Source organism: Geotrypetes seraphini, chromosome 2, assembly GCF_902459505.1.
Source record: "Geotrypetes seraphini chromosome 2, aGeoSer1.1, whole genome shotgun sequence".
Taxonomy (NCBI): domain Eukaryota; kingdom Metazoa; phylum Chordata; class Amphibia; order Gymnophiona; family Dermophiidae; genus Geotrypetes; species Geotrypetes seraphini.
In genome coordinates this window covers 512,834,398-512,971,861 of record NC_047085.1, presented here as the reverse complement: position 1 = coordinate 512,971,861, position 137,464 = coordinate 512,834,398, and the positions used below count along the sequence as shown (strand labels likewise).

The 137,464-nt window shown below is 45.6% G+C and overlaps 4 protein-coding genes and 1 pseudogene across 7 annotated transcripts; 4 read left to right on the top strand and 1 right to left on the bottom strand.

Annotated features, from left to right (window-relative positions):
* The first annotated feature begins 35,419 nt into the window (after window positions 1-35,419).
* Window positions 35,420-79,508, top strand: LOC117354999 (zinc finger protein 436-like). Its single transcript, XM_033932954.1, has 5 exons — window positions 35,420-35,624; window positions 36,193-36,319; window positions 60,759-61,571; window positions 79,099-79,170; window positions 79,321-79,508. Exons 1-5 carry the CDS (start codon window positions 35,601-35,603, stop codon window positions 79,506-79,508), a joined length of 1,224 nt encoding a protein of 407 aa, XP_033788845.1. The 5' UTR covers window positions 35,420-35,600.
* Window positions 79,509-79,785: 277 nt separating this feature from the next.
* LOC117354998 (gastrula zinc finger protein XlCGF49.1-like) lies at window positions 79,786-80,403 on the top strand. The gene is made up of 2 exons (XM_033932953.1): window positions 79,786-80,158; window positions 80,240-80,403. The coding sequence occupies exons 1-2, from the start codon at window positions 79,786-79,788 to the stop codon at window positions 80,401-80,403; spliced, it is 537 nt and encodes a 178-aa protein (XP_033788844.1).
* A 10,502-nt stretch (window positions 80,404-90,905) lies between these two features.
* Window positions 90,906-94,621, top strand: LOC117355275 (zinc finger protein 2-like). 4 transcript variants are annotated; one of them, XM_033933587.1, is made up of 4 exons: window positions 90,906-91,328; window positions 91,599-91,725; window positions 92,136-92,249; window positions 94,188-94,621. In XM_033933587.1, the coding sequence occupies exons 1-4, from the start codon at window positions 91,305-91,307 to the stop codon at window positions 94,559-94,561; spliced, it is 639 nt and encodes a 212-aa protein (XP_033789478.1). In that variant the 5' UTR covers window positions 90,906-91,304; the 3' UTR covers window positions 94,562-94,621. The 4 variants fall into 4 exon arrangements, with proteins under 4 accessions (XP_033789478.1, XP_033789480.1, XP_033789476.1 ...); XM_033933589.1 differs by having other exon boundaries at window positions 90,908-91,328; window positions 94,191-94,621; XM_033933585.1 differs by having other exon boundaries at window positions 90,914-91,328; window positions 92,130-92,249.
* Window positions 94,566-95,438, top strand: LOC117354996 (zinc finger protein 678-like; the record flags this gene model as incomplete). The annotated part of the gene is made up of 1 exon (XM_033932952.1): window positions 94,566-95,438. A coding segment is annotated over exon 1 (873 nt), but the record flags the coding sequence as incomplete, so codon positions are not given.
* A 13,422-nt stretch (window positions 95,439-108,860) lies between these two features.
* Window positions 108,861-130,674, bottom strand: LOC117355245 (annotated as a pseudogene).
* Between the last annotated feature and the right edge of the window lie 6,790 nt (window positions 130,675-137,464).

Below are 137,464 nucleotides of genomic sequence, written 5' to 3'. Positions count from 1 at the left end.
GCCAAAGCAGTGAAGTCATTTCAAGCTGGACTTCAGTCTTGACTGTTTTGTTTTTATTTTCACTTTCTTTTTAGTTTATGATATATATTTTTTAATCTCATTCATTGTTTTGCTACTTGTTTTGTTTTTATTTTATTATTTAAATTTCATTTAAATTTCCCCAGAATTCCATTGTTTCAACGGTTCTCCCTTCTGCATCTATTCCTATCCTCCCCTCTTTTCAACCTTTCAAAGTCCTTTAGATCATTGTAGTCTTATTAGAATGTTTATTTTCTTATTTTTCTCCTCTATCTCTATTTTTTATTTCTTTATTACTCTACTAATTGTCATTTTTCCAGGTACTTTAGTTAGATTGTGAGCCTTCGGGACAGTAAGGGAATTTCTAAGTACCTATCTTACTTATAATTTTAATGCACCCTAATGTATATTTTCTGTAAACCGCTTGGAACCTAACGGAATTAGCGGTATATAAGAAATAAATTACATTACATTACATTACATCTTTATAACCTCTTATATTTGTAAAGTTGAGACTTGGTTCAGAAGATATCAACAATAAATTATATTTTTGTAAATCAGTTGAAATACTGGTGACTAAGATGTGGGGTGCTAATAATCCCTCATAAATTGGAGTCACTGTTAAATTTCTAGATTCTCTCTGACATTGTGGCTAGGGTCGATTTCTTCCCCAAACTACCTGACCTTTGCACATCTTATCATGTTTGTTGACAGACTACAGCCCAGGTCCTTTTGTTTGCAACTCTTCAGTACTGATGACTTTGATGTTATCTAGGTTTGTCCCAAATAAGATATGAAGGATTTGTCCTTCCATAGCTTTTGCTCACGCTGGTTAAGACAATTATTAACTGGATGGCAGGGCTCGCTCAGAGGTTAATTTAAACTTTTTTGACAGGTAATCTCTTTAAGATAGGAGCCTTCTACGGTGATATTAATGTTTACAAATAAATGAACTGGCAATTTGTTGTATCCCTATCCCAGCTGACAGATCCTGGACCACCTTTGAGCGCGTATCTGAATCCCTGGTCCTTAATCTCTGCCTCAAACTGAAATCCTGTAATTGTTCCTTGGACCCATTCCCCTCCTACCTATACGAGAACATTCCCGCTCAGGCTATTTCTTCTATCACCATTCTCATAAACTCCGCCCTTCAGTCGGGCCATTTCTCCCCAGAAATGGGTCATATCGCCTTGACCCCACTACTGAAAAAATCTGACCTTGACCCATACCATCCAGCTATCGCCCAATTGCAAATATCCCTCTCCTAACCAAGATGCTAGAGTCCATCATTTCTTCCCAACTCTCATCATACTTAGAGAGATTCTCTTTTCTTTTACCCTATCAATATGGCTTTCGTCCTAACTTCAGCACCGAATCCCTACTGTCTTCCCTGATTTCAAGGGTTCAACAACTTCACTCTCGAAACAAGTTCGCCGTCCTCCTACAATTTGACCTTTCCGCTGCTTTCGACATTGTTCACCATGATATTCTTGTTTACCAACTCTCTGAGATAGGTATCAACTCCACAGTCCTAGGTTGGTTCTCTAAATTCCTCCGCTCTCGTTCTTACATTGTTAACATGAATGGCACCTCATCCTCCCCCTGGAAACCGAATTGTGGAGTCCCGCAAGGCTCTCCACTATCCCCTATCCTTTTCAACATCTATATGTCCTCCCTAAAACTCCTCCACCTATCCCCCCTTGAAACAATTTACACTTATGCAGACGACATCCTCGTCCTCCTTGAGACCGATTCGAACCTCACCGACCTGTCTAAGAACATATCCTCTTGTATAATGAAGCTACAATCCTGGGACCACACTGTGCAAATGAAATTGAATGAGTCCAAAACAAGACTTCTTTGGCTCGGTCCAAAACTAGATCACCTACCCACCTCCATCCCACTACCCTCTGGCTCCTTTCTGCAGCTTGAGTTCTCGAGCAAGATCTTGGGCATCATCATTGATTCCACATTGTCCTTCAATGACCACCTCCAATCCTTGGTAAAAAAAATGCTTTTTCAGCCTTCACATGCTGAGGAAAGTTAGATCCTGCTTCCATCAAAAACATTTTACCCTCCTTGTCCAATCCATCATCCTCTCCAGATTGGACTATTGCAACTCTATCTACTTAAGCCTAACTAAGAAAAACCTCCACAGACTCCAACGGATTCAGAATGCCGCAGCCAAGCTCATCTTCGCTAAAAGTAAATTTGACCATGTCTCCCCGCTCCTGGCCAAGCTCCACTGGCTTCCGATAATCGCCAGGGTCCACTATAAATGCGCCTGTTTAACTTTCAAACTCCTATATGGTATCCTCCCTCCCTTTATCCCTCTTTCTTGGAATTCCTCAAACCCTAATACCACCAGATCCTCCCACAAATTAAAACTATCCTTCCCCTCGCTAAAAGGCATTTCCCACACAGGAAAGCTAGGGACCTCCCTCCACTTCAAAATCACTGAGCTCTGGAACAACCTTACCTCCCCTCTTCGGAACTTGAGCTCTCTCCAAGTTTTCCGCAAACATCTGAAAACCTGGCTTTTCTCAAAAAATGTAAGTCTCCCTTCAACTTAGGAATCAAGGAAACTCTTATATCTTGGCATCCCAAGTCCTCTAAATTTTCTTCACACTTCTACCTCTAACCCTCTGTTGTAGTTCCTTCCTATTTCTCCTACTGTAAACCGCGTCGAGCTCTACGAACATGGAGATGATGCGGTATACAAACCTAAGGATTAGATTAGATTTCATGTCTTTTATTTTGTGAAAGGAAACATATTTTCCAGAAAACTCCCCAGATATGGAATGCATTCCAGGATAATTGCAATTACGGTAAGTCATGTTATTACACAAATTAATAGCCTCCTCATTGAGTGGGTGAAAATTACAATTTGGATATTAATTGTATTTTGGTAATCTGACAGAAGAACGAATTACTGATTCATTAAGAAAAATGCTGGCTTCTGGAACTCTCCAAGTGTTTGTAATAAAGAAATGACACCAGACAATTTTACTGCTGTTATTTTTGCACAATTAACTTGTAATCCTTTAATGATTGTTATTTGCTTGCTAACTTTTCTTAGCCTTCCTTCACCTTCTGCTGGGGAAGCATGGGAGCAAATAATGCAATATAACATTTGGGAAATCTTATGAAAATAAATCTACCAATGGGCCCTTTACAGTGTGGCACTCCAAATCCTAATATAATTCCGATAAAAAGGGAGGTTTTAGCTCGAAGTCATATACTGAATGCTTAGAATTATTTGTAGGAATTGCACCGGACTAGATATTGGATATGTGTATTACTCTGTAGGGTATTGGGTTTGAGGGAGGGTGGGCGGGATGGGAGGGTTGGGGACGGAACTGGTTTAGGGTGAATTTGTGCTGTAACTGGAATCCATTCTGTTTTTCTTGTACACCTATACTATTCTGTTGGTTGGTAGTTTGGTTATTGAAAATTCAATAAAACATATTTTCAAAAAAAAAAAAGGGAGGTTTTGGTAATAGACCTTAAACATTGTTTTTTCACCATTCCTCTACATCCAGATGATAAAGCAAATATCTAAATAGCAGCTCCGAAAATAAAAACAGAATGGATTTCTGAATTGACCACCCATTTAAAACATTACGGGTTGTGCATTGCACCTGAAACAAAATTCAGACGCAGTATTCTTATATTTATTTGGGTCACAAATTACTGCAATCATATGCAGCTCCTACCATTATTACTTTAAAACTTAATTTTACAATCACGTATGTTGATCTGCAATGGGTACGCCCCTATTTTGATATCCCTACTGATCTTCTCAGCCCCTTATTTCATCTTTTGACTAAAGGCAAACAACCTTCAGATTTGATATATATCACACCAGACCTTCAAAAGGTGATAGCGATTATTAACCAGCATTTATTAACGCAATGGGTTGATAGGATTCAAGATTATATAGCACTTTCTATATTAATCCTTCCGCAGAAACGCCAACCTATTGCAGTTTTAGGCCAGGTAAACCCAGATAATCATTTCCATATAGTGGAATGGATCTATTTACCACATACGCCCCCTAAGAATATCAGCTCTCTTCAATCCATGTAAAGTTCTCTCATAAGTAAAGCAAGAAATCGAGCCTTAGCCATTCTGGGACTGGATCTGATATCTATCACCTTTCCTATTTCGCAATGGGAATTTCTTTTTCAATATAATGAGGAATTGCAATTTGCAGTGACAAATTACATTGGTCATATTTGTCATCATTATCCTTATGATAAATGCTTAATTCTAGTGGCAGCAGGCGTTTTGGATTTTCATTCTGCACTAAGCTTAACACCTATAATTGACGCTCTCACTGTCTATACAGACGGGCAGCAAGACTCGCGGAGTTGTGCACTGGACCCAAGAAAATGCTTCTCGGGTCACTTATTCGCTCAGCGCTCAGATGTAGCCACTGTTATTCTTGCGCTGCCATTGACCCTGATTACAGACAGTCTACGTTTGTAATTTAGTTTACCAGCTTCCTGGTGCCTACGTCACCCCGTCAATTGATGACAACTTACTATCATTGTTTCTTGCATTACACCTATTATTGTCAACACGTCAACACTCTCTTAGCGTGTTTCACATTCGTAGCCATCAAAATCTTCCTGAATTCATTTCTACAGGAAATAATCTTGCAGACGCTGCAACCAGACAGATTTTTGCACAAATTACCACTCTCATAGACAGTCATGCATTCTTCCACCAAACTGCCAGAGCCCTGATGAAAATGTTTCTCTTTTCCTTAAATCAAGCTGCCACTGTAGTTCCATCTTGCCCACAAATGCTCACAGCTGCATTCAGCTGCTGAGTACGGGATGCACCCCAGAGGACTTACAGTAACTCAAGTGTGGCAAATGGATGTCACACAATATCCCCCTTTCAGGAAATGGAAACATCTACACGTTACTATTGACACCTATTCTGGTTATCTTTGGGTAACATCACAAACAGGAGAAACAACGACTCAAGTAATTAATCATATGTTACAATGCATTGCAGTTATGGGAAAGCCGAAAACTATAAAAACAGACAATGGTGCTGCATATTCTTCCAATGTTTTTTCAGAGTTTTGCTTACATTGGGATATCCAATTAATCCATAGTTTGTCTTATAATTCTATAGGACAAGCCATTATGGAACGGACCACCGTACATTAAAATCTTATCTATTAAAACAGAAACCAGTGAAATATGCTGTTCCTAATTTGAGACAGGTTCACATATCTTTATCCCTTTTTTTTTTGTTCACTATTAACCATTTGAACTATTTTTCAGAGTACTGTCTCCTAATCCTGTCTGGCATGCACCTGCTCTCTTCATAACCTAGAGAAGGGGTTATGCCGCTGTCTCAACTCCTACAGGTCCAGTTTGGGTACCGAGCAGACACGTCTGGCCTGCATGAACAGAAACTACAGAAGAAAATTGAGCTGCCCCTACAGAAGAAAAGCAAGCAGCTGCAGACACCAGTGCAAGAACTACAGAAGACAATGTCGTGGCATCAACTCCTGCAGAATCCCTTTCCTGAATTCAATTCCATCTTAAGGAAACCACAACAAAGTACCATCTCACAGCCTTCCGGAAAAGAATGCGTTATTCTAAGACTGATCCCGTAACTTAGGGACACCTTAAAAGCTTGAGTAACAAAGCCAGTCTCACCTTGAAAAAGACATAATTTTCACATTAGGTGTACAAATGTGCTTTCTCTTTTTATAATTTAACAAACCTGTCCTATGGATTCATACTTTTCTGCCAAAAAATATACACCCACACCATGCAAGCTATTTATAATAGCACTACAGATCTTCAGAATCTAATAGGCCCATTATGATATTTTGTTAGCTGTTGTATTTTCTTTATTATTGTCTCATGCATTGTTCTCAGAAAATAACTATTTGTTTATCCCACAGGTGGCAGTGATTTACATTTTTGATTATTTGCTGACACATCACAAGTTCTTTTAATGATTTAAATTTAATTTGAGAACTTGGCCCTTGCACCACACTCTAAGAAGACATAATCTGTCTTGTGTGTATTCATTCTTTGTATCACCTTCACATGAGTTAACTGTACATATTATGCATATATTTGGGCTTTGTAGGGTTTCCCTGGGCATTTCTTCTCCATCTTAATGCATTTAATTCTAGGTTACTATGCCCGGCACTTCTGGGTATTGGAAAAGTACTCAAGGTTCTCTTATTTTAGGGACATTTAGGGATTTTTTGATATGCATCACATATCTACTAGGGAACACTAATTAATGTCAGACCCCTCCGTCTGGCTTAGGAAGTTACAGGGACTCACAATTTTTATTATAACATATGCACCTTATTAGTAATTACTGAATATGTAATAGATATGCGTGTGATGTGTTTGGGGCCCCAGATTGTGTGTGAGAATTGTGTTGGAGTAGGTGTGTGAATTGTGGATGTGTCATTATATTTGAAATGTGCATATAAAAATAAAACATTACTACCAACACATTAATTTTTGCAGCTTCCAGAGGCACTATATGGAAATGATTAAGTTAGCGCCAAGGGGTATAAGAAAGATTTCCCAACTAACTAATTTTATGACTGAAGCTAAAGTATCATGTACCAGGTTTTCATCATGGGGAAAAGTAGCCAGAAAATTACCCTGGGATGCCATGACCATTTATTCCCCCATGGTAGCAAATCACAAAAATCTGTCATGTGCTAGGGTAAGAATTGTAGTTATGGAACTGTTTGCATTTTGTAAATAGTTCATATATTAATGCTCCCCTTGTCCTGCCTGCAGGATATCCCTGCTAATTTAACACAATACCCAAGGCTGCCTGAGTAGATTCTGGGCAGCCTTGGTAAATAGAAAGCAATTGATTAATCCCGGGATAGCTAAAGCAAGATGCTCTGTCTCTCTATCTCTTTGACAGTCTCTTTATTTGGTGTACCTGGGTTATCATTATAGAATTAAACCTTTATCACGATTAGCTTGTGCATTAGCCAAAACCATCGATCATACCTCACACAGCACTTAGCTTGTTACATCAAGAACACGATAACTCAGAGGGCTAGAATGCTTTATGGGCATGGCTCCCATCTGGCCAGTGGATCCAGGTTATTCTGCAATATCTCCTCATTGGATTAGGTCTCTTGATTTCTCTCTGTTGTTTTGTGCAATGCCTGCCTTCCTTGTTTAAATTGCTCATAAGTCCATTTTATGGTCGCTATCCAAATTATCCCGAGCAGATTTGCCCTACCTCCGTAAAGCCCTTAAAATAGTAAAATAAGGGGAAATGTAGGGCTGGAGGTCTGATAAGTTCTGATCCAGGTAATCAGAATACAGGCAAGGTCAGCACACAGGTCGTTTTCTGAACCAGGCCAGGTCGGCACTAGAGAGTTGCGCGGGGACAGAAATCCCACCCGTCCCCGCCAAAGTCCCACCCGTCCCCGTGAGGAATCCCACCCGTCCCCGTGAGGAATCCCTCCGTCCCCACCCGTCCCCGCGAGGAATCCTCTCTGTCCCCACACGTCCCCGCGAGGAATCCCCTCCGTCCCCGCCCGTCCATATAAACTTCAGAAATAGTTATTTCATTTAATTATGCTACTGAATTAAAGGCTCTGGTAGAAACCCATTTACAAATAAGCAAAAAGACTTTATTAATTTGAAAATATTAATTGGGAAGAATACATACTTTGCAAATGGGTTTCTACCAGAGCCTCTAATGTTTATAAATTTTTATCAACACAACTAATATACTACTTTATCCTGAAGCAAAATAAAAAAAAAGAAATATAATTCTTTTCCTACCTTTGTTGCCTGGTTTCTGCTTTCCTCATGTTCTCATTCAATTCCTTCCATCCACTGTCTCTCTTCCTTCTGCATCTTCCATTTGCTCTGTTACTGTGCCTCTCCCTTTCTTCCCCCTTCCAAATTGGTCTGGCACCCATCTTCTTCTCTCCGCTCCCCCCATAGTCTGGCATCTGTCTTCTTCCCTGCCAGCGTCTTCTCCCTATTCTCTCTTCCCCATTTCCTTTCAGCGTCCTTCTCCCCCCATCTTCCCCATGTCCTGTCAGCGTCCTTCTCCCCCCTCTGTCTTCCACATGTGCTTTCAGTGTCCTCCCCCCTCTGCTTCCCCATGTCCTTTCAGCGTCCTTCTCCCTCTCTGTCTTCCCCATGGCCTTTCAGCGTCCTTCTCCACCCCCCGTCTTCCCCATGTCCTTTCAGCGTTCTTCTCCACCCCTTTGTCTTCCCCATGTGCTTTCAGCATCCTTCTCCCCCCTCTGTCTTCCACAAGTGCTTTCAGAGTCCTTCCCCCCGCCCTTCCCATGGCCTTTCAGCATCCTTCTCCACCCCTTTGTCTTCCCCATGTCCTTTCAGCGTCCTTCTCCACCCCTTTGTCTTCCCCATGTGCTTTCAGCATCCTTCTCCCCCCTCTGTCTTCCACAAGTGCTTTCAGAGTCCTTCCCCCCCGCCCTTCCCATGGCCTTTCAGCGTCCTTCTCCACCCCTTTGTATTCCCCATGTGCTTTCAGCGTCCTTCTCTGTCTTCAAGTGCTTTCAGAGTCCTTCCCCCCCTCCTCCCGTCTTCCCCATGGCCTTTCAGCGTCCTTCTCCCCACTCCTTCTCTACCGCCCCGGGTGCAGCACAGCCGGCCAGGTCCCCTTACTTTTGTGGCACTTCCCCGACCGACTGACAACAGCCCCGGTCCGACAAACCTCCCTGCCCTTAACTGCGAATCTAAATTACCTTATTACAGCTGCTGTAAGAAGATAATTTAGATTCGCGGCTACAGGGCAGGGAGGATTGTCGGACCTGGGCTGTTGTCGGTCGGTCGGGGAAGTGCCACAAAAGTAAGGGGACCTGGCCGGCTGTGCTGCAACCGGGGCGGGGTATGGCGGGGCGGACCGCCCCCTCCCTTGGTAGCCACTCGAACCGCGAGGCTACTCTCCTCCATACCTGCACTGCCTGCAGCACAGAGCCAAACGGAAGTCTTCCCGACGTCAGCGCTGACGTCGGAGGGAGGGAGGGCTTTGTTTAAGCCCTCCCTCCCCTCCGACGTCAGCGCTGACGTCGGGAAGACTTCCGTTCGGCTCTGTGCTGCAAGCAGAGAAGGTAGGGAGAAGAGCCGCGCGACTGAGTACGTCCAGCCCCGCAGGAACCCCGCGACCCTCGGAGGCGTCCCCACGGGATCCCCGCGACCCTAGGAGGCGTCCCCACGGGATCCCCGCGACCCTAGGGGCGTCCCCACGGGATCCCTGTGACCCAAAGGGGGAACCCGCGGGATGCCCACGGGTCCCGCGGGATTCCCATCGTCCCCGTTCCCGTGCAGCTCTCTAGTCGGCACACTGATCTAGGCCCTGTGAGGCCCTGTGTAGAAGTATGAATTCTTTCTCTTTCCCTCTTGTAAAAGCAAGGAAAAAGGTTTGCACCTTGAGACAGAATGCTGAGGCATTCCCCCCCTCCCCTTTTGTCACAAGACTCTTGCCATATATTAACCTGACACAGGTTTACCCTTATCTTATCTCTTATCTTGTTTAAGCATCCCTTATATGGGCAACAATCAGACTTTGCCTGAGCAGGCCTTGACTTAAGGCTAATCAAGAAAGCTTAGGAGTATGCATTATAACATTTGGACTGTCACATGCTATAGTAAGATTCGAGACATATCAGAAATGTACACATTGGGAATCACTTTATTGTAACTGTTATTATGTTACGTGAGATAATAGCTTTGAGAAGCACATGAAATATGTAAACAATGAATTGCCTTGGTCTAATCCTCACTATAAATGCATTATGAAATTATAACCTTGTAGAGCATTAACTAAGTAATTAATGGAGCTATGATTCTCAATAAAAAGGGGGAGAAACCATTCATTTGGAGCGCTTCCTTCTCGACTCTAAGACTGCGTGTGTGTGTTTCCTGTGTGAAATTCCTATATTGATTCCACAGTCTTAGACTGGTTCTCAAAATTTTTACGATCCCGCTCATACACTGTTAACATGATAGAACCATGTCTTCTCCTTGGAGTCCGCTATGTGGTGTTCCCCAAGGATCACCTCTGTCCCCTATTCTTTTCAACATGTATATGATATGTCTTCTTTGAAATTATTCTATCTCCCTTTGAAACTCTATTTATATATGCAGATGACATCCTTGTCCTTCTCGAGAGAGATTCGAACCTCACTAACCTCATTGAAAATATAACAGCTTGCATAACAAAACTCCAATCCTGGGCCTTCTCTGTACAAATGAAGCTGAATGAGTCCAAAACAAAACTACTCTGGCTTAGTCCAAAATTAGATCAGTTACCCACGCTCATTTCACTACCTTCTGGTCCCACACTGCAGATCGAATTCTCAAGCCAAGTTTTGGGCATCATTATTGACTCTACACTTTCCTTTAATGATCATCTCAACTTTCTGGTAAATAAATGTTTTTTTAGTCTTCACATGTTGAGGAAAGTGAGATCCAGCTTCCGCCAACAACATTTTGATGTCCTTGTACAATCAACCATTCTTTCCAGACTGGAAATTCCATCTATCTAAGTCTAACCAAGAAAAATCTTCAAAGACTTCAGTAGATCCAGAACACTGCGGCTAGGTTGATAGTCGCATAAAGCAAAATTGACCACGTTTCCCCGCTTCTGTCAAAACTTAAGAACATAAGAAGTTGCCTCCGCTGAGGCAGACCAGAGGTCCATCTCGCCCAGCGGTCCGCTCCCGCGGCGGCCCATCAGGCCTATTGCCTGAGCAGTGGTCCCTGACTATTTCTATAACCTACCTCTACTCCTATCCCTATAACCTACTTCTACTCCTATCTGTACCCCTCAATCCCTTTGTCCTCTAGGAACCTATCCTAACCTTCTTTGAAGCCCTGTAACGTGCTCCTGCCTACCACAGCCTCCGGAAGCGCATTCCTTGTATCCACCACCCTCTGGGTGAAAAAGAACTTCCTAGCATTTGTTCTAAACCTGTCCCCTTTCAATTTCTCCAAGTGCCCCCTTGTACTTGTGGTACCCCATAATTTGAAAAATTTGTCTCTGTCTACTTTTTCTATGCCCTTCAGGATCTTGAAGGTTTCTATCATGTCTCCTCTAAGTGTCCGCTTCTCCAGGGAGAACAGCCCCAACTTTTTTAGTCTGTCAGTATATGAGAGATTTTCCATACCCTCTATCAGCTTTGTTGCTCTTCTCTGGACTCCCTCAAGTACTGCCATGTCCTTGAGGTACGGCGACCAGTACTGGACACAGTATTCCAGATGCGGGCACACCATTGCACGATACAGTGGCAGGATGACTTCCTTCGTCCTGGTCGTGATACCCTTTTTAATGATACCCAACATTTTGTTTGCTTTCCTTGAGGCTGTGGCGCACTGTGCCGACGCCTTCAATGTTGTGTCTACCATCACTCCCAGGTCTCTTTTAAGGTTACTTACCCCTAGCAGTGATCCCCCCATTTTGTAAGTGAACATCGGGTTCTTTTTCCCTACATGCATGACCTTGCATTTCCCTATGTTGAAGCTCATTTGCCACTTTTTGGCCCACTCTTCCAGTGTCGTCCCTTCACTGGCTTCTGATGATTTCTAGGATTCACTTTAAATGTACCTGCCTAATATTCAAGATCCTACATGGAATTCTTCCTCCCCTAATTTCACTATCCTGGAATTCCTCGAGACCTGACACTACCAGATCCGCCCACAAACTCAAAATATATTTCCACTTGTTAAAAGGCGTCATGTATGCAGGGAAATTAGGGAAATCCCTTTTCTTCAAATTCACTGAGATTTGCAATAACCTCCCTGCCCCGCTGCTGAACCTAGGCTCATTCCAATTATTCCGAAAGCATCTGAAAACCTGGCTTTTCTCCAAAACATAAAGCTATCTATTTAAAATGTAAAGCTAGCTATCCTCTTCATAATCCTCTAATTTCTTATTATGTCCTTCCCTCATTTATTGAATTTACCTGTAAACCGTGCCGAGTTCTATCTTTAAGGAGATGATGCGGTATACAAACTTAAAGTTTAGTTTAGTCTAGCCTGCAGAGTGAACGTAGCAGGCTGCCGTCAGCCTCTGTAGCACGTTCCCTCGGTCGCACGTTCCCTCTGTCGCTGCCCCGTCAGAGGAGGTGAAGGACCACGGCAGAGGGAACGTGCTACAGTAGGTGACGGCAGCCTGCTACGTTCGCTCTGCAGGCTGCCGTAATGAATTTTCAACTGTGGTAGGCCCAGACGGAAGAATGGAGGTGAGGAATCCAGTCTAAGGGAAGCAGCTCAATGATCCAGTCTGAGGGAAGCAGCAGAGCTAAGGCCCCGCACGTCAGGGTAAAATTGTGCCCTACATGAGGGCCCCGGCAGGAAGGGGATTGCCTTAGAGACGCTGGATCAGGGATGGGGGAAAGAAAAGACAAAAGGACCTTGAGGAGGGGCGGGAAAGCAGCTTTGAACCAAAAGGGAGTGGGAAGACAAGGCAGATCCTGGACTACTAGAGGGGTTAGAGAGGTTGAAACACTCTGAACTGAGGAAAGAGAGATGCCAGGCCCTGGGGAGGGGGAAGACAAAGAGAGTGAGAGAAACAAAGACCTGGACCAAAGGTGGGAGGACTCAAAATGTTAGCAGAAGGAAGATAGAGAGAGAAACCTGAAACAAAGGGGAGGCAGAAGAGAGGGGGGCAGATGTTGGACTATGGGAGGTGCAGACAGAAGAGACAGAGGGGGAGAGATCCTGAGGAAGAACAGAGAGATGCAAGATAAGAAGAGGACGGAGACATGTTGCCAATAGGGATGGAGGAGAGAGGAAGAATAGCTGGACTCCTGGAAGGACAGAGAGATGTTGGTTGGGGAATGGAATGAGGTCTGGAGGACAGAAGAGGTGCACTTGATATATGTATATAAATATGGAGGGGGGGCGTGGCCATGCAGTGAGCGGGGAAGCGCTGTTTTCCTGAGCTCCGTAGCTCCCTCTCGATCTAACTCCTTTTGGCCTATATTCTGCCTCGACACTGGACCCGATTGTGGAGGAGAGGGGTTGGTGACCTGTATGGACAAGTTTGTCCGCAAATCCGGAACCGCAATGACCACGAAGAGTGGTAAAAAAGACGGGACCCGCGGCAAGGCTCCGGCGTCTGTAGAAGACAAGATGGCGGATTCGGCTGAGGAGCCTGACCCTGCAAGCGCGCCGCTGGTGGCGAAATTAACGGAGGCTGTGGTGAGTGCGTTGGGCACCCGACTAGATAAAGTTAATGAGAACCTCGCGACATTATCCATGGAGGTTCATGAATTTAATGCCCGGATGACCGAGGTAGAGCAGAGGGTGAGTTCTGCGGAGGATGCCTTGTCTGCTGTTCAGACAGAGCTTGCCACGTTGCGCTGCAAAATGTCTGCCTGTGAGGACAAGCTTGATGACTTGGAGAATCGCTCCCGTAGGAATAACCTGCGCCTGGTGGGGATCCCTGAGGTGGTCCCGGACGCCTCTCTCACTGAGGTCCTGGAGAAGTGGCTATCGGCCGAGTTGCTGGATACTGCCGCCTTGGGCCCCATGAGGATTGAACGGGCTCATAGGCTGGGTAAGAAACCGGATGGTGCTGCGCGACCGCGAATTGTCATCTTACGACTACTTAACTTTGCTATTAAAGACCAGCTTATGAAATCCTATAGGAAAAAGAAGACTCTCACCTTTCAGAATCAGAAAATCCTTCTTTTTCAGGATTATTCTGCCCATGTGGCGTCACTTCGACGGGGATTCTCTCCTGTGTGTAAGAAGCTGGTGGCCAAGGATGTGGGTTTCACCTTACAGTTCCCGGCCCGGCTGCATGTTCTCTACAATGGTCAGCCTCATGTATTTACTACGTGCGAAGCGGCTCAAGCTCAGCTGCACCAGTGGTTCCCGTCACAGGAGGGTCAGACTTGATTTGACTTGCTCTTTTCAGTTCTGTTTCCTTCTTATTTGTTTGCTGTTTCCCTGGTCCCTCTGTGGGACTTTGAGTTAAGGGGCTGTGTGGGCTGGGTTGCCTGGTACCTAGCTGATGGACTTTCTCTTAACTGCAACATCCTAGCTCCTGTTTTGGCAGCACTTTATTGCCGGACTCTGGTTTTGCTGTTATGCTATATTTCCGGCTCCTTTCTAGTTACTTGTTATATGGTTTGTTTATTCTGGGTCGGGTGTTGAGGTATGGGGGGGGAGCTACTGGCATGGGACTCCCTCAGTAATTTTTCTTTGGTGGATGGTGGATTCTACTGGGAGGGGGGTTTGGGTGGGGGGAGGTCGGGTGGGGGGATGTGGGTTGGGGGGGAGGGGAGTGGATGAGCGTTTGTTGCGGGTGAGTGTGCTTGTGTTGAGTGGCTGCCGGGGTGAGGGCTGGGCGCCCCAGCAGCAGATTACGTTTAATCTGCTGGATTGCATCTCTCTCTGCTGGGCACATGACACCTAAGAGGGGACTGCGTTGTGCCTCTTGGAACGTTTCTGGGATTAACTCACCTGTTAAACGGACCAAGATTCTTCAGTGCTTGGCCCGTTACAAGGCTGATATTGTGGGGTTGCAGGAAACTAAACTCTCTGCGCTCGAACATGATAAATTGAAACGTTCTTGGGTGGGCCAATGTTACTCTGCCTCCTCGCCCAAAACTAAGGCGGGGGTGGCTATCCTCATCCATAAATCTGTTCCATTTACTCAGACCAAAGTTGTTTCTGATCCTGAGGGGAGATTTGTCCTGGTTCAGGGCCTGCTTTACCAGCGGAGAGTTCTCATGGCTTCTATTTATGCACCTAATGTGGCACAGCGTGCTTTTTTCAAGCGGCTGCTGGGTGTTATTTTGCCTTTGCAATCTGAACCTCTAGATCATTTGGTCCTATTGGGGGACTTCAACTCTGTTATGGTCCCTGGTGAGGATTGCTCTGGAGGGTCTTCGCGCATCTCCCCTAGGTCGGATAATGGCCTGCCGGCTTTCGTGCAGGCTCTTGACCTAGTGGACGTGTGGCGTACCTTACATCCTGGGGACCGAGATTTCACTCACCTTTCAAGGGTACACCTCACTTCTTCACGGATTGACTATATTTTTCTGTCTCGTTCCTCCTTCCACTGTGTTTCTGAGGCTGGGATTGGGGTCTTGGCAGTTTCTTTTTTTTTAATATATTTTTATTGTAGGAACAAATCACAAGAGATACAATCAGCAACCAAGCCAAAAGGGAATAACACTATAGAAACAATAATACAGATAAGCAATACAGCTAGGCAAGAGATCAAACAATCAAACAAAGCTCTCTCATGAAAGTCCATAATTTTCAATTTTTAAACAGAACATCAAGAAAACAGACCTCCCACCCTCCCACCTCCCCAAACCCACCCACCCCCACCCCCCTTGCATCCTTAGAAACCGACCCAGCTTAGAACGAGTTCCAGCACTCCAGATAAGCCACTGATTTCCAGCTAGTGGCACCCTTCTTGCGTTGCCTTTCCCAGACCGCCATCTGGGACATACTAGCTCTCCATTGTTGGAACGTAGGACACACACTCCCCACCCAGTGCTGCAAAATAAGCTTCTTAGCGAGTCCTAGAGCCAATAGCACAAAGCGTTGCAGAGGCGCACTAATACCAGCCTCAGCCAGGGGACCCATGACACCAAGCAGCAGAGTCTTATACGACCATTCCAGGGAGCGCCCCAAAACATCCTCCACCTCTCGAAGTACACGCACCCACAACGATCCCACTAAAGAGCATTCCAAAAAGTGATGCACCAGCGTCCCCTTAAGAGCAGGGCACCGGGTACAAAAGGCGTCAGGCCACAGGCCCATAGCGTGTCCGGCGCAGCGGGTTATATACGCCCTATGCAAGATCTTAAGATGAATTTCATGTAAAGCAACGTTAGGAGTCGCCCCCGCACGGTCCACAAAACACTGAGACAACTCATCGGCCGTAACCTCTTCTCCCAACTCAGAGCTCCATCCTTCTGCCATCCGGGACAGAAAAACCTCAGAAGGTTTCCAATCTCTCCCTAGCTTGTACCAAGCCGATAGCGAATTAAATTCAAGCGAGAGGGAAAGGAAAGCCCTGTCCAACGGGGAAAAAGTGGGCAACCGCCCGGACGGCAACCGAAGCAAAGAACAATAACTACGTAGTTGTAGATAGAACAGTACGGACCCTGCACTCCACACCCAGTGTTCCTGACAGGCAGGAAAACCTGGCAGTCGCCCCGAACCCAACTCTATAAGCTGGCCAACAAATCGGCACCCGGATTGACTAGACCGCACGAAGAAAACATGCTTACCCGCAGGGAAGGCAGGGTTAGCCACGAACTCCAAGAAAGGAGAGGGGCCCGACGAGCCCCCCAATTCCCTGCGCCACCAACCCCAAGCGGTGCGCAAAGGTTGTAACAAGGAAGCACAAGAGCCAGCCCCGGGTCTCAAGATATTAAACACCGACACTGGAGCCACCAACAAGGACCAAAACCCCGGCGGGGCAAACTTGGTCTCACCCGTGTAAGCTTCATGCACCCAGCAAAGCAGAGCCGCCACGTTATAGAGACGAAGATCTGGGAGATTTACACCTCCCTGAGACCGCTCTCTAATAAGCTTATGGTAACCAATTCGCGCCCGTCTAGATCGCCATATGAAAGATGAAACAATACCTTTATATTTCCTAATATCTCTACATGTGACCCACATAGGCACCATTTGCAGAGGATAGAGCAACTTTGGCAAGAGGACCATCGTAATAAGAGCAATACGACCGAGAAAAGAAATCGGAAAGTCCATCCACCTCTTACAAAGCGCTCCAACTGCATCCAGTTTGTCCAGCACATTTTTCCTATATACCACCCGAGGGTCCGCATGCAGAAACACTCCCAGGTATTTAAGCGTGCTCCCAGACCATTTTAGTGGAAAGGAAGGATCATGATGTGCCGCACACTGTGAGTGGACCGCCAAAGCTTCCGACTTTTCAAAATTAATACTCAGACCGGAGAACGTACCAAATTGTTGGATAAGCTGAATTAGTACAGGCACTCCCGTAGTTACATCCCCCAAAAATATAAGCATATCATCAGCAAATAGATTAATTTTAAATTCTTGCGTCCCCATTTGTATACCCCGAAGTTCTGTAGTATGCCTGATCTTAGCTGCTAGAGGCTCAAGGGCCAGCACGAACAACATGGGAGAGAGCGGACATCCCTGACGCGTGCCTCGAGCTAGGGAAAAGGAGGAGGTGAGCGTCCCATTCACCAAAATCTGTGCAGTCGGCTGCTCGTAAAGCGAACGGATCCCGGCTAGAAAGCTCCCCATAATACCCATCTGTGGTAGAATCCAAAACAAATAATCCCAGAGAACCTTATCAAATGCCTTTTCCGCATCCAGACTGACAATAAGGGCATTCTCCTGACCCGGATGTTTCCGTATCAGTGCAGGGTTCTGCAACACAGAAAGTGCTCGTAAGACATTAGCAGAAGAATACCGACCTGGGACAAAATCGGCCTGGTCCGGGTGAACCAGAATGGGCAAGACCTGGCCAAGACGCGCAGCCATAAGGGCCGCAAAAAGCTTAATATCTTGATTCAACAGAGATATAGGCCGATAATACCCCAGCTGGTCCTCCGCTCTCCCCGGTTTCGGTAACACAACAATATGAGCATGAGTAAGTCGATGTGAAGGCAAACCCCCCTCACATAAGGCCTGACATAAAGCCTGAAAGGGACCAATAACCCGATCCCCAAGCAGTTTGTAGTATTCAGGGCCCAGGCCATCCGGGCCAGGAGCTTTCGCAAGCTTTAAAGCCCGTATAGCTCTCTGGATCTCAATTCCCTGCACCGGAGCGTTAAGTGCATCTCTCTGGACCTGGGACAACTCAGGAAGAGGAAGGCCACGAAAAAACTCTGCTCTCTGCTCAGTATCACAGCTCCCCCGATCATAGAGAGCCTGATAAAACTTCACAAAGCTCTGTTGAATAGCCGCGGGCGAAGTCGCCTCAGAGCCATCAGGAGCCCAAACTTTGGGAATATTTCGCCTGCGGGCCTTGTGATTAACCAAGGAGGCCAACAATTTCCCTGCCTTGTTTCCCCACCTATGTAGACGGTATTTATACATCTGAATATCCCGTAGGGCCCTCTGCGCCAGTAAATCATTAATTTGACGTCGCAGCTCCATGTATTGGCTCTTGAGGGCTGTGGACCCCTTTCTATGCAACTCCCCCCGCACCAGGCCCAGCTGACGGGTCAGATCCAGTAGTGCCTTATCTTGTACCTTCCGCTTATGGGAGGTGTAAGCTATAATTTTACCCCGTAAAACAGCTTTACTGGCCTCCCAAAACACCACCTCGGAAACATCAGAAGAGGAGTTATCGGCTAGATAAGAATCCCATTGGTCTACCAAGAAAGTGCGGAAATCATTATCCTCATACAATGTGGGATTCATTCTCCAGCCAGACAAGGTCCTCTGGGGCGCTTGGTGATCAAGAAGCTCCATCCAGACCACATGATGATCGGAAAGTACTCCATCCTCAATCATCACTCTCCGGACTCCAGACAAAAGGGGTGGGTCAACTAACAAGTAGTCCAATCTGATGTGTACTTTATGCACTGGAGAATAATAAGTAAAATCAGATTTGTCTGGATGGAGCGTGCGCCACAGGTCCACAAGGCCCAACTGCGAAGTAACAAAGTTGACCCCCTTGTGTTCCCCCTAATGTAAACGAGACTTAGGAGGCTTACAGTCAATAAGGGGATCAGCAGTAATATTGAAATCCCCACCGAGCACCAGTTGGTACTCAGAGAAGGGAGCAAGAGCAGCAACCAAAACAGAGAAAAAACAATGAGAATACACATTAGGGGCGTATATAGAGCAAAAAACATATTTCTTTCCCTGAAACACCCCTGCCCAGATTACATACCGGCCCTCAGAGTCTGAAATCACTTTGTGCACAGTACAAGTATGTTTCTTATGGAAAAGCACAGCTACACCTCTCTGTCTGCTATTAAAGGAAGCAAAGACAAGCTCACCCACCCAGTCCCTGCGGAGCTTAGCATGCTCAGAAGCGCTGAGGTGTGTCTCTTGAAGAAGCAAAACATCCACCTGTAGTTTCCTACAGTACTGAAGTACCTTACTACGCTTAACAGGAGAGTGCAACCCATCTACATTAAAGCTAGCAACCTTAACCCCAGACATAATAACCAGATATATCCAAAAAGCACAAAGAAGACCAAAGATCATACGGGAAGGTAGCACCAGCCTCCCAGCCGAGCCGGCGCGCCGTCCACTCAAACAAAGAATCAGACTGAACCAGATTCCCAGGATGCAACCCAGTCCCCAAACTACCCATCAACTCAACTGCCAACTCCTTCAAACAAGCCCCCCCCCATACAATCAAAGTGGCCCACCCCCTCCCTCCCAACAACCCCGCCACCCCTTCCCCCATCCATACTGGCAACCACACCCCCATGTCATCAACACCCACTGCAAACAAACACAGATGCTCACACTCACCCCTCACCCTCCCCCAATCTCCCCCCCCCCAAGCAAGTCTAACCGCAAGTACCAGTCTCGTCCATGACCGAAATGAAATAGAACAGTAGAGAACTGAGGACAGGAAGACATCCCAACCTCTGGACATAAAGTCCAAACACAAAAGGTCAAAAAGTAGCAAAAGAGAAACCAAGACAGCCAGACCCTCACAGCAAGGGAAGGCATCTAGCTCTCTCGGTCAGGCCAAAGAGAGAGTCTGAAAATGTTTATCAGGTGTCCAATCCCGCTCTAAAGCCGGCTGAAAGGGGCAGGAGCATCCCCTCCACAAGTATCTTTCCTGCAAACCGCCAAAGTTCCCCCACCCCGTATCTGGAGGCAGTGCAACTATGTCCAAACAAAGAAGCTCCATCCAAAGGGCAGCAAAGTAATCCAGACAGGCAATGATGGTCCTTGTCCTAGATGAAACCATTGGAAAGCACAGGAGGCCTTAAGGCTCACCCCCAGATCAAAACTCTCCTCGTCCTCCGGCAGGAATGCCCCCTGAGGAGCAGGCTCATTACTGAGCAGGGAGGCTCTCAATGAAGCGCTTCAGCTCTTCTGCCTTGGATACCATAAAGGTGCGGTTCTCATAGGTCAAGCGCACCTTAGCCGGGTAGAGAAAGGCAAATCGAATTCCTCTGGAAACCAGTTGAGAGCAGTAAGGCGTGAAGGTTCTTCTCAGCTCCGCCACTTTAGTAGAGAAATCCTGAAAAATCAATAGCTTAGCGCGCCCATATAGCAGATGTCGCGCCTTCTTAAACAGGTCAAGCAAGCGAGCCTTAACAGCATAGTTGTGGAAGCGGGCCAGCACAGCTCGAGGTCTGCTGTTACCATCAGAGTCACGTCGTTGCCCCACACGATGAACACGCTCCACTACCACAGGGCCCTCAGTGTCTGGGAAACCGAGCTCCTTGGGCAATCATTGTTCAATCAAGTGCTTGAGCTCAGAATCTTGTACAGTCTCTGGGATTCCAATGATTCTAAGGTTCTTTCGACGAGCCCGGTTTTCCTGGTCTTCCACCTTCTCCTCCAGCTGGGAAACACGGGCCTCCAGAGAAGCAAGCCTGCCATCAGCCACTCCAGCTCTATCTTCCTGGGCCGATAGCCGCTCCTCCACTTGTTGCAGTTGTGCAGCCTGCCCCACCAGGGAATCTTTAAGGTCGTCCATAGAGGCATGCAGCTTGGCCAGTTTTTCATCGAGCAGCTGCGAGAGGTGCCTCATGGAGACCTGCATTACCTCATCCGGGGAGTGAGCCGTCACAGCGTCTGTTTGGGTCTCCGCCATCTTGTGCGCCGGGCTCCCACAGGTCTTTGTCGGCCGCAAAACTTTTGGCGGCATGCTCCGCCGCTAAGGAGTGCAAGCCGCACTTCCCAGCCCACCGCCGGTTCCCGGTGCCTAGCAACAGCTGCGCCGCTAATTTTTAGTCATGTGCCAGGCAGGGGAGCGCATGTGCCAGGAGCGCGCTGGCAGGGGAGGAAATCGGGGGAAGCAGAGCGGAGCTCAGTGCTCAGACGTCCGATCAGGAACCAGCCATCACGTGACCCCCAGGGTCTTGGCAGTTTCTGACCATACACCCATATGGTTGGACTTGGTGCTGGGAGGTCCGGGCTCTGGTGGGAAGGGCAGATGGCGATTCCCGGTGGCTCTCTATCATGATCCCGATTTTTCTCCCTTTTTAGTGCAACAGTGGCGGGACTTTGTTTCCTTTAATGCGGGCCATGCTTCCGATGGGACGCTTTTTTGGAACACGGCGAAAGCGGTGCTTCGGGGGTCTATCATCGACTATTGTTCTCGGAAGCGTAAGATCTTAGCCGGTAGGGTCTTGGAACTGGAGCGGAAGGTTAAGCTTTGTTATAGGCGGTTCCTTAGTTCTCCCACTCTGCGGTATAGGCATGACTTCTATACTGCTCAAACAGCTTATCATACTCTTTTGCATGACCGGGCCAGGCATTTTTTGTTCTCTTCTCACTACAAGTACCATAGGTTTGGTAATCGGCCTGGCTGTTTGCTTGCCAACTTGACCAAGGGCTGGAGGGGCAACACTTTGATTTCTTCTTTGCGTTCAGCGACTGGCCAGATCGTCACCTCTCAGCCCCAGCTTGCGGCTGTCTTTGAACAATACTACCACAAGTTGTATACGGCGGAGGTGGTGCATAAGGATCAGTTGATTACGGACTTCCTGGACTCCTTGGGGCTGCCCAACTTGCCCGCGGAGGCTATCGAGGTCTTGAACATGCCTATTTCTAGGGAGGAGGTCCAACGCGTTATTCGGGGGCTTCCGCTTGGTAAATCGCCGGGACCAGATGGTTTTAGTGGAGAGTTTTTTCGGATCCTTTGTGGCTATGTTGCCGACCCGATGTGTCGATATTTCTGTCAGGCTATAGCACAGGGCTCTTTTCCAGCTGGGGCCAATCAGGCTCTCATTACGGTACTGCCTAAACCCGGCAAGGATCACACTTTGGTAGAATCGTATCGCCCTATTTCTCTCATTAATGTTGACTTGAAAATTCTAGCCAAATTGTTGGCTGATCGATTAACTCCCTATTTGCCAGTTCTAGTGAAGGATGATCAAGTTGGTTTTGTACAGGGTAGGCAGGCGGGACATAATGTTCGCAAATTGTTGTTAGCCATGGCATATTGTGCTTCCCGTCGGCTTCCTTCTCTGGTCATTAGTTTCGACTCGGAGAAGGCTTTTGATAGAGTTGAGTGGGCGTTTCTATTTCCTTTGCTGACTCGCTATGGGCTATCTGGTTTCTTTTTGCAGGCTATTTGAACATTATACTCTGATCCGACGGCGGTGGTTTTAGTTAATGGTTGCCCTTCCGAAGTGTTTTGGTTGGGACGGGGGACCAGGCAGGGTTGCCCGCTCTCTCCGCTTTTATATATTTTGTTCTTGGAACCCTTGCTGATTCGGCTTCGGCAACATTCGGCCTTGCTGGGAGTAGAACTGGGGGACTCATCGATACGCTGTATGGCCTTTGCGGACGACATTATGGTGGTGCTTACTAGTCCGGAGAGGGCCTTGACTCCTTTGTTAGATTTGTCTTATTTGTATTTGTATTTGTCACCCCAGATTTTTTTATTGTACATTTCAATTATGTAATACGCATTGAAATATTTGATATTGCGTAAAATCAAAATTTAATAAAACTTGAAACTTGAAACTTGATCTGTTTGGTAGCTTTGGTGAGCTCTCTGGTTTGAAGCTTAACGTTTCTAAATCTGAAGCTATGGTGCTTCATCTAGATGTGGCTACTGTGTGGCCTACTTTCCCATTGAAGGAAATGCCCTTGCAGGTTAAGTACTTGGGAGTCAACGTCCCTTCGGATTTGGGTCAGCTCTATGAGATCAATGTCGGGCCCTTACTTAAGAAAATTATTGAATTCCTCCGTCTCTGGGGAGCTCTCCCTATTTCATTATCGGGCCGTATATATCTTTATAATATGATGTTGGTACCCCGGTGGTTGTATCTTTTACAAACCCTACCTATTTGGCTGAAACGACGTGATTTGGATTCCTTGTATAAGGAGCTCCGTGTGTTTTTGTGGGGTGGGCGTCGGCCTCGTATTCCTCTTCATGTGCTGATGTTACCTGTCTCCAGGGGTAGCTTTGGTCTGCTTGATCTCCAAATTTATAACTTAGCCTGTGGATTGCGGGTTCTCCGAGATTGGTGTTTGGAGAGTTCTGTTGCCTTGAATTACCCTCTGGAACGGGATTTGTTGGGTTCTGTGGCGGGGTTGTATGTTCTTCATGCCCCCTCGGCGCGCCTGCCTTGGGATCTTAGGACGCACATTATCTGGGCTTATATGAGGTGGGGCTGGAAACTATTGTGTAGGAAGCTATCTGTTAATTTTAGTGTGACTCCTTTTCTTCCCCTAGTGGGGAATTTGGATTTTCTGCCGGGGTGAGAGACTCGTACCTTTCGGGTCTGGCATGCCTGGGGCATCAAACGGGTAGGGGATCTTTTGCATGAGGAAGGGCGGCCTCTTACTCCACTGGAACTCATGTCTTTGTATCATCTTGATTCTGTTGATCTGTTTGGCTATTCTCAGGTTCACCACTATATTTCTAGTCTTCCTGCGTCGGCGATCCAAGCGGATATTTTGGGCCGCTTGGGCTTATGCTTGGCATTGTAGGATCCCGTGGCTCCTCGGTTGAGTTATTACACTTCTTCTCTTCTTTCTCTCTGCCCGGATGGTCCGGTGTGTCGTCTGGCACAGGTGTGGAGTCGGGATTTGCAGCTGGACTTTGCACCGGAGCTCCTTTCCTCTAGCTTTGCTTGTGTAGCGACAATTTCTTGGAGTATGATCCACAGAGAACAGGAGTATAAGTTTCTACATCGCGCATTCATTTCCCCATTGAGAGCATATCGTGCGGGGTTTGCTGAGCGGGATGCTTGTCCCAAATGTAATGGTGTGGGAGCCATGTTGGGGCATATGTTTTGGGCCTGCCCCCGAATTCAATTGTTTTGGTCCAGAGTTTGGGCTTTCTTGCGTTCTTTTTTGCCTTCTCTACCGGCCTGCTCTCCGCTATCTTCTCTTTTTTATGCGACTGAAGGCTTGGGAGCTCTGCCGGTGGGTCACTGTCTGTTAGTGCAGAAGGCCTTCTTAATGGCTAAGAGGGCGATTTTGGTGTGTTGGCGGACACCTGCTATTCCCTCCGTGGCGCAATGGCAACGGTTCCTGTTTGAGATGGCCCTTTTGGAACGTAGAGCAGTGTCGGGCCAGCTGCCACGTGGCTGGGACCGTTTCCAGGAGATTTGGGAGGTGTATTGGATGGCCTTACCTCATCGGTCCCGCAGTCTTCTGCTTAACTCATGAGGTGGGGGGGACAGTCTCTTTTCTTCCTTACCTACTTATTCATTCACTTGCTTCTTTCCCTTTTTGTTCCTGTTTTTCCTCTTTTCCTTTCCTTTTCTTCTATGTCTATTTTCTCCTTCTGTTTCCTTCTTACTTTTGGCTTTTTCTCCTTGTTTTCCTCTCTGGTGAACTGGTTATGTGCACACTCGCTCTACGGTTCTGTACATTTCGAAGTTGCTATTTGTTTTCTCTTCCTTGTGTTTTTCTTGCTTATTCTTCTGCTGCTCTCCACTCTGGGGTGGGGGGGGGGGGGGGTTTGGTGGGCTTTTGGGGGAAAAAGTATGTATGAGCGGATGAATTTCCTTAGCCTGGGACTTGTTTTTCCTATTTTGCTCATTCCTTGGTTCCTTTTGATTGTCCCTGTACTGTGGATTTTATACTCTGTATTTGTTTGATTTGATTACCTGCATTTTGTGTACTGTTTTTACATTTTGCTCAATAAAGAGATTTCAAAAAAAAAATATGGGGGGGGGGGTGTCTTTTACTAAGGCGTGGTAGCCGATTTAGCGCACACTAAATGTTAATGCATCCATAGAACAAAAGTAGTAAAAGAGGGGGTATATGTTTAGTATTTTTATTGTTGGTAGATCATCTTGACTTGGTCATTTTAAAAGTAGCTCGCAAAGCCAAAAAGCGTGGGCACCCCAGATCTAGAGACTGTAAATTGTTATTGACATTTTCTAGTTTCTGAACTACCGCTTGAGAAAAATCGGAGGATTGTTTCTCAGTTGACTTTAGAAGATCTTCCATTCAACATCTTGTGTTCTCTCTAAGGGTGATGGCTCTTCAACGGCCTCAGAAAAATTTAGTAAAGCCATTAGAATAGCCAGCAACCCCAGGAGAGAGAGTGGGATCCTCTTGGGGCCCAGTGTCACTCAGTGCCGCTGGAAGGGGAAAAGTCCTGTTGAGGGGGCTTAAAGAGGCTCCAGATAAAGACTCTAAGGTCAACTTATCATCAGTAATCATATTTGCTGGCTTAAAATGCCTATCTATAGGGCCCGGAATAGCAAGAGTAGAGCTTTTCGGCTTCACCTTCCTTTTACCCATAACAGGAAAAATATTTATCCTTACCAACTAAGTAATAAATACAAATCTTAAGATAAGCTGCTCCTCAGCTTCTCGTGGCTCCAAAAGCGTTACCTGCCCCTTAGGGTATGCCCCTTTGGCCATGCCCCACTGGTGCGGCGTCCTTTTTGTTTTGGGGGCGGATCTGGATGGCGTCAGCCATCCGTCTCCTCTACTGCCTGCAGGAAAGTTCAAGGCACCAAAAGTAGGGAAAAAGGGCACGCAATAAGCGCCAGAGCAGCAAGAACAGCGCTCAATTCCATCCCTCAGGTAGACAAGTTCTTCCAGGGTTTTTTGTTTTATGTCCAACATATTATCTTTTTTTGAACAATAAAATTAGGATTTTTCTTGATGTGGTTTGCATACTATCTACCCTGAGATGTCATAAGAACATAAGCAATGCCTCTGCTGGGTCAGACCTGAGGTCCATCGTGTCCAGCAGTCCGCTCACGTGGTGGCCCAACAGGACCTGTGCAGTAATCCTCTATCTATACCCCTCTATCCCCTTTTCCAGCAGGAAACTGTCCAATCCTTTCTTGAACCCAAGTACCGTACTCTGCCCTATTACACTCTCTGGAAGCGCATTCCAGGTGTCCACCACACGTTGGGTAAAGAAGAACTTCCTAGCATTCGTTTTGAATCTGTCCCCTTTCAACTTTTCTGAATGCCCTCTTGTTCTTTTATTATTCGAAAGTTTGAAGAATCTGTCCCTCTCTACTCTCTCTATGCCCTTCATGATCTTGTAATTCTCTATCATATCCCCTCTAATTCTCCTCTTCTCCAGGGAAAAGAGACCCAGTTTCTCCAATCTCTCAGCGTATGAAAGGTTTTCCATCCCCTTCATCAGACACGTCGCTCTCCTCTGAACCCTCTCGAGTAACGCCATGTCCTTCTTAAGGTACGGCGACCAATATTGGATGCAGAACTCCAGATGCGGACACACCATCGCCTGATACAATAGCAGGATAACTTCTTTCGTTCTGGTTGTAATACCCTTCTTGATTATGCCTAGCATTCCGTTTGCCTTCTTAGCGGCCGCTGCGCACTGTGCCGTCGGCTTCATTGTCATGTCCACCATTACCCCAAGTCCCTTTCTTGGGTACTCTCATTTAATAACATCCCTCCCATCGTATAGTTGTACCTCGGGTTTCTGTTTCCCACATGTAATACTTTACATTTCTCAACGTTGAACTTCATCTGCCATCTCGTCGCCCATTCCCCTAGTTTGTTCAAGTCCCTTTGCAATTCTTCGCAGTCCTCTTTAGTCCAAGCTTCACTAAATAGTTTGGTGTCGTACGCAAATTTTATTATCTCAGACTTCGTCCCTGTTTCTAGATCATTTATGAATATATTAAATAGCAGTGGCCCGAGCACCGAGCGCTGCGGGACCCCACTCGTGACCCTCCTCCTGTCCGAGTAGAGGCCCTTCACTCCTACCCTCTGTTTCCTACCTGCCAACCAGTTTTTGATCCATCTATGTACGTCTCCTTCCACCCCATGGTTCTTCAGTTTCCGGAGTAGGTGTTCATGTGGCAGCTTGTCAAAGGCTTTTTGGAAATCTAGATATATGATGTCTATGGGGTCTCCTTTGTCCATCCGTTTGTTAATTCCTTCGAAGAAGTGCAATAAGTTCGTTAGGCACGAACTCCCCTTGCAGAAACCATGTTGGCTGGTTATCAGAAGTTCGTTTCTTTCAAAATGTTCATCGATGTTTTCTTTTATCAGTGCTTCTGCCATTTTCCCCGGAACCGAGGTCAGACTCACCGGTCTGTAGTTTCCCAGGTCACCTCTTGATCCCTTTTTAAAGATGGGCGTAACGTTGGCTATCTTCCAGTCCTCCGGAATCATGCCTGTTTTCAGGGATAGATTGCAAATTTGCTGCAGTAGTTCCGCTATCTCCTCCTTTAATTCCTTCACAACCCTTGGATGGATTCCGTCCGGACCCAGGGATTTGTCAGTTTTTAGTTTTTCTATCTGCCTGCGTACATCTTCAAGGCTCACTTCCATGGATGTTAATTTTTCTGGTTAGTTTAAAGGTTAGTTGGGGTAGGGAGGTTAGTTTGGGGAGGGGGGTCATCAGGCTTTCCGGCAGGAGGATTGGGCATCCTCCTGCCGGCGATTACCAGTTTGGGGGGAGGAGGTTCCAGAGAGGTTCCGGCAGGAGGATTGGGCATCCTCCTGCCAGTGATGGGACAGGCGGCCGCGGCCGCTATACTTATTGCAGCAGGGAGATCCCTTGCTGCCATAAGTATAGCGGCCGCGTCTACTTACAATGTAGACCAGCATTTTGCTGGCCTACATTTTAAGCGTCTCTTCCTCTACTAGGGAGACGCATAGGGCCGCCTAGGTTCGCCTAAGGCCCTTAGGCAAGCTTAGGCGTCTTGCGGGCCTCCCTAGGCTCCCGGAGGCGCCTTCAATATAGGCGGCCTGCCTGGGGAGCATTTTTTTTTTAAAACGTGCATCCCGATTGGCTGATTAGACAGCTGTAGGACGCCTACAGCTGCCTAAAATCAAGACGCACTTTGTAGAATCAGGGCCTGAATCTCTAATTCTTCCCATTCTGTGTCTTCACGGTTGAGCACCTTAGTCCTGTGTCCTTCATAACAGAGGAGCAGCTCCCAAGGCAGGTGAGTTGGGCTTGTGAGAATTGATATCCTGCTGAACAGGCAGAATACAAGTTCCAGTGCGAGATATTCTAGACAAGTGGGTTGTATCCCAATGGCCGTGTGCCATTTGTAGAAGGAATTCACTCTGTGATTTTGCTGTACTTCACTGTGTTCTCTAGTTTTTTCCTTCTGCACGTGTGCCTGCAGGTGTGTGCTTGTTTTGCTCTCTCCTTTTTATTATTTTATTTGGTGTTTTTCTTGTCCCTTTTTCAGGATTTCTGATGCTTGAGCTTGCATAAAATGTTGGATCTGGTAATAGGCCAAATAGTCCCCCTCTAGTGTCGACGATTCGGAAGAAGGTATCCCGTGAAGATACCGAGGGGAAAAAAGGCTGGGAAGAAACAATGGACAAATTACAGGAGTCGACTAACCCAGAAGAGGAGGTTAGAAGGATTATAACAAAAGAGAAGAAACTAATGACCGAAGCACTGGGAAAGGAAATGAAGACAAGAAAATACCAGGATCTAAATTACATATATACTAATGCAAGGAGCCTGAAAAATAAAATGGGGGAATTAGAAGCCATGGCCAATGCAGAGCACATAGACATCATTAGAGTCTCTGAAACGTGATGGAATGAAAAAAACAAATGGGATACAGCACTGCGGGGGTACAAGCTCTATCGCCAGGACAGGTCAGGACAGAAAGAAGGTGGAATAGCCCTATACATAAAAGAAAGCATACAATCGACAAAAATGGACTCAGCAGAGATGACCAACAAGCTGGAATCACTATGGGTTAAAATACCGGGATGGAAAGGGCCTGAAATAAAGATGGGCCTATACTATTGTCCACCCAGGCAAACCAGAGATATCAATGAAGAAATGGAAGCTGAGATGAAGCGAGAATGCAAAAGTGGTAACATGGTTATTATGGGAGACTTCAACTACCCCGGGATAGACTGGAATCTTGGAAGCTCAAAAAGCGTTAGGAAGACAGAATTCCTGGAGGCTATACAAGATTGTTTCATGGAGCAGCTTGTTAGAGAACCAACGAGAGGAAATGCCACTCTGGATCTAATCCTAAATGGGTTAAGGGGACCTGCAAAGGAAGTAGAGGTAGTGGGACCGTTGGGAAACAGCGATCATAACATGATCAAGTTCAAGGTTAAGGTAGGAATATCGAAAGGAAAGAGAACCATAGCGACAACTTTCAACTTCAGGATAAGAAACTACAAAGCACTGAGGGAAATGGTAAGGAAGAAACTTAGGAACACTTCTAAAAAATGGCAAACGGTAGAACATGCATGGTCTTTTCTCAAGAACACGGTAAGCGAGGTGCAAAATCTGTATATCCCCAGATTCAGAAAGGGGTGCAAAAAGAGTCGAACAAAAGACCTGGCGTGGATAACTAAAATAGTGAAGGAAGCGATAGGCAATAAGAAAAATTCATTCAGAAAATGGAAAAAGGACAAAACTGAGGGGAACTGGAAAGAGCACAGGAAGTGTCAAAAAGAATGTCACCGAGTGGTTCAAAAAGCCAAAAGAGAGTATGAAGAGAGACTAGGCAGGGAAGCACGAAATTTCAAACCGTTCTTTAGACATGTTAAAGGGAAGCAAGCGGCTAGGGAGGAGGTGGAACCGCTGGACGACAGAGACAGGAAGGGAGTGGTGAAGGAGGAGAAAGAAGTGGCAGAAAGACTTAATGTGTTCTTTTCGCCTGTATTTACAGACGAAGACACATCCAACATGCCGGAACCTGGGCAATTCTTCATAAGAACATAAGCAATGCCTCTGCTGGGTCAGACCTGAGGTCCATCATGCCCAGCAGTCCGCTCTCGTGGCAGCCCAACAAGTCCTGGACCTGTGTAGTAATCCTCTATCTATACCCCTCTATCCACTTCTCCAGCAAGAAATTGTCCAATCCTTTCTTAAACCCTGTTACCGTACTCTGCCCTATTACGTCCTCTGGAAGCGCATTCCAGGTGTCCACCACAAGTTGGGTAAAGAAGAACTTCCTAGTATTCGTTTTGAATCTGTCCCCTTTCAACTTTTCCGAATGCCCTCTTGTTCTTTTATATTTTGAAAGTTTGAAGAATCTGTCTCTCTCTACTCTCTCTATGCCCTTCATGATCTTGTAAGTCTCTATCATATCCCCTCTAATTCTCCTCTTCTCCAGGGAAAAGACCCTTCCCGGCCCATCCCCGCTAAATCTAAGGCCTGATTGGCCCAGGTAATTATTACTCACTGTAACACCTCCTTTTACTTTGTATAGTAGTTATTACTATAGCCCATATCATTCTGTAGAGTATTTGCTACTCACCCATGTCTGAATGTCTAACTTCTCTCTCTCCTGACTCCTGGGGATCCTGGATATTTGGCTCTCCATCTTGTTTAATCCACGATAACAGATCAGGACTTATCCTTACAGAGCCTGTTTCCAGGAATAAACATGAAAACTCAGTTATACTTCAAAGAAAAATATGCAGCAGGTTCAAAGGATCAGCTATAATTAATTTTATTGGTTTATTGGGATGTATTAACTGCCTTTATCAAGAGATTCACCCAAGGAGGAGTGTGTGGCGCAGTGGTTGGATCTACAGCCTCAGCACCCTGGGGTTGTGGGTTCAAACCCCGCACTGCTCCTTGTGACCCTGGGCAAGTCAGTCAGTCCTCCATAGCTCCAGGTACGTTAGCTAGATTGTGAGCCCACCGGGACAGAGAGGGAAAATGCTTGAGTACCTGATTGTAAAACCGCTTAGATAACCTTGATAGGCGGTATATAAAAATCCTAATAAACTTGAAACTTAAACTTGAAACTTCAGCAGATACAGCTTGACATACCATTAGAGCTTCAAATGGCCCCTTTAAGATGTCAGTTAAAACCCTGCTCTACAAATTTAAAAAAACCCATATAATCAGGTAGAGAGAGTTTAACTTATTTAAAATACTTAGATCCTGCATATCCAATATTCTATGCAGGTTATAAAACAACACTCATAACCAGTTTATACACAGACATGACTTAACATTCTAAAACTAACCTAACACCAGAGAACAAATGATTAAAACACAAAACAAACTAAACGATTCTTCTATATGTTAACATACTATAAAATAGATTCTATCACAAGTTCTCAAAAGCCTGTTGAAAGAAAAAAGCGAAAAAGTCGAAATCTGAGGCATGACCAGCTCCTGCCTACTCACCTCCGTAAGAGCTATCTACAAAAGAATGGGTTAACCTGGGATTCACTAATATTTATTCCTGGCTCTGGGGTTACATAGGGATCTCTTTTGCTTTATGGCGATACTATTCTTGAGCGACAGCCAAGTTATCTGTTTGCCTACAGTGAAAGCAGAAGTTGCCTTCGTTAAATCTCCTGAACCTCAACTGTGCTCAAGATGGTCCTTTCCTCGGAGAGCTTGGAGTGCTAATTAAGGGCTAGATTCAGGAACCTGCCCGATCTGTGGCAGGCCGATGAATTCACAGAGGGTCAGCATGCTAATGGGGGCGATCGGAAGAACGCCCCCCACCGACCATATGGATCGCTAGTAAGCGATTCAGAAGCATGTGCAGACCATCTTTGTCTGTAGATGGTCTGCGAATGCTTACAGAGCTGCAAGCTGCTTTTTACTTTTTTATATTTAGTGAGCCCGTGGTTTTATCCCGCTTTAAACCCGTGGGTTAAAACCGCGGGCTCGCACTGCAGGGAAGGGCTGAGCAGGGCTGCAGTCGGGGCTGAGCAGGGCGGCGAGACAGAGCTGGAAAGTCGGGGGAGGCAGAGAGAGTCGGGGAGGCAGAGAGCAGGTTTATTTCAGGGCTGGCAGGACACATGGAAAGAAAGTGAGCAATGTCCCAGCTGACTTCTTGTTAATCAGCCAGCCCAGTCGGTGTTCAAGATTTTTAGTTAGTGAATCGCGTCCCAGCCTACTTTGCATGCCGTTTCCCCTCATTTGCATGCACAGATCGGGATCAGATCGGAGGAGAGGTTAGTGAATCGGGTAGGAGGGAAATCAGGTCGCAAAGGGCTTGCAAACCGATCGATACACGATCGATTTGCTTAGTGAATCTAGTCCTAAGAGTCATATTAGGGGTCTTAAGCTAAATCCCCTACTCCTCACAGAAGGGAGGACAATTTAAGGAGGTCACAGTGTCAGAAAATTCTATAAGCTGAGCAGAGATCGATGACCACAACATCTTACTTTTTGCTGGTCTCAAAGAGGTACAATATAATCTTCTGCAGCCAGGTTCTGACCCAGGATTTTAGCTCTGCTTCAAGAAAAATGATCTCTGTCTGATTTCAAAGGGAGAAAACTTGTGGGACACACAAGATGGTCTTATGGTCCCTCACACTGTCAGCTTAAGATAGAGATTAGTACAGAGAGATCCTGATCACACTTGGAAGTTTCTGTAGCAAATGAAGTACAGAAAGATGTCTCCTATTAGTTGAATATTTTAGTCCTTACCTAGGGAGATCAGAGTCTCATAATTCTCCTTCATCACCTCCCTGTAAAGCTCCTTCTGCCCTTCATCTAAATACTCCCACTCCTCCAGGGAGAAAGAGACAGCGACGTCCTCAAACTTCACCTGCATCTGAAACACAAACCAGGAACACACTCAGCGCTCTGCATAACCATCATTGTATACCTGGTGCACTACATTGCTTAGTGTGCAACGGCAAGAGAAGGCGTACATGTGGATGGAGCGTGGAAGTGTTGCCAAGTGACCTATATGTCTTACAGAATATAGTGGAATTTACCAAATAACATGTAATAAGAGACTGGATTGTTGATTCAACCTTCTGTTGGACCATGAAGTGAGGAGTGGCCGAGCTGCTCCCAGAGGCTGAATGGAAGTCCAGGGCTGCTTCTTTATCCTAGTCTGCTAGGGATACAGGACCCAATACAGTTCGTGTTTCAACAAAAAGTAAGCACATAAAAACATAAGCAATGCCTCCGCTGGGTCAGACCTGAGGTCCATCGTGCCCAGCAGTCCGCTCACGCAGCGGCCAACAGGTCCAGGACCTGTGCAGTAATCCTCTATCTATACTCCTCTATCCCCTTTTCCAGCAGGAATTTGTCCAATCCTTTCTTGAACCCCAGTACCGTACTCTGCCCTAATACGTCCTCTGGAAGCGCATTCCAGGTGTCCACCACATGTTGGGTAAAGAAGAACTTCCAAGCATTCGTTTTGAATCTGTCCCCTTTCAACTTTTCCGAATGCCCTCTTGTTCTTTTATTTTTCGAAAGTTTGAAGAATCTGTCCCTCTCTACTCTCTCTATGCCCTTCATGATTTTGTAAGTCTCTATCATATCCCCTCTAACTCTCCTTTTCTCCAGCAAATAGAGACCCAGTTTCTCCAATCTCTCAGCGAATGAAAGGTTTTCCTTTTATCAGATGTGTTGCTCTCCTCTGAACCCTCTCGAGTAACACCATATCCTTCTTAAGGTACGGCGACCAATATTGGACGCAGTACTCCAGATGCGGACGCACCATCGCCCGATACAATGGCAGGATAACTTCTTTCGTTCTGGTTGTAATACCCTTCTTGATTATGCCTAGCATTCTATTTGCCTTCTTAGCGGCCGCTGCGCACTGTGCTTCATTGTCATGTCCACCATTACCCCCAAGTCTCTTTCTTGGGTACTCTCATTCAATAACATCCCTCCCATCGTATAGTTGTACCTCCAGTTCCTGCTTCCCACATGTAATACTTTACATTTCTCAACGTTGAACTTCATCTGCCATCTCGTTGCCCATTCCCCTAGTTTGTTCTTCAGGGGTCCCTAGGGGTCTTATAAAGGTGAATACGTGGGAAACAATTGTGTAGTGAACCTGAAGTGAGACACTGCTTGCATTTGCAATAGAAAGGGATGTGGATAACCTATTTTTATGTGGATGATTTTGGTGTAACTTTTGAACTTTGACTCTTTCAATAAAGTCCATTTAGGAACATCGTCACTCCACAGTTTTTTTTGGTTTTCTCTGGATTTTCTTCTCTGTGGATATCTTGGGGTCAATTTCTTTTGTTTTTTTTGCCTGCTCCTTAATTCTCCAAACTACCTCATTCCAAGACCCCTCCCCTCCCCCTGCCAGAGCAGAAGCTCCTGCAGCCATTTCCCTGGGCTGGGAGGAGAGAGAAGAGCAGAAGCTGAGAGAAAGTGGCCACTTGAGGCTCCAGCACAAGATAATAACACGCCGAAGAGAGCTGGAAATGTGTTGAAATCCGGGATACAGCGTGAGATACAACATATGGAGTCTTTCAACAGGCAGTGAAGATACAGCAAAGGCAGCAGACATTTCAGATTTGAAAGCAGGAGGGGACATATACACCAGAAAATAATAAGCTTTTATTAATTATGACAGGGGTTGCCATTCAACATATAACTAACAATTGGAAAAATTACAACAACCTAAATTACACATTTTGGTGGAATACAATATGTCATATTTTTAAAATGGAAAGAACAATAGCAGTACAAAAGGGGACATATATTAAATTTATAAAAATATGGGGGCCATTGACAAAATACTATAATGAATAAATAATATGATGTTTTCTTCTTCTTTTCTTTTTTTTTAAGGATTTTTTTTTTTTTTTATGACACACATAAAGGGGGGGTAAGAAAAATTAATTTATACATAGTATGTTATAATATATTATACAAAATGTAACGTATGAAAAAAAAAGGTAATAAAAGGGTGGGGGGAGGGAAATGGGATAAAAATTGTTTAGATTATATTGTATTAGATATAAAAAAGTTATTGAATATGTATCAATAGTATTCTAATATGTTGTATACTTTTTATAAAAATTTGAAAATTAAAATATTATATTAAAGTAATGAAAGGGAGGGGGGAGGGTGAGGGGGGAAAATCAAATTCAGATATATAATGTATTAGATATAAAAGTGATAATATGTATTTATAAATTGTAATTAATTATTATGTACACTTTATGAAAAATTAGAAAATAAAAAATATTTGGAAAAAAAAAAAAAAAGGAGGGGACATATGTAGTGTTGGGTGTAGGTAACAATGACCACGAAGCTCCGCCCCCTCCTCTTCCCGCTCCCACGGACGTTTTGAACAAATGCCTTCTCCGTTCCAGGGGGCGGACCCTTCCACTCTCTTCCCGCCCAAGGGACCATTCTGACCAATCAGCACTACAAGGGACAGAGCAAGCTCCGCCCTTCTCCCTTGTGACGTCACCAGCCTCCCACCTGTCAGGCCTAAACTCGGCTTCTCACCAAATTCGAGAACGTCGCAAAAGGGGCGGAGCTTCACGGGAAGCCACTAACTGCACCATTCTGACCAATGAGTGCCAGGAGCTGAAAATCCTCCTCTCAGAGCTAGTGGGTGGAACCTTCCACTTCTCTTCCACCCCCCAACAACATTCTGACCAATCAGCTCTTAAAAGGGGTAGAAATCCCTGGGCTTCAAGCACCGCCCCTTTGGTGATGTCATCATGCTCCAAGAAACGAGTCTTTTCTTCTTCCTGCTATTGAGCCGAAACTTCCGGTTCCCGATCACTGCAAGAGGCAAAGCCTGATCCTGGGAAATGGCTGCAGGAGCTTCTGCCCAGGTGGGTCTTGTTGAAAGGAGAGAGACCAAGCCAGAAACCCTTCAGTGCCCAGAACCCTCCTCTGGGATTGAAATCCTCTCTATCCACCCCAAAGCATCTCCCTCTGCCTCACTCAGCCCCAGCACTGGCAGCTCTTCTCAAACACAACTACCCTGGGACTGTGGGTTATGTGAAGGTCAATTCTGTACATCTGCCCTTGAGAGATACTCTGGGATTGTGTGTTAGGTGGCTGTGAACTATTTAAACCCAGAAACATCAGCCTCACTCAGCCCCAGCACTGGCAGCTCTTCTCAAACACAACTACCCTGGGACTGTGGGTTATGTGAAGGTCAATTCTGTACATCTGCCCTTGAGAGATACTCTGGGATTGTGTGTTAGGTGGCTGTGAACTATTTAAACCCAGAAACATCAGCCCCAGCACTGGCAGCTCTTCTCAAACAGAACTGCTCTGGGAATGTAAATTAGGTACATCCAGCACATTTCCCTCCACCCCATGAGCATCAATCCTGGGAGGCCTCTTTCTGGAAGTGCTAGAAGAGGCTGAGTGTGTTTCTGGTTTCCGTTTCAGATGCAGGTGAAGTTTGAGGACATCGCTATCTCTTTCTCCCAGGAGGAGTGGGAATATTTAAATGAAGAGCAGAAGGAGCTCTACAGGGAGGTGATGGAGGAGACCTATCAGATCCTGCTCTCACTGGGTAATGGATACATTTATATGTTTATTAGCAGCAGTGGAATGAGAAATAAGCCGCACTGTGAGGTGGTCTAAGCCCTAATGGCGGTCCTACTACCCACAGCAAGGGACCTTGGTACCACAAAAGTCAATGGATGAGGAGAAAAAGTGGAACCAGGTCCTGGACTTTCAGCAGTATAAAATATCAAAGTTTATTGGTGTTGCAAAACAAAAACACAATGTCATAAAACTCAGACAGATGCCAACAGTTCTAAAACATAAAAATTGTAATGTCCTTAGCAGAGTGGGCTAAAAATCAGGCAGCATCGTGGGGTTTACTGTTGGGTGAATCCACTGACAGCATTAGTTGTTCCAGAACAAGTCTTTAAAAAGTTCCCACACCCTAGCTGGGAACTTTTTAAAGACTTTTTCTGGCACAATGCTGCCTGATTTTTACCCCACTGTGCTAAGGACACCTGAGGAAGGCAATTCATTGCCATAACACGGAACATGTAGGGTCTGTTCACTTCATAGACATTACAATTTTTATGTTTTCTAATTTTTGACATCTGTCTGATTTTTATGACATTGTATTTTTAATTTGTTTTGCAACACCAATAAACTTTGATATTTTATACTCCTGAAAGTCCAGGGCCTTGTTCCACATTTTTTCTCTTCATCTATTAGCAGCAGTGGGCCATCATTATAAAAATAATTTTGATTGTTTGACTCGTGTGATGAACACAAATGAGACCATGAGGGTCTTGCTGTCCATCAGTGCTAGAGAATGACATGGAGACAAATTTGTCCCTGTTCTCTTGGGATCTTTCTCAATCCCTGCAAGCTCTGTCCTCATCTGCAGAAGCCTCTAACACTTTAAAATCATAAGTGTTCAAGGTTTGTGCAGATGAGGTCAGAATTTGTGGGGACAGGATGGGGATGGAGATAGATCCTGCGGGGACGGGGAATTTATCTCCATGTCATTCTCTATCCCGCACATAGGAGACTGTAACTGGGCAACGCCACGCCAGGCATTTGTAGCATATCGAACGGAAAGTGAAAAAAAGTTCTGGATCAAATTATAATAGAAAATGTTAGGACAAAGTATAGGTTGTGGTCTGCTAGGCCCCTACAAAGGAGTGTAAGTAGGAATCCAATCACCCAATTAACACTGGATATCTGGAACAACATGAGGGATACAATTGCTATTTTGGGCTCATTGCCATTTGACATAATCCAGAATTTCTACCTGAAATTATGTTTCACTGGAATTTCACGGGTGGGAAGCAAAGGGATCAAGTGACTACAGAACGGAGAACTCTGAAGGAATTTGGAACTTGAGGGAACATTATGGTCTGGAAGCAGCTGGTTTTATCCACTTTTTACAAGTGAGTCATTATATAAGGAGGGATATGTGCAGGAAGCCATTAAATTTGAGAAAAACGCCAGAGCACGTTGGAGAGCAGCAATAAATAAATACAAGGATAACATATCTGAAACCAAGAGAAACTATTACGCCAACAAACTAGGAAGCAAAGCAACGGACAGCAAGAAATTGTTTCTCCTAGTACAACTAACATCGCCACAAAATCAAGATTTAGCAACCTGCACCAAGAAAATCTCAGCACAAGACCTAGCAGACTTCTTTCTCAACAAAGTCAAATTGGTCCAATCAGAAGTTGCAAAATCAACAATCCCAAGCACCCCCTCACCTAGTGCCACTAAATGCTATGAACCCATAAAAGCTGACCAAATCTGGACCACCTTCACTAACAATAAAAACCTGATATCTAAACTATCAGGAATACCAGCAATTGGTCTGTAGTTTGACGCTATGGAGAGATCTGCTTGAGCTGTTTTTGGTATGGGGATTAAGGCTATTTTACCCATTTCTTTGGGTAGGTGACCCTGGCTCAGGGAGCTATTTAGGAGGTTTGTGAGCCAAGAGATGATTTGATGGGTAGCAGCAGTTAGGAGATATGCTGGGCATTTGTCTATGGGGCTGCTACGTGGGGTTCTCGCCAAAATCCTTGAGACCCACATTAGCAAACAACTTACCTCATACATCGAGCAGTACTCCGGCCTTCATCCATCCCAATATGGATTTAGAAAACAGCACAGCTAACCACAAAAATCAAGCAACTGCTGAACACTGGTAAAGAAGAAATACTACTTCAGTTCAATATCTCTGCTGCCTTTGACTCGGTGGACCATCAACTGCTCCTAAAATCAGTTTAACAGGGATGGTTCTGAAATGGTTTTCTGATGTCCTACAAAATCGTGAGGACATGGTCAAAAAGGATGGAGTATACTCTAGGCCCTGGAAGGCTTTCTGTGGTGTCTCACAAGGATCTCCGCTATCCTCAATCCTGTTTAATATATTCATGAGCTCACTAGGGAACATCGAGCTGGAAGATGAAACTATTCTATCCTATGCTGATGACATTCTTCTTCTCATTCCCATAACCTGCAATCATCCAAACATATCCAAAATAATCTCAAAAAATAAAGCAAACGTCCAAACCTGGGCAACCATCACCAAACTAAAACCAAAGCCATATGCTTTCACACAAAGCAACAAAACGTTGTGACAAACATCATCCTTCAGTGTGGCACCACCCTCACAATGGAAAAATCCACTAAAGTCCTCGGCTGTATAATGGATGACACCCTCACGATGGAACCACAAATCTCAAATCTTCGGAAAAAGACCATCTACACAATGAGACAACTAAAACTCACTAGGCCATACTTTCATCCACATCACTTTGCATTGATCGTTCAGATGATGGTCCTGCCTCAACTAGACTATTGCAATTCTGTCTACTTGGGTATCAACACCACACTAATGAACAAACTTCATCTCATCCAGAACACAGTAGTAAGACTGATTTTCTTAATTTTTTTTTTTTCATGAAAGGAAGAGTTTTATTAGCATTAGAATTAGTTTATGATCTTGGTCTCTCTTGCCTTTGTATAAGGCTAACAGGGAAATATTAGCCAATTTCATAACTTTGAACCGGACACCAGGAATGTCACTAACTGCATAACCAGCACGGCCAAACCCAGCAACCAGAACTTCATGAATGAAGTTCAAACAACCATAATTGGGAACAAAAGCTGTAGTTTTCTTGCCGTTCTTGATCAGCTGCACTCTGACACACTTCCTGATAGCAGAGTTGGGCTGTTTAGCCTCTACACCAACTTTTTCCAGGACAATTCCTTTGGCGTGGGAAGCACCTCCAAGACTGATTTTTCAACCTAAAGAAATATGATTCGATCTTGACCTTCCTCAAACAGCTACACTGGCTTCCAATATCATCCCGGATAAACTTCAAAATATCACGTGTCCTACACAACATATGGCATGGAAACTCGGCTGCTCCCCTTATACAGATATTCTTAGCGACCTGGTCCACATCCAGAAGAATCCGTAACAGAATTCAACTGAACCTACCGCCCATATGGAACCTTCAATATAAGCGAATTTTCAACTCCATGCTAACCTATCTGGGAGTAAAAACCAGGAACAATCTCCCAGAAACTATCAGAAAGGAGACAACTACTCCTTCTTCAGAAAAAAAAAATCTGCCTTTTCCTTTCCTCCTATATGTCCCCTTCCCCTTTCCCTCCCTGTTTTACTCTTCAGTGACCTAGAGCTTGTATAGGTTTGTGCGACTCACAAATAGAAGATTAGATTAGAATTAATGGGAAAGGGAAGATGGGACAAAGGGGTCAAGAAACGGACTATATATTACTCTGTAATGCGCTGTATCCAGGGCAGGATTAATTCTTCAGTGGGCCTTAGGCATCCAAGTACACTGGGCTCCCTGGACCTGCCCCTCCATGGCCCTGCTCCCTCCCTGCTTCGGCTCTCCTACGTCCCCCTCCTACGAGAGTGTACACTCTTGACCCGGGTCCAGAAGATCAAGTAGCACCTTCATTATTCAGTGCAGCTGAATTTGCAGTCTTCAAAAGGCCATGGGCAGCGGTTCCTACATGCTGATCCAGAAGCCTTTCTTCTAACGCAAAATTCCAGCATCAGAGGAATGACTTCCGGGTCAGCCGCGGGCAGCATGTAGCCCACGGCCTTTTGAAGACTGCGAGTTTGGCTGCACTGAATAATGAAGAAGGCAGGAGGAGGTAAAACCTGGACACCTGGAGCTGGACACAGAAGCAGATAGACTGACGTCACCAGAGCAGGCAGCATTCTGGGCCCACCTGAAATCTTCGGGCCCGAGGCACATGCCTACTTGGCCTTTCCTTTAATCCTGCTCTGGCTGTATCTAGGAATGGTGAAAACAAACCATTATCTTTTCCTCTCTCTAAGATAATACATTATGTTAGTCATATAATATAATCTATGTTATGTGGGACAGACTTCTCAGAAGTTAAGTATTAGAATGATTGAACATCAGAGTTGCTTGAAGACCAAGAAAATGTTTACCCCATCTGTTTAAGTATCCCAAGGGAGCTTAGAATGGTTTACATGAATTTCTTCAGGTACTCAAGCACTTTTCCCTGTCTGTCCTGGTGGGCTTACAATCTATCTAATGTACCTGGTGCAATGGGGGGATTAAGTGACTTGCCCAGGGTCACAAGGAGTGGCATGGGCTTGAACCCACAACCCCAGGGTGCTGAACTTTAACCACTGCACCACACACTCTTTGTGCATCCTCACCACATATGAGGGGTTGAGTTTGATTTCTGGGTAGTGCATCCTTTTTATTCTGTATCTTGATTTTAATTTAAGGTGTTCTTTTTCTGAACCATATAGAACTGTCATATGTGTCCATAGTTCATTCACAGGCTGTTCTCCCATCTATAAGTCAAAGTAGAGACAAATATGACCCAACGGTGACCATGTTTCAATAGGACTCTGGATCAGGGGTTGTAGAAGAAATTCCCCAGTAGGCACAGATTTTAATATATTCTCATTCTTCAGAGCTCTTCCCAAATGTTAAGTCCCCCTTTGGCTTGTAACTTTCATGCTATAACCGCAGTTGCGTGCCACAACAGAGGTGACATGGCAGGAGTGCTCATAAATGCATTTAGGCACCTAAGAGCTATTGCAGGTAAGTACGAGGGGCTGGTGTGCAAATAGGCAGAGCACGAGTGGGATACAGGCAAAACCTATAGATTACGGTCAGAGCACTCAGACTTTTGGCACCCTTGAGAGAATTGACTTTCTTAACAACACACTGCCAATTCCAAGGAACATATCACAAAACGGCACTGTCTCGAGATAAATGTTTGAAAAAATGCTTTGCAGATAGGAAACTGACCAATTCTCAAGCCAAGGCACAAACAATTTACATGTACTGAGTATAATAAAAGCTTCACTCAGCTTTCACATCTAAAAAGACACAAAGTGATCCTCTGAGCAAGGCGCTGTCTGGCGGAAACAGCGCAGAGCAAATAGCAGGGCGTGAAAGACCTAAGTCTGGTCAGAGTGTGTTATAAGCGAACATCATAAATCCATATCAGGATAATTAACAAACGATCAGAATTTTTTTTTTAAATTATTAATAAATGTTTATTGAAAATATTTGAAATATACAAACCAGAGTGTGAATATCAGGGACTGCCCAACAAAAAAAACCCCCAAAAACAAACAAACATACAAAGGATCCCCACAATAGATCCACAGAGCACAAAGAAAACCCAGCAATACAATCAAGCCTCCGATACCCACCAATAACCAGAACTCCACAATCCTCCCCCCACCCCCAAGCTCCACATCCAGCAAAGAGGGACCTCCTGTTGTTTCTGCAGGAGAGCCCCCCCGGTCCACAACCCCCCTTCCCCCCCACCCACAGAAGTAAGCTCAAAGTAAAGAATCTACTTTGTCAAGTAGCAATGTCCAAGTCCGGGTATAAGTATAATAATGACCTTGGCGCTTTGCAATAGAAAGTTTCATATTACTGATAAACCTAAGCTTTAAAGTCCAGTCCAGTTTAGTTGGTGCCGTGACCTGCTTCCAGTGAGTGGCGATCAAGCATTTAGCTGCCGCCAAGAACGTAAACATACATTATAAAGGCCTAGCAAACAACCCTGCGGAGAAAAAGGCAAAATAATTTGTAACAATTGAGATAAACAACCCACCACCTGCCTCCAGAAAGGCTGTAGAACAGGACAGTCTCACCAAATATGTAAAAATGTCCCCAGGGCCGTCCCACATCTCCAACACAGGGCCGAAGCACCAGGAAACATACGTTGGAGACGCACCGGTGTATAATACCACTTTGTAAAAACTTTATAGGCGTTTTCCTGGATAATAATAATAACTTTATTCTTCTATACCGCCACAATCTTGCGACTTCTAGGCAGTTTACAATCAAGAGTGCTGGACATTCAGCGAAATACAATAAGTAGATATTCAGAGGAAATACACAGATCAGAGACCTCAGGAGGCAATAGTATAGAAATACAATTTGATGAGCGAAAATGTAATATGTACATTTTAGTAGGTAATGTCCGACAGGACCTGTTGGGGATAAATAGCAACGTAAAGTTACGATAAGATGAAGATAACAGATTATATTTATAACAGTGCTGTAAGTTCAGATGGAATAGGGAGGGGGAGGGAGAGGGAGAGCGGGTCAATTGTTTAGGTATTTCTGAAACAGGTATGTTTTTAGGAGTTTCCTGAATTCCCCGTATGTAGTGGGCGAAAACAGTTGGTCTGGGTCTTTGCCCCATAGGACTGCTTGGTGAGAGAGAAGTGTTCGTGGTGTTTTTTCATTTTGCAGCCTCTAACTGGAGGGGAAATGAGTTTTGGGTGTGTGTTTCTCTTGAGTTTGTTATTAGAAAATGCGAAAAGGTCCGTTATGTACTTGGGGGTCAGGCTGTATAGTACTTTGAAGCAGAGGCAGGCAAATTTAAATCTTACTCAGGCTTCCGTTGGTAGCCAGTGCAGCTGCCGATAGTAGGGTGTCACGTGGTCGAATTTCTTCAGCCCGAAGATAAGTCTGACCGCAGCATTTTGCATTATTTGGAGACGTCTCATATTCTTTTGTGAGATTGCTAGATAGGCGATGTTGCAGTAGTCAAGCTGACTCAGTATGAGGGATTGCACTAGGATTCTGAATGTTGACTTATCGAAGTATGATTTAATGGTTCTGAGTTTCCAGAGAGTAAAGAAACCTTTTCTGAATAGGGAATCCACTTGTTCCTTCATTGTTAGGCATTGGTCTAGAACAGGGGTGCCCAACGCGTCGATCGCGATCGACCAGTAGCTCAGGAAGGCAACTCGAGTCGATCGCACTCGTGTTGCCGTCCTGATCTACGGGCCGATCAGCCTTCCTCTCCAGTGTTCTCCCTAGGGCGGGGGTCGGCAACCTGCGGCTCCAGAGCCGCATGCGGCTCTTTTCCACCTTTGCTGCGGCTCCGGTAGTGTGTCACGCAGGCATGCAGCTTAAGTCCGGCGTCGCGGCGGGAAATAGCCATGCTGAGCAGTGAGCTCAGCACATACACAGATGAAAGCCTTGCTTGCTGATTGGTCCGGCGGCCCCGCCCCGCCGGACCAATCAGCAAGCAAGGCTTTCATCTGTGTAGTGCTGAGCTCACTGCTCAGCATGGCTATTTCCCCCGCGACACTGGACTTGTAAGGTGCCTGAAAAAGAAATCATCCTGGCCGGGGTCGGTGTCATGCTCCGGAGATCTACAGCCTTCCGCTGCTGAACATTAAAAAAAAACCCCAAAAAACCGGCTTGGAGATTTCAGCCCGTAGCAAACTTATGCTCCGGGCTCTAACGTGTGCGTGCCGGCTTCTCTTCTCTTCCCTCCGAAACCGGAAGTTATGTCCGGGGGGGGGGGGGAGAAGGGAAGCCTGCACGCACATGTTGAGAGCCCTGAAGCAAGCGTTCGCTACGGGCTAAGGCGGGAGACATGTTAGTGAAGCATTTCCTCTTCTTGCTGCCGGGTCCTGCCTACTTTCTGTTTCCGCGAAGGCAGGACCCGGCAGCATTTCCCCCAACAGTTCCTCGCGATGCTGGTCGGCCGAAGCAGGGAGAGGTTGGGGCGGCGTCGGCTTTTGGGCGTGTTATTGGCGTCGGCTTTCGGGCCTGTTATTGGTGGCGGTTTGGGTCCTGGTCCCCGATGGCAGTTTGGGTCCCCGATGGCAGTGGCAGTGTCTTGGGGGAGGGCAGGGAGAAAGAAAGAAAGAAAAAGGGCAGGCAGGGAGACAGAAGGAAAGAAGAGAAACAGAAAAAAAGGAAAGGGAGGCAGAGAGAAAGAAAGGACAGGGAGAGAGGAAGGAAAAGTTGGGGGAGGGAATGAGGTGTGGAGGAGAGGAAGCATACAGGCTAAAAGAAGGGAAGAAAGATTGGATGCACAGTCAGAAGAAGAAAGTGCAACCAGAGACTCATGAAATCACCAGACAAGGTAGGAAAAATGATTTTATTTTAAATTTAGTGATCGAAATGTGTCTCAATTTATATCTGCTGTCTATATTTTACACTAAGGTCCCCTTTTACTAAACCGCAATAGAGTTTTTTTAGCGCAGGGAGCCTATGAGCGTTGAGAGCAGCGCTGGGCATTCAGCGCAGCTCCCTGCGCTCTAAAAACTGCTATCGTGGTTTAGTAAAAAGGGAGGGGGTATATTTGTCTATTTTTGTATGGTTGTTACTGAGGTGATAGTGCATAGAGTCATCTGCTTTGACCTCTTTGAAAAACCCTGGAATAGGAATGATAATTAACATTTTCTATGCATACAGTGTGCGTTGTGTTTTTTTTAAATTTTATTGTTGGTAGATCATTTTGACTTGGTCATTTTAAAAGTAGCTCGCAAGCCCAAAAAGTGTGGGCACCCCTGGTCTAGAATAACACCTAGTATTTTCATGGTGGGCTGAATAGGGTAGTTGAGTTTATTGATGCATAGTGGGGTTTTATTGTCAAGCGGGTGAGGGGAGGTAACGAAGAATTTTGTTTTTTCTGGGTTGAGCTTGAAATCTGTCATCCATTGTTCCATCTCATTTATGGCATCGGATGTCTTGGGAATGGTTTCCGAGATGGAGTTGGCGAATGGGATGATGATTGTAAAGTCATCTGCGTAGCTGAATAGTTTTATTCCTAGTTGGGTTAGTTTCACACCTAATGAGGACATGTAGATATTGAAAAGCAGTGGGGAAAGCGGTGACCCTTGTGGCACTCCGTTGCTCCAGGTATCGGAGTGTTCGTTGTTAAAGCGTACCTGGTAAGAACGGGATGTGAGGAAGCCACGAAACCAGTTTAGTACCTCAGCTCTGATACCAATGGCGTCTAAGCATTGCATCATTTTCTCATGGTCTACCAAGTCGAATGCAGAGCTCATGTCGAATTGCATAATCAGGGCGTTAAGGCCCTTACTAAATAATAGGCGCAGATAGTCTAGGATTGCAGCGATTACTGTCTCTGTACTGAATAGGGTTCTAAAGCCGGATTGAGTTTCATGCAGGAGAGAGAATTGATTAAGGTAGTCCATTAGTTGGGTGTGTACTAGTCCTTCCATGATTTTTACAATGAATGGGATAGATGCTATTGGTCTGTAGTTTGTTATTAGCGCCGAGGATTCTTTTCTATTTTTTGGGATGGGGGTTATTATGTGGCCGTTCTTAGTGAGGAAAATCCCATTTCTTAGGTTGTTGGTTAGGTAGTGTAATAGTGATATTTTGAATTCTGGTGGTGCCGCTTTCATAATCTCCAGAGGGCATGTATCTAGGATGCAGCGAGATCTCATTCTGCAACTTCAAATGGTTCAAAGAATTCAAAGAAACAGTCAAATTGTCCTTTAAACCAGTGCTCTTCAACCACCGGTCCGTGGACCAGTGCCGGTCCACAGGGCCGGCATGTGCATCAGGCCCAAAACAGTATTCTTCAACCGCCAGTTGTGACAAACCCAGCACCAGCACTAGCCCAGTCCCTGATAGGATTAAGTGCAGAAGAATGGACCAGATTGATTCTGGCGCTCAACTTGAGGCTGACCTCCCTTGCCCCTATAATCAAAGTGATAGTGAGCTGGAACAGAGGCAGGCAGGTTGGCAACGGCAGCTTCCGGGCTTTAGAACAGCTAAAGAAGCCACAAGGAAAGTAGCTGCAGTTGAAAAACCCAGGCAGAGGAAAACTGCTGTAGAGCCAAAACCCATCCCCCGCTACAGGCTGAAGGGGATTGGCTCTGGTCTGTTTAAAAGCAGGCAGAGACAAACAGGAGGAGGAGGAGGAGCGAGTGACGAGGGCGAGTCACTCCCACAGCCCAAGGCAGGAGAGGAGCTGTGGAACAGGGCAGCAGAGGAAAACGTGCTGGATTATCCCATGCAGGATTTGGAGGAAGTCTTAACCCCTTCAAACTATCCAGTGCCAGACCAGGTAGAAGGCATGGAGATAGAAATAGCTGGCCCTAGGGTAGAAGGCCAGTTAGAAGGTATGGAATTCTGAAGGAAAGAATGCAGCAACAGGGAAACTGTTTGTGCTTTGTGTTTTCTTTTTGCATATCGTTTTTTTTTCCTCTCTGCTGCCCAAGTTAAACCTGAAGAAGGGGATATATATATTGAGCTGTATAAGCATAGGAAGTTGGAGAATAATACTTGCCTGAAGTCTGAATCAAGTTATGCATTCAAAGACAAGTTTGTGAACCAGATGCAGGCTGAACTGTTTAAAGTGCAGTTGGAACTGTAGGAAAGTTGCTGTGACTCCCGTTGCAGGGAGCTAATTAGATTAACCGTCTCAGCTGTGTGATTTGTGCCTGCACGTAGGAGCTGTGAGAAAAGCTGAACTGCTAACAGGGTGTGCTGTGACGATTTTTGCCTACTGAGTTCTTATCTGCTTGAAAATGTACTGTAAGTTTGATTTTTGCCAATTTACTATTTTTGTTCAATGACCTGCAAAGTGATATTGTTTTGCTGTTGCATATCTTTTGACCTGGAGGTCAGAATAAACCACTTTATGTTTCCCTAAAGAACTCGTTTGCTTGGTGATATAGTGAAACCTTGTACTTACCCTATATCTCGAGGGGCCTAGACCGTTGTCTGGGGCCGCCTAAAAATCCTGAAGGTACCCCTAGTTGAAGGGGACGCGCCCGAATCTGTGTGTTTGTCACACGCCAGCCCTGGACTGCAAAGGGGGTTTGTGACACAGTCCATGGTGTGATCGATGCGGCGTTATCTTTGAGCCAGCTCCCTCTTCCTCACTGATCCAGTGCACAAAGCCAAGGGCAGCACCTCCTACGTGCATCCTGCACCTGGACTGGAAGTCTTGGCTTCCAGATGAGGCACGGGATGTGCAAGGAGTCGCTGCCTCCAGCCTTGTGCACTGCATCCGTGAGGAAGAGGGAACCGGCCTGAAGACAACACCGGGAGCAGCATAAAATGGCCAGGCTGGAGCTGGCCAGAAGGTAAGGCATAGCATGGAGGGAAACAACAAAGGTAGGGGGGAATGATTTTATTTTTGAATTTAGTGATTGAATTATGTCAATTTTAAGAATTTACATCTGCTGTCAGTGTGCTTTGTGTAGTTTAATTTTGTGATTAATCATTATGCGTTGTTAATAAGATTATATTGTGTGTATCTATGAAAAATGAATGGAAAAAATAGTTTACAATTAGTACTATTATGGAGGCGGGGTCTGCGGTGGAGATTGGGTAGAGATGGGCGGGGTCTGGCCCACGACTTTACACAAGAGGAGGCCTTTCCCACTTCAGTACAAATCGTAGCCCACTCCAGAGCAGAAAATGTACAGTTCAAATCCACCTCCCAAGCCCGTCGATAGAGAGACGGAAAAGAAAAGTAGCCCTGAAAATATTGGTAAAGAACAGAGATAGGTTTAGGAAGGCTCTTGAGAGTGAACCACATGTGAGCAAAAGGGTCAAGAGAGTGATAGGACCCCCTATCCCACCCCTGAGAGTGAATAAAATAACGTATTTGAGAATAGGCCAGAAAGTTCCCTATGGGCAAGGCATTACTAAGCTGGAAAGTTTCAAAAGAGACCAGGACCCCCTTCTGAAGCACATCTCGAAAGGTATGCAACCCAGATTGCGCCCACCGCACAAAAGTATGACTCTCCCTCCCGACAGAGAACAGGGGCTCCTCCTGCAGCGCACCAAAAATCAACGGAACTACGCCGTCACCCCAGCGCCTACGGGTATCACACCACAATTTCAAAAGATGGTCTAAAAACGGATTCCCCGGAACCGCTAAGCTCACGCCACCAAGGGAAGAAGACCAAAGCCAATACTTCAAACAATGGGGACCCACAAAGTGTTGTTCCATGCGCACCGCCAGCTTAGAATCCGCAATCTCCCAATCTAACAAAAGCTGTAATTGAGCGGCCCGAAAATACCAAAACAGGTTAGGCACAGCACGCCCCCCCACTCGACCTAGCTGCCCACAGTGCCGACTGAGAAATACGAGGAGGTCTCCCCTGCCAAATAAAACGAAAAAACAGAGTATGTAACTGCTTCAAAACCAGAAGGGACAGGAATCGGTAACGTTTGGAAAAGAAAAAGTAAGTGAGGTAATACATTCATTTTGAGAACTGCTATTCGACCCCACCACGACAACCAAAAACCATTCCAGCGTTGAATGTCCATCTGAATCTGTTGACCAATCCTCGCATAGTTAACCGCATACAATTGGGATAAATCAGCGGGTAAGCGAATCCCCAAGTAACGAAGGACCCCAGGAGTCCAGCGAAAGGGAAACCGAGCAGCTAAGCGCTGTTGATCTGCTTCTCCCAAATTAACACTCAATAATTCAGATTTATCCATATTTACCGTGAACCCCGAAACCCGCCCATACTCCAAAAAAAGGTCAACAAGAATCGGTAACGAGGCCTCCGGGTCCCGAACATACAATAACACATCATCGGCAAACAGGGCTAAACGATGTTCTAAATCCCCAACCTGCACACCCATTAAATCTCCATGTTCCCGAATACGAATGGCCAGGGGTTCCATAGAAAGGGCAAACAACAAGGGAGACAGGACAACCCTGTCAAGTACCCCTAGCTATGGAAAAAAATTCGGTATAACCCCCGTTAATTCGAACAGTGGCCTTCGGAGCCCTATAAAAGGCTTGCACCCAAGCCAAAAAGAAAGAGCCCAACCCCATCTTGCACATCACTCTCCATAAAAACTCCCACGCTACCTGATCGAAAGCCTTCTCAGCATCAATTCGATCAGGAAATTATATCGAGAGAAGGGCATAATAATATGCTATTGATGTAATTTGCTGGTTAAACTGGACTTAGGGAAACTAAATATATAAAATATTTGTAGCGGTATTTAAATTATGTGTTCTTTTTCCTTCTCTTTGTCCAAGTTTCCCGCCTGCAGCCTCAAGACTTAATTAATACCAGATGGCTCTTAGACTGGTAGTGGTAAGGAAGATAAAGGGTTTCACATTCCTGAGCAAGACATGCACTTTCATAAATGAACCCAAACTGACTTACAATGCATTCCAAAAAGCAATAAAAACCGCCCTATTCGACAAATTCATTGACTAATACAGACCACCCATAAACTAAAACAAACCCCCCCGTAAACGCTATTCAATCTCTCGGGAAGCTCCAATTTTCATTTATTCTTTATCCATGGAACTTAAATTAGTATGTAACTTCTTTATGTAACTTTTCTATTTTAGGCTCCTTATCATTTGCTGACTGTCCAGCCTTCTTTCAATATGAACCGCCTAGAAGTCGCCTGACTATGGCGGTATAGAAAAATAAAGTTATTATTATTATTATTATAAGAATTATCATATAGGTGTATGTATGTGTGTGTGTGTATTTTAGATTTTGGACAATCCAGAAGCAACATATGGAGTTTGACCTACCTGACCTTGAAGTCTGTGAGGCCTGCTTGCCTTCTTAGAAACATAGAAGATGACGGCAGATAAGGGCCATAGCCCATCACATCTGCCCACTCCACTGACCCACCCCCAAGTCTACTATCCTAGGGATCCCACACCTGATGACAGGTTTCCTTAGCTTAACCCTCTAAGGGATCCCACATGGGCATCCCATTTGCTCTTAAATTCTTGCACTCTGTTTGCCTCGACCACCGTCACCGGAAGCTTGTTCCAAGGATCAACCACTCTCTCGGTGAAGAAATATTTCCTGGTGTCGCCATGAAATTTCCCGCCCCTGAGTTTGAGCGGATGTCCTCTTGTGGCCGAGGGTCCCTTGAGAAAGAAAATCTCTTCTTCCATCTCGATACGGCCGGTGATATACTTAAACGTCTCGATCATGTTTCCTCTCTCTCTACGTTCCTCGAGTGAGTAGAGCCGCAAATTTTTCAGCCTTTCTTCGTACGTGAGATCCTTGAGCCCCGAGACCATCCTGGTGGCCATCCGTTGCACCGACTCTATTCTCAGCACATCTTTTCGGTAGTGTGGCCTCCAGAATTGCACACAGTATTCCAAATGAGGTCTCGCCATGGTTCTGTACAATGGCATTATGACTTCAGGCTTCCTGCTGACGAAACTCCTGCAGATGCAGCCTAACAACTGTCTTGCCTTAGATGAAGCCTTCTCCACATGATCAGCAGTTTTCATGTCTGCGCTGATGATCACTCCCAAGTCTCGTTCTGTTGAAGTTCTAGCTAAGGTCTCATCATTTAAGGTGTAAGTTCTGCACGGATTTCTGCTGCCGAGGTGCATGATCTTGCATTTCTTAGCATTGAAGCCCAGCTGCCAGGTTGAGGACCAAAGCTCCAACAAATGTAGGTCCTGCCTCATACTATCGGGTGAATAGCTGTCGCTCACTATATTGCATAGTTTGGCGTCGTCCGCAAATAACGTTATCTTACCTTGAAGCCCCTGAGTTAGGTCCCCTATGAATATGTTGAAAAGGAGCGGGCCCAAGACTGAGCCCTGCGGTACTCCACTTGTCACCTCCGATGTTTTTGAGAGGGTTCCGTTAACCACCACCCTCTGAAGTCTGCCACTCAGCCAGTCATTGACCCATGTAGTTAGTGTTTCTCCCAGCCCCATTGATTTCATCTTGCTCAACAGCCTGTGAAAGCTTTGCTGAAGTCCAGGTATATGACGTCCAGGGATTCTCCCAAGTCCAGCTGTTTTGTTACCCAGTCAAAGAAGCTGATGAGATTGGATTGGCAGGACCTACCCTTGGTGAATCCGTGTTGACTGGGATCCCGTAGATTCTCCTCGTCCAATACTGCGTCTACTTTACGTTTGATTACTGTTTCCATGAGCTTGCATACTTAGATGCGAAGGGGGGCTTTCTTGGGCTCAGTATAGGAGAGCATTAGAATTTTCATTAAGGGGGGGGCTTTTGGGCTGTTTTGTGTTTGTTTTACAGAGACATAGTCAGACACAGGAAAAAGCCCAGACTGTCGGTTCTTCGTTAGTCAGAGGGCTACATTGATTCATTCTAAGACATAAGACGAATACTGGTTAAGAGATATATTCTTTCCTTAATGGTTGTATTGCGTTGGTAAATTTCAACCTAAGTGGAATTAAAATCTATACATTATAATCTTATTTTATGTAAATTACTGTAAAGATATACAACTTTTCTTTAAGCCTGTTATCTATAGCAGTGTTCTTCAACCACCGGTCCATGGACTGGTGCCTGTCCACAGAAATTTTCTGCCGGTCCACAGGGCCAGCACGTGCATCAGGCCCCAAACAGTGTTCTTCAACCGCCGGTCCACGGTGCGAACGATGCGGCGTTATCTTTGAGCCAGCTCCCTCTTCCTCACTGATTCAGTGCACGGGCAGTGGCTCCTACGCACATCCTGCGCCTGAACTGGAAGCCTTCTCTCTGATGTTGCAACGTCAGAGGGAAGGCTTCCAGATGAGGCACGGGATGCACAAGGAGCCGCTGCCCGCAGCTTTGTGCACTGCATCAGTGAGGAAGAGGGAGCCGGCCTGAAGATAATACCGGGGGCGGCTTAAAATGGCCAGGCGGGAGGAAGGGAGACAAAAAAGGTAAGGGGGGAATGATTTTATTTTTGAATTTAGTGATTGAATTATGTCAATTTTGAGAATTTACATCTGCTGTCAACTGTGCTTTATATAGTTTAATTTTGTGGTTAACCATTATGTGTTGTTAATAAGATTATATTGTATATCTGTGAAAAATGAATGGAAAAAAATAGTACTATTATGGGGGCGGAGTCTGGCCCACGACTTAGCCCAGTGTTTTTCAACCGCCGGTCCACGGACCAATGCAGGTCCACAGAATAATTTTTTTTATTTTTGCCGGTCCATAGGTGTAAAAAGGTTGAAAAACACTGATCTATAAAAGCGAAGAAGGTCTTTGTTAAGAGAAAGCCACTCCCCTACCATGTATGAAATGCCTTAAATCATATGAAGGGAAGGACAAATGATGTATATAAGTGACAGTATTGCTATGGCAAATAGCAATTCCTCCCTTCAGCAAGATGCCATTACTCTGCTGTGAAGAGATGAATTTCCATTGTACAAATCATAATTGTTTATGAGCCTTGTAAGATTATTCTGTTATGAAATAACTTTGAATAAATTTAAATGTTTAATTGGCTATCATGTGTTTGTGCACTTACTAAAAGCCAAAGCGGGCATGTTTAGGCAGGATAGTATAGTAAATCCTATTTACCACACAGGGCACAAACCATATACATGTACTGAGTGTAATAAAAGCTTTACTCGGCTTTCATATCGAAAAAGACACAAAGGCCTAGATTCTGTAAAGTGCGCCTAACTTTAGGCGTGCTTTAGACGTCCTTGTGGCGCAAGTGGTAATCAGCGTTATTTAGGTATCGTATAGACGTCTCTAATGCACTAAGCGTATCTTAGGCGTCTATTAGGCATGCATTCCCAAAAAACCCCAAATAGACGCCAGATAGACGTCCCTACGATGTTATATATAAAAAGGTGCTTTTTACTGATTTGTTATCATTATTTCAGGACTGTAAGCTTTAACATAATTAACCCAAAATATACCACCATTAAAAGGATAATAAAAACACAGTATACCATGTTTAAAAGGATATTTATAATATATTAGTTTCAGTTGGAGTTGATCTGGGAACATCAGCATGGAAGGGGGGAAACTTATATAGCAATGGTATCATTAGCTCCTATAAGAAGTGTAAAGCATAGGATTTTGAGCTCTGTATAGGCTTTAAATAGACGTGGTTTAAGCTCCAGAAAGGCTTTAGCACAATACATGATATTTAGGTTATCCAATCAGCTTTCTCTGGGCATCCCACAGACGTTATTTGAGAGAGGTTTTTAGAAGCGATTCCTTGCTCTAAATTACATTACATTACAGATTTCTATTCCGCATTACCTTTCGGTTCAAAGCGGATTACAAAAAGAGTTATGGAAGAAGGGTTACAACGTTAGATCAGAGAGGGAAAAGTAGGATCTGGGGTTAGGGAGGGGATGGTAAGAGGGGGGTTAAGCTTTATCATGGTATTAAGCTTTATTAAGGGATTTCTTGAAGAGTATAGTTTTTATTTCCTTTCTGAACATCTTGTAGTCTGGGGTTGTTGTCAATAGGTTGGAGACTTGGTTGTCTATCTTCGCTGCCTGAGTGGCCAGTAGTCCGTCGTATAGTTTTTTTCCGTTTTACTTCTTTCATTGGGGGGTAAGTGAATGGGGTGTGTGGTTTTCTATGCCTGGTAGAGGTGGTTTGGATGAGGCGGTCGTTTAGATAGGTTGGGCTGTCTCCATTTATAGTTTTAAATAGTATACAGTAGAATTTAAATTGTATTCTTTCCTGGATTGGAAGCCAATGAGAATTGATGAATGTCTCAGTAATGTGATCATGTTTTTTCAATGATTAGACGAGTCTCAGAGCTGTATTCTGAATTGTATGCAGTTGTTTAATCATTATTGCAGGGCAAGGGAGGTAGAGGATGTTGCAATAGTCTAGGATACTTAGGATTAGAAGCTGAAACTAGGAGCTGAAATTGTGTTTTTTCGAAGAATTTTCGGACTTGTCTAAGGTTTCTCATAACTGCGAAAGATTTCTGTATTGTTTTGTTAATTTGTGGTTGCATGGTGCAGCCTCTGTCAATAGTCATACCTAGAAGTTTTAGGGTGGTTTGCAAAGGGTAGTTGATAGAGTTGATTTCTAAATTGGATATGGTTGGGATTTTGTTATTTTCTAGGAGGATGAATTTAATTTTGTCTGGGTTGAGTTTCAGTTTGTGGTCTTCCATCCAAGTCGTAACTGTAGCTAGAGTTCTGTGTAGTGTGTCTGTCATTAAGAGCATTGGTTGGTCGAAAGGAATGAGGATGGTGATGTCATCAGCATAGCTATAAGAGGATAGGCCTTGTTTGTTCAGGTAAACGCCAAGAGACGACGTATATAGGTTGAAGAGAGTAGGGGACAGTGGGGAGTGAGTGTTCCCTCTAAGCTGAGCAGGTGTCCTCCAGCTGCATTGCTACCACTAGGGGGTGGAATATTTTCAGTCGCTAAGGACAGGTATGTTCCCTGGAGTCCTGCAGAACTTGCCTGTCCCTCACAATTGAAAAATGTGACAGTAAAACAGCACCCTCTATTGGTGAGACTGTGGGTGGAGGACTCCTGCTCAGCTTAGAGGGAACAGTGATTACGCCGCAGGGGTTGGTCCAAGGTTTGGATTTTTCTTTGTCAGATTTTACTTTGTATGTTCTGGATTTTAAGAAACCTTCAAACCATGAGTATACTTTATCTGAGATGCCTATTGAGTCCAAGATTTGCAGTAGGATGTTATGGTCTACCAGGTCAAATGCCGCCGTCAGGTCCAACTGTATGAGCAGCATTTTTTTTTCCAATGCTGAGGTGTTGTCTTGCTGTGTCGATAAGGGAGCCTAGTAGTGTCTCTGTGCTGAAGTTAGTTCTGAAGCCGGATTGCGTGGGATGGAGTAAGTTATGGTCCTCGAGATAGTTGGTGAGGAATTTGGCTACTAATCCTTCTGTTAGTTTGATATATAGAGGTATTGAGGCTATTGGTCTGTAGTTAGATGAGAGGTCTGTTGGTTCTTTTGGGTCTTTTAAGATTGGGGTGATGATTATTTTGCTGAGGTCATTCGGGAAAATGTCATCTGTGAGCATGGTTTGTATCCAGTGTAGGAGTAAGGTACGGAACTTAATGCTCGCTGATGACAGGAGATATGGCAGGCAGTGGTTGAGTTCACATGATGTGTGGCTGTACTTATTGTAGAGTTTGTTGATTTCAGTCCAATGTATCTTAGGAAATTGGGACCAAGATCTGTCTGCAGCACAAGATTCATTTTCTGTGGGGAGTATTGTGACTTCGAGTAGGTGGGTTGGGTTTTATTCTTGAAGTGTTCAGCTAGAAGGGAGGCTGAAGGGGAGGAGTTATTGTTAGTGGTCAAATAGGGTATGGTGTTAGATCTTTTAATATTTGGAATAGTTTTTTGGTGTCTTGGGTTTCCGTGCCTGTTAGGTTTGTGTACTGTTTTTTTCTCTTTTCTTTTAATAGAAGTTTGTATTGTTTGTTAATTTTTTTCCAGGCGGTTTTCGTGTGATCTTGGTTGGTTTTTCTCCAAATAACACTCTCTTTGTCATGAAACATTGCTACAATCAGCTCATTCTTCAAAGCAAACAGAAAGCCCATAACTTCAATTGGCCAAGCTTAAAAACAGAATAAAACACAGAACAGACCTGAATGTGGCTTCTAATTCATTGCAAATGGAGGTATGCAGCTGCACAATGATGACTTCATTGTGACATCATCAAAGTGCACAAGTAAAAGACAGGCCAGGAGTTGAACTCACAACCTCTGGAAGATCAGGACAGCGCTTTTACTCATTGAGCTACAGCACCTTCCACTCCAGTTTCTCTGACTCCCCTGTCATATCATAGCTTAGTGATCTGCTAAGGTAAAATCTGCTTAGCTTTCATCTCACAGTTAGCTGAGACAAAAGACTGGTAGCTCAATGGCTTAAAGCGCTGCTTTCATTGTCCCAAAAGCCAGAATCTCGTGACGTGGATTCAAATACTGCTGTTTTGTATCAAATGCAAACTCAACTTTTGGAATAGATTGTTTCTAGTATTGCTAATGTTGTGCTGTTCGAAATGAAAATTAGATGTGATTGGTCTGTAGCTTGTAATTTTTATTAAAATGAGTATTTTGTCAGCTGAAGGACATGAGGGAGTCAAACCCAGACCAGGCTCACACCCCAACCTTCATTCTAACCCTTGTGCTACAGAATTAGCCATAAAATCATAGCAATTCTAATTGAATTATACTGTGCTGTTTAGGCATCCTTTGGGCACCTAAAGAATACAGACTCGGCTGCAGTTCAGCATATCTCAAGCTGTCAGGGTAGGAAATTGACTGAAAGAAGCTACCAAGTTAAGGCACCTGGTTTATCCTTTCCACCTCTCATCTAATCTCATGTTCTCAAATATTATGCTAGTTGCAGGCTGGGAAGCAGGAGACATTCCAGCTACCCTGTTTGCCATCCCCATCCCCGGCCTCATGGAACACTAGATAAGACAAAGGTCAATGTGACCAAGGAGCTGAAGTGGTACTTATTAAGGAAACACTAATGCCCGGCTGCTACTCAATAGAAATAAGCACAAGGTGAAAATTGTATAAGATTTTTTTTGCACAGTCCAGGAAAGCAGCAACTGCAGTTCGATGAGATAGAGGACAGGTATGCAGAGTAAGGCACTCGTAGATCCAAGTTGTTACTGTGGCAGAATTGGTAAGGTCCCAGAATCTGCTTGTGGTAGGAGAAGGCAGGCTGAAGAAAAAGGAAGATGGATTGAGACAAATTAAGAGTTGATTGGTGAGTTTTAGGCTGTGTGGTAAAGGTTAACGCGCGCATTTTGTCCTGTGCACACATGAGTAGTTAGCGCATGCATGGATTTAGCGCACCTTTGTAAAATTCACCAATTGACTGTTTTCTCTGAAAATCTTCTATAACTACACCCTTCTGAAGGGGAAAAAGTGTGAAACATGTTAGTATTGTGAAAATGTAGATAATTCATCACAAGGGCAAACAAAGGTTTCAGTACATCATTCTTTCCTATTCTGTCTATTTTAGTATTTGAGCTTTGTCCAGGTGCAAGCTCTTGTGCTGAACTCAGTTTGAACAGACCTGGGAACTGGGAATCAGGAGAAAAGGGGGAAAATGTCAAGACAAATGTGGAAAAATAAAATGCAGCACAGTCTCAGAATAACACCTAGAATGAACAGAAGCAAAAGAAACACTGTTCCATTTTTATAATAAGGATACCTAACAATTATGACTCTAAAAAGATTTACCTTTAGCTCTATGAGGAAAAGCACTGCTATAGGTTCCACATATTCATGTAACTTGCATATCCATTTTGCTGGCACCAAAGTTTCAAACAGCATGGGGGGTTTCAGTCAAGATTCCTGGAACCAATTATCATCACTAATTCTCAGACCTGCTAATGACCCTGTGGAATGGAGAGAATTGTGGCAGATTTCAGGGGAAGAAAAAGTTAATGGAGAATCACCATAAGCATGGGAGTCCAAAAGAAGAAATCAGTTCTGCCTTAGCTTTTATATAATAAAGACACCTAAATAGCTAGCAATATATAATTCTCACCTAGATTTGTTCCTGGAAAGATGAAAAAGGTTAGACAAACATCAAAATTGCAAATTACTATAGCTGCTAATGGGCCTATGAAATGGAGAGTTGTGGCAGGTAAGGGAATGAAAAGGTTAAAATACAATCAAGAAAAGTAAAGTCTCAGAAATAAGCATTGACACAGAATTAGATGTCCTAAAAGAGAAAACACTGCTCTGATGGACCTTCTTATACTAAGGATACCTAAGTAATGTCTGACATCATAGGCACCGTTTGGACTTCCCACCAGAAAACTTTCAAATCTGATTGGGCGTGTTTTAGGTGTGGTTTTTAGGTCCTGACTTAATAAATTCCTTCCCTTCTCAAAGCTTTTACTATAAGCCATTTGTCATCTGTAGAGGCACTGTTACCAAATTCTAAACAAAGTTCCCTCTATAGCTCTATGCCTTAAGATGCTACTTTAATCTTCCATTAGGTCAGGGGTTCAAGTCATGAGTGCGGTTAGCAAATATTTGATATTAATTTTTCTACCAGAAAACCTTCAAACTCTTTGGCCATTCCTTTGCTTAAACATATTTGAGTTGATCTTTAAAATGATCTGCAGCAATTCTCAGATGTCTAAAGCAGCCTGTTTGTTCTCTCTTCCTAAACCCCCCTCCCCCACCCCAACACACACTCCTCAAGTATGAAACCACAAACGGCCAAGCTGAATATACCAACAGGAATGTCTCTAGGGTACATCTCGAAAACATGTACCTTCCTTCAATACCTGTCCAAGCCCTCTGAAGTTTTAGTAAACTCTTCTATCTGTTGCCCTGTTTAGATATTGCATAGAAAGAAATCCATTCCTACCACAATGGCTTGTAGCAGAGAGATGAATGTATCTGATGCACCTGTAGAAAAACAGCAAAGTCCACCACTTATGAGAGCTGTTAGGATGCTGTTAAAATGAGTAAAGGTAAGGATGGGATTTGAACCCAGGAGCTTCAGAAGATAGACAAGGTGCAACAAGGCACATTAACCTGAGCCTCAAATGGCATCTTTCTAGCAGAAGAGATGTTTCCTCCCATGACAGCTTAGGATGTCCTAGCCATGGGAAGGAGAAAATAAGTTTACCTGGAAAAAGAAATGTGCTGCTAAAAACGGCAAAGTCCACCATTTAGACCCTCTTATGACAGCTAATAGGAAGCTGTTAGAAAGTTGTTAAAATGAGTGAAGGTTGGACTTGAACCAGGGTACTTGAGAAGATGGACAAGGCACATTAACCTGGTGAACCACAAATGCTTTCGTTGTGACGATTGTAATATGATAGCTAATCAGATGATACATAAGCAGGTCAGTCAACTATGATATGAAAGGGCAGTGAGATCTACCTGAGTAGAAGCTGATGTAGCTCTAAGGGTTAAAGTCCTGTGCTCTCATACTGAGGTTGTGAGTTCAACCCCCAGCACATCTTTTAATTTTGGCATACTACCTTGAAGGTGCAGCTTGATAAATGAGGTCAGCTTTGTGAAGCTGAAGAGCTCTATTTTGCAATGAGGGAAAATGCATGTTAAGGTCTGTATCTGGTTTTTCTCTTTTTAAGCGCTGAGAAATGAAGTAATGTGTGCAATAATGATGTTTTGCTTTCAAGAAAGAGCTGATTGCAGCACTGTTTGTTGAGAAAAAAAGGGGGTTCTTTTTGAGCAGAAAAGTACTATGTTTTCCATGAAATATGTTTATATTGAGGTGCTCTATTGATATGGTGGCTTATTAAATCTATTAGGAAAAAGAAGAAAAAAAAAACATATTCAAACTCACTATAGGAAATATCATTGTGAAAGCTGAAAGCACGCCTAATCTGTGTCTATAGGAAGTCTCAGGCTAGGAAAGCTGAAACTGCATTGAAATGAAGCAAAAACCACACTTAGACCAGGTTTTCCTACGCCTACATTTTCCACACTGTTTAGACGCCCTCTGTTGTCTACCTAGCGTCTATGTGATGCCTATCCTTAACCACACCAATGTTACGCCCACATCTACAAACGTAGACGTGACTATTCCCTAAATCGGCGCCTATCTCACATCTGTGCTCTAAGGACGCCTAACTCCGTCTAAATTCCAATTAACGCTTGTTAAGACTCTTAAATCGCTCATTATGCACTTAAAGTGGACGCCTAAAGCAAGCCTAAAGTTAGGCACACTTTACAGAATCTATGCCAAAGTGATCCACACAGTGTAGAAACCATTTATATGTACTGAATGTAATAAAAGCTTCACTCAGCTTTGGTTACTTTTCAACCTGTAACTGAGACACAGATCTTACAATTATGTTATAAATTGAGGAAATGCAAGTGTATCTTAGATCCCAGTCCCTTATATTTTTTTTTTTTTTTTTATTTATTTATAAAATTTTACAATATTTTCAAGCGTATACATCTTGTACAGTAAAGTGAGATCAAACAACATATTAAACTAAAATTGCAAAATTAATATTACTACAAGGAAATACTAATCTAGCTAATCTCACACTAGTCCTCAATTTTATTGGATCCATAATTAAGAGTAGAACATATATAATTCAAATTAATTAATTAGGAAAAATCCTTATCTGACTAAAGTGCAGGAAACTAACTTTCCATGGACGTTGTTGTTATTCCTTTTTCTAGGCGTTTCATTGAGAGAAAGCTAATCAGTTGAGATGGCTCTGTAAATATATACTTCTCTTATATAAATATAAGGGATTGAAGTATATATTTACAGTCCCTTATATTTATATAAGAGAATTCTTGCCCAAGCTATGGCGTGGCTAATTGCCTTAGAAGTTGGGGCCATATAGTTCTTAATATAAGCTATAAAAAGCTGACCTATCTTGTTAAATTATTGGCCAATTACAAATACACTGCTGTTAACTAAAATGATGGAATCTATAGAAGCCACTACTGTTTTCTAACTCATGAGAAATACCTTCTGTTTCTCTCCAGCAGATCATCGGATCCAACACGAATGGAAGAGAGAAAAGAATAAAGGAGAAGATCCAGTTGAAATGGAACAAATCCAAACACTGTCGAAAAATGTCTGTGAGAATAATTCCCAGGGAACTGAGAAGATTAACACAAAGAATTATAAGCAGGAATCAAAGAACCAGAGAGACCCTACAGAGGTCTCAAGAGATGGAGTCATCAAGTGTGAGAGAAATGACAGGGATCTGGGTTATATCCCTGAGGACCAGAGACACCTAGCGGAGGGACCCTTCCAAATTAAAAACAGTGATAAAGTGACTTCTAGATTCCACCATGGTAAGAAGAAAGGAAAAAACCACAAAAAAGAACTTCAACTACACAAAAGGGATCATAAAAATGTGACACCACCTATCTCTATTGAGTGTAATAAAAGCTCCACTCGGCTTTCAACTCTAAAAAGACACAAAATGATCCATACAGGGTACAAACCATTTATATGTACTGAGTGTAATAAAGGTTTCACTCGGCTTTCACATCTAAAAGGCCACCATGCGATCCATACAGGGTACAAACCATTTACGTGTACTGAGTGTAATAAAAGCTACACTCGGCTTTCACATCTAAAAAGCCACCAAGTGATCCATACAGGGTATAGACCATTTATGTGTACTGAGTGTAATAAAAGCTACGCTCGGCTTTCACATCTAAAAAGCCACCAAGTGATCCATACAGGGTACAAACCATTTACGTGTACTGAGTGTAATAAAAGCTACACTCGGCTTTCACATCTAAAAAGCCACCAAGTGATCCATACAGGGTACAAACCATTTACGTGTACTGAGTGTAATAAAAGCTTCTTTAGACTTTCAGATCTAAAAACTCATGAGAGGATACACACAGGGCACAAACCATATACATGTACTGAGTGTAATAAAAGCTACACTCAGGTTTCACATCTAAAAAGCCATCAAATGATCCACACAGGGTACAAACCATTTTCATGTGCTGAGTGTAATAAAAGCTTCACTCGGCTTTCACATCTAAAAAGACACAAAATGATTCACATAAGGTACAAACCATTTACACGTACTGAGTTTAATAAAAGCTTCGCTCGACTTTCAGATCTAAAAAATCATGAGAGGATCGACAAAGAGTACAAACCATTTACATGTACTGAGTGTAATAAAAGCTTCGCTTGGCTTTCACATCTAAAAATCCACCAAGTGATCCATACAGGGTATAAACCATTTACATGTACTGAGTGTAATAAAAGCTTCGCTTGGCTTTCACATCTACAAAGCCACCAAATGAGCCACACAGGGTACAAACCATTTACATGTACTGAGTGTAATAAAAGCTACACTCGGCTTTCAGATCTAAAAAGCCACCAAATGATCCACACAGGGTACAAACCATTTTCATGTGCTGAGTGTAATAAAAGTTTTGCTCGACGTTCAGATCTAAGAAAGCATGAGAGGATCCACAGAGGGTACAAACCATTTACATGTACTGAGTGTAATAAAAGCTTCATACGACTTTCAGATCTAAAAACTCATGAGAGGATCCACACAGGGCACAAACCATATACATGTACTGAGTGTAATAAAAGCTTCATTCGGATTTCACATCTAAAAAGTCACCAAATGATCCACGCAGAGTATAAACCATATACATGTACTGAATGTGATAAAAGCTACTCTCAACTTTCAAGTCTAAAAAGACACAAAGTGATCCACACAGTGTAGAAACCATTTTTATGTACTGAGTGTAATAAAAGCTTCACTCAGCTTGGGTTACTTTTGAACCTGTAACTGAGACACAGATCTTGCAATTATGTTATAAATTGAGGAAATGCAAGTGTATCTTGGATCCTATTCCCTCATATTTGTATGAGAGAAATCCTGCCCAAGCTATTGTGTGGCTAACTGAACTTATAAATTCTGCCTTAGAAGTTGAGGGGTTTTCTATTGATATGGCCCGTATAGTTCTTACTATAAGCAGCTGACCTTGATCCAACTATCTTGTTAAATTATTGGCCAATTACAAATATACCGCTGTTAACTAAAATGATGGAATCTATAATCTCCAGTCAACTCTCCACTTATTAGGTGAGATTTTCTGTTTTTTTGCCATATCGGCATGGTTTTAGGCCAAATTTCAGTACTGAATCTTTGCTGATTTCTCTATTCTCAAAGGTTCAGCAGCTATATTTGAATAACAAATTTGCCATCTTATTATAAACAATTTGACTTGTCCGCAGCTTTTGATGTTGTCCATCATGACTTTTTGATAGGCCTAGAGCATGCAGTCATAAGCTGGTTTTCTAATTTCCTATGATTACGGTCACATACTGTTAACGTGGATGGTAGAATGTCATTTCCCTGGAAGTCATCGTGGGGGGGTCCCACAGGGATTGCCTTTGCCTCCCATCCTTTTCAATATCTATGTGAAATATCTTGAATCATCAATTTTCGAATCCCTGTATACGTACGCAGATGATATTTTCATCCTCCTTGAGGTAGACTTGAATCTTTCTGCAAACATAATTCAGTGTATAATGAAATTGCAGGCTTGGTCATTTTCTGTTCAAATGAAATTAAATGAAGCCAAAACTAAACTCCTATGGCTTGGTCCAAAACTGGATCAGGGACATCTCTACAGATTGAGTTTTCCTCTAAGATCTCAGGTGTCATCATAGACTCATCCCTCTCATTTAATGAACAAGACACCACCGCAATTAGATCTTTGTCTAAATAATTAATAGTATCTGGGGATTATAATTGATTATCGTTTGAATTTTGAGGAATAGGTTTGATCTGTGATTGCTAAAGGCTTTGGGGCTTTGAGACAGCTTAGAGCTATTTGAGATTTTTTGGGTGAGAAATCATTACATATGCTAATTCATGCTGTTGTACTATCTAAGTTAGATTATGGTTATTTAGTATATGGTTATTTAGGAAGAGGACAATTAAAGCTCCTACAATCAGTACAAGATGCTGCGATTCGGCTGTTAGGCCAGGCACATATTCGTGATCACGATACACCTCTGTATGTGAAATTCCACTGGTTACCAAAGCAATTTAGGATCTTACTGTTGGCACATAGAGCATTATTTGAGTTACAACCATTCGATCTTTCTAATTTGGTGTTATTTTATGCATGATCTCTGAATGATAATAGAGAAGTTGTTCCTCACATTTCGAAGGCCCATCTTGCCTCGACTAGGGATTGTGCATTTTTCTGTTTAGTCCTCGGTTATGGAATAGTTTGCCTATAGAATTGAGAAAGGAAGAAGCGTATACATTTGAAAGCACATTTCTTTCAACTGGCCTTTGTAAATTGAGGGAATGTATTTGGGACTTCTGTCTGTATTTATTTATTTATTTACTTATTTTTATTAATGGGTGAATGTATTAATTAATTTTATTATTATGGATAAACTGATGGTTAGAGAGAAGCATGTATTAAAAAAAGTATATATTTTTTTCTCTCTTTCTTTTCTTTTCTATATGAATGGAGTTCTTTTCAAAATTGTTATGAATTATATTGTAAACCGCTTTGATCCTGTTTTTGGCTGTTAATAAACATTAACAAATTAGCTCTCTAGTAAAAAATGTTTCTTCATAGTAGATGACAGCAGATAAAGATCCGAATGGTCCATCTAGTCTGCCCAACCTGTTTTCAGCAGCAGCATTTCTCTTAGAGAATGACACGGTGGCGGTTTACCCGCGGCTACCGCGTTTAGCCGCGGGTAACCTGCCAAAAACGGGGAATGAAAATTAGCAGCCTCTACGGGGACGGGGACAAGGCCATCACCGCCCCGTGGAGCGATGAATGGTCTTGTCACCGCAGTGAGGCATAAAGGATCGTGTGGTCCCCGCAACCTCCACCCACACGCCGGCTCAATCGTTTAACCAGCTTCCTCTCTCCACCTCACCTTAGTTTGCCGGCTTTCTTTTTCGGCGACCGGAATGCTTTCAAAAGAGCCGCACACGCGCGGCTGCTCAGTATTCAATCTTCTGCTCTGACCCAACCTGAAACAGGAAGTTGCAGCAGAGCAGAAGATTAAACTTTGAGCAGACGCGCGTGCGCGGCTCTTTGAAAGCGTGCCGGACGCCGAAAAAGAAAACCGGCAAACTAAGGAGAGCTGGAGAGCAGTAGCGTACCAAGGTTGGGGGCGGGAGGGGCGAAAAAGGTAATGGCGCCAGACCTTGGAGCACCGAGGCAGACCGCTTCTCCCCCCTCCCAGCCGAACCCCCGCTGACCCTCCTATCTCCCCCCAAGTGAACCTTTCCGACCCTCCCAGCAAAAGCAGCAAACCTCCCTCCAGTAGCGTCGGCTTTCTCCTCCCTCTGCCGCTTCACTGATGACGTCATCAGTGACGCGGCAGAGGGAGGAGAAAGCCGACGCTACTGGAGGGAGGTTTGCTGCTCTCGCTGGGAGGGTCGGAAAGGTTCACGGGGGGGGGAGATAGGAGGGTCAGCGGGGGGTTCAGCTGGGAGGGGGCAGAAGCGGTCTGCCTCGGTGCTCCATTACCTTCTTCGGGCATCAGCAACGTTTACAATTCGCTGCTGTTGCCGGCTTCAGGCCTTGTTCTCTGCCGGGTCCTGCCTACTTTCTGTTTTCATGAAGACAGGACCCGACAGAGAGGAAGGCCTGAAGTGGGCAACAGCAGTGAATTGTGAATGCTGCTGCTGCCCGATGAAGTTCAGGACATCAGGGAAGGAGCAGGGAGAAATCGGCTGCTGGCTTGGGGGTGAAGGTAGGGAAAGAATTGTGGAAGTGGAGAAATTGGCACGATGGCTTTGTGGGGGCTAGGGGGAGAGAGAAAGAAAGAGGGGGACCAAGGGGAGAGAGAAAGAAAGGCAGAATTAAAGAGGGGGTCAAGAGGGAGAGAAAGAAAGGCAGAAAGAAAGAGGAGGGCCAGGGGGAGAGAGAAATAAAGAGGGAGGCCAGGGGAAGAGAGAAAGAAAGGCAGAAATAAAGAGGGGAGCCAGGGGGAGAGAGAAAGAAAGAGGGGGGGGGGCAGGAGAAGAAAGAAGAAGGACCAGAGACTCATGAAATCACCAGACAAAAAGGTAGGAAAAATGATTTTATTTTCAACTTAGTGATCAAAATGTGTCCGTTTTGAGAATTTATATCTGCTGTCTATATTTTGCACTATGGCCCCCTTTTACTAAAACGCAATAGCAGTTTTTAGCGCAGGGAGCCTATGAGCGTCGAGAGCAGCGTGGGGCATTCAGCGCAGCTCCCTGCGCTAAAAACCGCTATCGCAGTTTAGTAAAAAGGGAGGGGGAATATTTGTCTATTTTTGTATAGTTGTTACTGAGGTGACATTGCATAAAGTCATCTGCCTTGACCTCTTTGAAAACCCGCGGAATATAAATGATAATTAACATTTTCTCTGCGTACAGCGTGCTTTGTGTTTTTAAAATTTTATTGTTGGTAGATCATTTTGACTTGGCCACAAAGGTAAGGGGGAGGGAGGGAGGGGAGCTGCTGAGGGAGGGGAGCTGCTGAAAGACATCTAGTAATCCTTGCAGGCTTGACTGTGCAGGGAATTATTTTTGTAAAATCATGTTTTGTTATGTGACTGGCATTATCTAGACTTTAATTTCTATGAATGAATAGAATGAAAATGATATAAAATTACTTGCTTGCGGGGACCGCATGTTCCGGCTCACACAAGGAAGGAGGGGGTAAAAGGGAAAAAGTTTCTCTTCCTTGGAAATAGATTCTGAAGTGACCTCATCAAAGAAGACCAGCACCAAATGTACAAGAAATCCCTTAAACAATGTCAAAAGAGCCCAAAATAGAAAACTGCTACTGCCTTGAGACTCCATTATTGAAGGAATCAACTTGAAATCACAGAAGAGACAGGAAAAGGTTAAATGCCTCATGGAATCCTCAGGTACAAAACACAAACCAAATTGTGAATGAAATCGGAGCAGACAGTAAGAATTATAAAATTGATGTCATTATCCATCTGGAAAAAAAGGCGTACTAGAAATAATGCCTCAGCAATACAATTTTCAGAAGTTCTATTTGCTCATGGTAAGGGAGAAGAGAGACTGCTAGTGATGGGGGGGGGGGAGACGCTGGAAGGGAAGAAGACAGATGCCAGACTATGGGGGAGCGGAGGGAAGAAGATGGGTGCTAGACGGGGACGGTGACGGGGCGGTGAATGGGATAGCAGTGGCGGTGACGGGGCGGTGAAAGGGATGGCAGTGACGGTGATGGGGCGGTGAAGGGAATGGCGGTGACGGGGCGGTGCAGAGGATGGTGGGCCGGGGACGGTGCAGTGACGGGGACAGATTTTTTCCCTGTGTCATTCTCTAATTTCTTTGTCCTAGTTCAATCTATTATCCTTTCTCAGTTAGATTCTTGTAATTCAATCTATCTAAGAGTAACCAAGAATAGCCTGGGTTGATTTTTAGCAAGGGTAAATTTGAGCATGTGTCCCCGCTGCTGGCTAAACTTCATTGGCTTCCGATATTTTCCAGGATACACTTCAAATGTGCCTGCTTAACTTTTAAGTTTCTATTTGGCATATTCTCTCTACTTGTTCCTCTCTCCTGGGTCTGGTTAGGACTAGCAAAAACTTAAATTGTCTTTTCCCTCCCTTAAAGGTGTTGGTAAATTAGGGAAATGCTATTCATTTAAACTAACAAATATGGAACGACATTCCCCTAAGATGAAGAGAATTAGGTTCACTTCAGTCCTTCCGCAAAAACTTTCAAACTTGGTTATTCTCAAAATTGTAAGTCTAAGTTTATTTCTTCAGGTTTTTTAATTTATTGTAAACCGAATCGAGCTTTATTATAGGAAGACCAAGTCTATAAATTCAAGTTGTAGTTTTTATTTTACTATCTATCATTTCTTTAGCACTGAAAGGCGTACGTAGTACTGTACATTTAACATACAATATACGGTCCCTGCTCAGAAGAGCTTACAATCTGATTTGGACAGGACATGTCAGGGTGGGGAGGTTCTGGTCGAGGAAATGATACAATGAGTCTAGGTGGGAGTTAAGAGTTGAAAGCAGTTTCAAAAAAGTGGGCTTTTAGCTTGGATTTGAAGACTGCTAGACTTTCAACTCTAGCAACAAAGCTGCCACCTTCCTCTACATTTGTAGTGGTTGGCAACACGCTGCCACCCTAATCCTTCATTTGCTAATGGATAGCAACCCACTGCCACCTAGCTAAACATCTTCGGAGTACTGGGTGAGAAAACAAGATTTGAACTCGTGAATAGGGATTTACAGATGAAATGTATTGCCATCTTAATAACGTATGTTCTCTATGCTTTGGGTTTTATTCCAGGGACAAATGTACTGGATTTACCTTAACTTTCTTGGTTTCTCTCCTAAAACAAGGTGACAACTGTGTGTATTTGTTTGGAAATTTTTGTTTTCTTCCTTTTACTGGTCCAGTACTCCTTTTGTTGGCATATAGGAAGTTGGAGTCCCCAGGTTCAGCCCAGTCATTAGAAGGGTCGTCTAATTTACCTCTCTGGTTAATGGTTTAATTTGGTGTACATTCAATTTTCTATACCGTTTTTCCAGCAGAGCTCAGAACGGTTTACATGAGTTTATTCAGGTACTCAAGCATTTTTCCCTTTAAATGTTGTTCAAGCCAGGCTGGGAGACTTGAACAGCGGGACCAAAAGAATTGCCAGAATGGAATCTCTCTCCCACATGACTGGGCTAGAGACTCCGTTCTGTGAATTCAAATAACAGACATGAGAAAAATAATGTGTTTGGTGTCTCATGTGTCAAAGAATGTGTTACATTAGTCTGATAGGGTAGACACTTGTAAAATGTACTAACACAGGGGACACAGCGTCTGTGAAATTACATCAGAGAGCATGTATTTAGTTGGAAGATTTTTACCATTTGAATTTCAGTTTTATCTGTTGGGCTCATCAGGTGGTGGTTTGGACTGGCCACCCATTGGGCTGCATGCATGCTGTTCCGCATTTATTTGTCCGTTCCGATGGCTCTTAAGAGGTTTTGCTTTCCTGATAGAGGTTGGAGCATTGGATGAGGACATCCCAAATGATTTTCTCTGATGTAGCCTGGGGGGAAATTCATGCCCCAGGAGATGTGAATTTTAGTGCATGAATCTCCCCAGCCTAGACACAGAATATTAGCAGTCCCTCTTCTAGGACTGCCTGTGAGTTAAAAGTGGGTTTCTTTTAAAGGGGGTTTCCAGCGCAATAGGTGAGACATTCTAGACCAGTGGTCTCAAACTTGCAGCCCACCAGGTACTATTTTGAGGCCCTCGGTATGTTTATCTTTATCACAAAGTAAAATAAAACAGTTTCTTGATCATATATCTCTTTAGCTATAAATTACAATATTATTATTAAGACTTAGCCAAAAGGAAAGATTTATAAACTATAAAGAATTTTACCCCATGCAAAACTGTCATTTCTTTAATAAGACATTAACTATTTTTTTCTGTGGCCCTCCAAGTACCTACAAATCCAAAATGTGGCCCTGCAAATGGTTTGAGTTTGAGACCACTGTTCTAGACCATAGGGTTATTTCCCTTCACCCGCATGGGCTGCAGAAGAGAATTACAAGTTTTTTCATTCTGCCTCTAGAGTACTTCACAGGCTAGCTAAGCTCCTCCCATCAGTCTTTCTCTTCTGCATTTGGCTGCAGTGTGTTAGTTTTGATTGGAGGATCCGGATTTGAATGCGGGATCCGCGGATCTCTTCCGGGCTCTGGATCCTGGTGCTGATCAGACTGTGGTGCTCTTGTTTAACTTGGCGGCACTGTTTGAGCTGATTGCTCAGTGTTTGCAGGGCTTGAGCTTGGATACCAAGCCTCCTCCTATTTCTGTTACTTCTTCTCCCTGGCTTTGCAGCATGTGCTCGTAGTCTAGTCTGGGTCCTTTCTGAGACATCCGGATATCAGTCTCATGGTTACAGAACAGTTTGACTCTCCAGATGGGCTTTTCCGGAATTCTAGTGCTATCTCCCGCCAGAGTGACAGCAGCTGTTGCGGCAGCCCTAGGTCACTCCCGGGGTGCTCAGGTGACCCGACGCACGTCACTGCCTAGTGACAGTTTTTGACCCTCCTAATTTAGGGGTTAAAGCTGCTGAGGTGATGTCCTTTGTGCCGCGCCTGCCTAGCTTGCTACGTATGCTAGAGACTGAGGCGGTAGAGCCTCCTCCTTGGCTTCAGGGTATCTTTTATTGAGCAAAACAAGCAGCAGAACATAACATTACATGAAGATGTTTGAACAAATCGTTTTTGCAATCTAAACCCCCCACCCAGAGAAAAAAAAAAAAAGGTGGGGAGCGATATAAATAAAAATAGAAATAGAAGAAATAAAGGAGGCGAGAGAGAGGGGGGCAATCATACCGGAGAAGAAATAAGAACATTCAATTGGATATTTAGAACATTACTACGAACATAACAGTCTGAAGCTGTCAATATCAGTAATGTCCATGTTTTCCATCTTCAGTTGGTAAAGCATCAATGTACCCCATTCAGAAACTGGGGGGGGGGGGGGGAGCAGAGTCTAGCCAGTGAAGCAATATCATTTTCTTGGCAAGCAAGAGAGCAAGCCCTATGAAGCCCCTCAGGCTGGTAGGGATTGGATGCATCAATATAGAGAAGAGAAGACTGGGATGGGGGGTGCATTTAGTCTTCCATAGAGATATGAGCATGTAAGTACTTCCAAAAATGCAGGGTCTTCGGGCAAGTATAAAACATGGCCAAAGATCGCATCCGTCCGATGACATTTGGGACAGCAAGAATCTGGTCGCAACTTCGCTTGCTGTGCTCTGGAAGGAGAGATGTACAGTCGTAGTATCATCTTATATTGCAGTTCAAATAGAAGAACTGAGATCCAGCGTTGTGATGAGGCTCTAAGGGCAGCTTGTAACTGAGTATCCAAAATTGGAGTGCCCAGATCCATCAACCACCACTCCCCCCAAAGAAACAAAGTCAATGCTGTGAGATGATTCCCTTAAAAATGTATGGTGAAAGCGAAGTGGGATCAGGGATGGTGCCGCCAAACAAAGAGCTTCTTTCAGGGCGTTCCATATAGTCAAGGCTAAGGTTGCCACAGGTAGAGAACGTACATAGTGTCTGAGTTGAAGATATGGCAAAGTGTCATTAGCTGTGAATCCGTATCGCTGTACATTTCTCCCTCTGAATCTGCGGTTTCAGCATCTGCGGATTTGGTTATTCGTGATTTTTTTTTTTGATCCGTTTTCATTTTTCGGGTTATTTTTAACCTTTTCCTATCCCCCGCAATCCAACAGTTTTGGAGACATCTTGGCCTATATACCACATCGCTTTGGGGACGGCGATGGCTTCCGCAACCGAGGGTGTTATTTGGATTTTATAATATAGCCTCGCCCAAACCCAGGGGAATGTCAGCATTTATTTCCAGAGCCCTTTTGATGGGAAAAAAAGCCATCCTCACCAACTGGCTCTCCCGTGATCCTCCGTCATATGCACAATGGAGATCCCTAATGATAGTGCACGCAACACTGGAGAGACGCATGGTGGGAGACTTGACTCTTGGCCCGGGTCGCTAATTTTGTCAGGTGTGGGAGCACTTCTGGCAGGACCTCTCACCGTGTGCTCGCAGTAGACTTTTGAATCTTTAAGATTTTATTCCCACTCTCAGCTGTTGGACTGGCCATGGATTCTTGGGGAGGGGAGGGGAGGGGGGGGTTGGGAGGGGAACTGATTATATTGTTGAAAATGTTATTTCCTGAATGGTACTACTGTTTGTATTTGCTTCTTGCTGCTGGAATAATAAAAATCATTTAAACATAACCTTTTCCTATCGTGTGTCCCCGATGACGGGACATTCCAAAAATGTCGTTGCCATCGTATGTCCCATACTAATAAAGAGCCATAAGAACATAAGCAATGCCTCTGCTGGGTCAGACCTGAGGTCCATCATGCCCAGAAGTCCGCTCACGCGGCGGCCCAACAGGTCCAGGACCTGTGCAGTAATCCTCTATTTATACCCTTCTATCCCCTTTTCCAGCAGGAAATTGTCCAATCCTTTCTTAAACCCCTGTACTGTACTCTGCCCTATTACGCCCTCTGGAAGCGCATTCCAGGTGTCCACCACTCGTTGGGTAAAGAAGAACTTCCTAGCATTCGTTTTGAATCTGTCCCCTTTCAACTTTTCCGAGTGCCCTCTTGTTCTTTTATTTTTAGAAAGTTTGAAGAATCTGTCAGGAACACAAAATATTTGAATTTACAGAATTATGACTTATTTCCATTGTTTACAATAGCCGTAAATGATAAGGGTGAATAATACAAAACTTTGCTAAAATAATTACGATTGGAACTAGTGTAACATAAAATTTATTACGATAGGAAAAGGTTAAGCCTTCTTAGACCCCCCCTTTAAGCCTTACTTGATGGTCTAGCGGGTTTTCGGGGCAGGAGCGATCTTAAGGGATGCCGGGAGAAGCGGGGGATGGGTCAGAGCCGGCCTGAATATTATTTGCAGGTTTTTTAATATAAGCGGGTTGGCTCTGCCCCTAACCCCTGTGGATACGGAGGGAGAAGTGTACTAACTGTTGAAAAGTATGCATGCTGCCCGTGTGGGTAAGGACCTGATGAAGATGTATAAGTCCTCGCAACGTCCATAAAGCAAACTGGGAAGATTCCATGCCAGGCTTGAATAGGGGATTGACCTTGACAGTTAATAGTAGGCTGCTTTCCGAGAGGAAGTTCCGGGCCAGCCAATCACTACCTGACTGGCCCAGAACTTCCTCTCCGACAGCAGAATTGACGTCGGGGAGAGGAATGCTGGTCGGCCTGACGCAGGGAGAGCTTGGGGCGGCGGTGGCTTTGGGGCCTGTTCCCCGATGGCGGCGGCAGTGGCTTGGGGGAGGGCAGGGAGAAAAAAAGAAAGGGGGCAGGCAAGGAGACAGAAGGGAAACAGAAAGAAAGGGGGCATGAAGAGAGAAAAAAAGAGAGGCAGGGAGAAAGAAAGGGCAGGGAGAGAGGAAGAAAAAATTGGGAGGGAATGAGGTCTGGAGGAGAGGAAGCATACAGGCTGAAAAAAGGTAAGAAAGATTGGATGCACAGTCAGAAGAAGAAAGTACAACCAGAGACTCATGAAATCACCAGACAACGAGGTAGGAAAAATGATTTTATTTTCAATTTAGTGATCAAAATGTGTCTGAATTTATATCTGCTGTCTATATTTTTCACTATGGCCCCCTTTTACTAAACCGCAATAGCGGATTTTAGCGCAGGGAGCCTATGAGCGTCAAGAGTAGCGCAGGGCATTCAGCGCAGCTCCCTGCGCTAAAAACCGCTATCGCGGTTTAGTAAAAAGGGAGGGGGGTATATTTGTCTATTTTGTATGGTTGTTACTGAGGTGACATAGAGTCATCTGCCTTGACCTCTTTGAAAAAAACCCGAATATAAATGATAATTAACATTTTCTCTGCGTACAGTGTGCTTTGTGTTTTTTTTAAATTTTGTTGGTAGATCATTTTGACTTGGTCATTTTAAAAGTAGCTCGCAAGCCCAAAAAGTGTGGACACCTCTGGCTTAGACCATGCTGAGTGGACCAACCGCTGCTATTCCCTGACACTTAACCAGGCAGGGCTGCTGAATATGTATGTTTGATTCATTATACTTGATGAATCGCACAATTATGGACCATCCAGGTCTACATGATTTGCAAAATAATTAATAAATAATCCAGAAAGTTAGAAAATAACTCCATAAATTATATAATAGAAAAGGTTCAGACACAGTGGGGGAAAGATGGGACATAGTACCCAGCGATTGCTGCCCTGCTTCCTCTGTCCTTAAAAATGTTAAGATAAAGCTTTCAAAAAGCAAATGAGTCACTTTGAATTCACTTAACCAGATGAACCCCAGGGGCAAAGCATTCCCCAATGTGGGGGCAGAAAAGAAAAAAGCGCTCTTTCTTGTAGAGTCCTAGTGAGCCTAGCTGATGGTCATTGAGGGAGCGAAGTGTTCTTCTTGGCACATAGGGTATCATTTTCTTTGCCAGATAGTCCGGGGTCCCCTCTCTTAAGTGCTCTGAAGGTCAGAATCAGGATCTTGAAATGTCTTCTATAAGCGATAGGCAGCCAGTGTAATTGAGAGAATAATGGGGTCACATGATCACGCCTTCTGGCTCGGCATAGGAAACTTGCTGCGGTATTTTGAAGGGATTGTGGAAGAGCTGCATACACTACGTTACAGTAAACTAAGTGAGATGTTACTAAGGCAGAGTCTCTGTAGGAAGAAAGGGATGGACACAGGGAAGTTGACGTAAAATGAAGAGCCCGACTGCAGTACAGAGGAAGGGCCTGATTCTGTTTAGGATGCCCGGTCTCAGCAGCTGCCTAAGTGGCTTTTGAGAATCGCACACGGGTGTCCTAAACAGAATTGCGTCTGTTCTGACGGAGAGATGCCTAACCCCATCTAATCCTGCCTAACCACCCCGATTCTCTAACTGGCGTCTGTCATAGGCGCCGGTTAGAGAATCTTGTTGCTGCTGAGCTGATCGAAAGGGAATCTCCCTTCTGTGATCAGCTCAGCAGCAACCGCAGCAACAGGGAATCCCCAAATCCTCCCCCCCAAAGTCAGTCAGCAGGAGGAATACCCACTTCTTCCTGCCCCCCAAAAACATCCCCCAGCAGGAGGAGTGCCCTGTTCTCCTGCCGAAATCCCCCGCCCCCGACTCTCCCCTCCACCCAACCGCGATAGGCAAAAGGTAGGCACACCCCCACCCGTTGATCAACCAACCACCCACCAACCCCTAACTCCCCCTGCCGTACCTTGTAAAGAGAAGGTCCATCTGGAGGGAGGCATATACCCTCCGGCTGGCAGGCCCAGCATTATCGTAGTTGGGTGGGGCCATGTTTCCAGGGGAGGGGGTCTGGCAGGAGGAATTGGGCACTCCTTCCGGGGGCGGGGCAGTGATGCTACGGGGAGAGGCATCAGGCGGGGGTGGGTTCCCTGCCTCAGCCACTCAGCTGATCGCGGCAGGGAGATTTCCTTGCCACAATCAGCTCAATGCTGACTTCAGGCTTCCGGCTGACGAAACTCCTGTGGATGCAACCTAACAACTGTCTTGCCTTAGATGAAGCCTTCTCCACATGATCAGCAGTTTTCATGTCTGCGCTGATGATCACTCCCAAGTCTCATTCTGTTGAAGTTCTAGCTAAGGTCTCACCATTCAAGGTGTAAGTTCTGCACGGATTTCTGCTGCCGAGGTGCATGATCTTGCATTTCTTAGCGTTGAAGCCCAGCTGGCAGGTTGAGGACCAAAGCTCCAACAAATGTAGGTCCTGTGTCATACTATCGGGTGAATTGCCATCTCTCACTATATTGCATAGTTTGGCATCGTCAGCGAATAACGTTACCTTACCTTGAAGCTCCTGAGTTAGGTCACCTATGAATATGTTGAAAAGGAGTGAGCCCAAGACTGAGCCCTGCGGTACTCCACTGGTCACCTCCGATGTTTTAGAGAGGGTACCGTTAACTACCACCCTCTGAAGTCTGCCATTCAGCCAGTCATTGACCCATGTAGTTAGTGTTTCTCCCAGCCCCATTGATTTCATCTTGCTCAACAGCCTGCGATGCGGGACACTATCGAAAGCTTTGCTGAAGTCTAGGTATACGACGTCCACGGATTCTCCCAAGTCTAACTGTTTTGTTACCCAGTCAAAGAAGCTGGTGAGATTGGATTGGCAGGACCTAAACTTGGTGAATCCATGTTGACTGGGATCCCGTAGATTCCCCTCATCCAAGATTGCGTCTAATTTATGTTTGATTAGTGTTTCCATGAGTTTGCATACTATTGATGTGAGACTCACCGGTCTGTAGTTTGCAGCCTCTGCCCTGCAACCCTTTTTGTGCAGTGGAACGACATTAGCTGTTTTCCAGTCTATGGGGAGAGATTGAAGAGTTTGAGAATCTCGTTGATGCTGAGAGATTGAAGAGTCCTGATAGCGGTTCTGCCAGGACATCACACAGCTCACTGAGCACCCTGGGGTGTAGATTGTCCGGTCCCATGGCTTTGTTCACCTTGAATCTTGCCAATTCGTAGTAGACGTCGTCAGGTGTGAACTCGAAATTCGCCTACAATCTGGACGCTTTTTATAGAATTTGGCTCGAAATGTGTTCTGAAAAGTTTAGATGTGAACCAATTACTGCTGAGAGGAGCGGAGAACCAAAAAGGGTGGGAAATACAGACGGAGGTGATTCGAGTTCCAGTAGCCCAGTCTCACAGTGGCCAGTCCAGGTCATTAGTACCTGGCCAAAACCCAAGGAGTAGCAATATTCCATGCTATTGATACAGGGCAAGTAGTGGCTTCCCCTGCATTTTTCTCAATAACAGACTATGGACTTTTCCTCCAGGAACCTGTCCAAACCTTTCTTAAAACCAGCTACGCTATCCGCTCTTACCACATCCTCTGGCAATGTGTTCCAGAGCTTAACTATTCTCCAAGTGGAAAAAAATTTCCTCCTATTAGTTTTAAAAGTATTTCCCTGTAACTTCTTCAAGTGAAAAACTTCTTGGAGTGAAAAATTGATCCGCTTGTACCTAATCTAATGTAATATTTGTGTGTTGCACAAACCTAAACAGGCCATAGGCGACTTTAAGAGAAGAAGGGTAGCCGGGTCAAGTGGGAGGGGCGGGTTCTACTCCACTCAGGATTTTGTAGACTTCAATCATAATTCCCCTCAGCCGTCTCTTTTCCAACCGTTTTAGTCTTTCCTCATACGAGAGGAGTTCCATCCCCTTTACCATCTTGGTCGCTCTTCTAGCGCCACTGAATCGAACGCAATACTCCAGATGAGGTCGAACCATGGAGCGATACAGGGCCATTATAACATTCTTAGTCTTGTTAACCATCCCTTTTTTAAATAATTCCTAGCATCCTGTTTGCTTTTTTGGCCACTGCTGCACATTGAGCAGAAGGTTTCATTGTTTTGCTAGTCCTAACCAGACCCAGGAGAGAGGAACAAGTAGAGAGAATGACACCAGGTCCTTTTCTTGGGCGCTGATCCCCAAGGTGGACCCTAGCATCTGTAACTGTAATTCAGGTTATTCTGCCCAATGTGCATCACTTTGCATTTGTCCACATTAAATTTCATCAGCCATTTGGATGCCCAGTCTTCCAATTTCCTAAGGTCCGCCTGCAATTTTTCACAATCCACATACGTTTTAACAACTTTAACAGTTTAGTGTCATCTGCAAATTTAATCACCTCACTCGTCGTTCCAATTTCCAGATCAGTTAAATAGCACTGGTCCCAGTACAGACCCCTGCGGCACTCCACTGTTCACTCTCCTCCATTGAGAGAAATGGCCATTTAACCCTACCCTCTGTTTTCTATCCCATAACCAATTCCTAATCCACAACTGAAAATCTAACTCACCTTTATCCACATGTTTATTCACACCTTCAAAGACGTCAAGTAAATTTGTGAGGCAAAATATCCCCCGGCTGAACCCATGCTAACTCTGTCTCAATAAACATGTTTGTCTACGTGTTGAGATGCAAATGGTTTTCTTTGAGCCAGCGGGCTATGGCATCTGTGCAGTGTTGCAAAGGAATTAGATTTGGGGCTACTGGATCACAGGGATATTGTAGCAGAATGTCATCCGAATAGATACTGAAGGCCTGAATGAGCTTAGCTTGGGGACTAAGAAAGATATTAGATAGGAAGGGAGATAAAATAGACCTTTGTGGAGCTCCAGATGTGAGTTGACAGGAAGGAGACACTTCACTATCTTGATATTCTGTGAATGATCGATGCTGAAGAAATTAGGTGAACCAGGTTAGAACCATATCCGATAGCACAAGAGAAGATAATCTCTGAAGCACTAGAGAATAGGTGAATGAGATCAAAGGCCGCCCATCAGATCCAAGGAGACTAAGCGGGTGATTAAAATCTAAATTACCGTTTGTCACTTCGCAAGGAGGTTACGATAGTCTCTACTGTGGCCCATACGGAAACCTGATTGTCTAGGATGAAGGGTGTGGATGGCCTCTGCTTGATCAAGGAGTTGTTAATAAAACCAGCTTTTCTGTTATTTTAGCTAGGAATGGGATAATGGAAACTAGGAGCTAGTTACTAGTAGATTTCCCCAGATCAGCTTTTTTAAGAATAAGTGAAAATTGGATAATCTATGGGAGATCACGAAATATCAGGTGGGTCATGTGTTGAAAAAGGCGTAAATTTTGGGGTAAACTATGTCAGACAAGAATGTGTAGAAGTTGGAGGTCTTCGGATGTGATGCTGTGTCCACATGAACATTAAAGTCACCTAGAATAATAAGAGACGGGAATCTAGTAATGGTTTGGGAGACCTTATGCCATTCAGATGCATATGAGGTAGGGGAGCAATAAACTAATAATAGGTGGCTGAGGTGAAGGAGAAGAAAATTCCAGTAGTAAAGCTTCTGAATGAGGAGGAGAGTCAACAGATACTGTAGGTGCTTTGCCTGAGTCTTGGGTGAAATTACAATTGCCAGTCCCCCACCTCTTCTAGACTGGCGATTTCGATCAAAGACCCTAAACCCTGAGTTGCAGCATTGTAGTAACAGCACCCCCTCTCCCAGACGCAGCCACGTCTCTGTGAGCATAAATGTTGGAGCTCTTATTAGATCTTTAATAAGGTCCACTTAGGAGATAGAAGTCATGGCCTGAGATGGTGTGTTGTAGAGGAGCACAAGGAAAACAACAGCCAGCAACACGGAATTCAAAGAAAGAAGGAAAAGTCCCAATCCCTCCCAAGATTTCGCCCCAAGGAGCAAAACCCGATTCCGTTTTAGAATCACTCTGGTGAGTAGAGATGACATGTTTGGGTCACGTGTCCCTCACTCGGGAGAGTCCATTAAGCAGCATTCAGGACTGAAAGAGAGAAGCAGATCAGCAATCGCTAGGAAATGGTCCATCATACAAGCAGCAGTAGCAGCGCTGACCATCCCAGCACGATCCAGACAGTGGTGGAGTCAGGTCAGACCCTGGAATGATGCGGATGTACAGGGGCGACATTCAATGCTGTTAACCGCATAGCTAACTGGGCAAGTAAGACCAGTCCTGTGTCTAGTTAGCTATTTGGGAACTGCACTCAATACCAACAGATTTTAATGCTGGGGCCCAGATATGGCCCAGTGTTGACTATCTGGACTAATCTAGTTAGCAGTTGCCAGCTTATGCTTAGTCCCCCCTGGCTGAATATTCACCCATAACAATTCAACAATTAATACAAGCAGGAAAAAAACTAATTACTTAAAAAGTAGCTTTTATATCATACCTAAGAGTTCACATAATAAATGAGAAACATTCTACATCTTTATACTGTGATAACAATTTTTATCATCAAACAGGTTTAAAATGTCTTCAGAGGATCCATGAGAGTGAGAGGCCATTTACATGTCCAGAATGTGGGAAAAGATATAGTGATCCCTCAGCTTTATAAAGGCACAAGATGACACATAGTGGAGAGAAACAATGCACCTGCTCAGAATGTGGTAAAAGCTTTAGTCAGCAGTCCAATTTAAAAATACATGAGAGAATTCATACTGGAGAAAAACCATATACTTGTTCAGAATGTGGGAAAAGATATAGTAATGCCTCAGCTTTAAAAAGGCACAAGATGAGGCATAGTGGAGAGAAACAACATACATGTTCAGAATGTGGGAAAAGCTTTAGTCGGCAGTCAAGTTTAAAAATACATGAGAGGATTCATACTGGAGAGAAACCATATTCTTGTCCAGAATGTGGAAAAAAAATATAGTGATCCCTCAGCTTTAAAAACACACAAGAGGATTCATACTGGAGAGAAATATTCATGTCCAGAATGTGGGAAAATATATAGTGATCCCTCAGCTTTAAACAGGCACAAGATAATGCATAGTGGAGAGAAACAATATACCTGTTCAGAATGTGGAAAAAGCTTTAGTCAGCAGTCAAGTTTAAAAATACATGAGAGGATTCATACTGGAGAGAAACCATATACCTGTTCAGAATGTGGTAAAAGATTTAGTCAGCAGTCACATTTAAACTGTCACAGGATGATTCATGCTGCAGAGAAACGATTTACATGTTCAGAATGTGGTAAAAGCTTTACTCTGCAATCACATTTAAACTTTCACAGGATGATTCATACTGGACAGAAACCATTTACATGTTCAGAATGTGGGAAAAGATATTGTAATGCCTCAGCTTTAAAAAGGCACAAGATGATGCATAGTGGAGAGAAACAACATGACTGTTTAGAATGTGGTAATAGCTTTAATCGGCAGTCAAGTTTAAAAATACACGAGAGGATTCATACTGGAGATAAACCATATTCATGTCCAGAATGTGGAAAAAAATATAGTGCTCCCTCAGCTTTAAAAACACACAAGAGGATTCATACTGAAGAGAAATATTCATGTCCAGATTGTGGGAAAAGATATAGTGATCCCTCAGTTTTAAAAACGCACAAGAGAATTCATACTGGAGAGAAACCATATACCTGTTCAGTATGTGGTAAAAGCTTTAGTTGGCAGGCTAATTTAAAAACACACAAGAGGATTCATACTGGGGAGAAACCATATACCTGTTCAGATTATGGGAAAAGATATAGTGATTCCTCAGCTTTAAAAAGGCACAAGATGATGCATAGTGGAAACAATATACCTGTTTAGAATATGGTAAAAGCTTTAGTCTGCAGTCAACTTTACAAATACATGAGGAGTCATACTGGAGAGAAACCATTTACATGTTCAGAATGTGGGAAAAACTTTGGTCAGCAGTCACAATTAAAAAATCAATAGGATTCATACTGGAGAGAAACCATATTCATGTCCAGAATGACAAAATATATAGTGATCCCTCCGGTTTAAAAACGCACAAGAGTCATACTGGAGAGAAACCATATACCTGTTCAAAATGTGGGAAATGGTTTAGTCAATCAGATTTAAAAATGCACTAAAGGATTCATACTGGAGAGAAACCATATATTTGTTCAGAATGTGAGAAAAGGTTTAGTCAACAATCAGATTTAAAAATGCACGAGAGGATTTATCTGGAGAGAAACCATATTCATGTCCAGAATTTGGGAAAAGATATAGTGATCCCTCAGTTTTAAAAAAGCACAACATGATGCATAGTATAGGGAAACAATATATATGTTCAAAATGTAATAAAATCTTTAGTCAGCAATCAACTTTAAAAATACATGAGGATTCATACTGGGGAAAAACCATATACCTGTTCAGAATGTGGGAAAAGGTTTAGTCAACAATCAGATTTAAAATGCATGAGAGGATTCATACGGAGCGAAAACATATGTTGTAAAAGCTTAAATGGGAATCACATTTAAAGAGATACAAGAAGAGTCATACAGGAGATACAGAATGAAAGTGTATGTGAACTTTTAAGAGTGGCAGAAGGAATAATTGTCGAGCAGAAATTCCTGAGATAAAATATTGTAGAAAGCTAAAACTAATATTGAAGAGTGTGCTAACATTACAGCATTTCTGCATTCTTATATAGCTTTGGTATTCTTGACTCTCATCTATAACTTTAAATATATACCTAGATTGTACATTCTTAAACTTGAAGAAGGGATGAGCCTCATAGAAATAGATTATAGATGACTAGTCTTATAGCCCGTTACATTAACGGGTGCTAGAATATATTTGTGTGTGTCTGTGTTTATTTCTCTCTCTCTGTCCTTAGTCGCTTTCTGTCTTTCTGTGTTTATTTTTCCTCGGCTGTCCACCCATTCTCCCTTCCCAAAAGAATATGCGACGTCTGCAACTAGTGCAAAATGCAGCAGTCAGACTTATCTTCGGGTTAAAGAAATTTGATCACATGACACCTTACTACCAGCAGTTGCACTGGCTACCAACAGAAGCACGCATAAAGTTTAAGTTCGCCTGCCTCTGCTTCAAAGTACTCTATGGTCAAGCCCCCAAATACATAATGGACCTTTTCACCTTCTCCACCAACAAACACAAGAGAAGCTCACATCTGAACTTCGTTTCCCCCCCCAATCAGAGGTTGCAAACTAAAAAAAACACCACGAACACCTTCTCTCACATCAAGCAGCATTATGGGGCAAAGACCTAGAACAATTGCTTTCACCCACCACTTACGAGGAATTCAGGAAGCGCCTAAAATCATACCTATTCCTGAAGTACCTAGACAACTGACCCATACACCTCTCTCAATAACGGTCTTCTTGACCTATTCTCACTCTCTTCTCTCTTAAGTTTACTCATTTTGTACCTCCTGTAATCTTTTGTAAACCGCATAGAACTTCACGGTATTGCGGTATATAAACTGTTATTATTATTATTATTTCCTTTTACCTCCCCTGTGTCCACCACCACCCCTTCACTACTCCCCTTATCCTGCAGCAGCCCTTCTCCCTTTTTTTTAATCTCCCCCCTGTCCATCAGCACCTCTTTCATGTCCCCCTGTCCAGCAGTAGGCCTCCCTTCCTTTTTCTTCCCCCCGTCTCTTCCCCTGTCTATCAGGACATCTTTCCTGTCCCCCTGTCCAGCAGTAGGCATCCCTTCCTTTTTCTTCCCCCCCGTCTCTTCCCCTGTCCATCAGCACCTCTTTCATATCCCCCTGCCAGCAGTAGGCGTCCCTTCCTTTTTCTTCCCCCCATCTCTTCCCCTGTCCATCAGCACCTCTTTCCTGTCCCCCTGTCCAGAAGTAGGCCTCCCTTCCTTTTTCTTCCCCCTCCCGTCTCTTTCCTGTCCCCCTGTCCAGCAGTAAGCATCCCTTCCTTTTTCTTCCCCCCCGCACCTCTTTCCTGTCCCCCTGTCCAGCAGCAGGCCTCCCTTCCTTTTTCTTCCCCACCCCATCTCTTCCCCTGTCCATCAGCACCTCTTTCATATCCCCCTGCCAGCAGTAGGCGTCCCTTCCTTTTTCTTCCCCCCATCTCTTCCCCTGTCCATCAGCACCTCTTTCCTGTCCCCCTGTCCAGAAGTAGGCCTCCCTTCCTTTTTCTTCCCCCTCCCATCTCTTTCCTGTCCCCCTGTCCAGCAGTAAGCATCCCTTCCTTTTTCTTCCCCCCCGCACCTCTTTCCTATCCCCCTGTCCAGCAGCAGGCCTCCCTTCCTTTTTCTTCCCCGCCCCATCTCTTCCCCTGTCCATCAGCCCCTCTTTCCTGTCCCCCTGTCCAGAAGTAGGCCTTTCTTCCTTTTTTTCCCCCCATCTCTTCCCCTGTCCATCAGCATCTCTTTCCTGTCCCCCTGTCCAGTAGTAAGCCTGCCTTCCTTTTTCTCCCCCCCTGTCTGTTCCCCTGTCCAGCAGCACCCCTTACCTTGCGTCTGGCCTCCGGACAGCAACCACAGCCGACAGTCTCTACCTGCATTGCCCCCGCCGCGCCACTCACCGGCCCGTTGTTCTCCACCAGTGATCCCGCCATCTTGTTGAAGAGTGTCGAGCGGTGACGGAGGCGATGGTGGATTAGCCGCTGGAGGAGGAGACTGGCGGGGAACGGAGAACAGGTTCAGGGCTGCCAGGGGGTAGTGAAGAGGGGAGGAGTGAGCCCGGCAGGAAGAGGAAGGCGGGGCAGGTGAGGCTATCAGGCAAGGGAGAGAGGGGATGCCAGGTTTGAGGCTGGGCAGTCAATGAAGATGGGGGGGGGGTCATGGTTGAGACTGGCAGGCAATGGGAGGAGAAAACAGCCGCCGTGGCCGACATCCGCCTCGGGGGGGGGGGGGGGGAAAGAGAGACAGAGATTCGCGCGCATGCGCACTCCTACCTGCTGTGCCCTACAGTGCACGAAAAACGGAACACGCAGATGGGAGTGCGCATGCGCGAGTAGGCTTTTATTATATTAGATGCTCACTGTCTCCGGCTGAATATTGACCTATAACAACTCAACAATGAATAGAAATTGGAATACAACTAATTATGTATAAAAACTGTGATTATCCATATGGGAAAGAAAGATTCTCCATCGCTTGAGTACCTGAATAAATTCATGTTTACTGTTCTGAGCTCTCTTGGGAGAATAGTATAGAAAATTAAATGAATGAATAAATATATATCTTATGATTAAACTTTGTATCATCAATCAGGTTTAAAATGACTTCAGGGGTCCATGAGAGTGAGAAGCCATTTACATGTCTAGAATGTGGTTAAAGCTTTAATGACTAAAACAGCACAAGAGAATTCATATGGGGAGTAATTACCCTCAAAGGAAACAATATTCTTGTTCAGAATGTGGTAAAAAATTTTAGGTGGAATTGGCTTAAAGGGGCAGAAGAGAATACATACAGGAGAGAAACCATATACATGATCAGAATGTGGTAAAACTTTTAATCAGAAATCACACTTAAAACTGCACATGATGAATCATACTGGAGTAAAACCATGTGGAGAGGCATAATCGAAAGTGTGCCTAAATCTGAAGTTGGATGTTTTGTGCAAGATGTCCACAAACCCAGTAGGGAAATTGTCCATTTTCAAAACTGCCAAACATCTATCTTTTATTTTTGAAAAAGAGCTAGGTATAAGTTTTGGTCCTTAGAACATCTACTTTAGTCCCTATTTTCAAAAATAAAAATGTCCACGTGGGAAACATACAAAAGCAAGTTTTGTAGATGTACCCACCAACTACTTTGTCTGATCTCGGCAGAAGGAATCCCCATTTCTAACCGGTGCCTGTGACATGGATGCCGGTTAGAGAATCGGTGATTCTATATAGGACTCCACTGTGTAATTCTCAGCACCAGCGTCCTATACAGAATTTGTTCCTCAGTGCCAAGGCCCTCGGCCTTAGAGACAAAAAGTCCTTCTTGTGCTTCTGTATCACTTGAGCAAGGTCAGGAAAGGAATGAATAGTTGAGCTACGAAATTGATGTTAAATATGGTGGAAATAGTCACAAAATATAATTTTTATGTTCCAAAGTGAAGGTTTTAGCTGTGATAACATCCAGAGAACTCTCCAAGAAAGCGCTTAAATTCCTACAGGTCGATATTCAAAATGATTTCACTGGCTAGCCAGTCATTTTACCAGTTAGGGCTGTTGAAAATATCTGCTTTGCACCAGTCAAAACCAGCTATTTTGGGGTCAGCACTTGGCCAGTTAAAAGCTGAGATTCATCCCTTAACCAGCCAAAATAACCACGTAAATAAGACTATAAAGGTCAGTCCTATCAATGCAGTTTCTCTAGACAGTTAAGGGCTGAATCTAGTACTTATGTGGCTATGCTTTAGCTGGCTCTGTAAATCCAGAAATTCAATTGCACCTCTTTCCCTGCCTAAGTGAGCAGGAAAGCGAGAAATGCCAGCCGAATAGTCCAAAGCTTCAGACAGACATGGATCCAAAGGATGAAATAGGCGTGGGTCAGTAGTATGGATTGATCAACCAGTACTTGGAGTGGTCCCCGCAGGGAGCACATCAGCCTGGCAGGCTGGTATCTATCATGAGAGTGAACCACTCTGTGATCCAAAGAGATTTGTTCTGGCAGAGAGCCTCCCTCCAAAGCCACCTGCCCAGACTGCTGCGAGTTGGTTCTGTTCAGGGAAGTGGCATCTGAAGGGAATGACACTGTGGAGACCACTGAAAGAGGAGAGACTCCTGTTGAGGCTACATATGGGCTGTGGCCCAGGGGACCACCTCCAGGGAGGCCTCCCTGGACCTGCAAATAATGCCAGGCTGAGGGAACCGGAAGATCCAGGAGATCTCTGATTTGCTTCTGAAGTTTCTATCAGCTTAGCTTGGGAAAAAAAACACGGTATCAAAGAGAAGGCCCAGATACTCCAAGGTCTGCAACAGCAACAACGGGCTCTAATTGGAGTTGAAAATCCAACCCAAGCATTGTAGCAGAGACATCACCATCTCCACTGCTCGTTTGTACTCCTGCCGAGACAGAACCTGGATCAACCTGCCGTCCAAGTAAGGATGAGACAGACATGGGTCGGTAGCATGGAATGCTGCTACTATTTGGGGTTTTTGCCAGGTACTTGTGACTTGGATTGGCCTCAGCGAAGACGGGATACTGGGCTAGTACCATTGGTCTGACCCAGTAAAGCTATTCTTATGTTCTTATGTTAAATAAAAACAAAGACAAAAAAGTCATAAAATATCAAACTGCAAAAAAACTTTCAATAAAGATGATTGAACTTAAAAAAATGTGGCATGAATAATTATTATTAATAAAAATCACAGCATCTTATTCATCATTATAAAAAAGGAGGTATGACTGAAACTTCTTACTGTTGTTCTTGTACACATTAATAGATTAAACTGCATTAAGGGGCCGAAAACCAAAACACAGGCTAAGTCGTGGGCCAGATCTACGCCCCAGACCCCACCTGCACCTGAACCGGAAGCCTTCTCTCTGATGTCGCAATGTCAGAGGGAATGCTTCTGGATGAGGTGCGGGACGTGGCTCCATGCACACTACAGCTGTGAGGAGGAGGGAGTTGGCCACAAGGTAACACTGGGGGCATCGGACCGTGGGCCGCATAATACAACCACGTGGTCTGGATTTGGTCAACAGACCTTGAGTTTGACGCCTGTGGGTTAAACAGTGGTGAAACCTCAGATATTTTTAACTCAGCTCATTACAGAACAGCAAAAGCTGATCTACTTGGCGGGTATCATAATCACTGGCCTATCACCACCTCCAACCATGTGTTAACTTCTTTTTCATACTAAAATTATAAACTTTATAAATTCTGTAAATATGGAACTTAACTTCAAACAACAATGAGGCTTCAGCTCAATCACGATCACAATGTCAGGGGTGGCCATGGGGGGCGACTTTCGCTCCTAGTATTGCCAATTTATACATGTATGATTTTGAAAAGCAGTGGCTGGACCATTCTCCATTTAAAAGCGTTATCCTTTTATTGGAACGTTTCATAGATGACATCTTTCTTCTGTGGATAGGGACAGAACAAAACGTCAATCATTCATGCAATGCTTAAATAGTTGTCATTCACAGATTCAGTTCACAGCCAGCTGGTCCCCTTCCAGGCTTCAATTTCTAGATGTACAAGTCCACAAAATAGGACATCATTTAGTTACTAAAGTGTTTAAGATCGTAACGCTATCTTACACGCCAATAGTTGTCATCCACGGGCTCTCAAAAACAGTTTGCCGTACTCTCAGTTTTCGAGATTCCAGTGTTTATTCCAGGATGAGAAATCTTTCAAACACCAGGCCAGAGAGATTATTCCAAATGCACACGTAGGAGAGCATACAAATGAGCTAAATACCAGAACCGCACATTGTTATTACAGCCACAAAATAGGGATAGAACATCTTTTTTAATAATCTTTATTCATTTTTAAAACTCACAATAAGTGTAACATATAATACAATCATTTTATACTTTAACATCACTTAATATATCATCAAATTCTAACTCGCATCAAATAACCCCCCTCCCTTATACCCTACAATTATTCATAAGCAAAGGAAATCATAAAATATTCCCCCCCCCACCCTGGACTTGTATGAACAAAGGGAAAAAAGTAATATTCATTCTGTACAATAGTTTGTTAATGGCTCCCAAATATTCCTAAATTTCTTAAAATGCCCCTGCTGTATGGCTATTATCCGTTCCATTTTAAAGATTTGGCATAACGAATTCCACCAGAAATTACTCTGCTTATGTGATACATGTCAGGGGGGGAAGAGGTGGCCAGTCTTATAAGGGAAATTATGCAATGTCACCCTGCTTTGAGGGGTACAGAGGTAAGAATTTGAAGGAATTCTTGAGTCCACCATTGCTTCCTTCAGTTCCTGGTCCTATGTTGACAGGGGGGCATCGGCAATGTGGAACATGTAAGACTTGTGCTATTACTTTGGAGTGTGACTCGTTTTTTATAGGTTACGTCATTCTACAACCTGTATGTCTTCCAATGTAATTTATGTTCTAATATGTAGCTGTACCAAGTTGTACGTGGGGAAGACTACTAGATCCTTGAGTGTAAGGGTCACTGAACACAGGTCAGCAGTTCTCACAAAGAAATTGGGTGCCCCTGGTTCAACATTGTCAAGAGACTGGACATATTTTTGAATGTTTCAGGGTATTTGCTATTGATTCTGTCACAGTGGAGAGCAGAGGGGGGATTTGGATATTTGATCCAATATGGACAATGCTGGATCTTTCGTTTACATTCTTTGATACCTGTAGGTTTGAACCGGGCAGTCGAACGGAAGATATTTTTTTGGAATGGTTGAGGTCAGATTTTAGACACGATTTGAACGTTTTTGCAGGTTCGGAAGTATGTGGAGAACAAGTGAACAATGATTGGTAGATACCACTGAGGGAGTGATTGGATTGGTGGTTGTCTGTAAGAAAGTTTGTTGATTGGTTGCTGACATGGTTGCAATTGGTTGTGCTTTTAGTAAAGGCGGTTCTTTAATTTTGCTGCGGTGTTTATGGACGCCGGCGCCATTAAGGGAAATGTTTCTGCGGCGATTCTGAGTAGGAATCCTTCAGAGGAAGGAATATCACATGAAAAATTCAAAAATTAGAGATTAACATGGAGTTCTGCGGATACTAAGTAGATTGAATATCGATTCTTGCCCACTGTAATTGGTGTGTTTAGTAAGGCACAAAACAACCCATGTTTGATTGTGAGTTTGTCCTCTTTCTGTGGGAGGAAGTTGAATTTTAAGACAAGTTTTGATGCGGCCTTCCTGTGCTGCTAGCTCTTGGAATGAATGATTAGTTAGTCTAGTGTGGGTTTTATTGTGTTCAGTTCAGATATATGTGGGTATAAGGTTTGGATAAGTATGACTGTGTTGGAGCCGTGAACTGACCTTTTCAGATAAGTGGTGTACTGTTAAACAGCTTTTGTAGAGCCATAACATTTGCCACTCCAGTAGAAGCGAGAATCCTTGCTCCATGCAATGTGTTATGATTAAAATTCAAGCACCTTTCCAGCGACATTGTACCGCTGCTGTGGCGCCTTGCTGAAGAGCTTATGAGCACATTTAAATATCTAAAAGCCTTTCAATGTTATAAGATGATATTATTTGAGAAACTTGCCCAGTATTGATGAAGGGTCTTTTGTGTTTTGTTCTACATCCATCTTTGGCATTAACTTTTAATATTCAACTTTCTTCCATTTTTCTTCTTCCTTCTCAAATCTATCTACTTTTCCATGTCTACCCTTCTCATCTGTCCGCATGCACCATCTCTTTCCTCTCTTCACCCCTGTCTGTGTGTACCATTTCCTCCCTCTTTCTTCTCCCCTATTCCCATCTTTTCTTAAACATTTTTTCCATCTTTCTTCCCCACCCCTTTCATCCCTGTACACCATCTCCTCTCTCTCTCCCTCCTTCCTCTCCATCCCTATGTAGCACATCTCTCTCTCTCTCTCTCTCTCTCTGGTGGTCTGACATCTTTCTCCTCTCCTTCCCACAGTCTGACCTTTGTGTCCTTCCCTTCTCTCCTCCCCTTTTGTGGTCTGGCATCTCTCTGTCCTTTTTTTCCCCCTCTCCCCTACTTCTCTCTCTCCTTCTTCCCTTCCCCGCCCCTGAAGGTCTGGCATCTTTCTTTTGTTTTTCTCCCCATCCCTGCAGTCCAGCATATAAACCACCCCTTCTTTGATCCCTCGTGACCTCCTCTGAATTCCTCCCCTCCACAGGATCCAATGGCAGTTGCTTTTTCAATCTTTGGGCCTTGGCAGCACAAGTGAACTAAACACGCTGCCTTCGCCGGCCTTGAAGCTCGCTTAAATAGGAACATGAAGTAGTAGCAGAAGGAAAACTTCCAAGTCGCAGAATCCAGCGTGTTTACCTCACTCACTCTGTCGGCAACCCGTAGAGAGGAAGAGCTTCTGCAGCAATGGATCCCATTGGGGTGGGGGGGGGGAATGGAAATCTGGACTACAGTGCCAACTGCTAAAAAGGTGGGCCGCCATTGGCTTGGTGGTCTTGAAATAACCCTACTACACTAAACTAAACTAAGCCTTAGGACAGGTTTATATACCGCATCATCTCCACGGAAGTGGAGCTCGGCACGGTTTACAAAGTTTAAAAATATAAGAAGAGAGGAGAATGATTTACAAGAGTATATGAGTGGGAGGAATATAAACAGGAGAAAAAAATGATCTTATGATGGGAAAAAAATGATTATATGTTAGAAAAGAGCCAGGTTTTCAATTGTTTGCGGAATAATTGGAGGGAGCCCAGGTTCCGCAGCGGGAAAGTGAGATTGTTCCAAAGACGAGGGACTTTCCCAGTTTGCCCGCGTGGAGAATACCGTGCAGAGAGGGGAAGGATAGTTTATGTCTGTGGGCGGATCTGGTGGTAGCAGGCCTTGAGGCGTTAAAAGATAGTGGGATTAGGGGCGGAAGGATGCCGTGAATGATCTTGAAGGCCAGACAGGAGCATTTGAAATGAATTCTGGAAAGCACTGGGAGCCAGTGGAGATTGGTAAGTAGTGGGGAGACTTGGTCGTATTTGCGTTTTGCAAAAATCAACTTGGCTGCGGTATTTTGGATAAGCTGGAGTCTGTGGAGACTTTTTTTTGTAAGGCATAAGTAAATGCATTACAGTAGTCGAGTTTGGAGAGAATGGTGGATTGTACTCCTCTGCCCACCAACCCAGCCGGCTGATTAAGCGTTCCCCTTAACTGTATCCATGATAACCTGTTTGTCTGTCTTATCTGTTTAGATTGTAAACTCTTTGGAGCAGGGACTGTCTTTTTCTTTGTGACTCTGTACAGCACTGCATAGGTCTGGTAGCTCTATAGAAAAAATTAAAAGTAGTAGCAGATTAAATTCCTTCCAACTATGGAGTCCTCACTTTCCCTCTTTCCCTGTCTTCCTCCAACTCACCACTTCTTTCCCTCACCCCTCCAGTATCTCACTAATCTGAACCTCCTCCACCCATCCAGCATGTGCCTTTTTTCCTTTATCCCCTCCTCCTATCCAGTATGTGCCCTCTTTCTATGCCCCTCCCATCCAGCTTCTTCCCCTCTCCTCTCCACTTCCATCCATCCTTTGGGCAGGATCTGGACATGAATCGGGATCTTTCCCTGGCTCCAGGGTTTCTCTCTTGCAGGGCTGGGGGAAAGGAGAGAAGAACAGAAAAGGAGAGCGAGCACTGGAAGCTTTTAATAGGACAAAGGCCGATGACGTCACAAGGGGGAGGGCGGAGCTTCACATTTGCTAGACTCCTCCTGGAAGGGGCGGAGCTTGGACAGGCTGTGCGGGGAGGGAGGAGCCAAGGCAGGAGAATGGCAGCAGGGGTCCGTTTCCTACCTGAAGAAGGCAAAGCCCTGCAATGATTCTCCTCATCTCCACTTCAACTCCTGTCCCCGCCCCAGGATCAGTCTGACCAATCAGTGCCGGGAGCTGAAAATCCTCCTCCACCCCTCTCAGTGCTAGTGGGTGGAACCTTCCACTTCTCTCCCACCCCAGCAACTGTCTGACCAATCAGCTCTGAAAGGGGAAGAGCCAATAAGGAATCCTCTCGGTTTTAAGCACCGCCCCTTTCGTGATGTCATCATCCTGTGCCCAACAGGAAACGAGTCTTTTCTTCTTCCTGCAATTGAGCTGAAACTTCCGGTTCCCTCTCACTGCAAGAGCTAAAGCCTGATCCTGGGAAATGGCTGCAGGAGCTTCTGCCCAGGTGGGTCTTGTTGAAAGGAGAGAGACCAACCCAGAAACCCTTCAGTGCCCAGAACCCTCCTCTGGGATTGAAATACTCTCTGTCCACCCCAAAGCATCTCCCACTGCCTCACTCAGCCCCAGCACTGGCAGCTCTTCTCAAACAGAACCACCCTGGGACTGTGGGTTATGTGAATGTAAATTTCCCTCCACCCTAAAGAGCATCAATCCTGGGAGGCCTCTTTCTGGAAGTGCTGGAAGAGGCTGAGTGTGTTTCTGGTTTCTATTTCAGTTGCATGTGAAGTTTGAGGACGTCGCTGTCTCTTTCTCCCAGGAGGAGTGGGAGTATTTAAATGAAGAGCAGAAGGAGCTCTACAGGGAGGTGATGGAGGAGAACTATCAGACCCTGCTCTCACTGGGTAACGGATTAATTTACATGTCTATTAGCAGTAGTGGACCATCATTATAAAGATAATTTTGATTATGTTTGTCTCGTGTGATGAACACAAACGACACCATGAGAGTCTTGCTGTCCCGCAGTGCTAGAGAATGACATGGGGACAAATTTGTCCCTGTCCTCTTAGGATCTTTCTCCATCCCTGCGAGTTCTTTCTCTGTTCCATCCTTGAAAGCTCTGTCCTCATCTGCCCAAGCCTCCAACACTTTAAAATCATAAGTTGGGAGTGCCAGCTAAACCCAGACAGACTCCCCCATCTTAAAAAAAGACATGTCCGGGTTTTCCTGGACGTTTGGTAATGCTAGGTTTATGTTACTTTTTTAAGGTATAAAATTTAAGATAATTAATGTAATTTTCTTGACCCAGCAACAGGTTCTCCGACCTTCACCCCTAAGATTATATCCCACATCAAACATGGGGAAGAGCCGTACATCAGGGGTGAGCCTGAATCGGAGGAAAGAGAAAGTGGGAAAAGCAACTGCTCAGGTGAGTGCAATAATAATAACAGCTTATATACCGCAATACCGTGAAGTTCTATGCGGTTTACAAAAGATTAAGCAAAGGTACAAATTGACTGACTTCAAGAGGGGAAGAGGAAAGAGAAGTAATTAGACAGGAAATTCATTGTTGAGGAGAAAAGTGATCAAAAGGATAATAAGAGGGACTGGGATAAGCACCTTCTGTAGGGGAACTGCTGGGGATGCTACCCCTTTATAGATGAGGATAAATCACTTGGTCTATAATTGAAGGCTTAACTAGAGAATGACATGGGGACAATTTTGTCCCCATCCCTGCAGGAACTTAATTTCCCCATCCCATCTTAAGGAGTACTTGGCTTGAAGTAGTTGAGAACCACTGTGATTGACAATCAGCTGGCGCCAGTGCCTCTCCTCTCTGGCCCTCTTCCCTGCTGGCATCCCCTACTGGCGTCTAAGGGCCCTTCTAGAGGGCCTCTGCACATTCGCATATGTCGACGTGATGATGTCACGCACATGCATGATGTCATCAAGGCGATGTCCACGCACTTCTGGGTGCCTCAAGCCGTGGCCACTACCTTTAGTGTGCCCCAGTTCAAGAAAGTTTGAGAGAGCCTGGAGTAAGGGATTCTCTTTCACTAATGCTACCATTCCGCCTCTATATAGCAGGGGCCACTATCCCAGGATTGAGCAGACTACATGTCCCAGAATGCACTGGGCTCTACAGCTCAGTGCGAAGCCACCTTAACAAGGCATCCCTACTCAATCAGGGGGTGAGACTCGGGCAGAGATGCGTTTATGTGCCTCAAAGTAGAATCATTCAGAGAGGTCCCTGTGAAAGAGGATGACCTGAGGAAGAGGCTTCCACAAGAAACTTCCCTAGTTAGGGGTTGATAGGAGATGAAATTGGGAGAGGAGGCTCCTGGGAGTTTGGCTAAGGAAAGCCCAAACCTTTGTTGAATATTATATGACCTCTGAATCCTCTTCTTTTCCCTTGTGGATTATTGATCAGTTTTAATCAAGCCTTCATCTTGGACATCAACTCTCCACAAAGTCTTTCTTTTTGGTTGTGTTCCCTTTTAAACATCGCTCTCTTCTATAAGTAGGTCTAGACTGATGACATGAAGAAATTAGCACTTGAATTGGGAATGGACCTAATTCAGCAAAATTATAAAGTGTGTGTGACTGGAGATAAAGTTGGTCGGATCTTGCATAGCTGTTTAAGGAATAATGGTCGAAATAAATTCTCAAGCTGATACTCCTAAAAACCTGCTTCAAAAACAGATCAGATATAAAAAAAAGAAATTAATTAGATAATCCATTGTTAAAAGATTTAGAACTAACTTAGAATTTATACCTAACACGGTAAACAGGTTTGAAGATATAGATACCTAGTTCAGTCAACTACAAAAGCTACTTCCAGTTGCGACACACAAACCTCTCAGTTGCTATTACTCCCAATTAACTGAGTTTTTGAATCTAGATTTAGAAAAGTTGAGAGAATATTTAGATCTTTGCGGTAGAAATCCACATCAAACTGCAAAAACTTAAAGTTCTTTCCAAACATGCGGTTTTTCAAAATAGTTTCCAAAATGGATCATCCTGAGTAATCCTTAAATTGGCCATCCACGGCTTTTTAAAGTCCAGCAGCAAGGTCCCACGCCCAAGCTTAGCTGATGAAGCAGGGAAGGCAGCTGGTAGATTACACACTTTTAGCACCCTTGAGAGAATTGACTCCCTTAACTCTCCACACTGCCAATTCCAAGAAACAGCTCACAAACTGGCACTGTCTCGAGATAAATGCTTGAGAAAATGCTTTGCAAATAGGAAACTGACCAGTCCTGGTGCAACATAACCTCTCTTTTCTCATTATACACAGATTATACTAATATCTTAGAAACCACTGCTGTTTTCTAACTCATGAGAAATACCTTCTGTTTTTATCCAGCAGATCATCAGATCCAGCACAAATGGAAGAGAGAAAAGAATCAAGGAGAAGAACCAGTTGAAATGGAACAAATCCAAACACAGTCAGAAAATGTCTGTGAGAATATTTCCCAGGGAACTGAGAAGATGAACACAAAGAATTATAAGCAGAAATCAAAGAAAGAGAGAGACCCTACAGAGGTCTCAAGGGATGAAGTCAGGAAGTGTGAGAGAAATGACAGGGATCTGAGTTACATCCCTGAGAACCAGAGACACCTAGCAGAGGGACCCTTCCAAATTAAAAACAGTGATAAAATTACTTCTAAATTCCACCATGGTAAGAAGAAAGGAAAAACCCACAAAAAAAAAACTTCAACTGCACAAAAGGGATCATAAAAATATGAAACCATCTACCTCTACCAAGTGTAATAAAAGCTTCAAATGGCTTTCAACTCTAAAAAGACACAAAATGATCCACACAGGAGACAAACCATATACATGTACTGAATGTAAGAAAAGGTTTTCTTGGCTTTCACATCTAAAAATTCACGAGAGGATCCACACAGGGCACAAACCATATATATGTACTGAGTGTAGGAAAAGCTTCGCTCAGCTTTCACATCTAAAAAGTCACAAAATGATCCACACAGGGCACAAACCATTTACATGTACTGATTGTCAGAAAAGCTTCGCTCAGCTTTCACATCTAAAAAGTCACAAAATGAATCACACAGGGCACAAATCATATACATGTACTGAGTGTAAGAAAAGCTTCGCTCAGCTTTCACATCTAAAAAGTCACAAAATGATCCACACAGGGCACAAACCATATGCATGTACTGAGTGTAAGAAAAGGTTTTCTTGGCTTTCACATCTAAAAAGACACAAAATGATCCACACAGGGCACAAACCATATACATGTACTGAGTGTAAGAAAAGCTTCGCTCAACTTTCACATCTAAAAAGTCACAAAATGATCCACACAGGGCACAAACCATATACATGTACTGAGTGTAAGAAAAGCTTCGCTCAGCTTTCACATCTAAAAAGTCACAAAATGAATCACACAGGGCACAAATCATATACATGTACTGAGTGTAAGAAAAGGTTTACTTGGCTTTCACATCTAAAAAGACACAAAATGATCCACACAGGGCACAAACCATATACATGTACTGAGTGTAAGAAAAGCTTCGCTCAGCTTTCACATCTAAAAAGTCACAAAATGATCCACACAGGGCACAAACCATATACATGTACTGAGTGTAAGAAAAGCTTCGCTCAGCTTTCATATCTAAAAAGACACAAAATAATCCATACAGGGCACAAACCATATGCATGTACTGAGTGTAAGAAAAGTTTTGCTTGGCTTTCAGCTCTAAAAAATCACAAAATGATCCACACAGGGTACAAACCATATGCATGTACTGAGTGTAAGAAAAGGTTTTCTTGGCTTTCACATCTAAAAAGTCACAAAATCATCCACACAGGGTAGAAGCCATATACATGTACTGAGTGTAATAAAAGCTTCGCTCAGCTTTCAAATCTAAAAAGACACAAAATGATCCACACAGGGTACAAAACCTTATACATGTAGTGAGTGAAAAAAAGTTTCACTCAGCTTTCAGGCCTAAAATATCACCAGAGCATCCACACAGGGCACAAACCACTAACATGTACTGAGTGTAATAAAAGCTTCACTTGGCTTTCAGATCTAAAAATTCACGAGAGGATCCACACAGGGCACAAACCATTTACATGTATTGAGTGTAATAAAATCTTCATTCGGCTTTCAGCTCTAAAAAGACAGAAAATGATCCACATAGGGTAGAAACCATTTTCATGTACTGAGTGTAATAAAAGCTTAACTTGTTTTCAGATCTAAAAATTCATGAGAGGAACCACACAGGTGACAAACCCTTTACATGTACTGAGTGTAATAAAAAATTCACTCAACTTTCAACAACACTGCCACCTTCCTCTACATTTGTAGTGTCTGGCAAATGTATATGTTCACGCTGCTACCCTAATCCTTAATTTGCTAGTGGTTAGCAACAAGCTGCCACTTTTCTAAATAACTTTGGAGCCCTGGGTGTGTTCACCTATAGAGAAAACAATATTTGAACTAGTGAATAGGCCTTGCCTGATGAAATGTACAGTATTACCATCTTGATAAAGTGTGTGCTCTATGATTTGGGGTTTATTCCAGGAAACAAATGTACAGGGTTGACCTTAACTTTGTTGGTGTTTCTTCTAAATCAGGGCGACAAAGAATGTGTTAAATTAGTTTGATACGGTAGACACCCGTAAAATGTACTAACACAGGGGACACAGCGTCTGTGAAATTATGTCAGAGAGCGTGTATTTAGTTGGAAGATTTTGCCATTTGAATTTCAGTTTTATCTGTTGGGCTCATCATGTGGTGGTTTGGACTGGCCACCCATTGCGCTGCATGCATGCTTTTCAGCATTTATTTGCCCGTTCCGATAGCTCTTAAGAGGTTTTGCTTTCCTGATAGAGGTTGGAGCATTGGATGAGGACATCCCAAATGATTTTCTCTGATGTAGCCTGGGGGGAAATCCATGCACCAGGAGATACGAATTTTAGTGCATGAATCTCCCCAACCTAGACACAGAATATTAGCAGTCCCTATTCTAGGGCTGCCTTTGAGTTAAAGGTGGTTTGAATATCATCACTGCATATGCATCCTGCTCAGGGCTGCCTGTGTAAAGGGGATGAAAGGTGAAATTTGATATGCACTGTAGTTAAACAGTAAACAGCATGCAGAAGGCAGTTGGAAGCTCAGTCTTTGAGTTTCCAGCACCTTCTGGAAGAGTTACAGTGCATGAGCCCCAGCTAGAAGCTCTCTGAATGGTGCATAAATGGAATCCCAGAGTGACATCATCAGAGGTTTCTTAAGCTACTGCCTTGGGCAGGAGAATCGTCTTTTGGGCTATCTCCACCAATAGATCAGATTCCTACCAGCACGGAGGAACTTAACATTTAGAGATGTACAAATATTTTGCCAGTCAAAAGAGAGTTTGTAAATGTGAAAATGCTTATGGCAAGCTCTACTGCTTTAGAAGACTTAAACCTTATCTCTCTCATCAAGCGATATTCAACGTAATAACAGCCTTGGTACTCTCAATCTTAGACTACTGCAACGTGATCCTGCTGAGCATTCCAAAGTACAGGATCAAGCTGATTCAAATGGTACAAAGTGCAGCAGCAGAGTGGATACGGCAACAAAGGCGGAAGGATTGGAATCATGGGTTAAATTACCAGGAAGAAATGGATTTGACATAAAATTGGGACTGTACTATCGTCCACCTGGACAAACAGAAGCAAACGACAAAAAACTGGAAGCAGAATTGAGGCGGGAATGCAAAAACAGAAACGTGATGGTAATGGGGGACTTTAACTACCCCGGGATAGACTGGAGTATTGGAAACTCCAACTGCGCGAGGGAAACAGAATTCCTAGAAGCTGTGAAGGACTGCTTCATGGACAGCTCGTCAAGGAACCAACGAGAGGGAATGCCACTTTCGACCTAATCCTCAACGGGCTAGGGGGACCTGCAAAGGAAGTGTAAGTAGGACCACTAGGAAACAGCGATCACAGCATAATCCAGTACAAATTAGAAGTAGGAACATCAAAAGTGAAGAGAACCACAGCGACAATGTTCAACTTCAAGAAAGGGAACTACGATGCTTTGAGAGCAAAGGAATACGAGTACAGAATGTCAGGTGCAACTCTGGGAAAAAGTGAACAAGAAAGGGATCTGGGTGTACTGATAGATAGGACCCTGAAGCCGTCGGCACAATGCGCGGCAGCGGCAAAGAAGGCAAATAGAATGTTGGGCATGATAAAGAAAGGAATCTCGAGTAGATCGGAGAAAGTTATAATGCCGCTTTATAGGGCAATGGTCAGACCCCACTTGGAATACTGCGTCCAACATTGGTCTCCCTACCTAAAGAAGGATATAAAACTGCTGGAGAGGGTGCAGAGACGAGCAACAAAACTGGTGAAGGGTATGGAGAAACTGGAATATGAGGATCGACTTAAAACACTGGGATTGTTCTCCCTTGAGAAAAGGAGACTGCGTGGGGATATGATCGAGACCTTCAAAATACTGAAAGGAATCGACAAAATAGAGCAGAGAAGATTATTTACATTGTCCAATTTGACACGGACAAGAGGACATAAAATGAAGCTAAGGGGGGACAAGTTCAGGACTAATATCAGGAAGTTCTGCTTCACACAGAGAGTGGTTGACATCTGGAATACTCTCCCAGGGGAGATTATTGCGGAATCGACAGTCCTAGGCTTCAAAAGCAAACTAGATGCATATCTCCTTGAGAGAGGCATATAAAGATATGGTGGACTATAAATTATGCCAGGTGTACACCTGGCAGGGCCTCCGCGTGTGCGGATCGCCGGACTTGATGGACCGACGGTCTGATCCGGAGATGGCGCTTCTTATGTTCTTATGGTGAGAAAGAAACTCTGAAACAGCTCAAGAAAAACAGAGACCATGGAGAAAGCCTTGTCCCTATTCAAGGACTCAGTGCAAGAAGCACAAAATCTGTACATCCCCAGATTTAGAAAAGGGTGCAAAAAAAATCGAACAAAAGACCCGGTGTGGATAACCAATGAAGTGAAGAAAGCGATAGGAGACAAGAAAAAATTGTTCCGAAAATGGAAAAAAGACCAAACCAGGGAAAATTGGAAGGAACACAGGAAACACTAAAAGAATGTCACCAAGTGGTTAGAGCAAAAAGAGAATACGAAGAGAGACTGACCGGGGAAGCAAGAAATTTCAAATCGTTCTTCAGATACGTTAAACGGAAGCAACCTGCGAGGGAGGAAGTAGGACCGTTGGATGATGGAGACAGAAAGGGAGTGGTAAAGGAGGAAAAAGAGGTAGCTGATAGGTTAAACAAGTGCTTCTCGTCAGTCTTCACAAGCAAGGACACATCCAATGTACCAGAACCTGAAGAGATCTTAAATGGAGACCAAGAAGAAAAACTGTCGACAATAGAGGTAAGCCATGAGGATGTCCTCCAACAGATAGATAGATTGAAAAGCGACAAATCACCAGGCCCGGACGGAATCCACCCAAGGGTATTAAAAGAACTAAGAAACGAAATAGCAGAAATACTCCAACGATTTTGCAACCTATCCTTGAAAACTGGGGAGATCCCAGAGGACAGGAAAATACCAAATGTTACACCTATCTTTAGAAAGGGATCGAGAGGTGACCCGGGGAACTACAGGCCAGTAAGCTTGACTTCAGTTCCAAGCAAGATGGTAGAAGCACTGATAAAAGACAGCATCTGTGAGCACATAGAAACAAATGGACTAATGAAAGAGAGCCAACATGACTTCTGCAAAGGAAGATCGTGCCAAATAAACGTACTGCACGTCTTTGAAGGGATAAACAGCCAGAAGGACAAAGGGGAACCCATAGACATCATTAATCTCGACTTCCAAAAAGCCTTTGACAAGGTACTCCATGAGCGGCTACTTAGGAAGCTGTGGAACCACGGGGTGGTAGGGGATGTGAACTAGAGAGCTGCACGGGAACGGGGATGACGGGAATCCCGCGGGACCCGCGGGTTCCCCCTTTGGGTCACGGGGATCCCGTGGGGACGCCCCCTAGGGTCGCGGGGATCCCGTGGGGACACCTCCGAGGGTCGCGGGGTTCCTGCGGGGTTGGATCGCAGCGGGGTTGGTCGAGCCGCGAGGGTAGTCTCCTTCTCCTTACCTGCCCTGTCGCAGCACACATCCGAACGGAAATCTTCCCGATGTCAGCGCTGACGTCGGAGGGAGGGCTTAAGCAAAGCCCTCCCTTCCTCCGACGTCAGCGCTGACATCAGGAAGACTTCCGGTCGGCTGTGTGCGGCAGGGCAGGTAGGAAGAAGGCAATGGCGTACGAAAGAGGGGGGAGGGGGCGGACCGCCCCGGAGAATGTGCACAGCCGGTCAGATCCCCCGATCGACCGACAACAGGCCCGGCCGACAAATCTCCCTGCCCTGTAGCCGCGAATCTAAATTACCTCTTACAGCAGCTTCACTACTCCAGCTGCTGTAAGAAGGTAATTTAGATTTGCGGCTACAGGACAGGGAGATTTGTCCAACCGGGCCTGTTCTGTTGTCGGTCGGGTGCAAAAGCGCCACAAAGGTGGAGGCAGGGAGGGAGGAAAGGTGGAGTGGAGAAGAAAAGACGCTTAAGGGGGGAGAAGGCCGCTGAAAGTACTGGGGAAGACAAAGGGGTGGAAAAGAACGCTGAAAGGACATGGGGTAAACGGGAGAAAGGGGGGGAAGGACCCTGAAAGCACTGGGGAAGACAAAGGGGTGGAGAATGCCACTGAAAGGACATGGGGAAGGCAGAGAGGGGAGAAGGATGCTGAAAGGACATGGGGAAGGCAGAGGGGGGAGAAGGATGCTGCCTGACAGGACATGGGAAAGATGGTGGGGGAGAAGGACACTGAAAGGAAATGGGGAAGAGGGAATGGGAAGAAGACGCTGGCAGGGAAGAAGACAGAGGTGCCAGACTATGGGGGGAGCGGAGGGAAAAAGATGGGTGCCAGACCAATTTGGGAGGGGGGAGAAAGGGAGAGGCACAGTAACAGAGCAAATGGAAGACACAGAGAGAAGAGAGGCAGTGGATGGAAGGAATTGAATGAGAACATGAAGAAAGCAGAAACCAGGCAATAAAGGTAGGAAAAAAATTATTATTATTTTTTTTTTTTTGCTTAAGGATAAAGTAGTATATTAGTTGTGTTGATAAAAATTTATAAACATTAGAGGCTCTGGTAGAAACCCGTTTACAAAGTATGTATTCTTCCCAATTAATATTTCCAAATTAATAAAGTCTTTTTGCTTATTTTTAAATGGGTTTCTACCAGAGCCTTTAATTCAGTAGCATAATTAAATGAAATAACTATTTCTGTAGTTTATAGGGACAGGCGGGGACTTAGGGGATTCCTCGCGGGGACGGGTGGGGACGGAGGGGATTCCTCGCGGGGACGGGTGGGGACGGAGGGATTCCTCGCGGGGACGGGTGGGGACGGGTGGGAGTCCTCACATGGACGGGTGGGACTTTGGCGGGGACGGGTGGGATTTCTGTCCCCGCGCAACTCTCTAGTCGGGTTCGGACAGGAGGAGTTGGGCATCCTCCTGTCAGCGATTACCAGTTTGGGGGGGAGGGGGGGTTCGGGGTTCTGACAGGAGGAGTTGGGCATCCTCCTGCCGGAGATGGGACAGGGGGCCGCGGCCGCTATACTTATTGCAGCAGGGAGATCCCTTGCCGCGATCAGTATAGCGGCCACATCTACTTACAATGTAGACCAGCATTTTGCTGGCCTACATTTTAAGCGTCTCTTCTTCTACTAGGGAGACGCGTAGGGCCTTCTGGGTTCGCCTAAGGCCTGCCTAAGGCCTTAGGCGAGCTTAGGCGTCTTGCGGGCCTCCCTAGGCTCCCGGATGCACCTTCAATATAGGCGGCCTGCCTGGGGAGCATTTTTTTTTTTAAAAACGTGCATCCCGATTGGCTGATTAGTCAGCTGTAGGACGCCTACAGCTACCTAAAATCGGGACGCACTTTGGAGAATCAGGGCCACAGTGCCATCAGTTGTCCAAAGACTTAGATGAGGCACAAATTAATATATCCATGCTAAGAACCCAAATTGTTCAAGCTACAAATTCCTTTTTAGCTGTAAATGAACAATTAGAAGAGGCCAAGGCAGAATTAAAGTATTTAAAGTCAAAATGTGCCTCCAGGGACAGGTTAATGCTGTCTCCTAACAGATTCTGCCATCTGCAACCTTCACCCTATAAGCCCTGTAGTCAGTTTATAGAGAAACAGAACACCGTTTTTGTAGCAGGCCAGCGAAAAGGTCAACTAGCTACAGACACAGAGAAGGAGGAAGAACAGACAAACGAAGGTGAGGAAAATTCATTACCAGGCCAGAGCAATACCAATACTGCCCCTATAAGTGACCCAGCACCATTAACAGTAGTGCTGCAGGGACATATGAAGGACAGTGACATTGAAAAAATAGTGGAGAAAGTGGGCCCTATGCCTTTTAACATAAATGAATGGTGCAAATGGGCTACTGACATACTGATTCACTGGAGTCTAGGGAAATACAAAAGAAACAATGCAGAACATTGGGGGGCCACATCAAACCTTACATAAGGTACTTAAGATTAGAGACTGCACCAGCAATCTGAAGGAGAGGAAGTCGAAGTAGTGTTTAATGGTGCGGAGTTTCCAGAGGGTGCAGAAGCATTTTTTGACCTGAGCATTGGTATGGTCTTCAAAAGTCAGGCATCGATCCAGGATGACTCCAAGGATTTTAGTGGAGGCATTGATTGGGTAGGTTAGCCTGTTTAATTTCAGAGAGGTATTCATTAGTTTGTGGTTGGGACTTGCGAGGAAAAGTTTGTTTTTTTCTGGGTTTAGTTTTAGTTTGAATTGTGTAGTCCATTGTTCTACCATAGTGAGAACGGATGAGGTGAATTGTTCAATCTGTTGTGTCAAGGAGGTTATGGGGATGATAATTGTAATGTTGTCTGCATATATGAATGATTTCAATTTTAAGGCGGATAACATATGCCCAAGTGATGCCCTGTAAATGTAGAACAGAGATGGAGAGAGAAGGGAGCCCTGTGGAACTCCGCAGGGATTACTCAAAGAATGGGAAAAGGTTCCGTCGCTGTGAACCTTGTAGGTGCGATTTTTTAGGAAGCCTGAGAACCAGGTTAGTACCTGTCCCGAAATGCCAATAGAATCGAGGCAACTGATCAGAATGTCATGATCTACAAGGTCGAAGGCAGTGCTTAAGTCAAACTGAAGTACCAATGCGCTTTATCCCAGAGAAAACAGATGGAAGAGGTGGTCAGTTAACGCAGCTAAGACAATTTCTGTGCTGTAGTTGGTGCGAAATCCTGACTGGGAGTCGTGCAGAATGTTAAACTTCTCTAGGTATGACATGAGATCATGATTAACTAGGAAGAGAGGTATGTTGGCAATGAGTCTGTAGTTGGCGGCCAAAGAGATTGGTTCTTTGGGGTTTTTGATGATTGGAGTCACAAGAATGTGGCCGAGTTCTATTGGGAAGTAGCCAGTGGACAAGCAAAGGGAGATCCAGTGGAAAAGTTCAGCTTTGAATGGGAAGGGGGCTGTTTTCATGATAGTCGGTGGACAGTTATCTAGCAGGCAGTTGGATTTAGCGTATTTAGAGTAGAACTTGAGAAATTGGTTCCAGTCTGGGTTTTCGAAATGGTTCCAGGTCATGTCTGCTGCTGAGCCTTCGTTTTCTAGAGCAGGTGGATTGGTTGATGGGTCAGCGTTTGTAGCAGTGAAAGGAGAAGAGGGAGGCAAAGCCACAGGGGGTGCAAAGGGAATCACCCCCCGAAACCCCCTGGGCACATGTGGGACCCCCAGCCACCTGGAACTAGGCTCTGCACAAAGCAAAAATTAAATCTGGGAAAAAACCCCGGGGGTCCAATAGGACTCCCTGCCACAGCAGGGACCCCAGCTGAAACCTGCCCCTGTTTTTCCAATAGAGGGGGAAGGTCAACTGAGGTTGCAAACAAAATGGAGGGGCCTGTCTGTGAAAATGGCGAAGTTCCCGCCAAAAATAACCCCTCCAGGGCCTGTAGCGGCTGGGCAGCCTGAATTGTCCCAGCCGCTAAAACAGGCAAGCTAGCAACAGCTGTTAAAAAATCAGCTGAGAGGGAGTTCCGAACTGGCGGTTAGGCAATCCTTTTTACCCTTACCGTCGGAGGCTGAGGAAATACCTCCGTGAGCGGTGGGGAAGATCAGGCTGCCCCACTGCTCCCTGCAGACTCGTGAGGCACTAGCGACGGGCAGCCCTGGACACCTGCAACCGCTACGGAAGGAGTTCCACCACCGCCCTAGCCCAAACAGCCGAGTTCAGGCCGGCTGCGAGTGCCTCGCGTCTGGACCAAATTGTGCACCAGTTCCCTGAGAAGTGCTCAATTGGTCCATACACGACCTAGCTAGAAGAAAAGTGCCAGTTAGTCAAAAAATACAGTAAATTACAGTATGTTTTTTTTTTAATGTTCAAATGATTTTTTATTATTCCAACAAAAACAAGCAAATACAAATGGTAGCATCAATCAAGCAGGAACAGTGCAAATATATCCCCCCACTCCCTCCCCATCGCTCCCCACCCCGAGAGTGCTGAGCCATCATAAAAGCTAAGAGTCTGAAGTAAACCTAAAGGTTCAAAAGTCTACTGCGAGCACGTGGTGTGAGGTCCTGCCAGAAGCAGGTCCGACAAAATCTGCAACCCGGTCCAAGATCCAAGTCTCCCACCAGTCGCCGCTCTAACGTTGCATGAATTATCATGAGGGATCTCCATTGGGCATAGGACGGGGGATCACGGGAAAGCCAGTTAGTGAGGATAGCTTTCTTCCCCAGCAAAAGCACTTTGGTTATAAATGCTGACATTCCCCTGGGTTTGGGTGTGGCTATGTTATAAAATCCAAATAACGCCCTCGGTTGCGGGAGCCAACGCCTCCCCCAAAGCATTGTAGTATAATGTCCAAGATGTCTCCAAAACTGTTGAATTTTTGGGGTAGGTCCAAAACATATGACTTAAAGAAGCAAGAGCCTGATTACATTTCAGACAAGAATGAGATGCAGTAATCCCCATCCGGGCTGCTCGTTCCGGTGGAATGCAAAGTCTCAGAACAATTTTCAATTGCATTTCCCAGTGGGTGAAGTTAGGAGACACCTTTTGAATGTTCTTCAGGACCGGCTGGAGCTGCTGAGCCGTTAACTGACAGTGTAAGTCCTCAGCCCATGCTGCTGCTAAAATGTCCAGATTGGGGCCCGATTGACAGTCCTGGATCCCCACAATATGAAACCGTAAAGGAATCCTCTGTTGGGCTGAAAGGCTAAAGAGTTCCGAAAGAGCCTCCCTGCTGTCCTTAGTAAGAAAAGTCACAGGTAGGGACTGCACATAATGGCGAATCTGGTCATAAGCAAATAGGTCATTAGACTGTAAGTCAAAAGTTTGTTGTAGTTCCGCAAATGTTGCCAGGCTCCCCTCTTCTGAAAACAGGTGAAAACGATACTGAAGTCCCTGTGCCTTCCCTCTAGAAAAGGCGGCAGTTTGCAATCCCGGCTGAAACGCTCCATCGCCCTGTATTGGTAAATATAAGGACACCCCAGAAGACAGTTGTGCAGATTTACACACCCACTTCCAGGTTCGCCGAGCTGGCGCAAAGATCGGATAGTGGGATATCAAAGGAAGTATCCGTGGATCTGCCACATGCAAGAATTAGCTCACATGATACGGAGCCAACAAAGATAGCTCCAATGGTGTAGCAGTAAAATCAGAAGTCCCTCTGAACCAATCATTAATATATCTCATCTGACAAGCCATGGCATACCAACGTACATTCAATAAACCATAGCTCCCCTAGGTAAGCACATCCGAAGAAATTGCATACGGGGGTCGCTTACCTCCGCAAAGAAAGTGTTGTAAATCTGTCGTTAACCGTGTATTATGGGTAAAAGATAATAGCAGAGGCAGGACCTGAAAACGATATAACCATTTGGAAAAGAGCACCATATTAAAAAGGGCTACCCGACCCGCCACCGAAAGGGGGAAAGTGGACCAGTTCTGTAGATTTTGTGAGGTATCATGAAGCAGTGGGGTGATATTGCTGTCATAGAGTCGTAAGGTCTCTAGGTATCCAGACCCCCAGATAGCGAATCGAGGTCAAGGGCCATGTAAAGGGGAAGTGGCCTCTCCATGTTTGCTGTAATGTCACTGGGCTGGCTAATGCCATAGATTTCTGGTAATTCAACGTAAAGCCCGAATAGAATTTAAATCCGTCAAGTGCTTGCAATAGATATGTAATAGAGTGCGGGGGGGTCAGTTAGCAAAAATAGGAGATCATCCGCAAAGGCTAACACTTTGAGGGAATGGTTCCCGATGTCCACACCCACTACTACAGTACGAAGAAAAGGTTCTAAGTACAACAAAAATAAGAGGGGAGACAGGGGACAGCCCTGTCGGGTACCTCTTTCAATAGGGATTGGGTCAGTAATAATGTCATTGATGAGTAGTCTTGCTGTAGGTGTCGAATATAAGGCACGTAATGCTGCGGCGTACCAACCAGATATACCTATATAATTCAATACCTCAAAGAGGAATTACAGCATGTTTAAAGGGAAAGCAACCCTTCAGAACAGCACTACCTTAGGATTTTTTATAGAACAGACTCCACTGGCTCTCAAAGCAGCATGCCTTGCTTCACTTAGGGGGCAAGGCTTACTGCTGAGGCACCTCTAAAAAAATGTTGGGGAGGTGGAGGAAATGGGGGGAGGGACCCAGCACTAGATCCGCCAGGTTTGACACCTCCGAGGTTGGACGGACCACCAAACACGGCCCACCCAAGATCAATCTGGCACAAAAACGGAGACTAGGATCCCTAAACAAATTCCAACAGCCCTACCAAGGGAGATGGGTACAGCTCACTCACACCTGCTGGAGACTGAAAGAAGAATGATAGGACTAGGGGAAGGTACCTCTTATGTACTATTCCACAGTTTTGGTTTTAGTCTCCACCTGCTGGTCATGATGAGATATATAACCCACTCGTAAAGATTAAACTGTACCGGTCTGGAGAGTGCTAAAGAACATATGTTTCCTTAATAGAACAAAATATTTGGGGTTAATGTCTAGAACAAGATGTTGGAGCCATGACAATAGGTCCCTGAAAATGAGCTAAAAGTCACACTAACATATTTGTTTATAAAAACATATTTTTCCTGTTTACCTAGTTAGGGCAAATATTAAGAACATAAAAATTGCCGTTGCTGGGTCAGACCAGTGGTTCATCGTGCCCAGTAGTCCGCTCACGCGGCGGCCCTTAGGTCAAAGATCAGTTGCCTGAGTCTAGCCTTACCTGTGTACGCTCTGGTTCAGCAGGAACTTGTCTAGCTTTGTCTTGAATCCCTGGAGGGTGATTTTCCCTATAACAGCCTCCGGAAGAGCGTTCCAGTTTTCTATCACTCTCTGGGTGAAGAAGAACTTCCTTACGTTTGTACGGAATCTATCCCCTTTTAACTTTAGAGTGCCGTCTCGTTCTCTCTACCTTGGAGAGGGTGAACAACCTGTCTTTATCTACTAATTCTACTCCCTTCATTATCCTGAATGTTTCGATCATGTCCCCTCTCAGTCTCCTCTTTTCAAGGGAGAAGAGGCCCAGTTTCTCTAATCTCTCACTGTACAGCAACTCCTCCAGTCCCTTAACCATTGTAGTCGCTCTTCTCTGGACCCTCTCGAGTAGTACCGTGTCCTTCTTCATGTATTGATGAGCTCAAGATATTTCCAATAGAATAGAACATGTGTGCAAGGTCAGCATGTTGTCCACTTCCTTCTATTGCTGACAAGAGATGACGCCAATAGCATGTGATGGGTTAAGTCATTATTGCTAAGGAAGTAAAATTCATGGGAAATCATATGACTTGGATAGACCCAATAGAATATTGTTGAAGTATGCAATTTTTAATTGGAGGACGTACCACCTATGTCTGTTTAATAATGAATTAATGAATTATGTCAATTTCCAATAAAATGACCAGCCACAGGTAATATGATGAGACTTTTGACTGTGAACTTACCAACTTCAGTAAACAGTCAAATACTCCTCAAAGCTTTGACTATTTTAACCACAGTTTTGTGAGAGATTTCTTTATTTGATCTCCCCTGAGATAGAATTAAGAACTGAGGAATATATGGAAGAATTGGGGGCATGGATGTAGCCTATCCACATAGTTTTTCCAACCAAACAAGGTCTTACACAGGGGCATCAATACCTCCTTTTTCTTACTGTCCATTCCTCTTCCTATGCACCAAAGCCTCCTCCTAGCCAAAGAGGCAAAAACTCATAGTAACCTTTTCAGGTACATCATTGTTGGGTTGACTTCATACGCCAGAGGTGTGTGACTGAATTTTGTGTTAAACTTGGAAAGAGCAGTTATAAAACTCTTGAAATGTTCTCAACCCTGAAAAAAACAACTGCGTGGAAAGAGTTCTCTTCAGAAAATGAAGTGAAAAACACCACAGCCGTAGCGCTGAAAGCGATGTCAGACAAAAGCCTACTGCACGTGGGTTGATTCTTAAGTCAGGGCAACTATTGTTTTTCTCTTGAAAATGCGCCAACACTGGAAATCTAATATATACATTTGAAAGTGTGCAACACGTACTTCTTAATGGTGCTACCAGATGAGAGATGAGTGCAGCGGTCTGGAATTGATCACGTCCCCTATGTCAATCTTTTGGTAACAGTGGTGCATTTGAAAAGTTTTTGGTAAATTTCAAAACAAGGATGTCATTGACGCCATCAATGAGTATTTTGCAGGGTTTGTCAAAATCTATTTTACCAATAGGATGAAAAAACTGGAAACTCACTGGACTAAGAGTTACAGAATGATACGGGGAAAAAAATTATCCCCGTCCCATCCCCGCGACCACCATCCCTGTTACCGCCTCATCTCTGCAACTATCGTCCCCACCATCCCCCGCAGTATCCCTACTAGCCTCAAATAATATTAATTAATCATATTAATTAATTATGGAAACCACAAATTGAAAAGAAACACAAAGTATACTGTATGAAGAAAAAATGTTAATTATCATTTATATTTGTTTTATTTTTCAGACACTCTTAAAATCAGGCCTAATGAAAACGCTTTCTTGCAGTGTACAAACTAACACATAACAAACAAGGTTTTATTTCTTAAATATTACACTCTTGGCTGTCTTTCCAGCAGCAGTGGAAGCACCGAGCAAGGCTACTCAGTCCGATATCCTCATAACTCCATCTGGACCGGCAGGAGAGAGTGGGTTTCTGTTCCGATCCAGATGGAGTTAGGATAATCCGAACTCCATCTGGATTGGAATAAATCAACCTAAGACCGGCAGTAGGGATACAAGAAAAGTGCAGAGGAACTGGGTAAAAACAATTACGATTTACCATTGTGGCATTGGGAGGGAGAAAGCCCTGTCATTTGTAGCGTGGGGCACTGAAGGCAGGAGGGGATGGGCTTCCCTCCTTGTTTTCTCATATGATGGTATAGGTAGTCCGGGAATGTGGGAGGGGGCCCAGGGATGTAGGAGGAATGTCAGAAAGGTCTAGGGATGTCAGGGGGATGGGTGTAGGGTTCAATGGCTCAGCTGATCCTGGCAGGGGCAATCCTTATTAGCTGAGCCACTGGGAATCCTCGAAACTGGCTCAGCTGATAGGGATTCTTTCTGCCGAGATCAAAGTAGTTGGTGGCTACATCTACAAAACTTGCTTTTGTATGTTTCTCACGTGGACACTTTTATTTTTGAAAATGAGGAATAAAGTAGATGTTCTAAGGACCAAAACTTATACCTAGCTCTTTTTCAAAAATAAAAGATAGATGTTTGGCAGCTTTGAAAATGGACAATTTCCCTACTGGGTTTGTGGACATCTTGCACAAGACATCCAACCTAAGACTTAGGCACACTTTCGATTATGCCTCTCCACATGGTTTTACTCCAGTATGAATCCTCATGTGGAGTTTTAAGTGTGATTTGTAACTAAAGGTTTTACCACATTCTGAGCATGTATATGGTTTCTCTCCTGTATGTATTCTCTTCTGCCCCTTTAAAGCCAATTCCACCTAAAAATTTTTACCACATTCTGAACAAGAAAATTGTTTCCTTTAAGGGTAATTACTCCCCATATGAAGCCTCTTGTGCTGTTTTAAATTTCATTAGTCATTAAAGCTTTAACCACATTCTAGACATGTAAATGGCCTCTCACTCTCAAGGACCCCTGAAGTCATTTTAAACCTGATTGATGATACAAAGTTTAATCATACGATATATATTTATTTATTTATTCATTCATTCATTTAATTTTCTATACTATTCTCCCAAGGGAGCTCAGAACGGTTATCATGAATTTATTCAGGTACTCAAGCGATGGAGAATCTTTCTCTCCCATATGGATAATCACAGTTTTTATACATAATTAGTTGTATTCCAATTTCTATTCATTGTTGAGTTGTTATAGGTCAATATTCAGCCGGAGACAGTGAGCATGGTCTATAATCTATTTCTATGAGGTTCATCCCTTCTTCAAGTCTAAAAATGTACAGTCTACACTTAAAGTTATAGTTGAGAGTCAAGAATACCAAAGCTATAGAAGAATGCAGAAATGGTGTAATGTTAGTACACTCTTTAATATTAGTTTTAGCTTTGTACAATATTTTCTATCAGGAATTTCTGCTTGATAGTTGTTCCTTCTGCCACTGTTAAACGTTCATATACACTTTCTTTCTATATCTCCTGTATGACTCTTTCTCTATCTTTTTAAATGTGATACCCATTTAAGCTTTTACAACATTCTGCACAGCATGATTGTCGACTAAAGTTTAAATCACATTCTGAACATGTAAATGGTTTCTCTCCAGTATGAACCCTCTTGTGTAGTTTTAAAGCTAAGGGATCTCTATAACATTTGCCACATTCTGGACATGATATGGTTTCTCTCCAGTATGAATCCTCTCATGTCTTTTTAATGCTGACTGCCAACTAAAGCTTTTACCACATTCTGAACAGGTTTCTCTCCAGTATGAATCCTCTTGTGCTTCTTTAAAGATGATGGATCACTATATCTTTTACCACATTCTGAACATGTAAATGGTTTCTCTCCAGTATGAATCCTATTGTGATTTTTTAAATGTGACTGCTGACTAAACCTTTTACCACATTCTGAACATGCAAATGGTTTCTCTCCAGTATGAGTCCACTTGTGCCTTTTTAAAGTTGATTGCCGACTAAAGCTTTTCTCACATTCTGAACAGGTATATAGTTTCTCTCCACTATGCATCATAATGTGCCTTTTTAAAGCTGATGGATCACGATATCTTTTACCACATTCTGAACATGTAAATGGTTTCTCTCCGGTATGAATCCTATTGTGATTTTTTAAATGTGACTGCTGATTAAAGCTTTTACCACATTCTGAACAGGTATATGGTTTCTCTCCAGTATGAATCCTATTGTGATTTTTTAAATGTGACTGCTGACTAAAGCTTTTACCACATTCTAAACAGGTATATGGTTTCTCTCCAGTATGAATCCTTTTGTGCATTTTTAAATGTAACTGCCAAATAAAGCTTTTACCACATTCTGAACAGGTATATAGATTCTCTCCAGTATGCATCATCATGTGCCTTTTAAAAGCTGATGGATCATGATGTCTTTTACCACATTCTGAACATGTAAATGGTTTCACTCCAGTATGAATCCTATTGTGATTTTTTAAATGTGACTGACGACTAAAGGTTTTACCACATTCTGAACAGGTATATGGTTTCTCTCCACTATGCATCATCATGTGCCTTTTAAAAGCTGATCGATCACAATGACTTTTACCACATTCTGAACAGGTATATGGTTTCTCTCCAGTATGAATCCTATTGTGATTTTTTAAATGTGACTGCTGACTAAAGCTTTTACCACATTCTAAACAGGTATATGGTTTCTCTCCAGTATGAATCCTTTTGTGCCTTTTTAAATGTAACTGCTGAATAAAGCTTTTACCACATTCTGAACAGGTATATAGATTCTCTCCACTATGCATCATCATGTGTCTTTTAAAAGCTGATGGATCATGATGTCTTTTACCACATTCTGAACATGTAAATGGTTTCTCTCCAGTATGAATCCTATTGTGATTTTTTAAATGTGACTGACGACTAAAGGTTTTACCACATTCTGAACAGGTATATGGTTTCTCTCCACTATGCATCATCATGTGCCTTTTAAAAGCTGATCGATCACAATGACTTTTACCACATTCTGAACATGTAAATGGTTTCTCTCCAGTATGAATCCTATTGTGATTTTTTAAATCTGACTGCCAAATAAAGCTTTTCCCACATTCTGAACATGTAAATGGTTTCTCTCCAGTATGAGTTCTCTTGTGCCCTTTTAAAATTGATTGTCGACTAAAGCTTTTCCCACATTCTGAACATGTAAATGGTTTCTCTCCACTATGCATCATCATGTGCCTTTTAAAAGCTGATCGATCACAATGACTTTTACCACATTCTGAACATGTAAATGGTTTCTCTCCAGTATGAATCCTATTGTGATTTTTTAAATGTGACTGCTGACTAAAGCTTTTACCACATTCTGAACATGTAAATGGTTTCTCTCCAGTATGAGTTCTCTTGTGCCCTTTTAAAATTGATTGCCGACTAAAGCTTTTCCCACATTCTGAACAGGTATATAGTTTCTCTCCACTATGCATCATCATGTGCCTTTTAAAAGCTGATCGATCACAATGACTTTTACCACATTCTGAACATGTAAATGGTTTCTCTCCAGTATGAATCCTATTGTGATTTTCTAAATGTGACTGCCAAATAAAGCTTTTACCACATTCTGAACATGTAAATGGTTTCTCTCCAGTATGAATCCTCTTGTGCCTTTTTAAAGTTGATAGCTGACTAAAGCTTTTACCACATTCTGAACATGTAAATGGTTTCTCTCCAGTATGAGTCCTCTTGTGCCTTTTTAAAGTTGATTGCCAACTAAAGCTTTTCCCACATTCTGAACAGCTATACGGTTTCTCTCCAGTATGAATCCTCTTGTGTGTTTTTAAAGCTGAGGGATCACTATATCTTTTGCCACATTCTGAACATGTAAATGGCCTCTCACTCTCATGGATCCTCTGAAGACATTTTAAACCTGTTTGATGATAAAGCACAGTTACTTACCGTAACAGATGTTATCCAGGGACAGCAGGCATATATTCTCACATGTGGGTGACGTTATCTACGGAGCCCCAGCGCGGACAGCTTTTCAAGCAAACTTGATTGAAGTTTCAAGTTTGCTACACTGCACCACGCATGTGCATGCCTTCTTGCCCACTAGAGGGCGCATCCCACCTCGTGGTCCTCAGTTCCATAACTAGCAAAGAAGCCATCCCCGGGGAGGCGGGCGGGTTGTGAGAATATATGCCTGGTGTCCCTGGATAACACCTGTTACGGTAAGTAACTGTGCTTTATCCCAGGACAAGCAGGCATGATATTCTCACATGTGGGTGACCTCCAAGCCAAACAAAAAAGGGCAGGTGGGAGGATGGCAATTTAGGAAAACAGGTTACGTAACACCGACTGGCCAAACCGGCCGTCGCTTCTGGACAAAGTGTCCAGACAATAGTGGGAGGTGAATGTATGAACTGAAGACCAAGTGGCAGCCTTGCATATGTCCTCCACAGGAGTAGACCGGAGGAAAGCCACAGAAGCTGCCATCGCCCGGACCTTATGCCCCGTGACTCGACCTGGGGGTGTAAGATCAGCCTGAGCGTAGCAAAAAGAAATACAAGCAGCCAACCAGTTGGACAAGGTGCGCTTGGAAACAGGATGTCCTAAATGATTAGGATCAAAGGACAAGAACAATTGAGGAACCTTCCGATGAGACCTGGTACGTTGGAGATAAAATGCCAACGCCCTCTTACAGTCAAGCGTGTGGAGCGCCGTCTCGCCAGGATGGGAGTGGGGCTTAGGAAAGAACACAGGAAGAACAATGGACTGATTGAGGTGGAAATCAGACACAACCTTAGGTAAAAATTTAGGATGGGTGCGGAGAACTACCTTGTCATGATGAAACACAGTAAAAGGTGGGTCCGCAACCAAAGCCTGCAGCTCACTAATCCGACGAGCAGATGTGAGCGCAATCAGAAATACCACCTTCCAAGTAAGAAATTTAAGAAGAGACTTGTCGATAGGCTCAAAGGGAGGTTTCATCAATTGAGCTAAGACAATATTCAAATCCCAAACCACCGGAGGAGGTTTCAGAGGAGGACACATTGACCAGACCCTTCATGAAGCGAGTCACCAGATGATGAAGCGAAAGAGAACGCCCCTCCAAGTGACGATGGAAGGCGGAAATGGCACTGAGATGCACCCGAACGGATGTCGTCTTCAGGCCCGAATTAGACAGATGCAACAAGTATTCCAGCACCGAAGACACCGGGACCGAATCCGGATCCAGATGATGCGAGGAACACCAGGATGAAAACCTGGACCATTTCTGGGAATAACAAAGCCTGGTCGAGACCTTGCGCGAGGCTTCCAAAACTTCCCTCACAGACCGAGAAAGAGGAACCGAAGTTAAGGGGAAAGGAACCAAGCGGTCAGGTACAAAGACTGCAGATTGGGATGCAACAGCGAACCCCGACTCTGAGATAGCAGAGAGGGAAACACAGGCAGAAGCATAGGTTCCCTGACACTGAGTTGAAGAAGCAGGGAGAACCAGTGTTGACGAGGCCACCGAGGCGCAATGAGAATCATAGTGGCTCTGGACGTTTTGAGATGAACCAACGTCCTCAAGATCAGAGGAAAAGGAGGAAACGCATAAAGGAACCTCCCGCCCCAGTCGAGAAGAAAGGCATCTGCCTCGAGACGGTCCTGGGCGTACATCCGGGAACAATAGAGAGGCAGTTTGCGAGTCTCCGGGGAAGCAAAGAGATCCACCTGAGGGGTCCCCCAGCGGTCGAAGACCTCGCGTAGAACTCGGGAGTTCAGCGACCATTCGTGCGGCTGGAGAAGACGACTGAGTTTGTCTGCGAGGCAATTTTCTTCTCCCTGGATGTAAACCGCAATTAGGAAGATGTTCTGGGCGACCGCCCATTCCCAAAGGCGCAGGGCTTCCTGGCACAGGGCCCAAGAACCCGTTCCCCCCTTGTTTGTTCACATAATACATCGCCACCTGGTTGTCCGTGCGTACGAGGACTACCTGATCGTGTAGTAGGTGGCAGAAAGCTCGAGCCGCCAGAAAGATGGCACGAAGCTCCAACACATTGATGTGACAGCGTCGGTCCTCCGCTGACCACAGACCCTGGGTCCGCAGACCGTCGAGGTGGGCCCCCCAGGCGTACTCCGAGGAGTCCGTGGTCAGAACTTTGCGATGTGGAGGTACGAGAAAGAGCAAACCCCCGGAAAGATTCGAAGAGTCGGTCCACCAACGGAGCGATCGCCTCAAAGAAGAAGTCACCACTATGAGACAAGAGACTGGATCGAAGTCCTGGCGCCACTGAGAGGCCAGAGTCCACTGAGGAATTCTCAGGTGCAGTCTGGCGAACGGAGTGACGTGGACCGTAGACGCCATGTGGCCCAGAAGCATCATCATGCGTTGAGCTGATACAACAGGCAGTCGAGAGACCAGACGACCCAACCGAATCAGAGCCTCCAAACGAGGAGGTGGGAGGAACGAACGGAGGCGAACAGTGTCCAGCACTGCGCCTATAAATTGAAGTGATTGGGCCGGGCACAACTGTGACTTGGGAAAGTTCACTTCGAACCCCAGTCGTTGAAGGAAGATGATAGACTGTCGGGTCGCTGAGATAACCCCCTCCCTGGTCGGGGCCTTGATCAGCCAATCGTCCAGGTAGGGGAAGACCTGAAGCCCCCGAGACCTCAGGGCTGCAGCGACTACCACCATACACTTCGTGAAGACTCGAGGGGACGAAGCCAGTCCGAATGGGAGGACCCGGTACTGCAGGTGTAGCTCTCCCACCTGGAATCGCAAGAATTTGCGGAAGGCGGGATGCACCGGAACATGGGTATACGCTTCCTTGAGATCCAGGGAGCACATCCAGTCCCCTTCCTCCAAGAGCGGGTATAAGACCGGAAGCGACAACATCCGGAACTTTTCCCGGACCAGGAACTTGTTGAGCCTCCTGAGGTCTAAAATGGGGCGCAAGTCCCCGGTCTTTTTTGGACCAAAAAGTAACGGGAGTAAAACCCGCTCCCCCCGCTGGTCGGGGGGCACAGGTTCCACTGCCCGAAGCCTCAACAAGGCCCTGGCCTCCGCTAGAAGGATGGGTAGCTGGGCCTGATCGTATGGGCGAGCCCCGGGTGGCTGTTCCGGTGGCGTAGCGCAGAAGTTGAGAGAGTAGCCCTCGGAGACGGTCCGGAGCACCCAGGCGTCAGATGTTATCTCGGTCCAAGCCGCATAAAAGGACCGGAGGCGACCCCCTATGGGGAGGGGGTCCGGCGTGAACGCGGAGGGGAACCGGCCCCATCTGCACAGTCCGTCAAAAGGACGGCGCGGGCTTGGACGCAGCTTGCGCCGGGGGTTTTGTTTGTCCCCCTCTCCCTTGTTGTGGACGTCGAGGCGGAGGCCTAGAAAAGGCCGGTGTCGTTTTTTTGAGGGTAACGCCTCGGGGGTGGCCGGAATGGTTTCTGCGGCGTGGCTCGAGGTTTCGGTCGGACCAAGGAGGCCAAAGAGCGTTCCTGCTCCGACAACCGTTTGGTCGCCGCCTCTAGGGATTCATCAAATAACTCGGACCCTACGCAAGGCAGATCCGCTAGGCGCTCCTACAGGTTTGGGTCCATGTCGAGGGTTCGTAGCCACGCCAACCGGCGCATGGCTACCGCAAAGGCCGACACCCTCGACACAAGCTCAAACGCGTCATATACCGCGTGAAAGAGGTATAAGCGCAATTGAGACAGGTTTGACATGAATTTGGCAAACCCTTCCTTATGGGAAACCGGGAGGGCCTCGCTATACTGAGGCAGGTCCTTCACCATGCCCCGTAAATAAGATGAGAATGTGAAGGCATAGTTGAGAACCCTGGTCGCCATGAGGGAATTCGAATAGAGGCGACGACCAAACTTGTCGAGGGTCCGACCCTCCCTGCCGGGCGGTACCGCCGCAGACACTCTGGAGGGCTGTGTCTTCTTTAGCGCTGATTCGACCAGCAAAGACTGATGTGATAGTTGGGCTTTGTCGAATCCCTTGGGAGGTATTGTTCTATACCTGTTCTCCATCTTAGACGGCACCGCTGTGACTGTAAGAGGTGACGTCAGGTTTTTAAGGAAGGTCTGAAGAAGGACCTTATTCAAAGGGAGCCTGGGGGTTTCCCTCGGGGGAGTGGGAAGGTCCTGCTCCTCGAGGAACTCCTTGGTGTAATGGGATCCTGCCATGAGGTCCAGACCCAAAGCGCGTGCCATGTCCTGAACGAACCCGGTGAAGGAGGACGGCCTGGCAGGCGGCGAGGGGGGTTCTCGACCTCTCCGCCGAACAGAAGGGGGAGGCCTTGTGGGAGTAGCGTGGCTCCCCTACCGGACTCCGAGCCCCACGAGGTCAGATCTAATGGCCTCGCGGGGGTCGAGGAACGTCTGCGCCTCGAAGAGTCCCTGGGAGAAGTCCCAGGAGTTCGAGGGACCGAGGCACGCCCTCTCCTCCTCGGCGAGGAGTCTCGGGAACCTCTTCCTGCTGGGGAACGGAGAAGCCTCGGATTGTCGAGGCGTAGCTCCGAGACCCGCAAGGCCTCACCCCCGAGTGGCGAAGAGCGATCACGTCGCCGAGGAGAACCTCGCGAACGCTTGGGCTTCCTCGGACGACGTCTCACCTGAGGCCGACCCGAGGGCGAGGAGCCCCGGGAGGACCTCGAGGAAGAGGAGGAGGAGATCCGACGCACCCTGCGCACCTTCTCCCGGGGCCTGACGCTCCTCTCAGGCGGAGCACCCGAGGTCAAGGTCGAGGGTAAGGTCGGGGCCGAGGCCGGCACCTCCCCGGTACCCGAGGGAGTCGAGGCCGAGGCCTGTTGTAATTGCTCGAGGGCTCCGGAGAGCTCTGAGGCAATTAAGGCCCGGAGTAGATCCTGGAACGCCGGGATCCCTACCATGGCTGGTAGATCAGAGGCCGGGGGATGCTCCCTGGAGGGCGACCTCGGTCTCGAGTATTCCCTCGGGGCATTAGTGGCCTTAGGTTTAGGCGGGGCCGAGGACGACCCACCCGCTGTCGAGGAGCCCGAGGATGGCTTCTTAGTCGACCCTGGAGTCGAAGATGGAAGAGAGGACTTACCCGATGCAGGTTTAGATGCAGGCTTCGAAGTCGAAGGTCGAGGCGAGGCCGAGGGAACCGAGGCCGAGGTCGAGGCGGGGCCGAAGCCGACGTCGAGGCCTTCCCCGGCGCGGAGTCAACCGCAAAAAGCTCCGCCATCCTAGCACGGCGTCGGCGGAGCGCTCTGGCCTGAAAGGTGGCGCACCGATCGCAAGAACCCGTCGGATGCTCCGGCCCCAAGCAGAGCAAGCACCACCGGTGTGGGTCGGTGATTGAAAGCAACCGCTCACACCGGGTGCACTTCTTGAAACCCGTCAAGGGACGGGACATGAAAACCGAACCGGCCGGAAGCAAGGCCGGACGCGGCCGCGGCTCACGGGAGCCCCCGGAGCCGACCAAAGAAATATAATTTTTTTTAAAAAAATTTGAAGTCGAAAAGGAAAATAAAAGACAAATAAAGCACAGCGACCGACGAAAAACAACCGGACGCGGTGACAGAAGGCAAAAACAGCAGAGCTCAATTTCCACAGGGCTTCTGGCTCCGCGGAAAAAACTGAACTGAGGACCACGAGGTGGGATGCGCCCTCTAGTGGGCAAGAAGGCATGCACATGCGTGGTGCAGTGTAGCAAACTTGAAACTTCAATCAAGTTTGCTTGAAAAGCTGTCCACGCTGGGGCTCCGTAGATGACGTCACCCACATGTGAGAATATCATGCCTGCTTGTCCTGGGATAAAAATTGTTATCACAATATACAGATGTAGACTGTTTCTCATTTGGATTATTTTGTGCTTTCTTAGATATGATATCAAATCGTTTTTAAGTAATTACTTTTATTCATTTGTATTAATTTGTTATGGGTGAATATTCAGCCAGGGGCACTAAGCATAAGCTGATAACTAGATTAGTCCCAGATAGTCAAATATTGGTAGTTTTCCTGGTGAGGAATTAAAAGGGATGGCAATGACATGGGAAAAGCCCAGGACATAGCCCACGTCATTAAACTAAAGCAAGCAGAAAAAAAGACATTTGGGGCTGGATTCTGTATAGGATGCCTGGTCTAAGCAGCTGACTAAGCGGCTTTTCAGAATCACACACGGACGTCCCATTGATGGACAGACGCCTAACTCCACCTAACCATCTCAATTCTCTAACCGGCGTCAATGTCACAGATGCTGGTTAGCGAATCTTCTTGCCGCTGAGATGATCGCCACATGGGAATCTCCCTGAGGTGATCAGTTTAGCAGCCACGGCAGGGAACCCGTCTCCCCTGCAAAGTTGCCTGGCAGAAGGGATGCCCACTCCTTTCTGCCGGAACCCCTGAAGCTCCTCCATTTCTGGATGTCTGCGGCAGGAGGCATGCCCAATTCCACCGGCCTCCACCCCTTGCGACATCCCCCGGCAGGACGGATGCCCACTCCCTCCTTCTGCTGGCCTCATCATGCCCTGAAGCCTCACAAACATTCCCCTACTTCACCCCTGACACTCCTCGACATCACAAGATCCCGACAGTCCCCGAATGCCCTTCGAGTGGAAGAAAATTTAGCGAAGAACCTCAAAAAGAGAGACAAATCCTTCTTCAGGTACATTAGCGACAGGTCTATCTGCTCGAGTCTATCATATCTACCCAGCTCTCTTCCTACTTAGAAAGATTCTCCATCCTCTTACCTTACCAATATGGCTTCAGGCCCAACTTCTGCACTGAATCCCTATTGGCCTCTCTAATCTCTAAGGTTCAGCAACTGCATTCTCGTAACAAGTTTGCTGTCCTTCTACAATTCGACCTCTCCGCAGCTTTTGACGTTGTCCACCACGACATTCTAATTTTCCAACTCTCCGAGATAGGCATTAGTTCCATAGTTCTTGATTGGTTCTCCAAATTCTTGCGCTCCCGCTCTTACATGGTTAACATGAGCGGCACCTCATCCTCCCCCTGGACCCCGACTTGTGGTGTCCCACAAGGCTCACCCCTCTCCCCAATCCTCTTAACATTTACATGTCCTCCCTGAAACTACTCCAACTATCCCCCTTGAAACTCTTTACACTTACGCTGATGACATCCTCGTCCTCCTTGAGACCGACTCGAACCTCACTAACCTCTCCAGGAACATATCCTCATGCATAAAGAACCTCCAATCCTGGGCATTCACAATGCACATGAAACTAAACGAGTCCAAAACAAAACTCCTTTGGCTCGGCCAAAAATTAGACCATCTACCTTCCTCCATCCCATTGTCCACCGGCCCCCCATTACAGCTCGAGTTCTCAAGCAAAGTTCTGGGTGTCACCTTAGACTCTTCTCTATCCTTCAACGAACATCTCCAATCCCTGGTGAAGAAATGCTTCTTCAGCCTTCACATGCTAAGGAAAGTCAGACCTTATTTTCACCAAAAACACTTCACAGTCCTAGTACAATCCATCATCCTCTCCAGATTGGATTATTGCAATTCTATCTACCTCAGCCTAACCAAGAAAAGCCTCCACAGACTTCAGCAGATTCAGAACGCTGCAGCTAAGCTTGTTTTCGCGAAAAGCAAATTTGATCACGTCTCACCACTCCTGTCTAAGCTCCATTGGCTCCCAGTAATCCCCAGGATCCACTTCAAATGTGCGTGTCTGGCCTACAAGATCCTACATGGCATCCTTCCTGCCGTTATCCCTCTATCCTGGAACTCCCCAACCCCTACTTCCTCCAGATCCTCCCAAATTTTTAAACTATCCTTCCCTTCCATAAAAGGTATTTCCCATGTAGGCAAACTTGGGTCATCCCTCCTGTTATGCCCCAGCATATTACTGATAATTTTGTTTACTAATATGTATCCTCAAGTCTGCTGACCTGAACTCCTGACTCCCAAAGAACAGTAAGACCAGATGGTCTCTACAAAGCACAGTTACTTACCGTAACAGGTGTTATCCAGGGACAGCAGGCATATATTCTCACATGTGGGTGACGTCATCTACGGAGCCCCGATGCGGAAGCATTTTCAAGCAAACTTGATTGAAGATTTTAAGTTTGCTCTGCTGCTCCACGCATGCGTGCCTTCCTGCTCCACTAGGGGGTGCATCCCCTCGTGGTCTCCAGTTCACTTAACTAGCCAAGAAGCCAACCTTGGGGAGGTGGGCGGGTTGTGAGAATATATGCCTGCTGTCCCTGGATAACACCTGTTACGGTAAGTAACTGTGCTTTATCCCAGGACAAGCAGGCATGATATTCTCACATGTGGGTGACCTCCAAGCTTACTGAAGAGGGATGGAGGGAAGTTGGCAATTTAAGCGAATAGATTTCGCAATACCGATTGGCCGAACCGGCCATCGCTTCTGGACAGGGAGTCCAGACAGTAGTGGGAGGTGAAGGTATGAACCGAAGACCACGTGGCAGCCTTGCAGATTTCCTTGATAGGTGTGGACCTGAGGAACGCTACGGAGGTTGCCATCGCTCGGACTTTGTGTCCCGTTACTCGACCATGCAGCGCGAGACCAGCCTGAGCGTAGCAAAAGGAGATGCAATTGGCCAACCAGTTGGACAAGGTGCGTTTGGAAACTGGGTGGCCTAACCGGTTTGGGTCGAAGGACAGAAACAGTTGTGGGACTTTCCGGTGTGGCTGAGTGCGTTGGAGGTAAAAGGCCAACGCTCTTTTGCAGTCAAGAGTGTGGAGCGCCACTTCTCCGGGGTGAGAGTGGGGCTTGGGAAAAAACACGGGTAGGACGTTGGACTGATTGAGATGGAAATCAGACACTACTTTAGGTAGGAACTTTGGATGGGTGCGGAGTACCACCTTCTCGTGATGGAATACCGTGAAGGGTGGATCCGCTACCAGCGCTTGTAGCTCACTAATCCGCCGTGCGGACGTGAGCGCGAGTAAGAAAATTACCTTCCAAGTGAGGAATTTTGGATGGCATTTGTCTAGTGGCTCAAATGGGGGTTTCATTAGTTGAGCCAGAACCACGTTAAGGTCCCAAACCACCGGGGGAGGTTTGAGAGGGGGGTGGACGTTCAGCAGACCCTTCATGAAGCGAGTGACTAAGGGATGGAGCGAGAGGGCTTTCCCTTCCAGGGGTTGATGAAAGGCCGCAATCGCACTGAGGTGTACTCGAATGGAGTTGGTCTTTAGGCCGGAATGAGATAGTTGAAGTAGATAGTCAAGGACCAGGGGGACGGGGACCGACACCGGGTCCTGGCTGTGGGAGGAGCACCAGGTTGAGAATCTGGTCCACTTTTGGGAGTAGCAGGTTCTCGTCGAGGTTTTTCTGGAGGCCTCCAATATCTCCTTGACTGATTGAGACACGGGGAGAGCAGTCAGGGGGAGAGAAACCAAGCATTCAGATGAAGAGATTGAAGATTGGGATGTAACAGTGAACCCTGACCCTGTGACAGTAGAGAGGGAAACAGAGGCAGAGGCAGTGGATTTCTGGCACTGAGTTGAAGTAGAAGGGAAAACCACGGCTGGCGAGGCCAGCGAGGGGCAATCAGGATCAGGGTGGCTTGTACTGTTTTCAGGTGGACAAGCGTCCGCAGTATTAGAGGAAACGGCGGGAACGCGTACAGGAACCTTCCCTCCCAGTCGAGGAGGAAGGCGTCGGCCTCGAGCCGGTCCGGGGAGTATATCCGGGAGCAGAAGAGAGGCAGCTTGTGGTTGTGAGGGGACGCGGCCAGGTCTATTTGAGGTGTCCCCCACCGTTCGAACACCCCTCGTAGGGTCTGAGAGTGTAGTGACCACTCGTGTGGCTGGAGGAGGCGGCTGAGTCTGTATGTACACCGCTCGGAGGAAGGTGTTGTTGGAGATTGCCCATTTCCAGAGGCGCAGGGCTTCCCGACAGAGGGGCCAAGACCCTGTCCCCCCTTGTTTGTTTACGTAGTACATCGCTACCTGGTTGTCGGTTCGGATGAGAACCACTCGGTCGTGGAGCAGATGTTGGAAGGCTACAGCTGCGAGATAGATGGCCCGAAGTTCTAGCACGTTGATGTGGCAGCGACGGTCTTGTGCTGACCACATTCCTTGGGTGCGTAGGCCGTCCAGATGGGCTCCCCAAGCGTACTCCGAGGAGTCCGTGGTGAGTACTTTGCTGTGGGGGTGGGGTGAGGAAGAGCAAACCTTTGGAAAGATTTGAAGAATCGCCCCACCAGCGGAGCGATCGTATGCAATGAAGGAGTCACTGTCACGGAGCGGTCGATCGGGTCCCGGTCTTGACGCCATTGAGATGCCAGGGTCCATTGAGGGATTCTCAGATGGAGGCGGGCGAAGGGTGTGACATGGACAGTGGAGGGCCATGTGGCCCAGGAGGGTCATCATCTGTCGAGCTGATACCGAGGTCAGCAGGGAGATCCTTCGGCTCAGACTTACTAACGCCTCCCGGCGTGGAGGGGGGAGGAAGGAACGGAGGCGAACCGTGTCCAGCGTGGCCCCGATGAACTGTAGGGACTGCGAGGGGCGTAGTTGAGATTTTGGGAAGTTTAATTTCGAACCCCAGACTTTGTAGGTAGGTAATAGTCTGTTGGGTCGCTGAGATAACCCCTTCCCTGGACGGGGCTTTGATTAGCCAGTCGTCCAGGTAGGGGAATACCTGGAGGCCCTGGGAACGTAAGGTTGCTGCAACCACCACGAGGCACTTGGTGAAGACCCGAGGTGATGATGCTAGTCCGAAGGGGAGGACTCGGTATTGTAGGTGCCAGTTCCCCTACCTGGAAACGCAAGAACTTGCGGTGAGGCGGGGTGCACTGGGACATGTGTGTACGCCTCCTTGAGATCGAGGGAGCAGAGCCAGTCGCCCTCGTCGATCAGGGGGTAAAGTGTCGGTAGTGAGAGCATCCGAAACTTTTCCCGTATCAGGAATTTGTTGAGGCGTCTCAAGTCTAGTATTGGGCGTAGGTCCTCCCGTTTTTTTTCGGTACCAGGAAGTAACGGGAGTAGAAGCCCTTCCCCCGTTGGTCGGGGGGAACCTTCTCCACTGCTCTCAGGCGAAGCAGGTCTCGGCTTCGGAGAGGAGTAGGGATAGCTGAGTCCGGTTGGGAGGGCAATTCCTTGGGGGGTTGTCCGGGGGAATGGCCCGAAAGTTGAGAGAGTACCCTGATGAGATCACGCCAAGGACCCATGCGTCCGACGTGACTTGTTCCCAGCGAGGGGTAAAAGGCTTTGAGTCGACCCCCGATGGGAAGGAGGCCTGGGACTATGGCGGAGGGGGCCCGCCCCCTTCCGCATGCCCCGTCAAAAGGACGGGGATGGTTTAGTGGTCGCAGGCGGTTGGGACTTGGGCATGGTCCTGTGGTGGGCTTGCGGACGCCTGGGTGGGGGCCGCGAAAAAGCAGGGGTGGACTTTTGTGGGTAGCGGCGCGGAGGGGCCCTATACGGCCTGGCCGCTGGCGGTTTGGGCTTTTGCCGGACAAGGGAGGCAAACGAGCGTTCATGTTCGGAGAGGCGTTTTGTAGCCGCCTCGATAGTGTCATCGAACAATTCCTTTCCCACGCAGGGGAGGTTGGCCAACCGGTCCTGTAAGTTGGGGTCCATGTCGACCAGGCGCAGCCAAGCTAGTCGGCGCATGGCGATAGCGAAGGCTGCTTCTCTGGAGGAGAGTTCGAAGCCATCGTAGGCCGCGTGGAATAGATGAAGGCGCAGGTTGGAGAGGGACTCTAGAAGCAGGCCGAACGTTCCTTGCCGGGAGGCCGGTAGGTCAGTCTCAAAGGCTCTCAATAGTCCAATGAGGTGTTTGAGGTAGGATGTGAAGGTGAAAGTGTAGCTTTGCACCCTAGAGGCCATCATTGCGTTTTGGTATAGTCTCCTGCTGAACTTGTCCAGGGTTCGGCCTTCTCGGCCTGGGGGGACCGCTCCTGAGACCCGGGACGGGTGAGCCTTTTTCAAGGAGGATTCTACTAGCAGCGATTGGTGGGAGAGCTGTGGTTGCTCGAATCCCGGGTAAGGTACTGTGGCGGTACTTGGCCTCCATTTTGGAGGGTACCGGCCGTGAACCATGTAGGGGGGTCTCCAGGTTCCTGAAGAAGGGGCCTGTTGGAAGACCGGGTTAGGTGGTAAGCGGAGGGACTCTCTGGGCAGTGATGGCATATCCAGCTCCGCCAGGTACTCCTTTGAGTATCTGGAGTCGGACTGGAGGTCTAAGTCCAATGCGTGGCCCAATGTTTTGGACGAAGCGAGTGAAGGATGGACGGGATGTCCCCGGGGCCCCGTGCGGGGTCGGGGAACGAGACCTTCGTCGGGTGGAGAAGGATAGGGAGGCTTCCCTCGAGTATCGAGGTTCATGTTCCGATCCATGCTCCGAGACTAGGGAAGTACTGTGAGAGTGTTCCGGGGTTGTCGATCTTCGGCGTCTCGAGGGGCCCCTCGGAGACGATGCCGGAGTTAGGGGTACCGATCGATATCGGATCGGTGACCTCGATCCGGACTCCCTCGGAGAATACGTCCGAGGGGGAGTTCGGAGGATGCGCGGGTTGGAGAGTGATAACTCAGCCACTCTTAGTGGTCCCGTACGAGGTGTGGGAGAACGGCCTCGTAGAGTTGGTGAACCTCGGGCCTTCTTGGAGGTACGGCGGTTCGAGGTTTCTGTCGTTTTAAGCCCAACGTTTTGCCCCTCGGCGGTCTGCGGAGGGGAGACGTCTCGGGCGCCTCGGCAAGGAGTCTGAGGAGGATGGGATGCGGCGAGGATTGCGCACCTTTCCTCGAGGTTGATCGGTGCGAAGCTCAGGCTGGTCTGGCACGTTCGAGGTCGAGGCCGATTGAAACTGGGCCATTGCAGTGGACAGCTCCGACGTGATCATCGCTCGGAGTAGGTCCTGGAAGACGGGCACGGACAGCATCGAAGGCATGTCCACTGCTTCGGTGCACTCCACCTGGGGCGACCTCGTATCAGAGTATTCCCGTGTTGGTGGAGGCACGGCCCGAAGGCTTGGAGGGCTTAGTCGTTGTAAGCATGGGGCTTCCGCCATGCGTCGACGTTGTCCCCGAGGTTGGCTTCTTCGCTGTTACAGAACCTGAAGAGGGAAGAGGGGAACTTACCCGGGGCCGAGGCTTTCTGTTGTCCCGAGGACTTCGGGGTCGAGTCTCGAGGCGATGCCGAGGTATCAGGGGCCGAGGTCAAGGCCGGGGCCGACCTCGAGGCCGATGTGGAGGGTTGGTCCGGAGTGAAGAGGTCCGCCATGTGGGCTTTTCTTTGGCGGAGGGCCCTGTTTTGGAAATTAAGCGCACTGGGGGGGCAGGAGTCGGTTGGATGAGCCGCCCCCAGACAGAGGATGCACCGGCGATGCGGAGTCTGTGAGAGAAAGAAGCCGCTCGCTAACCGGGTGCACTTTTAAAGCCGGTCAAAAGGCCGGGACATTAAGATCGAAAAGTGGCCGCGCTCGTATTAGCCATCGTGGCCACGGGGACCCGGAAGCCTCCGGTGTCGTCGAAAACGAAGCAGGAATCAAGTAAAGTTGTAAAGAATTCGCGCACAGCGACTTAATCGAGAAAAAACAAGAAAAAAAATTGCGGTGCTAGAAGGCATTGGGGCAGAGCCTGAGAAACACGGCTTCTAGGCTCGCGGAAAATTTTGAACTGGAGACCACGAGGGGATGCACCCCCTAGTGGAGCAGGAAGGCACGCATGCGTGAGCAGCAGAGCAAACTTAAAAATCTTCAATCAAGTTTGCTTGAAAATGCTTCCGCATCGGGGCTCCGTAGATGACGTCACCCACATGTGAGAATATCAATGCTGCCTTGTCCTGGGGATAATAACCTTGCTTATTTGAGATCCTGAACCTCTTTTGATCTGACTTGCCTTGATCACAAACGGACAGCTGAGCTATCTTGACCTCTTTGACCTGGGTGTTGTCAAAACAGATAACAAAAGACCACCAGCTGCCTTACTAAGATGCCAGTAACATCAAAAGAACTGAGATCTGCTATCTTGACCTCTTTGACCTGAATATTGTCCAAACAACTTCAAAGGGACCGACCTGGGGTGTGCCTGAATCAAAGGACGATGTTACTGCAGGACCAGCTGTTTAACTCAGCAGCTTATAAGGATGGAATTCTGCTCCTAGAATCCAGAATCCATGATGTCTGTAGGGAGAAGCCACGACGTCTAAAGGGACAGTTCCTTTGGTCCACCCATCTATCTATTGCACGGATTCCCACTAGTGAGGAGGTCGTTATATGGGGTCAAGGTGATGATATTTATATTTAATTCTTATATGTGTATAATAAAGTGTTATTGTTTATGCTTTATATTGTCTGTGTGCTTTTCTGAGTGTCACTGATCATCCCACTTGTCAGAAATTAGTGGCGGAACACCTCCCCTTTAGAATCACTGAGATCTGGAATAACCTCACCTCCCCTCTCCGAACCTCAAGCTCCCTCCAACTCTTCCGCAAACACCTAAAAACCTGGCTATTCTCAAAACTGTAACACTTCCCCCCTCTCTTAGGCCTCTCACCTTCCCCCTTTACACCTAACTCTTTAATCTCTCCACTGTAGTTCCTCTCTCATCTTTCTTCCTGTAAACCGTGACGAGCTCCGCATTCGTGGAGATGGTGCGGTATATAAACCCAAGGTTTAGTTTAGTTTAGGAAAAGGAACACAGACGGATAGTACGCCTAAAAAAAACAGACGGGAAGTACGTGGAATCAGATTCCAAAAAAGTGGAACTTCTGAATGAGTATTTCTGCTCGGTCTTCACCAGCGAAGCACCGGGTCACGGTCCACACTTACAGACAAAGCAAAGAGTGAAAGACTCGTTTTGGAATTTCGAGTTCACACCCGGAGACGTCTACTGCGAGCTGACAACACTCAAGATGAATAAAGCCATGGGACCGGACAATCTACACCCCAGAGTACTCAGGGAGTTGTATGATGTCCTGGCGGAACCGCTATCCGTACTCTTCAATCTCTCCCTCAGTACGGGGAGAGTACCCATGGACTGGAAAATGGCTAACGTCGTTCCACTGCATAAAAAAGGTTGCAGAGAGGAGGCTGCGAATTACAGACCGGTGAGTCTAACATCAATAGTGTGTAAACTCATGGAAACACTAATCAAATGAAAAATAGACACGATCCTGGATGAGTAGAATCTACTGGATCCCAGTCAACTTGGATTCACCAAGGGTAGGTCCTGCCAATCCAATCTCATCAGCTTCTTTGACTGGGTTGCAAGGAAGCTGGACTTGGAAGAATCCCTAGACGTAGTGTACCTAGACTTCAGTAAAGCTTTCGATAGCGTCCCTCATCGTAGGCTGCTGAGCAAGATGAAATCGATGTGGTTGGGAGAAACGCATGGGTCAAGGATTGGCTAAGTGGTAGACTTCAGAGGGTGGTGGTTAATGGTACCCTCTCTAAAACGTCAGAAGTGACGAGTGGAGTACCGTAGGGCTCAGTCTTGGGCCCGCTACTTTTCAACTTATTCATAGGGGACCTGACTCAGGGGCTTCAAGGCAAAATAACAATATTCGCCGACGACACTAAACTATGTAACATAGTGAGTGGCTAAAATTTACACGATAGTATAACGCAGGACCTGTTTTTGTTAGAACGTTGGTCATCGACCTGGCAGCTGGGCTTCAATGCCAAGAAATGTAAGGTCGTGCACCTCGGCAGTAGAAATCTGTGCAGAACTTACACCTTAAATGGTGAGACCTTAGCTAGGACCGTAACAGAACGGGATTTGGGAGTGACTATCAGTGCAGATATGAAAGCTGCCAATCAAGTGGAGAAGGCTTCATCTAAGGCAAGACAAATGTTAGGTTGCATCCGCAGAAGTTTCGTCAGCCGGAAGCCCTGAGGTCATCATGCTGTTGTACAGAACCATGGTGAGACCACATCTGGAATACTGCGTGCAATTCTGGAGGCCACATTACCATAAAGATGTGCTAAGAGCAGAGTCGGTTCAGCGGATGGCCTCGAGGAACGTAGGGAGATGGGGAGACATGATTGAGACGTTCAAGTATATCACCAGACGTATCGAGGTGGAAGAAGATATTTTCCTTCTCCAAGGACCCTCAGCCACAAGAGGGCATCCGCTTAAACTCAGGGGAGGGAAATTTCATGGCGACATCAGAAAGTATTTCTTCACCGAAAGAGTGGTTGATCAATTGGAACAAGCTTCCGATACAGGTGATCGAGGCCAACAGCGTGCCAGATTTTAAGGGTAAATGGGATGCCCATGTGGGATCCCTGAGAGGGTGGAGTTAAGAATGGGTCATTTGGAGCGGGGGTCTCTAGAGCAGACTTAGGGGGTGGGTCTGTGGAGTGGACAGACTTGATGGGCTATGCCTTTATATGCCGTCATTTTTCTATGTTTCTAACCTTTGGCTGATGGCTGGAAAAGGAATGCCTACTCCCTCCTGCCGGCAGGCCGCCACTGCCTTCCCCATCTGGTTGCATTTTGGGATGCATTGGGGAATGGCCTAAGGCTTCCTAAAACTCCAACTGACTAGATCCCATGGGAGGGGATTTAGGGATCTGGCCAATCGGAGTCAGGCCACTCCCTATGCATCCCAGAATGCACCAAAAAGGGGAACGCCTGTCATTTTTGCAGTGGTGGGCCTGCCGGCAGGAGGGAGTTAGCATTCCTCTTGCCAGCCATAAGAAAAAGGTATGAGGGATGTTTTAGGGGCAGCAGGGGGATCTTGGGGAGTGTCAGGGTGGAATCGGTGAGTATTTGAGGGGATTTGGGGAATGATAGGGCCAGAAGCATGAGGGTTTCGTCATCCCTCCTGCCAGGGGATGTCCTCAGGAGCGGCAGAAGGATGAATTGAGCATTCCTCCAGCTGTGGAAATGGGGGGGGAGGGGCTTCAGGGGTTCCAGCAGGAGGGAGTGGGCATCCCTCCTTCCAGTCAACTTTGCTAAACTGACCGCGGCAGGGAGATTCCCTTGTCACGATCAGTTCAATGGCTGAGTCTATTTGATTGGCTTGTTAGACAGTGGTAGGACGCCTACCGCAGCCTACAATTGGGACACCATTCATAGCCTTGAGTGAGCTTACTGGCCCTTCGCACCTTCCTAGGCTTACAAAAACACCCACAATGTAGGCTGCCCGTCACTGGGTGTTTTTTTTTTAAACATGCATCCCGATTGGCTGGTTAGACAGTGGTAGGACGCCTGCTGCAGCCTACAATCGGGACACCATTTATCGAATTTGCCCCTTGGTGTCTTTTGTTTTGCCATTAATAGCGTGTCCTCTTTGCAAATACTGCACACGTGACCCACTGGAACACCGGAAATAGTTCCCCTTTTTTTCACCAGTGTGCCACATTTCCAAATAGTTCACACTCTTGGTGATATTTCCCTTGAAACAAAAATGAAGAGGAACTAAAATAAAAGAAGAAATGAAACAAAACAAAATGTTTGGGGCTGTCAATCACTAGGAATTAATGCTTTCATACATTCAACTCCACGTAAAAGGTTTCCCTTCTGCAAGCGTTCTCTGCTGTATTTCAGCTTCACCTTTCGTTTGGAGCCTTTTCTACACTGACAACACAAAAAGGGTCTCACCCTGGGGTGGATTCTCTTGGGCAATAAGAAATGATGTATCTTACCAAGGCTTTTTCCAACAGTGTCTTGCAGAATGGATTTCTTTCCTTTCTTCTTTCCCTGACGGAGCTGAAAATCCATTTGGTCGCTGTTTTTATTTCGTAAGGGTTTCTCTCTCTCTCGGGTGTCTCTGGAGCTCAGGGATGTTTGCGAGTTCTCCGTCACTTTCTCACCCTCAGTGACTGCATCCAGGGAGTCTCTTGCAGGGTCTCTTGGCTTCTTCTTCCGATTCCTGTTGATAATTCCTTGTGTTTTGACTCTCATTTTCTCTGGGAAATATTCTCACCAACATTTTCCTGGTTGTCTTGGGATGGGTTCAATTTCTAAAAGCCATTTTTCTTGATTCTCCTCCCTCTTCGATCTCCTGCATTGCCTCAGTATCTGCTGGATAGAAACAAAAGACGGTAATACGTGCATTAGGAACTATGGAACGCTATTAATGTCAAGAAACAAAGTTTTCTGGGCTCATACGACTATATAGGATTTCTGAGATTAAGAAAATTCTACAAATTAGCACACAAGTCTTCAAACCTCTCTCTTTTTTTAATTAGGTAATGGAACTAATTTTTCAAACAGCAATAAAGCTATAGGGAAATTAAACAATTTAATTAACGAATTAACAGCAGGAAATATAGCCCACATCAAAACAGGAACTCCCCCACCCACAAACTACATTCAAAATCTTGTTCCCGCCTTCAACCACCTCTGATCGCATGTTCCCTCTCTCACGGAAAATTCTAGAGCTGCCTAGGATCCAAAAATACATAAACCTTTAGTTTTTATAAGCAAGTCCAATAGTTACATAGAGAAACTCCAGAAAGAAGATGCTCCCAAAGAAAGAGCAAGAAAAGATTTAAATCTAAGCATGTTATTGCCAGTCTGGGGTTTTTAATCATTTTGACGGAGACTTCAGTAGATGGAACCTAAGCACAGTACCGGGCAGAACTTTGGGTTCTGGCCCAGAAATAGCTAAGAAGAAGAAATATTTAAATTAAATCAGTAATTTAAAGAGATGGTAAGGTTGGACAGACTGGATGGACCATTTGGGTCTTTATCTGCCGTCATCTACTATCTTACCATGTTAATATTTATTTATTACCGTATTTCTCACTCTATCTTTTGTGAGAACTGGGACAGCCATTCACAGAGCGGCACGGGACAATGAAGGAAGCAAAAAACTCACACCTGCCTGCTTCCCACTGCCGTTCGGAGGGAGAAAGAAGAGAAGGACAGGAAGCTGTAAGGCTGGACCGCCATTCAAGGAGTGGCATGGCAGGAAGCAAAAATCTTGCGCCTGCCCTCTTGCCGCTCCGACTCTTCTTGCCGCTGGGTAGAAAGTCAGATGGAAAGGCAGGAGGCTGTAAGCTCCTGCCCTATAGCGCTGGACCGCCAGACAGCCGGAGAAATTAAGGTAAGGGGTGCCTGCCTGCCCTGCCACTAGGCTTGCCTGTCCTGCCCTGTCCCAGCCTACCATTAGACCACCAGAGGGGGGAAGGGTACAGAGCCTGGCAGGGAGGGGGACAGTGTGCAGAGCCTGACAAGGAGTGTGGGGTTGGGTGCAGAGCCTGGCAGGGAGAATTTGGTTCAGAATGTTTTTTTCTTGTTTTCCTCCTCTAAATCTTGGGTGCGTCTTATGGTTAGGTGCGTCTTATGCAGTGAAAAATACGGTAATTATACTTGATATATTGCCCTTCTATTAGGGACTAAGCAGCACAGTTTACAATAATAATTTACCCCAATATAATCAATAACACAAAAGACAAAACAACGATACAGGAATCAGTAGGGTTGATCCCATAGCTATTTATAAAAGTCTACCGTAATATCGGAGCCCCAAAAATGCTAAAGAATAAAAGTGAGATCAATCTAAATGGGATTCTAACTGTAAATGTTGGGGCAGAGAATTCCACATGGCTGGTGCCCTATAAAGGAAATTGGATTCTCTAGTAGGATCCGATTTTGCTCAAGACACAGATAGGATAAGTTCTGGTTCAAAGATCCTAAAGTGGGATGGTAAGGGATTATCAATAAATTACCCAAGAAACCTCAGTAAAAGGCTCTGTGTGTCAGAACCAACATCTTAAATGTGGCTTGATAAAAATATGGTAACCAATGGACTCCCTTCAGGAGTGGAGAAACATGGTAAAGTCTCCCATAAAAGTCTTAATAGCTGTATTTTGAATGTTTTGGAGGGCAGTTAATAGTATATTTGGATAGTTCAACAAAGAAGGAGCTTCAATAATCAAGTCAACTCAAGACAAAACCATGAACCAACTTGTATAACGAAGACTTGTCAAGGGCCATAATTCCCCCAAATACCTCTGAACTACTGATTATTCCTGGTGGAATTTTACACAAAAAATTTCAAAATTCTGCAAGTTTGATAACATTTAACCATATTTGTACTTAATTATCCAGAATTTCAGTACATTTCCGTATTTTTATTAAATTCCACTAGCGAAAACAAGGGTTCTTCAAGTTTTTCTCACTTAGTGACTTTCTTCTAGAAGCACAACTTTGTAAAAGCCCAACTTAGTGAAGTTTGGTTGATTTGTTTTCATAGTACTTCACATTGCCTTTATATTGTCGAAAAACATATCTGAAAGCTGAAATATTTCAATAGATTCAGAATTTAAAAAACCTTTTTTCTATCTTTTGTTGTCTGAGCAGCTTATTTCTCCATTCTCTCAGGTCCCAGAGTCCCTTTTCTGCTTTTCTTCTTCCTAGGATCGTCTGTCCATTTTGTCTCTATGTGTCCTGTCCAGCATCTGTCCCTCCTGTTTCTATCCTGAGCTTCTGCCCTCTGTATCCCTCTCCATTCCCCTGCATCCATCATCCCTGTCAGAATCAATGTCCCTGTGTCTAGCAGTCCTTTCATGCCTCTGTCGCTCCCCTTCAAGCATTCTTCTCCATGTCTGTCCCTCTTTCTGCTTCAGTGTCCCTGTCTCTATGCTCAGTCCCCATCTAGGATCTCTTCTCTATGTTTCTGTGCCTCTCATTTAGCAGGATCTTCCACCCTCAGCCAGCTCTCTCCCCTATCCCCTCTCAAGCCAAAATCTCTCTCTCTATCCCTGAACACCCGCAGCCAGCATCTCATGCTATCTCTCTCCCCAGCCAGCATCTCTCATCCACCCCCACCAGCCAACATCTCTCACTTTCTCCCCATTGTCCACTACCACAGCCACGCAGATTCCACTCAATAGCAGCCTCCCACCAGCTCTGCAGGTTTTCCTCTACTATGGTTCTGGCAAAGAAAGAGGAAGTGACATTATTGAAGATGGGACTGCGGTAGAGGGAAGCCTGCAAACAGGCTGCTCGAAGTGATTCAGAGAGGGAGTGATTCAGAGAGGGAGTGCAACCCGATACTAAATTCTATGCCAACTTCAGGTAATTATGCGTCCCTGGAGAATTCTGCGCTAAGTTATGTTCTTAGAGGTGGAGCACAGCCATTGGGATACAACCCACATGTCTAGAATAGCTCGCACTGGAACATGTATTCTGCCTGTTCAGCAGGATATAATTTCTCACAAGCCCAATTCACCTTCCTTGGGAGCTGCTTCTCTGTTAAGCAGGAGACAGGACTGAGGTGCTCAACCGTGAAGACACAGAAAGCACAGTTACTTACCGTAACAGGTGTTATCCAGGGACAGCAGGCATATATTCTCACATGTGGGGTGACGTCATCTACGGAGCCCCGATGCGGAAGCATTTTCAAGCAAACTTGATTGAAGATTTAAGTTTGCTCTGCTGCTCCACGCATGCGTGCCTTCCTGTTCCACTAGGGGGTGCATCCCCTCGTGGTCTCCAGTTCACTTAACTAGCAAAGAAGCCAACCTCGGGGAGGTGGGCGGGTTGTGAGAATATATGCCTGCTGTCCCTGGATAACACCTGTTACGGTAAGTAACTGTGCTTTATCCCAGGACAAGCAGGCATGATATTCTCACATGTGGGTGACCTCCAAGCTAACTGAAAAGGGATGGAGGGAAGTTGGCAATTTAAGCAAATAGATTTCGCAAAACCGATTTGCCGAATCGGCCATCGCTCCTGGACAGTGAGTCCAGACAGTAGTGGGAGGTGAAAGTATGAACCGAAGACCACGTGGCAGCCTTGCAGATTTCCTCAATAGGTGTGGACCTGAGGAACGCTACGGAGGCTGCCATCGCTCGGACCTTGTGTCCCGTTACTCGACCATGCAGCGCGAGACCAGCCTGAGCGTAGCAAAAGGAGATGCAATCGGCCAATCAGTTGGACAAGGTGCGTTTGGAAACTGGGTGACCTAACCGGTTTGGGTCGAAGGACAAAAACAGTTGTGGGACTTTCCGGTGTGACTGAGTGCGTTGGAGGTAGAAGGCCAACGCTCTCTTGCAGTCAAGAGTGTGGAGCGCCACTTCTCCGGGGTGAGAGTGGGGCTTGGGAAAAAACACAGGCAAGACAATGGACTGATTGAGGTGAAAATCAGACACTACTTTAGGCAAGAACTTTGGATGGGTGCGGAGTACCACCTTGTCGTGATAGAATACCGTGAAGGGTGGGTCCGCTACCAGAGCTTGTAACTCACTAACCCGCCGGGCGGAAGTGAGCGCAAGTAGGAAAATTACCTTCCAAGTGAGGAATTTTGGATGGCATTTGTCTAGGGGCTCAAATGGAGGTTTCATTAGTTGAGCCAGAACCACGTTAAGGTCCCAAACCACCGGGGGAGGTTTGAGAGGAGGGTGGACGTTCAGAAGACCCTTCATGAAGCGAGAGATTAAGGGATGGAGCGAGAGGGCTTTCCCTTCCAGGGGCTGATGAAAGGCCGCAATCGCACTGAGGTGTACTCGAATGGAGTTGGTCTTTAGGCCGGAATGAGATAATTGAAGTAAATAGTCCAGGACCAGAGGGACGGGGACCGACACCGGGTCCTGGCTGTGGGAGGAGCACCAGGTTGAGAATCTGGTCCACTTTTGGGAGTAGCAGGTTCTCGTCGAGGTCTTTTTAGAGGCCTCCAATATCTCCTTGACTGATTGAGACACGGGGAGAGCAGTCAGGGGGAGAGAAACCAAGCATTCAGATGAAGAGATTGAAGATTGGGATGTAACAGCGAACCCTGACCCTTTGATAGTAGAGAGGGAAACAGAGGCAGAGGCAGTGGATCTCTGACACTGAGTTGAAGTAGAAGGGAAAACCATGGCTGGTGTGGCCAGCGAGGGGCAATCAGGATCAGGGTGGCTTGTACTGTTTTCAGGTGGACAAGCATCCGCCGTATCAGAGGAAACGGCGGGAACGCGTACAGGAACCTTCCCTCCCAGTTGAGGAGGAAGGCGTCGGCCTCGAGCCGGTCCGGGGAGTACATCCGGGAGCAGAAGAGAGGCAGCTTGTGGTTGTGGGGGGATGCGAATAGATCTATTTGAGGCGTCCCCCACTTTTCGAACACCTGTCGTAGGATCTGAGAGTGTAGTGACCACTCGTGTGGCTGGAGGAGGCGGCTGAGTCTGTCCGCCAGACAGTTTTGTTCTCCTTGTATGTACACCGCTCGGAGGAAGGTGTTGTTGGAGATTGCCCATTTCCAGAGGCGCAGGGCTTCCCGGCAAAGGGACCAAGACCCTGTTCCCCCTTGTTTGTTTACGTAGTACATTGCTACCTGGTTGTTGGTTCGGATGAGAACCACTCGGTCGTGGAGCAGATGTTGAAAAGCTACAGCTGCGAGATAGATGGTCCGAAGCTCTAGCATGTTGATGTGGTAGCGACGGTCTTCTGCTGGCCATATCCCTTGAGTGCGTAGGCCATCTAGATGGGCTCCCCAAGCGTACTCCGACGAGTCCGTGGTGAGTATCTTGCTGTGGGGTGGGGTGAGGAAGAGCAAACCTTTGGAAAGATTTGAAGAGTCGGCCCACCAGCGGAGCGATCGTTGCAAAGAAGGCGTCACTGTCACGGGGCGGTCGATCGAGTCCCAGTCTTGACGCCATTGAGAGGCCAGGGTCCATTGAGGAATTCTCAGATGGAGGCAGGCGAAGGGTGTGACGTGGACGGTGGAGGCCATGTGGCCCAGAAGAGTCATCATCTGCCGAGCTGATACTGAGGTCAGCAGGGAAAACCTTCGACTCAGACTTACTGACGCCTCTAGACGTGGAGGGGGGAGGAAGGAACGGAGGTGAACCGTGTCCAGCTTGGCCCCGATGAACTGTAGGGACTGGGAGGGGCGTAGTTGGGATTTTGGGAAGTTTATCTCGAACCCCAGACTTTGTAGGTAGGTAATAGTCTGTTGGGTCGCTGAGATAACCGCTTCCCTGGACGGGGCTTTGATCAACCAGTCGTCCAGGTAGGGGAATACCTGGAGGCCCTGGGAGACGTAAGGTTGCTGCGACTACCACGAGGCACTTGGTGAAAATCCGAGGTGACGATGCTAGGCCAAAGGGGAGGACATGGTATTGTAGGTGCCAGTCCCCTACCTGAAAACGCAAGAACTTGCGGTGTGGGGTGTACTGGGACATGTGTGTACGCCTCCTTCAGATCGAGGGAGCAGAGCCAGTCGCCCTCGTCGATCAGGGGGTAGAGTGTTGGAAGGGAGAGCATCCGAAATTTTTCCCGTACCAGAAATTTGTTGAGGCGTCTCAAGTCTAGTATTGGGCGTAGGTCTCCCGTTTTTTTCGGTACCAGGAAGTAACGGGAGTAGAAGCCCTTCCCCCGTTGGTCGTGGGGAACCTCCTCCACTGCTCTCAGGCGAAGCAGGTCTCGAGCTTCGGAGAGGAGTAGGGGTAGCTGTGTCCGGTTGGGAGGGCAATTCCTTGGGGGGTTGTCCGGAGGAATGGCCCGAAAGTTGAGAGAGTATCCTGATGAGATCACGCCAAGGACCCATGCGTCCGACGTGACTTGTTCCCAGCGAGGGTAAAAGGCTTTGAGCCGACCCCCGATGGGAAGGA

What these genes read in the sequence shown, in the direction of transcription:
- LOC117354999 (XM_033932954.1), top strand. Translation starts at nt 35,601, where the DNA reads ATGGCTGCAGGAGCTTCTGCCCAG. An exon ending in CTGCAGGAGCTTCTGCCCAG is followed by an intron (nt 35,625 to 36,192) that starts GTGGGTCTTGTT and finishes TTTCCGTTTCAG; the next exon opens with ATGCAGGTGAAGTTTGAGGA. An exon ending in AGGGTACAAACCATTTACGT is followed by an intron (nt 61,572 to 79,098) that starts GTACTGAGTGTA and finishes ATCATCAAACAG; the next exon opens with GTTTAAAATGTCTTCAGAGG.
- LOC117355275 (XM_033933585.1), top strand. Translation starts at nt 91,305, where the DNA reads ATGGCTGCAGGAGCTTCTGCCCAG. An exon ending in CTGCAGGAGCTTCTGCCCAG is followed by an intron (nt 91,329 to 91,598) that starts GTGGGTCTTGTT and finishes TTTCTATTTCAG; the next exon opens with TTGCATGTGAAGTTTGAGGA. An exon ending in TCAGACCCTGCTCTCACTGG is followed by an intron (nt 91,726 to 92,129) that starts GTAACGGATTAA and finishes TTCTTGACCCAG; the next exon opens with CAACAGGTTCTCCGACCTTC.
- LOC117354998 (XM_033932953.1), top strand. Translation starts at nt 79,786, where the DNA reads ATGATTCATGCTGCAGAGAAACGATTTACATGTTCAGAATGTGGTAAA. An exon ending in GAAATATTCATGTCCAGATT is followed by an intron (nt 80,159 to 80,239) that starts GTGGGAAAAGAT and finishes ATACCTGTTCAG; the next exon opens with TATGTGGTAAAAGCTTTAGT.